Source organism: Adiantum capillus-veneris, chromosome 22 (genome assembly GCF_014529385.1).
Source record: "Adiantum capillus-veneris isolate H3 chromosome 22, ASM1452938v2, whole genome shotgun sequence".
NCBI lineage: Eukaryota > Viridiplantae > Streptophyta > Polypodiopsida > Polypodiales > Pteridaceae > Adiantum > Adiantum capillus-veneris.
Window position 1 is genome coordinate 150,213,983 of NC_140952.1, and position 144,179 is coordinate 150,358,161.

Sequence of the window (144,179 nt, forward strand, 5' to 3'; positions counted from 1 at the left end):
CCTCATGTCGTAATCCCCTAATGAATCTATCAAGCAATTGATTATTATTGAAGCGCTCATTTGGATTACAACGAGAATTCAAATGCTTCAAGCGACTAATAAAGTCTCTCACCGACTCTCCTTCCTCTCGTTGGGCTTTCTGGACCTGAGAGGCTACATCCCAAAGTACTCCCTCTCGTATGTATTCTTTCAAGAACAGTCTCCTAAGAGTAGGGTAAATCGTTTTTTCTTCCACCCTTAAGGTTCTATACCAATCCCCTGCCTTTCCACTTAAGGTTAGGCTTAAAGCATTACTCTTATGCAGGTCATTGTGTTCTCCTAGAGAATCGCATATTTGTTCAAACACTTCGATATGCTTTCTCACATCCCGTCTCCACTAAATTTTTGTGTGAGCTTGGCTATTTGTACTGCCTTACTTCTAGGGTCTCTATCAGGCGTGTTACGCATATTCTAAGCAATAGATCGACCAATAGCTTGAGCAAATGTTGCCAAGTCACCTAAGTGAGGAGGCACCGTGGGTGAAGGTGCTCCAGAGACTACATGTGGAGTAGGTATTGGCATTGGGCTTGGCGCATAGGAAGCCCTTGGGTTCCACGTTGGGTACGATGTTGTGCCATGTGGCGGCCCAAAGTTCATATGTGTGGCCCTAGGCATAGCAGACATCGGATGTGACATGCTAATGCTAGCCGGTATAGTCCCATGGAAATAAGAAATAGGGTGTTGTGGTTCTGGAGCATAGGTTGTTGAAACAATGGGAGGAGTAGGGACTACATGAGAACGATGACCCATAGGTGCATACGATTAGTACACACTTGTAGGTACTGTTGCAGGCATTGAGCTACCATGTAGCGGTGCTTTACTAACAAATGAGGTCCATGGCGTGTTTCTCGGCATGCCCATCATTGGGGTAGGCATGGTAGCCGTAGTGTCATCAAGGGAAAGATGAGCTAGACTTGGAAAGGTGAAGCTATCACTTGTGGGCTCAGATTGCATTGAGACCCCTGGCGAAACAACATATGGAGGATCCATCGGACTTACCGAGGGAGTCTCCATTTGCGATAAGGTCAGTTGTTTAGCCTTTCCTGTATCCAAGAATCTCATGAGACCTATTGAAGGCATGTTGATCCCCTTGTTCTGTCTCTCTAACTCAATGACCCTATGGATGACCTCACAAACTCTTTGTTGTTGATCCTCCACACTAGTAGCACCCATTGTGGATTGTAGGACATCTAACCAACCCACGTGATAGGTGTGACCTGTGTATAGATCGGTCAGAGTTTTTGTTTGTAGTTCGTATTCCCAGTTCTCATTTTTAAGAACACTCCATCTAGGATTGAGGTGCTAGGGGTGTCCTTTGAGCTAGATGCAATGTTGCTTTCTAGGGGTTGGCCCTTAGCGGTTGCTAAGTCAGGAGCACTCGATTGCTCTCCTAGCAAGGATATTGACATAGGGGCTTTCACTTTTAACTCTCTTCGTTGCTCCGCCTTGCGTAAGCTCTTGACTTCCTTTTCCCTAGCCGCAATGATATATCGCTCAACCTCTTGCACTTCGGCAAGGCTTCTACCATCGGGTAATATTACCTCGGAGGGAAATAACGATGAAGAGTCAAGAGGTGCAGTGAATGAAGTATTCACATGTACATTCTCTAAGGGCATAGGGTCTACGTTGGTCACGAATGGAGAATTTACTTCCCCACCGTCCTCATTTACATCATTAGCTCCATGTTCGAAGCGAGTGGCTCTACTAAAGGTTTCCTTCAAGCGGCTAAGCATGCTCGGCCCGGACCGCGGGCCCATGGCATGCATGTCTTGGCTTGAGCTATCGGGATTAGGCATTGGGAACCCTCCATGACGTCGTAGTCAGAGGAAGAGTCACTAGCCGCTATGTTCGGGTCTTGGTTTGTACTACCTTGAGTCCCCGCCGAGGGTCCGGAACCTAAAGTAGGTGGATATTGAGAACTCGCGTAAGTAGAAATTCTCTCTAGTTGCTCCGTCTCTAGCACACGACCAGATCGCAGATGCATGTGCCTTTGGCACCCTACAAGCGTCGGCAAATAACCTCGAAGGTTAACCGCTTACTTTTTTAAGCGTCCGTTTTCGCTCGTGTTTTTTACGTTTTTAATGTTTTTTAATGTTTGATTTTTTTTTTAATTAAAGTGTGATAGCTCAAAACGAGCGTATCACTCAGAGGGTCGCGGTGTGCTTTACAACACAACGTTCGGTCACCTGAAGCTCCATTGGTCCTCAAAAAAGTCAATTTTTAGCTACGTGTGAAGCTAAAATTCGTAATTTTAAAGGGCGATAGATGTTTAAGCCTGAGCGTGAGCTTGGGCTTGGATCTGGGAGATATTTCCGATCCCGGTCCTACTTTTAAAATTTTTATTTTTTATTTTTTAAAAAAATATTTTTAATTTTTTTTTTTCTAAAAAAGGATAAGGTCGCCGCGGCCTACGCGAGAGCACACACACACTCTACCTACCTACTTCCAACTAATACACCTATTGTTACACACTAACACACTCTATTAGCTCTCACAGATCTACTTCCTACTTACTGTAGATTACATTACCAGAACTAACAACCTTAATACTAACACCTTACACAGAGAAAAAACACAGTACCTTTGAAAACTCTATTTAAAAAAAAAATACACAGTAGTAACACAAAATCCTTTTTCTCAACACACACACCCTCCTTCCTTACCTTTCCTACAATTGAAATTGCACTACAAAAGAATCACAGAGTGCCATTCAAGCTTAGTGTATGGCATTCCCGGCAGCAGCAGCGCCAAAAATATGCGCGTATGTCGCACGTGTCAATGCAAGGAACTTGCCGACACCGTGTGCGAGCCACAAATGGCTCCAAGCAACAACAAGCCTAAACTAGTAAGCTCAAAGATGGCGTTGGTGTGTCACTCACCACTCTACGCTTCCTGTCGTGGAGGATTCCTCACCGCGAAGAAGGGGAGACGCCGCTACGCGCGCTCAACCGCCTCGCCGCCGTCGTGCCGCCACAATGCTCGCATCGCACTCTCTCTCTCTCTCTCTCTCTCTCTCTCTCTCTCTCACGCAACACCACCCACACACACAAGGAGATGATAAAGAAGAAGATGGTGTGTCACTCACCACTCTACGCTTCCTGTCGTGGAGGATTCCTCGCCGCGAAGAAGAGGGAGACGCCGCTACGCCGCGCTCAACCGCCTCGCCGCCGTCGTGCCGCCACAATGCTCGATCGCCTCTCACTCTCTCTCTCTCTCTCTCTCTCTCTCTCCTCCATCTCTCTCTCTCTCTCTCTCTCACTCTCTCACACACACACACACACACACACAATGAGATGATAAAGAAGAAGATGGAGATGGAGCAAGAGCACTCTTCAATTGCACAAATGAGAGAGTGTGTGAATTTTAGGTTTAGTTGACTTTTATATGAGCTCACCCCATTCACACTTGGGCGCCCATGCTTAGCCAACTAATCCCTTGAATGTTCTAGTTAGAGTGCGCCTCTCATCGGCGATCACTCTTACCCTTTTCCTATTGGACCGACAAGCCCGTTACCTGACTCTACCAAGTAAATAGTACAACGTCCGTCGTAGGTGATATGGTGTCCGTGAGCCGTGAGGGTTAACACTTAACAAAGAAAAACGTTAAGTATTCATGGACTACTAAGGAGCAAAATGCTTTTGGCAAGATCAAAGATAAGCTTACCTCCCAACCAGTCCTTATCTTCCAGACCTCTCAAATCCATTTGAGGTCCAATGTGATTCTTGTGGTGATTGCCTTGGAGCAGTCTTGCTTCAAGAAGGGCATGCCATAGCATATGAGAGCCGAAGGCTCAACACGGATGAATGGGTCTTAGGCATTTATGAGAAAGAGCTGTTAGCTGTTCTCTATGTGTCCTAGACACATGGAAGCACTATCTATTGGGGACTCCATTTATTTTACGAACAGACCATCAAAGTCTCAAGTACTTCATGACGCAACAAAGCTTTCCGACAAACAAATGAGGTGGGCAAATTCTCTTTCGCAATTTAATTTCCACATTGCTCACATTGTTGGTAAGCAGAATCAAGTGGTTGATGCACTTTCACGAAGACCAAAAGTTAATGCTGTGTCAATAGAAACTCACAATGATCTATCTTCTATGATAGATGAGTATGCTACTGACCCTGACTTTAAAGATATAATGTCAGCCCTTGCTTTGGGGAAGAAAGAGGAACCATTCACCTTGCAGGATGGTTATCTTCTCCATGGCAACATGCTATGTGTTACCCACTCCCTTCGTGAGAAAGTCATGTATGAATCCCATGCTCTCTCTCTATGCGGGGCATTACGATAGAGGGAAGCAACCTGGATTACTCCAGCCATTGCCAATTCCTAATTCACCATGGGAGAGTATATCCATGGATTTTATCTTTGGATTACCCAAGTCTATCTGTGGGAATACGGGAATATGGACAATCGTCGACAGGTTTAGCAAGCAAGCACACTTTGTCCCTGTCAAGAAGACTATTAAGGCACACCAAATGGCAACTCTATTAATATCACATATTTTCAAACACCATGGATTGCCAACATCCATCGTGTCAAATAGAGATCCTAAAATGACCAGTAATTTCTGGAAAGGTCTCTTCAAAAATCTAGGTACAAGATTGAATTTCTCTTCTCCCTATCACCCACAAATGGATGGCCAAAGTGAGATAGCTAATCTTACGATTCTTGATCTACTAAAGACCTATGTTACAGAAGTAGATCAATGCTCACAATGGGAAAAGTACTTACCTCTTGTAGAGTATGCGTATAATATACTATCCATACTTCTACGGGAAAAGCGCCTTTTGAAATTTATAGGGAAGACCTAAAAGTCCTTCCTACTTAAAGTACATGGAAGATCTTCGCTACTGATGAGTATAGCCGTGACCTGCAAGCATCTTTTCAAAAGATTAAAGAGGCTATATCCATCTCCCAACTAAGGCAAAAAGCTGCTACTGACAAGCACAAAAGGCCTTAACGTTCAAAGAAAATGAATGGGGCTTACTTAATTTCCTAAGGCTTGATTGAGGCAAACAACGGGCAAAAATCCTACGGGTCATCAAAAATATTATGCTAAACTAGCAAAAAGATACTATGGCCCTTTTCAAATTTTGAAGGATACTATGGCCCTTTTCAAATTTTGAAGCCAATCAATGAGGTGGCTTATCAACTCAAGTTACCTAGCCATTGGCTCATACAAAATGCTTTTCATGTGAGCTTACTTAAGCCCTACAAAGGAGAGCCTCCAAATGAACCAATTATTGAAGACCCTCCCGAAATCGAAGACCGAGAAGAGGTGCTACAACCCGAAGCTATCCTTCGGCATGAAGACAAGGTACTATGACATGGTAAGATTATCCGACGGTATCTTATTAAGTTCAAAAACTTTCCTTTTGAAGATGCTAGATGGATGCAAGGAATCCAGCTTAAGGATAGTATGAACCTTGTCAACGCTTACAATACTACATTAGTAGTAACAAATGTACATGTTTCTTTTAAATGATCAATGTTTTTGTTTTATAAGACTAATTCTCTCTTTATTGTGCACAAATTTAATTAGTATGCATACTAAGAATCATGTTTGGGATGACGAAGTCTCTCAAACACCATGTAGAATTCACTCTACTTGGGAGGATGAAATGGACTAAAGAGCAGACATGCTTGCGGGCAGCTATGTCTCCCAAGCACCAAAGAGCAGACATGCTTGCAACAGCTATGTCTCCCAAGCACCAAATGGATTAGTTATCCATCTTGGAATGATGTCGTAGGGTAAAAAGGGATCCTCTACCCGCTAAGACAAATTGACTAATGACTATGGCTTTATCTCTTTTACCTCATAGTCGAGGACGACAATGATTTCAAAAGAGAGGTAATGTCATTAAATCTAATATCTAACCAACCCAAATGATTTTCTCATATTAAACTGATCATTTAATGTGGGATAATAAACGGAACAAGGGTAGAATATAGACATGTGCTTACAGATCTATCTCAACACGGGGCCAATGGTAAAGGGGCCCAAATGAGAGATGGTATGTCAAAGAGCAAGGTTAACTAATGGAGCTTAAAAGACCTTAGGGTTAACTTCATTAAAGACCTCCAATGGATAGTGTTAAAAGTCCTTTGACCTTAGGCAAGCTAGGGATGAGCTTGAGGTATGAACCCGACCTAAACTTACCTTTGACCTTAGGCAAGCTAGGGCTGAGCTTGAGGTGGGAACCCGACCTAAACTTTCCTTTGACCTTAGGCAAGCTAGGACTGAGCTTGAGGCGGGAACTCCACCTAAGGTTCTTGTCATGCTTGATGACTAAGGTACTTGAGGTACTTGTCATATTTAATGAGGAAGGTGCTTGAGAAGCTTCCTATGCATGGAGGGTAAGGTGCTTGAGTCAAAAAGAGATCCTACAAACGTAATGATGAAGTTTCTTGAGAAGCTTCCTATGCATGGGGGGTAAGGTGCTTGAGTCAAAAAGAGACCCTACAAACTTATGAGGAAGTTGCTTGAGAAGCTTCCTATGCATGAAAGTCCCAAAGTTAGGGGAATCTTTGACCTAACCTTCCACTCACCGAAAGGGCACCCCTTTTTTAAAAGAGCACATGGGACACATGTCAGACTCTCATTAATCTTAACCACATGGTGTGCTTGAATGCTATTGGTTGGGCTAAAGAGGGGTCCAATAAGCTTCTAGTTCCATCCAACAAATATCTAGATATTTTCAAGCTCTCTCTCTCTCTCTAAGGGATAAGGAGGACTTGTCAAAAGACTACCCATGTACTTGACTACATGATGTATGTGATTCGCTAGGGGGAGAGGGGTCCAATGAGCTTGAAACATGTGGAAAGCAACAACTCACCCCCTAAGCAAGCAAGGGGGGTGCTAGGGGGATATACACCACACACACATACTCATTTTGTGGAACCATTCTCACTTGGAAAAAGTTGAGGAACTCCACCTCCTTCTCTAATCTTGTGAGAAGTGAGAGCCTACACCAACACTCTTGGCTATGGAATGAAAATCCAACCAAGAGCCATGCTTCAATGCTTAAGCTTGCCATCTTCTCCTTCTTCATTACTATGCTATATGTATGCTCGGAAGAAGAGTAATGATAAGTGAGAACTATTTCTTTCTCCTATGGAAATGTTTCTTCTTCCTCTTCCCTATCCTCATTCCCCGCTAGCTCTCTCCACCTTCGAAGGTGTTTGAGGCCTTGGGATTGAGGCTTGGGATAGTTAATGCTTTCTATAACGTTTATGTTATGCTTGTGATACATGAATATTTCCATCTTCATTGCATCACCTAGGTCACAAGGAACACAAAGATTGTATTGTACCAAGTCTCTCTTGATGGAGAAACTATAATACAAATGCCTATTGGAGGGGGACCAGCTCTGTATGAATCCGGTCCTCAACTATTGTCATGTTCTCTAAACTCTCTCTCTTTCAAAAGTATTGTTCATGCCAAGTTAACTAAGTACCATGTTTATGTTGCTACCATCAATTAAGTTCACCCGCTATGCAATCTCTCAAAAGTGCTTCACCTAATTTCCTAATTCCGCTACTTTCAAAGTTCATAGGCCATTTCCATTACACATTACGTCATCATTGATCTGTACACATCTTTGGCAGCACATCGGGTCCACATCATCTGCATCTACACAAAGAGTCGGGCCTTTCTAAACTTAGTTATATACTTCCAAAAAAAACATGATGATAATTTTTCTTAAAATTTTAATTACCATTTAATGATATAAAATTACCAAATGGTCATTCTTCTTGTAAACTATAATTGTTCTTTCTCTCCCTTTCGTTCTGAATTTCCTAGAAATATCAATTTGCACTTCAGTAGGCCCTCCTATGTTTCAAATGTTCTCTTTGCATGAAAGCTGCTTCTCATAGCAATAAATCGCAAACTGTGAGCAAACATGTAAGCTTTCTTTTGCCCCCCCCCCCACAGCAACACACCCCCGCCTCCCGCCACACACAACACACACACACACACACACAACACACACACACACACACACACACACACACACACACACACCACACACACACACACACAGAGAGACAGAGAGAGAGAGAGAGAAGAGAGAGAGAGAGAGAGAGAGAGAGAGAGAGAGAGAGAGAGAGAGAGAGAGAGAGAGAGAGGATTCTGTGTTGTAGACTGAAGGGCATTCTCTTACATACACCCACACATGCAAATGGATCAAAAAATCAAACCAAGCCTTTTTTAAGGAACCTAAATGCTCTGTGGAAACACTTCTTTTGTGCAACTTACTGTGTTTCTAATTCTGAAGGAGATGAGTGTTTACATTACATTAGAAGACTAGGTGTTGCAAAACAATGGGCTAACCACATTCACAGATTATCATTTGCAGACAGATGGGCAATTTGAGATAGCAGTGCACACACGAAGTCAACTGCCCTCTCGCACACATATCATGCTTTGCTCATCACAAAAGACTCCTCGCACTCAGACTTGCCCTAGGAGTTCAAAGACCACAATATATACATGTATGTCTATTTATGTCTTAAGATGGAATTAAAGGTTGCCAATTGAGTTTGCCTCTTCCACATTGATGTTTCTTTCAAGTGACGACCGGGTGATGTCAAAATGGCTTCAACTAGTGTAGGGACACCTCTCTCTGAATATGGGCAGCCACCTCAACACGAGCAACTGCCACTAGAACTGTCTCCCAGGTCAGCTAGAATCAGTGAGCAACACTCCACAGACTCTCTATGGAGATTAATAGGAGCCTAAGGAGACGCAAGGGGAGTTGTTCGTGGGCTACGTGGCATTGGATGAATCCATTCACATAGAAAATGCAAGAGAAATGGGGAGGGAGAGATTGTCCAAGGTGGGGGAGGGGGGGGATGTTCAAGAGAGAACATAGAGAGAGGAGACGAGGAGGGTGCGGTATGAACCCAAAATGATGGCTATACTGCTTATGATAGATAAATACAAGGGAGGCACTAGGGTCCGCTATATGGTGGAAAGGTACATAGTGTACGGTACGGATTCAATATGTTAGGTATGTACATACCTTTGGATTGATAATATTTTTGAGGTACGTATCAGTCGGTGTAATTTTTTAAGAAATGAACATCATAGAAAAATTCTACATTTTCACAAATATACCAGTCATGTATCCATTACATATTGTGTGCAATGACCCTACTTCATAGATTAACAATATAGAGTGAACATTAGCACAAGATAAGACCCTTCAACCATTTCTAGATTTCAATTTTTGTATCGCACAAAAAGGTTTTAGAATCTATATGAACAATAAATAGAGATGAATTACAATGTCATAGATTTGCAAGACTCAATAATTAGAGCATTGAATTTCTAAAAATTGACACTCTCGATAGTAGATAAATCCATGGTACATGCCATACACGATACAAAGTAAGGTGAAATGAAAAAGACTCTATAATCCACCACCAATGGGCTACTGAAAACGACAACATAAACTAGAGTTTGAAAAATCCATGAGTTCTAGGTAATAGACTGTAGATGAAGTGCTACCCACTATCCACTATCTCAAATCTTGTTATTGGATAAAGATGAAGAGTGGGCACTACAATCGAGGGACTTTGCTCCTCTGCAAAGGCTGCATCACTCGCGAGGGGGTCATCCGTTCGCAAACTTTGAGTGTGTTTGAGTGCGTTTGAGTGTGAACGAGACAAACCTCCTCATTCACACACCTCTGTCCAATGCGAATAGATTCCCCTTGCAAATGCTCTCTCGTTGTGCACTCTCTACAAATAAAAGGGAAATGCTATTTGCTGATGCTTGGATCAAGTGACCCATCGTTCCACACACTCAAGCTCTCTGTGCAACTGAAGAAGGACCTCCTCATGCTCATCCTAGAGCTGCTGATCTACCTCCTGTGTGCTTGGATCATCTTTCATCTTCAGATCTGTCGGATCTACCTCTTCATTGAAGACAAAACCATAATACAATCATAAGTATTGCAAATTGAATTTCCAGGTCTCAAGAGACACATGGTGGTGCTAAGCACTAGTTAATCAATCATGTGAGCAACACAAAAGTCAACATTTGATAGTAGTAGACATTTGAAACCGGGGGGATTCATTGTGCTTTTCCTTATGGTACCACGTGAGTGTACAAGAGGGTTTTTGTTGGATTTTGTACAGAAGCATATACAATAGGGGTAGCCCCTCATTATTTCATACTCATACCGTATACATAAGGGGGGGGGGGGGGGGGGGTGTACATAAAACTACCTGGGCCACCTTAAATACAATGGTTGTTTCAATGGAGAGAGAAAGAAGAGAGAGAGAGAGAGAGAGAGAGAGAGAGAGAGAGAGAGAGAGAGAGAGAGAGAGAGAGAGAGAGAGAGAGATTAATTTCCACCTACTTGCTTTATTGGAAAAGGGCTTCACAAACAATGAGTGCTTTGAGTAGCATGTTGTGAGTTAATGAAGTGGTAGTGGGATTGGAAGTTATCATTGAGGAGGTAACTTGCCTCACATCAGCTGTTGCTTTAGGCTTCATTAGTAGGCTTCTGCGCACGCGTGCGCGCGCGTGTGTATCGATGAGTACTTTCATGGCGGGGTCTGTTATTGCCAATCCTGTGCATAATGCTTACACAAAGGCATGTATGGCTTTTTATTCCCCAGTATACTGCACTCTGTCCGTGTAACTTTTACTGAGGGGAGCAATATTTTCCATCCTCCCTGGAAAGCTATAATCCAGGCCTTTTGCATTTTCCAACTTGGATTTTGGCACCTTTGGGTTGATTGAGAAACTGTCGAGGAGCATGCCTGGTCAACAACTCAAGCAGAGGAAATAGCAAATGTCAAAGCTGTTGTCTTGCATGAAGATTTGACGAGAATCAATTCGGAGTATGAAAATGGTGGCAAGAGATGAAAGCCACAATGAGTAAGAAAAGTTTAGCGTTGGTACTAACTAAGTAGAAATAGCAAGAGACGAACTTCAAAAGGTCGTTAGAAGAATACAAGGAGTTTCCACTTGTTTTCTATATAGAAAGTTGGCACTTGGACAGTATTTTCCTAGGTCGTGTGTCCTTTGACTTTTTTCGATACCTGGAGAATTTGTTTTTCCAAATACCATTGTACCAAGCTCCGAAGGTTGCGATCGGTGCATGTGCACCCAAGGCTAGAAACATACAATTTTCCTAACCAGTGAAAATAAGGGCAAACTTGAAATTCTCCCGTTTTTTCGTCAAAATTTAAAGCTTTTGCTAGTAATTACACTAAAACTTATGTAAATTTCCGGGTTTTCTTAAAGCCAAGCTCAAAATATTATTGGGATCTTACAATTTCAGTATGTTAAAATACACTAGACCCCAAATTTTTTCTTACATTGCTATCCGTGTGATTCCCCGCGTGAACAAGGCTAGAAAAATACAATTTTCCTAACCGATGAAAATAAGGGCAAACTTGAAATTATCCCGATCTTTTGGTCAAAATTTGAAACTTTTGCCAGTAATTAGACTAAAACTTATGTAAATATCCTGGTTTTTCTTAAAGTTAAGCTCAAAATCTAATCGAGATTTTACAATTTTCAGTCTGTTAAAATACATTAAACCCCGATTTTTTTTTCCTGACATGAGTTAGGGCAAGTACGGGATAGGGTAGAGAAGAAGAAGAAGAAGAAGAAGAAGAGAATTTGAACGTCGTAGGAAACTATCCCAAGTGACCTCAAAGAACTATCCGACGAGGAGAGTTGAATTCAAGACCTGGAAATTTACATAAGTTTTAGTTTAATTATCAAATTTTGACCAAAAAATGAGCTTCTTCTATTGCTTTTTTAATCTTGTTGCAATGGCGCCGCTCCTGCAAATCTAAGTCCTGCGCGCGCGCGTTGTTGCACCCCTCTTCCTCCCTCGCGAGCCTCAGCTGCCACATCTTCCTCCCTCGCCCTCTCCCTCAGCTACGCGCACACTCTGCTGATCTACCCGGCTCTACCGGCCAAGCGGCTGCAAACAGTTTATATAAGGTTGAGAGAGAGAGAGAGAGAGAGAGAGAGAGAGAGAGAGAGAGAGAGAGATATGAAATGAAATGAAATGTCATGTAGAATGTCTTCTAAAGGCCAAAATGACCCGAGACACCAAATTGATACAATCCTAGTGGATTGACAGATGATGAAATGAAATGTAATGTAATGTGTAGAGAGAGAGGAAGAGAAGAAGAAGAAGAAGAAGACGAGAATTTTTACGTCGTAGGAAACTATCCTAGTGGATTGGGAGATGATGAAATGAATTGTAATGTAATGTAGAGAGAGAGATGAAATGTTATGTTGAATGTCTTCCAAAGGCCAAAATGACCTGTGACACCAAATTGATACAATCCTAGTGGAGTTAATACAATGTTTGGGTTTAAAATAAAATAAAGTAAAATGAAAGCTAAAAGAACATGAGTGTTCGAGGATGTCGGACTTTAGGCTCTATCCGAGGATGTATTGTGCCAGTCTTTGAAGAGCATTGTTAATGGCCGTCTGTGAATAGTTGTATTGAACGACTCTCATGTTGTGCTAGAATAGTCTTGATCCTATGTATCCTATGACGGAGCTCCATCAATGTCATGGTGGTCCTCGTAGACGTAAGTGTCTAGCTCTCCCAAGCCCAATGGCTCTATTAGTCAGTATATCTTTGGTATGGGTGGATTTGGAGAGAGAGAGAGAGAGAGAGAGAAATCTTTAGTACACCCAAGGTCGATTGAGTCAAAAAGTTAAAATCCTAAAAACCAAGAAGGATTCTTCGACTCATGAAAACTTTGAGTCAAACCTAATTGGGTCTCCTCGCTCTAGGCAAAGCCTTTTCCCCCTACGGTCCCTGCGATGGGAAAATCCTTTGCCTCTCCTGCGGTTGGCATTGGCACCCTTTGCATCATCTATTAGGACGTGCATCCTCTGTCTTGTCTTTGTTGCTAGCAATGGTCCAAGGCTTCCCATCTACAACCACCTTGCCCGTTGTGGGCGCTCGTTGTTGGCTATGCATGCCGCCATTGTGCCCACAGCCTGTTTCCATGCTTGATGGCTTGCCTCAATGCTAGATTACGTTAGCATATTGCACTTGCTCTTGACCTGCCATGCCACTCTCATTCCACATAACCAATTGACGTGCCCTTCATTATCACACCATATCTAATTGCCCCTTGCTCCGAATGACAGTGCCACCACTTGCCTACTAGATGTAAGTGGCAAAGATGAGGGATGACTACGCTTTGAAGCATATGTGACGTATTATTGTGCTCAATACCTAGATAGGAGTACTTGCATAAAAAGACTTATTTATAAGAAACGTATCATGGTTTATTCAATAATTGATAGTAGACATAAGATCTATCATTTAAGGTTGATGCAGCAAATGCTCTCAAGTGCAATGTTTCTGTTTATAAAGTTTAATCTTTCAATGGGTTGTTTGGTAATGTGGTTTGATTTGATAAGTGAAGTTTTTCATGGTTGTTTATGAGCATGCCATTATTTGTGTCACAAACTGGTGACGTGGCTACCCTATACACACACACTGCTCTGCGGAATGCTGACGTGGCAGCTGTACAGTCTCTCAGAAATCCCGCTGCAGAATGCGCTGACAGCCAATGTATGGACGTTGTATGGATTTCTGCGCGTTTCATGGAGGCAGCAGCGGCAGATTTTGGACCTGCTTTTTTCTACAGAAATTAGCAAGGGAGAGAGAGAATTTTATTTAATTGCTTTATTTTTTTACCAAGCCTTGTGAGAGGAGATTTAATTGCTTTTTATGGGCAGCTTTTGGGACTCTTGCTTTTGGCATCTCTTGTAACTCTTTATAAGTGTGGCTTGGGCTCCCACTTCTCAGAGCATCTGGACGCAGAGTCAGAGAGTGGGACCCAGCCACTCCGTGTACTTTGTGCAACAGATTAATACAAAAAGAAATACCGAAAGGGGCGCCAGTCTTTGGGGCCAACATCTCTAAGCACGGAACTCCGCCGGGCCAGTGTCGAATCAATTGTGAACTGTGAACTTTTGAAGTGAATTCTTGTGGTGTCGCGGTAGAATCTTGACTTGGAGTGTCCAAGTCTATTACAGTGGTATCAAAGCGCGGCTGATTTCTCTGCTACCGGGACATCAGATCCTTTTTACGCGGCACTTGTGGATTCAGACAGAGATCAGTCGACTCCCTCTGCATATGGAGATGCGGGAAGAGATCATGAAGAAGATTCACGCGAGGAGTACGGCCCGTCCCGGCCTACTCCGGTGGAGCTTGAAGAGATGAAGTGTTGACGATTGATCGTCGATGCAGGAAAGATGATGTTAAATTTTGCGAAGGACCCAAAATTTGCAAAATTTATGACCCAGACCTCCTTCGACGAGGTGTATGCACAGTGGCAGCAAACCATAGAACCACCCCCCAAATCGGTACTCAAGAAATCTCCTACTCCATGGATGTTTACTGAGCAAGAATTAGAAGAGGTGCTTGATGCATGGATTTCTCAGCTTTTTGACGCGCATAACAAAATTGAAAAGCACAACAAAAAGCAGAAGAAAGGAACTGACTTCCCGGGTTATTTGGGTCGTCAATCTACTTTTGCCTCGGCAAGAAAGCACAAGAAGCATGTGCGGTTTGAAGGATTACCTAGTTCTTCTTCTCCTTCTTCTTCTGACAGTTCTTCTAGCTCTTCTGACTCGGGCGAATATGATAGAAAATGCAAAAAGTGAAGCAAAAAGCAACGCTTTGGAAAGGGCAAGAAAAAGGCAAAGAAGTCTAAATCTCGCCCAGTTTTGAACAGTTCTACAAAGGACTCGTCTTCGGATAGAAGTTTGGACTCCGATGACCGTAGATTTTATGCAAGGAAGGAGATTTTTTAGAAAGCCAATCAGTTTGACTTTCTGGAAGATAAAAGCAAGAAAGTTTGAGAGTTCAAAGAAGGTGGACAATCAATTAAATTTGATACGTTTTCTGGTTTTCGAGATGCTTCGAAGGCTTTGGCCTTCATACAACAGTTTGACATAGTTTTCTTTGGAGGGTGTTACTTAAGAGCACTCCAAGATTCGAAGGGCTACCTCTTACTTCAAGGGAAATGCTCAAACTTGGTGGTCCACGCTTCTATTGAACAAGCAAGCGCCATTTAAATGGCTGAAATTTAAAAGGCTTTTTATTTCTTTCCGGTTGACTCGGGAGTACGAACGTGACATATGAACTGCTTGGAACCATCTTCGGATGACAAGAGAGATTCATTGGATGCATATTGTGAGAGATTCTGGAGCTCTTTGCTATCGGCCTCTTCATTTAAGAAGATCTCATTCAAAGAACAGATTGAGCGGTTTACCTTGGGACTTTCTACAGAGATCCGAGATCACTGCTTAGAGCAAAAGTCAGATTCCATTCACAAATTGATGAGTAATGCGAAACGGGGTTTTGCTATTCACTCAGGCAGTTTGATCTAGCCCACAGATGAAATCATGACGTAGAGGAACGAACAAACTTCGAACAATGAAAGTAGAAAGAAGAAGAGCAACCCCAAAAAGAAAGAAAAGGATGCACGACCCAAGCTTACTCTTCGGGAGAGAGCTCTCTACATCAAAGAGGGGAAGTGCTTCGGATGCGGGAAACTGGGCATATCTCCGCGAAGTGCCCTAAAAAGGCACCGAAAGAACATAACAACAAGAACTCTCCACACTTATGTCGATTGCTTTTTAGAGGGCCTGCTAGGCGAGTTACCACCCGCTCGTCCTGAGGATCATACCATTGATCTGATACCTCGAAGCATACCACCGAACCGGCCACCTTAACGTGTGAGCCGAGCCCAGAATAAAGAAATTATGAACCAAGTGAAAGACCTCTTGGAGAAGGGTCTTGTCGAGCCTAGTACTTCACTGTACTGCTCTCCAGTGTTGTTGGTTTTGAAGATTGAAGGAAGACGGATCTTGGAGACTATGCATCGATTATAAAGCTCTCAACAAAATCACCATCAAGAACAGACTTTCGATTCCTAGGATCGATGATATTCTTGATCGACTACAGGGATCCTCGTGTATTAGCAAGATTGACTCGAAGAGCGGATATCATTAGATCCGAATCGCATCGGGAGATGTCTACAAGAAAGCTTTTCGGATGACTTTTGGGTTATTTGAATTTTTTTGGTGATGTCTTTTTGCCTAACCAATGCTCCTGCAACATTTAACCAGATGATGGACAAGATTTTTTGAGAGTACAGACTATTTGTTGGCACTTTCTTTGACGACATCATTGTTTTCTCCAAGGATGAGCCAGAACATAGAGAACATCTGCTACAAGTCTTTCAAGCATTACGAGATCGCAAGTTGGTGATAAGTGCGAAGAAAAGTCAAATTTTCCTACCCAAGATACATTTTTTGGGACACATTGTCTCAGTAGCAGGAGTGTAGATGGACCCGGCCAAGATAGAGACTATCCGTGATTGGCCCGATTTTGAAGAATGTCCATGAAGTTAGAAGCTTCTTGGGCTTGTGTTCATATTACAGGCGGTTCATTAGAAAGTTTAGAGAGGTGGCTTCCCCTTTGCATATCTTGTCACAGAAAGAAGTCCCTTTCTCGAGGGGACCCACAGAGGTGACTGCCTTTCAGACATTGAAAGAGAAATTGACTTCAGGACCAGTTTTGACTTTGTCGGATTTGCAGAAGTTATTCGAAGTATATTGTGATGCTTGTGGTCGTAGTCTGGGTGCGGTCTTAATGCAAGAATGCCATGTCATTGCCTACAAAAGCCGATTGTTTTCAAGGCCGGAATTGACAACACAGATTCATGAGAAAGAGCTTTCGGCGGTTATCCATGCTCTTACTCAGTGGCGACATTACCTACTCAGAGCGGATTTTATTGTCTTTAAAGACCATCAGAGTTTACGCTACTTCTTGTCACTGAAGCAGCTATCAAAAAAGCAGATGCGGTGGGCGAACATCTTGTCACAGTTTTACTTCTTGATTGTCCATGTGCAAGGACAAAAGAATTTGGTGGCGGATGCTTTGTCCCAGAAGCCGTTGGTTCTGGCTATTTCCGCGATACATCATAGGAGCTTCGAGGATATGGTCGATCAGTATGTCACAGAAACAAATTTTGCAGATATTTTCACTCGGCAATGGGGAGATAGTACCGGGATATTCCATTCTGGATGGCTACTTGTTGAGGAAAACCATGTTGTGTGTTACACAGCCATTGAGAAAGGTTATGACTGAATGCCATTGTCCACCTTTTACGGGTCACCGCGGCATTGCTACCACCAGGGTAGTTTTCGTACGACGTACGGAACGTCTCGTTCCGTACTGCGGGTCACGTACTGTCCCGTACGTTTCGTACGTTTTGTACGTTTTTTTTTTTTTGGGCAAAATTCACAATTGTGAATGGATTACATTGAGCAGCCCAACTCTCTCTCTCTCATGCTCTAGCCTCTTCCTATTTAAGCAATGCCTCTCCATCTTGTTCTCCAACACTTCCAAGCTCTCAATGCTCATTGCTCTCAAGCTCTCAATGCTCATTGCTCTCAATGCTCTCACTGCTCAATGCTCCCATGTTCTAGCTCTCAAGTGACAAGCTCTAGAGACTAGAGTCTTGCCTCTCCATCTTCTCTCCATTGGGTCTCTCCCTCTCAAGCTCCCATTGAAGATCTCATAATGTCAAGTTTCTTTAAGTGTAAAGTATAAACCCAAGGGCGTGAGCCTTAGACGTAAGAATTCTTTGTTTTTTAATTTTGAACGTACGTAACGTCATCGTACATCTTAATATTTTTTAGTTCGTTTAGTACCGCACATCATCGTACGTGTACAAAACGTACGGGACCGTACGAGACCACTATGGCTACCACCTTGAGAGGTGTGGAGAGATACTTATTTGGCGGAGACTCAAGAAGGACGTGGACGATTTTGTATGCAGTTGCTTGGTATGCCAGAAGGTCAAGTTTGACAGGCATAAAGTATAGGATTGTTACAGCCTTTACCTATACCCACCCGCCCTCGGGAAAGTATTGCAATGGATCTCATTTTTAATCTCCCGAGAACACAGAGTGGTCACGATGGTATCTGAACTGTTATTAAGAGATTTAGCAAGCAAGCTCATTTCATTCCAGTGAAGAAAACAGTCAAGCCGGATTACTTAGCGAGACTGTATGTGGCCCAAATCTTCAGATTACATAGCATGCCTGAGACGATTGTCTTCGACAGGGACCCCAGATTCACGAGTTTGTTTTGGAAGGCTATTTGGGAGAACATTGGTACGCGGTTGCAGTTCTTGTCATCGTTCCACCCGCAGACTGACCGGCAATCAGACATTGCCAATTCAGTGGTACTAGATTTATTGAAGTCTTACATCTCAGATGAGAAGACTCGATGGGGAAAGTATTTACCTTTGGTTGAATTTGCCTACAATAATACGATACACTCTTCGACGGGGAAGGCGCCATTTGAGATTATTGAAGGTGCTGCGAAGGTTCCACCCTTCCTAAGCACGAAAGATAATATTTTTGAAGCCGATGAGTACACGCGTGACTTGGACACGGCTTTTGCCAAGGTCGAGAGGCTTTGCAAAAATCTCAAGAAAGACAGAGAAAGGCAGCACATCACCATCATCGTGATTTGAAATTGAAGGAGAATGATTGGGTGCTCTTACGTTTTGAGAAGGCACGCCTGAGAAAGAAAAAGGGGAAAAGAGGTTTTTTCCAAAGGTTATTATGCGATACTACGGACCTTTTCAGATTTTTGAAAAGATAAATGATGTCTCCTTTAGACTGAAGCTGTCCGATACTTGGAGGATTCACAATGCTTTTCATGTGAGTCTCTTGAAGTCTTTTAAAGGCGATGTGCCCGAAGATGGGGAGCCTGATGAGCAACCCGAAGTGGAAGAAAACGAGGAGATCCTTGATCTAGAACAGATACTGGCACATAAAGACAGAAAGATTAAGGGTAAAGTGATAAGGCGGTTCTTGGTTAAATTCAAGAACTATCCTGCATTGGATGCGAAGTGGATGGAGGAGGAGGACCTAGCAGATTGGGTGGAATCTGGTGCGCGGGTATGCACAAGAGGGAGTTGCTCCACTCCTTTGTCAACAGATGCCTCGATTTTTTATATTAAAGTCATTGATGTCTCTTTGAGTTTCAGGGATACTGTGGGCTGACAAATTCTGCTATATGACTGTATGAACTGGAATTCCCGATAATATGATATTGATTAGTTCTTGACTTGTTTAAGTGCAGGAACTGATAGACGGAACGACTGCAACATTTTGGTCTGAACGGTCTCATAGACATGGTTGCAATAAGGATTAGTCAATCGGGCATCTCTGAGGTCCCGATTGGATCTAGATGCGATTGCTAAATACGTTGCCGATAAATCATGGTCTGAGATCCGAATGAATTTGTGAATGTGATTTGTCAAGTGATGTCCTGTGATGTGACTGCCGATTGGTACATGTGCTAGATGTGTGTTCCTAGTGCGTCAGTACTAACAATTAGTGTCTGCTCACACAGTTTATGGCCTTTGTCTGTTTTGCAAGCGTAATCGAGGGCGATTACAATACTTTCAAGAGGGGGGTATGTCACAAACTGGTGACGTGGCTGCCCAGTACACACACACACACACACACCCGCCCGTGGCTAAAATGCTCAGGCAGCAGTGATGTCGCAGCAATGTACGGACCCTCCGCAAATTGCGGTGCAAAAAGCGATGGCAAGCAGTGTACGGCTGGGCTGACGTGGCAACTGTTTTATTCTACGCAAATGCTGAATTCTACGCAAAGGCTTTGACCTACTTTATTCTACGCAAATTGCAAGAGAAAGAGAGAGGGCTTTATGTGAATTGCTTTATTTTACTTAATAAGGCTTGAGAGTGGAATTGCTTTATTTTTGAAAGCTTTTGGGGCTGTGCTTTTGGCATCCCTTGTGAACTCTTTATAAGTGTGGCTTGGGCTCTCACTTCTCAGAGCATTTGGACACAGAGTCTGAGAGTGAGACCCAACCACTTCTGTGTACTTTGTGCAACAGATTAATACAAAAAGAAATACCGGAAGGGGCGCCGGTCTTTGGGACCAATATCTCTAGGCACGGAACTCCGCCGGGCCGTGTCGACTCAATTGTGAACTGAACTGTTTTGAAGTGAATTCTTGTCGTGTCGCGTTAGAATCTTGACTTGGGATTGTCCAAGTTTGTTACATATCCAGTCGAATACTTCACCAGACTGCTCTCCGATGTTGTTGGTTTTAACGAAAGATGGATCTTGGAGAATGTGCATTGATTATATAGCTCTCAATAAAATCACCATCAAGAACAGGTTTTCGATTCCAAGGATCGATGATATTCTTGATATACTACAGGGATCCTCATGTTTCAACATGATCGATTTGAAAAGCGAATATAATCAGAGCCGAATCGCGTTAGGAGATGTCTACAAGAGAGCTTTTCGAACGAGCTTCGGTTTATATGAATTTTTGGTGATGCCTTTTGGCCTTACCAATGCTCCAACGACTTTTAACCGAATGATGGATAGGATTTTCAGAGAGTACAGATCTTTTGTTGGCATTTTCTTTGATGACATTATAGTCTTTTCCAAGGATGAGTCAGAACATAGACAACATCTGCTATAGGTCTTTCAAGCATTGCGAGATCACAAGTTGGTGATCAATGCCAAGAAGAGTGAATTTTTCTTAGCAAAGATACACTTTTTGGGACACATCATCTCAGCAGCAGGAGTACAGATGGAACCGGTCACAGATTGAGACTATACGTGATTGGCTCGATTTGAAGAATGTCCATGAAGTTAGAAGCTTCTTGGGCTTATGTTCTTATTACCTGCTGTTCATTAGAAAATTTGCAGAGGTTGCTTTCCCTTTGCATATCTTGACACAAAAAGGAGTCTCTTTCTCGTGGGGACCCACAGAGGTGACTGCCTTTCAGACTTTGAAAGAGAAATTGACTATGGGACCAATTTTGACTTTGCTGGATTTGCAAAAGTCATTCGAAGTATATTGTGATGCTTGTGGTCGTAGTCTGGGTGTGGTCTTAATGCAAGAAGGCCATGTCATTGCCTATGAGAGCCGATTGTTTTCAAGGCCGGAATTGACAACACAGATTTATGAGAAAGAGCTTTTGGCGGTTATCCACGCTCTTACTCAGTAGCGACATTACCTACTCGGAGCGTATTTTACTGTCTTCACAGACCATCAGAGTTTACGCTGCTTCTTGTCACAGAAGCAGCTATCAGAAAAGCAGATGCGGTGGGCTAACATATTGTCACAATTTCACTTTCAGATTGTCCATGTGCAAGGACAGAAGAACTTAGTGGCAGATGCTTTGTCCCTGAAGCCGTTAGTCTTGGCTATTTCCACGATTCATCATAGAAGCTTACAGGACATGGTCGATCAGTAGGCCATAGATCCAGATTTTTTAGATGTATTCAGTCAAATACAGAATGGGGAGGTAGTAGCAAGATATTCCATTCGGGATGGCTACTTGATGAAGAAAACGATGTTGTGCGTCACATAGCCGTTGAGGGAAAAGGTTATGACTGAATGCCTGTCACAAACGGGGGCGCATAACAATATAAAATATACTCGGATAAATAGAATTTATCAAATAATACTGAAGCCAGAGGATATAGAGAGAAATAAATTGAGAGAGTGAGAAGATCGACACAGTACTGGGGACCAGAAGATGGGCTGGTCCCCCTCCTTAAAGAGAATTCTTTATTAGGGAGAATCTTTTTACAAGCATAAGAACCGGAGAAAACCCCTCCGTTCTAAATCTCTGTCCCGATGGTCGTTCCTTCCCGTAAGGGAAATCCGAGAGACGAGCTCTCAATCCTTTTTCCGTCTGTACTCGGAGTCGAGACTCCGCAGACAATTTCCGAATTCCGTTCCCGGAATTCCCAAGCGTAGGCCGAAGCCTTCTCGCTTCTCCTTCGCGATGAAGTACCTACAAACACATACGCAAACACGCGACAATAATTCATATGGCGAATCCACAATAGATACCTGTTGCTCTTGCCGGGAAAAGCGACTTCCGTGCTTCGTAGTCTCGCGATCTCTTGCGTTATCTAGCGGCAGAGTCTTCTCTTGCTGACGTTGGTAACTCCTTTTCAGTGAGGGCATGTGGTGCTTTTATAGCTCCTTGACCACGGCACGAATAGCTGCTCGTGTAGAGATCGCGGCCGTTTTTTTTTTTTTTCAATTTTTTTTTTTCTGTTCTACCCGAAATAGGGAGAGAGAATTCGTTGGCTGGTTTTGTTGTTTTATTATTAAGTGGCTGCCCACTTATTAAGTGGACGGCTGGCATATTTTAAAATTGGTCTGAACCTGCCCAAAAACTCAATAAAACCTTATAAGTTTAAAACAATGCTTTTCACAACACTTTCCAGGGTTCTGGATGCAACTACATGCACAAATGCAATGCAGACATAGATTCCTCGCGGGAAAGCGTCTGCTCTTCCCGGAAAACTCGTTAAAATATTCCGCTTTTTAAGAAAAGCTTCTCAGAACCCATCTTTATTCTTGTGCTTGCGTCTTTACGCGTATTCCTCTTTTCCAGTTCGGATGATCTCTCGACTATGGATATTCCCTTTCTAATGCACCCGTCACCCACCTTGTGACGCATCAGAAATACCCATCACCTAGTCCTTTCCTACCGAACTTACGGTACAATCCCCTTCACGATGCTCTATGTCACCCATCCTATGACGCATCAAAGATGTCCATTCCCAGATGGTCGGATACTTCTTTCCGATGCTCCTTGTCACCCATCCGATGTGACGCATCAGAAGTACCCGTTCCTGGTGGCCTTACATATATTCTCGTTCTCAGTGCTCCCGTCATTACTTTCAATGACGCACTAGGAATACTCTGTACTCGGATGTTTCCAGTGAGAAAAACCCTCTCACTTAAAATTCCAATAATTTATTTAGTATTATTTGTCCTGGTGTTCGAAGCGAGAAAAACCCTCTCACTTATAAATCCAATAATTCATTTAGAATTATTTTTATGTGAGATAAAGCCAATTTAGCAACATCCCTCTCACTTATAAACAGTTGTCCTCAACTGTAGAGGTCCAACTGAACTGCCGGAGAGAAGTCGGAAAAATTCCAAATCTTGCTCAATGGTGAGTTGAGCTGGTCCTTTCTCAGTACAAAACTTAAAAAGTAAATTAAACAAAAATTTCATAATTCAATACTTACCTTACCAGTTCATGTCCATGTCCTTCCTCTAGTACTTCGAGGATATCCTTCACCATTCATCAAACTTACGAGCCATGTAAGAACTCGTCATTCGCGTCTTTCCGAGAATCCGTTAACTCAATTCCAACTTCTCAATCCCAAGAAGAATAATCCTCCTAAAAATCAATTTAGGACTATGTCCTTGCGCATAACCTTGCGCTATTAGTCCTGAGGATATTAAACCTCTTTTGTCCTCCCGCATAGGGCATGTCGAGAGCATTAAGCTCAGGTGAATCTTCCTATGGCGCACAAAGTGTGCCATCTTACCAAAGTAAGTTCTTATTCCGAAGCCTTTGCTTTGGGTAGGCCAATTGTTCTGATCCAAAGTTTCCTTATCTGAGACTTTGTTAACTTGATTCCATCTTCTCAAATTCGATAAGAATAATCTTCCTAGAAAACAATCTAGGTATCTGTCCTTGTGCATAATCCTGCGTTGTTAGTCCAGCGGGTATTAAACCTCTTGTGTCCTCCCACATAGGGAATGCCCAAATCATAGAGCATTAAGCTCGATGTCTTTCTTTCACAATTTGTGATCACCTTAAAGAAGGTTCTTGTTCCGGGCCGTCGCTCAACGTAGGTGGACTGTTCCAATCAGAAGATTCCTTGTGCACGGCGGCACTTCCTTCCAATCTTTTCCTCCTGCGAGTTATTACCACTAGCAGTGTTTTCCGGACGCCCATTAGAGTCTCTTCCTTACAGAATCATAAAAAATGATTCACCTTGCGAGCATCAATGATGCCTTGCAAAATCTCAGGCAGATAGGATTCTAGCCATAGCATTTTCTGAACGTACGTTCAAACCCGGTTCACAATAGAGCGAACCCTCTTTGATTCTTACCATTTTGAAATGGTTGGCAAACTATATTCTTACGAATATAATAGTTCGAATTTATTCCAGCAGCGTGTAAAGGCTACTTGACCTGCTCATGGAGAAACATATACCGCAACCAAAAGTTGCTATTGTAATGGTAAAAGCACATAGCGTACTCAATGATCAACGACCATCAGAAAACCTCCTCTCCGTAGAGAAACTCAAATTCCTTGTACCGAACACATCTCAAATAGAGATTCTCGTGTCGGAATATCCTTGTGCGCAAAAAGGCGCTCAAGAGAGTATAACAAACTCTCATCCAGTTCCTTGGCATAGGTCTGCATCTTCGTGTGTTATCCATGTACTCAAAGGTGTACATAATTCTTAAGCTGTGTTAGAGTTTCGGTGAACCTGGGAAATTTCCTTCCCTTCGTAAGATCCTTAGAGCGAAGACGCTCAACCTGACGATCCCTTGGCTCGATCTTAGAGCAAAAGCCGCTCATCAAATAAACTAGGATTTCAATCCTTGGATTCCTCGAGCATAGGCCGTAGTCGTCACTTTTTCCTTCCCTCGTAAAGAGTGTTCATTCACTTGTGCGAAAAGCACTACCATGTCTTCCCTGACTGGGTAGAGGGTGTGGGCTTAAAGAGTATTCAAGCTTAATGAAAGCTTTTCTCTGCTGAAAAGCTTAGAATGGTTCCTTCATAATTTTCCTACCCACAGTAGCAGGTAATCTATTCGAGAATTACCGGATACCAGATCAATAGTTGACCTTCCGGCTAGTTGAGCAAACCAATTCATCTTAGAAAACAATGTTTCAAATTGATCCTACTCTCATAAACACTAGAGAGTGACTAGTCCTGGTCAGACATAACCATACCTCGTGCAAAAGAGCAAACAAGCACCATGCACTTTATGATTTCCTCAAAGATGTAACTTTGATCAAAGACTTGCCTTCTCACTTAGAGTTTGAGGGTCTTCTATTCAAGAATTCAAGAGTTAGATTGAATTCCTTTACTCCAAACTTTCTGTGTTCAATGGTTCTCGTCCCACTGCAGGGATTGTATTCTATGTACATCAAGGTGTACACTTTCAGCTTTTATTGTTGACTCCACCATCTGCTGCAAAGTATCTTGTAGATTGGTTTACAAAATTCGGGCAAAAGTCCTTCGTTACATTTGTTCATCTTTCCTTCCTCGAAGAGGATCAAGAATGGAGCTACCTTGGCAAGAGTGAACCACTACTTGCTTTGACTCGCTCGTGTTCCTATTCGGCAAACCAATCCCAATCTTCTTGAATGCCTTCCTCAAAGCGTAGAGGAAAAAAAAAATTGTCCGAAAATTCAGCCTTGAATTGAATCCAAGTCTTGTTGTAAGTTCCTTGCAAAGCTTTGGTATACCACCAAGTACTTGCAATCCCCCTTGAGGTGTTTGGTCACATGCCTCACCTTTTACGCTTTTCAGAAATTGCCGCTTGCAAAGGCAACTTCAAACTGTCAAATGAAAGCGTTAGCTTTTGGGACATCTTCCCATCGGTCAAAAGTATCAAACTTGATTGGAGTGTTCTGAGGTCTAAAGACCTTCTTCATATCCTTCCCAGAATGACGGGATTTCTTGGGTATGGTTATGGATTGATGTTCATGGATATTTTCTGGATTCTGAAGGATCTCGAGCATTCCGCTCCTTGGATTCTCTAGGTTCTTGAGCATCATGCTCTTGTTGCCTTCTTAGAGAATCCCAAGTCTTGTGTCGACTTCTTGCAGAGAGAAAAAAATTCCAACTCTGCGAGCTTTTTCCTGTAGGACTTAGGTTTCCGCCTGCTTACTTCTCTCTTGGCTTGTCATGGCTTCTTCCCGTACCTTCCCAGAGTCATCCTCCTTTACAGAGAAAGAGAGGAGACCATACCACTGTCACAAACGGGAGCGCATACCAATATAAAATATACTCGGATAAATAGAATTTATCAAATAATACTGAAGCCAGAGGATATAGAGAGAAATAAATAGAGAGAGAGAGAGAGTCAGAAGATCGACACATTACTATGGACCAGAAGATGGGCTGGTCCCCCCCCTTAAAGAGAATTCTTTATTAGGGAGAATCTTTTTACAAGCACAAGAACCGGAGAAAACCCCTCCGTTCTAAATCTCTGACCCGATGGTCGTTCCTTCCCGTAAGGGAAATCCGAGAGACGAGCTCTTAATCCTTTTTCTGTCTGTACTCGGAGTTGAGACTCCGCAGACAATTTCCGAATTCCGTTCTCGGAATTCCCAAGCGTAGACCGAAGCCTTCCCACTCCTCGTTCACGATGAAGTACCTGCAAACACACACGCAAACACGTGACAACAATTCGTATGGCGAATCCACAATAGATACCTGTCGCTCTTGCCGGGAAAAGCGACTTCCGTGCTTCGTAGTCTCGTGATCTCTTGCGTTATCTAGCGGCAAAGTCTTCTCTTGCTGACGTTGGTAACTCCTTTTTAGTGAGGGCATGTGGTGCTTTTATAGCTGCTTGACCACGGCACGAATAGCTGCTCGCGTAGAGATCGCGGCCGTTTTTTTTTTTTTTTTCTGTTCTACCCGAAATAGGGAGAGAGAATTCGTTGGCTAGTTTTGTTGCTTTATTTTTTTAGTGGCTGCCCACTTATTAAGTGGATGGCCGGCATATTTTAAAATTTGTCTGAACCTGCCCAAAAACTCAATAAAACCTTATAAGTTTAAAACAATGCTTTTTACAACACTTTCCAGGCGTCCCTGGATGCAACTACATGTACAAATGCAATGCAGACATAGCTTCCTCGTGGGAAAGCGTTTGCTCTTCTCGGAAAACTCGTTAAAATATTCCGCTTTTTAAGAAAAGCTTCTCAGAATCCATCTTTATTCTTGTGCTTGCGTCTTTACGCGTATTCCTCTTTTCCACTTCGGATTTCCTCTCGACTATGGATATCCCCTTTCTGATGCACCCGTCACCCACCTTGTGACGCATCAGGAATACCCATCACCTAGTCCTTTCCTACTGAACTTACGGTACAATCCCCTTCACGATGCTCTATGTCACCCATCCTATGATGCATCAGAGATGATCGTTCTCGGATGGTCGGATACTTCTTTCCGATGCTCCCTGTCACCCATCCGATGTGACGGATCAGAAGTACCCGTTCCTGGTGGCCTTACATATATTCTCGTTCTCAGTGCTCCCGTCATTACTTTCAATGACGCACTATGAATACTCTGTACTCGGATGTCTCCAGTGAGAAAAACCCTCTCACTTAAAATTCCAATAATTCATTTAGAATTATTTTTCCTGGTGTTCCAAGCGAGAAAAACCCTCTCACTTATAAATCCAATAATTCATTTAGAATTATTTTTATGTCAGATAAAGCCAATTTAGCAACAATGCCACTGTCCACCATTTACGGGTCACCGCAGCATTGACACTACCTTGAAAGGTGTGGAGCGATACTTCTTTTGGCCGAGCCTTAAGAACGATGCAGACTATTTTGTACGCAGTTGCTTGGTATGCCAAAAGGTCAAGTTTGACAGGCATAAAGCACAAGGATTGTTACATCCTTTACCCATTCCCACCCGCCTCTGGAAAAGTATTGCTATGGATTTCATTTTTGATCTCCCGAAGACACAGAGTGGGCACGATGGTATTTGGACTGTTATTGACAGATTTAGCAAGCAAGCTCATTTCATTCCAGTGAAGAAAACAATCAACAACCCCGATCATTTAGTGAGACTGTTCATTGCCCAGATATTCAAATTACATGGCATGCCTGAGACAATAGTCTCTGACAGAGATCCCCGATTCACGAGTTTGTTTTGAAAGGCTATTTGGGAGAAAATTGGCACACGGTTACAGTTCTCGTCGTTTTTCCACCCATAGACAGATGGGCAATCTGAGATTGCAAATTCAGTCGTACTGGATTTATTGAAGTCTTACATTTCTGATCAGAAGTTTCAATGGGAAAAGTTTTTGCCCTTGGTGGAATTTGCCTACAATAACATGATCCACTCTTCGACGAGGAAGGCACCATTTGAGATTATTGAAGGTGCTACGAAGGTTCCACCCTTCCTAAGCACGAAAGATAAGATTTTTGAAGTTGACCAGTATATGAGGGACTTGGACTCTGCTTTTGGCAAGGTCCGGGAGGCTTTAGCAAAATCTCAAGAAAGACACAAGAAGGCAGTAGATCGACACCGTCGTGTTTTGAAATTAGAGGAAGACGATTTGGTGCTCTTACGATTTGAGGGCCATGTCGAGCTAATTGTGAATTGTGAACTATTTTGAAGTGAATCTCTGCTGTGTCGCGGTAGAATCTTGACTTGGGGTGTCCAAGTTTGTTACATTTGTGCTTGTCATCTTTCACAATTGATACAAAATCTTCCAATCCTTTCTTAATAATACATGCTACCCCTCCTTGTGTCTTTGTTGCTTGAGATTCTTTGACCACATCAATGAATGTACATTGTAATCCTCCATGCTGTCCTGTGTATCATTCTCCCAAGTTTAAGCAAGAAGTACAACATTGGCTTTGCTTGTTAGTTCATCAATGCCAACCCCCGTATTTCATGGGTATCCATTGCAATTCTAGAAGCATATTTTCAATTGTAACTCGGTCGCATAGGTCAAGCATCCCTATTTGCTCAAGGGACTTTCCTCCTCCTTGGGCACATTTTCTTCGTGAGAGATCTCCTTGTTTTTCTTATTCTTTTCCTCATATGCCTTGCGACGCATATTTTGTTGCTTAATAGTGCCATCTTCACATACAAAACATTTTGTCTCCCGTAAATAGATCCAACTATTATCAAGGATAATCTTTTGTTTGGTCTCATCCGGCATGGTGCATACAATTGGCCGTTTTCCCGAGCGAGGAGCTCCTTGCTTACCGACTTTATGTGCTCCATAATCCATAATTCCGGACATGCCAAAGTGGGGTTTGAAGAAAGCTTCGGTAACAATGGTAAGAGAAGGAGGTGTCTCTAACTTCTCTTCTGGAATTCCACGAATAACAATGTTCTTGGAACATCGCTCTCGTTTCTTCAACTCCCCATATCCACATTCTCAACGTCATTCTTTGTTTGAACCATAGCTTGCGTGAGTAAGGAATTAGGAACCACATTGTTACCACATACATCAGCCCAAGACTTGCTTGTGCATACATTTTTCATGTCTCATACATCCCGGCTCATGGTGTCAAATTTCTCCTGTTTCAATACATGACCATGCTTTACTTTGCTCATGCGCTCTTTCAAAGCATTCAAGTCCACAAGAGAGCGTTTACATTCCTTGACTTCCTCTTCAAGTTGCATCAAACGTGTTGTTTGCGTCTCAAGTGTCCTCTTGAGATTCTTATTCTCAACCACAAGTACCCTTAGTGTGCCATTCTCCATTGCAAGTGCCCGTAAGTCTTTGCCTTGTTTGTTTACAGTCTCTTGCAACGATACCAAGTATGCCATGATCATGGTTTCCGATGTTGTTGGTTGGGTGGTTGTGTTGCTATCTCAACACTTACGAGATTTTGGATCATTTTCCACAATGGTTGTGGACCTTGTTGAAGAAGAACCCTTGCAAGTGCCGGAAGACATTGTATGTAAAATAAGAGATGAGAGTCAACTTTCCTGAACCTGTTCACTGTTACAAAAATGCCTTCCATAACTTTGAAAATTTTTGTCTTTATATCAATGCGTAGAGGGTGTCATGCTCTTGGATTGAGGTTATAGATCACCCAAATTCGGATGAAGAAGTTATGATCAAAAGAGTGAATTGCTGTCTACTAGGTCAAAAATTGGCTGCACGAGAGAGAGAGAGAGAGAGAGAGAGAGAGAGAGAGAGAGAGAGAGAGAGAGAGTAGCTTCTAGCATTGCCTGCCCTAGTTTGGATCAAGGAGGGTTTGTTAGATTGTTGTCCTCTTAGGGCATATCAAAGGTGTAAGTTTGAATGGTTTTCACCTAGAATCAAACCGCCTTTTGTAGGTCGGCCAAAATCCCTCGATTGAGGCCATAATTTCTGTTTGTCATAAAGCCTATATATGAGTTCTTTCTGTAAGGTGCAGCGGAAGTGAATGTTGAACTTTGCTCAAGATGAGTGCTCTGAATTGTGCTCAAGGGTTCCTTTTACTTACGGAAGGGAGAGCCTTCCATTCCTTTAGTGAGAGAGTGCAAGTGGTCACAAATAGAGTTGATAAACACTGGGAATGAAGGTGCTGAGACTGAGAGATAGAGAGAGAAGAGAATACGACACCAGAATGTCGTAAAACCCTCCTCCGAAGGCCCCACTCTCTATGATTGCACAAATTTCTACAATGCAATGGACTCACCGACGATGTCGACGCCGATGAGGATGACGACGAGACGGGCTGAAATCTGAAAACGCTAATGGTTGAAATCTGCAAATCTTGTATTTGTTGAATTTAGACTCTATGTCGGTGACGACGGCGACAACGACGACGCGCTGAAAACGCAGATGCTGAAATTTGCATTTTTTTGGCTGAATCTGCAAACTTCGGTCGATCTGACCGTGCGGCGAGGATCTGCTGCGGGAAGGTGAGATCTGCGAGGTTTGGGACTTCTACTGCGGGATTTGACTGCTGCAAACTGAAAACGTTGATGCTTCTGGGGGTTCTGTCGCGAAGGAACTGCAAAACGCTGGGCTGACGGTCTGATTTGAGGTTCTGCTGGAGAAACGCTAGGTATCTGCAAGTTGCAAAACGCTGGCTGGTTTGTAACTGCTGAAAACGCTGGCTGTTCTTGTGGCTGAAAACGCTATGTCTCCTATGTAAGGTGCAGCGGAATGAATGTTGAATTTTGCTCAAGATGAGTGCTCCGAACTGTGCTCAAGGGTTCCTTTTACTTACGGAAGGGAGAGCCTTTCGTTCCTTTAGTGAGACAGTGCAAGGGACACAAACAAAGTGAATGGACACAATGAATGGAAGTGCATGAGACTGAGAGATAGAGAAGAGAATACGACACCAGAGACGTTGTAAAACCCTCCTCCGAAGGTCCCTCTCTCTCTGGCGAGAGTGGTCTACTTATGATTGCACAAATCTCTACAATGCTTGGACTTGCCGACGATGTCGACGACGATGAGGACGACGATGAGACGGGCTGAAATCTGAAAATCTTTATCTGCTGAATTCTGACTCTATGTCGATGACGATGTCGATGACGACAGTACGACGATGACGCGCTGAAAACGCAGATGCTAAAATCTGCGTTTTCCGGGCTGAATCTGTAAACCTTGTGGAATCTGACCGTGCGGTGAGGATCTGCTGCGGGAAGGTGAGATGTGCGAGGTTCGGGGCTTGATTTGCGAGTGCTGAAGGCTGAAAACTGAAAATGCTGGTGGTTCTTGATGTTCCGTCTCGGTGAATTTGCAAAACGCTGGGGCTGATCTGCAAACCAAAAACGCTAGGGCTGATTTGAAGTCTTCTTGCAAAAATGCTAGGGCTTTTGCCGGTTCTATTGTTTCCGGATGTCTTACAAATGCAAAACGCTAGGCTGATTTGTGGTTCTACTATCGCTGGGAATCTGCAAGTGCAAAAACGTTGGCTGATCTGGGTTCTTGATGCAAAACGCTAGCCTCGTTGCTGTGTAGCAAAAATGCTAGGCCTTGCTGGGGTTCCTGCTGAGAAGGTGCCTGTTGAACCGAAGCTCCTGCTGCCTCTTCTGCCAGAAAGTGCTAGCGCTAGGTTTCTTATTTACATCCTTGTCAAAATTCCCCTACCTAGTTCCCAACAAAAGTCACTTAAAAATAATAAGTGAAAAATGTCAAAAATAGGAAAAATAGGTCTATGCACTGTAAAAATGCTCCTGATGGATTCTGATGATCATGCTGTGTGCAACCAGAGGATATGCATCTAATCTAAGTGCCTGGACATGCACGGTCTGCGAACAGACTCACAAAAGTGCCAGATCACTTCCTATTCTAGACTGACTTGATTGAACTGAACCTTGGTCATGCTGTAGCTTGTCCATGGACACATAGGGTTGGATGTATCACGTGACATCCCCTCCTTTTAAAAGTGAGGTATTGGTACCGAACTGTATGGCATCGAGGGAGGTCGCCAACAGAGTCTGGAATCTTGGAAAGGACTCTTCGCCGGCCCACTCTGATGCGTGGGTCATGCGATACTTGAACTTCATAAAGGTCTGCAACGCTTTCTTCTTTGGGCGGCGCCGAAGTGACACAAAGTCATCTGTAGCTCCTTCAATGCTTCAACTTTGTCTATGGACGTAGGTCGATCTTCTTCAAGAATCTCCAAGGCTAAAAATTCTTGAAACCACTTCCAACACAAAAACATGAACAAACCTATCCCATGTAAAGTGACTGGAAAAAATCTCGTCTGTCGAACTGCAACAGACTTGGACACTCCAAGTCAAGAATCAATCGCGATAGCACCAAATAACCACTTCAAAACAATTCACAGATCACAATAGATTTGCACTGGCCCGGCGGAGTTCTGTGCCTAGAGATATTGGCCCCAAAGACTCGCGCCCCTTTCGGTATTTCTTTATGAATTAAATCAATGTCAAAGTACAAAGAGCGGTTAGGTTTCACTCTTAGACTCTGCGTCCCGATGCTCTGCAGAGTGAACCCCTCACCGCGTATTTAAAGATTACAAGGGATGCCCGAAAGCAGAGCCCCAAAAGCTTCCAATTCAAAAGCAAAATTCCCTCTCTCTCTTAAGAGAGCAGAAATAAAGCAAATCATCTCTCTTTCTCTCTCATTTCAAAATTGCGTAGTCAAAAAGCCCCAAAATCTTGCGTCGCTTGCTGGCCCCTTTTTCCACGCCGCAAAATCTGGAAAAAGCTGCCACGTGGCATTTCAGCGCCAAAGTTAGGATTTCCAGCCACATTAGGGTTTCAGCCAGTAATTAGGGTTTTTGTAAATTAGGGTTTGCAGGAATTTTAGGGTTTCTGGTAGAAATTAGGGTTTCTGTTGTCGGTAGCCATCACTTTGTACTCAAAAGAAGTCAAGAACAAATCAGTATCATAATCAGGAATTCCATTTCATAAAGTCATCCAATAGATTATTGTTAGCTCTCAGTATCCCTGAAGCTCAAAGAGACATTAGTGACTTTAGTATCAAAATCAAGACATGTGTTGACAAAGGAGTGGAGTGACTCCCCTCTTGTGCATCCCACTGCACCAGATCTCCGGCCAAGCTGAATTCTGGGTTCCGTTTGGAGTAGACTATGCTAAACCAAAAACATTGAGGTAAAGTTTCACAATCCGAGGAGTATCTGCTAGGTCTTCCTCCTCCATCCACTTCGCATTCAATGCAGGATAGTTCTTGAACTTAACCAAGAACCGCCTTCCGACTTTACCTTTATTCTTCGTATCCTTATGTGCCAAAATCTGTTCAGGAACAAGGATCTCCTCGTTTTCTTCCACCTCGGGTTGCTCATCAGGCTCCCTATCATCAGACACATCACCCTTAACAGGTTTCAAGAGACTCACATGGAATGCATTGTGAATCCTCCAAGTATCTGGCAGTTTCAATCGGAAGGAGACATCATTTATCTTTTCAGTGATCTAAAAAGCTCCGTAGTATCGCATACCAAGCTTTGGAAAAAGCCTCTCCTTTCGCTTTTTCTTTCTTAGGCGTGCCTTCTCAAGACGTAAGCACCCAATCGTCCTCCTTAATTTCAAGTCGCGACCATGGCAATCCGCTGCCTTTTTCTGTCGTTCTTGAGACTTCTGCAAAGTCTCGCGAACTTTGGCAAAAGGTGTATCCAAGTGTCGCGTATATTCATCAGCTTCCAAAAAAAAATCTTATCTTTCGTGCTCAGGAAGGGTTGAAGCTTTGTAGCACTTTCAAAAATCTCAAATGGCGTCTTCCACGTCGAAGAGTGTATCGTGTTATTGTAGGCAAATTCCACCAAAGGTAAGTACTTTTCCCATTGAGTCTTCTAATCCGAGATACAAGACTTATAAATTTAAAACCACTGAATTGGCAATCTCAAATTGCCCGTCAGTTTGCAAGTGGAACGATGACGAGAACTGCAACTGCGTGCCAATGTTCTCCCAAATTGCCTTCCAAAACAAACTCATAAATCTGGGGTCTCTGTCGAAGACAATCGCCTCAGACATGCCATGTTATTGGAAAATAATCGTGATCATTCTGTGTTCTCGGGAGATAAAAAATGAAATCCATTGCAATACTTTCCCAGGGGCGGGTGGGTATGGGTAAAGGTTGTAACAATCCTTGTGCCTTATGCCTGTCAAACTTGACCTTCTGGCATACTAAGCAACTGCGCACAAACTCTTCCACATCCTTTTTGAGTCTCGGCCAAAAGAAGTATCTCTCTACCCCTTTCATGGTGGTAGCAATGCCGTGGTGACCCGTAAAAGGTGGATAGTGGTATTCTGTCATAACCTTTTCCCCTCAACGGTTGTGTAACGCACAACATAGTTTTTCTCATCAAGTAGCCTTCCCGAATGGAGTATCCTGCTGTCTCCCCGTCTCGTGTATGCAAAGTCTGTATCTGTGGCATACTGGTCGACCATATCGTCGAAGGTCCTATGATGTATCGCGGAAATAGCCAGAACCAACGACTTCCGAGACAAAGCATCTGCCACCACATTCTTTTGTCCCTGCATGTGGACAATCTGGAAGTGAAACTGTGACAAGATGTTCGCCCACCGCATCTGCTTTTCCGAAAGCTGCTTCTGTGACAAGAAGTAGCGTAAACTCTCATGGCCTGTAAAGACAGTAAAATCCGCTCCGAGTAGGTAATGCCGCCACTGAGTAAGAGCATGGATAACCGCCAAAAGCTCTTTCTCATAAATCTGTGCTGTCATCTTTGGCCTAGAGAACAATCGGCTCTCGTAAGCAATGACATGGCCATCTTGCATCAAGACAGCACCCAGACTACGACCACAAGCATCACAATATACTTCAAAGGACTTCTGCAAGTCTGGCAAAGTCAAAACTGGTCCTGTAGTCAAATTCTCTTTCAATGTTTGAAAAGCAGTCACCTTTGTGGATCCCCACGAGAAAGGGACTCCTTTTATATCAAGATATGTAGTACGAACACAGTCCCAAGAACCTCATGGACATTCTTCAAATCGGCCCAATCACGGATAGTGTCTATCTTGGCCGGATCCATTTGCACTCCTGCTGCTAAGACAAAGTGTCCCAAAAAAAGTATTATCTCTGAAGCAGATGATCTCTGTGTTCTGCCTCATTCTTGGAGAAAACAATGATATCATCAAAGAAAGTGCCAACAAATAGCCTGTACTCTCGAAAATCCTGTCCATCATCCGGTTAAATGTCGCAAGAGCATTGGTTAAGCCAATAGGCATCACCAAAAACTCAAATAACCCGAAAAGTAGTCCGAAAGGCTGTCTTGTAGACGTCTCCCGACGCGATTCAAATATGATGATATCCACTCTTCAGATCAATCCTGCTACGGCACGAGGATCCCTATAACCTGTCGAGTATCGATCCTAGGAATCGGAAATCTGTTCTTGATGGTGATTTTGTTGAGAGCTCTATAATCGATGCACTTTCTCCAAGATCCGTCTTTCTTCAAATCCAACAACAGTGGAGAGCAATACGGTGAAGTACTAGGCTGGACAAGACACTTTTCCAAGAGGTCCTTCACTTGGTTCATAATCTTTTCATTTTGTACTCGGCTCACATAGAAAGGTGGCCGGTTCGGTGGTGTGCTTCTAGGTATCAGATCAATGGTGTGATCTTCAAGCCCTCTAAAAAGCAATTGGCATGAGTGTGGAGAAAATCCTTGGCGTTCTTTTGTTCAGGTCAAAACATATTCAATCTTTATCCATCGTTCAGTTCTGTCCCAAAAGAATGAGTAAAGAAATTGAAGTTCATCAAGTACAATCTCTGAGCCCTTCATTTGTCAAAGTCGCTTTCTCGGCCCGGTAGTCAACCACGGCGTAGTTCTTGTGGTATCAAGGGATTCCGAGTAGAACGTCACTCGCGTGCCCTAAACACCTCTGTCATTGCAAACGAAGTTTGCCAATGCTTGGTGTAATGGCAACATCCCGTCCGGGTGCCAACCGAACTACCTGCGCCTGTGGCGTCAGTCTGTCGGGCGTAATTACAAATCGAGCCGCCAATTCCAAGTGAAAAGAAGTTGGCCTTGGCTCCTTCAAAAGAGCTTCCTGATCCTTCACATTGTCCCAAAAGCGGCAAAATTTGTACTTTCATTCATTTGATTTGGTTCAGGTCTCACACTGTGGTACCAATTCTGCTTTTCTATTTGCCTTTTTTGCCACTTTTCTCAGCTGCTCTCGAACTCCAGGCCTGTCGTCGTCCTTATCATTCTGTTGTTTCGGTGCCTTTTTAGGGCACCTCGCGGAGATACGTCCATGTTTCCCGCATCCAAAGCACTTCCCCTCTTTTATGAAGCGAGCTCTCTCCTCAGGAGTAAGCTTGGGCCGTGCATCCTTTTTCTGTGGGTTGCTCTTTTTCTTTCTACTTTCATTCCCAGAAGTCTGTTCGGCTTGTTGTGTCATAGCCTCATCTGTGGGGTAGGTCAGACTGCCAGAGTGAATGGCAAAGCCCCACTTCGCATGACTCATCAACTCCTGAATAGAAGCTGACTTCTGTTCCAAGCAGTGATCTCGGATCTGTCGGTAGACCCAAGGTGAACCGCTCAATCTGTTCCCTGAACGAGATCTTCTTGAATGAAGAGGCAGGTAGAAAAGAGTTCCAGAATCTCTCACAGTAAGCATTTATTGTATCTTTCTTGGTCATCCGAAGATGGTTCCAAGCAGCTCGTATATCTCGTTCATACTCTTGTGTCAACCAAGAAGAAATAAAAAGCTTCTTAAATTTCAGCCATTTAAGTGGCGCAGTCTTGTTTAAAGAAGAGTGGACCACCACTTGCGATCATTCCCCTTTAAAAGAAGAGTGGACCACCACGTGCGAGCATTCCCCTTAAAGTAAGAGGCAGCTCTCCGAATCTTGGAGTGCTTTGAGTAGCGTCCTCCCGCAAAAGCGATGTCAAACTGCTGTATAAAAGACAAAGCCTTTGAAGCATCTGAGTATCCTGGAAAAGTATCAAATTTGATGGAGTGTCCACCTTCCTTAAACTCTCAGACTTTCTTGCTTTTATCTTCCAGAAAGTCATACTGGTTGGCTTTATAAAAATTCTTCTTGTTCGCATGAAAGTTTCTGTCATCGGAATCTGAGCGATCTGTAGGCGAGTCCTCAATAGAACTGTTAGCTTCTGGGCGAGATTTAGCCTTCTTTGCCTTTTTCTTGCCCTTTCCGAAGCGTTGTTTCTTGCTTTGCGTTTTGCCTTTTCTGTCTTCTTCGCTAGAATCTGAAGAGCCAGAAGAACTGTCAGAAGAAGAAGAAGAAGAAGAAGAAGAAGAACTGGGTACTCCTTCAAAGTGAACACGCCTCTTCTGTTTCTTTGCTTTATCAAATGTCGACTGACGACCCAAATAACCCGGGAAGTCAGTGCCTTTCTTCTGCTTTTTTCCGTGCTTTTTTGGCTTTCTTTTGTGCGTCAAAAAGCTGAGCAATCCGTGCATCAACCACCTCTTCTAGCTCCTCTCTGAATATTTCTTGTGAGCAGAAGGTTTCTTGAGAGCGGGTTTTGGGGGTGGTGTAGTGGTTTTCTGCCACTGCTCATGCACTTCCTGAAAAGAAGTCTCGCTCATATATTCAAATATTGGGTCCTAAGCAAAATTGAGCATCATCTTTGTTGCATCGCCAATCAATTGATGACGCTCCATCTCTCGTCGCTCCGCCTGAGTAGGCCGAGGCGAGCCATACTCTGCCGGAATCTTCGTTGTGATCTCTGCCCGCATCTCCAGATGCAGAGGGAGTCGATTGATCCTTGCATGAAGCCATAGGTGCTGCGGGAAAAAATTGTGGATCGGATTTTTCGTAGAAGAGAAGTTGACTGTGCTCTGATACCACTGTAACAAACTTGGACACTCCAAGTCAAGAATCAATCGCGACAGCACCAAATAACCACTTCAAAACAATTCACAGATCACAATAGATTTGCATTGGCCCGACGGAGTTCCGTGCCAAGAGATATTGGCCCCAAAGACTAGCGCCTCTTTCGGTATTTCTTTATGAATTAAATCAATGTCAAAGTACAAAGAGCGGTTAGGGTTTCACTCTCAGACTCTGCGTCCAGATGCTTTGGAGAGTGAGCCCCTCACCGCGTATTTAAAGATTACAAGGGATGCCCAAAAGCAGAGCCCCAAAAGCTTCTTGTTCAAAAGCAAAATTCCCTCTCTCTCTCTCTCAAGAGAGCAGAAATAAAGCAAATCATCTCTCTCTCTCTCTCTCTCTCTCTCTCTCTCTCTCTCTCTCTCTCTCTCTCTCTCTCTCATTTCAAATTGCGTAGCCAAAAAGCCCCAAAGTCTTGCGTCACTTGCTGGCCCCTTTTTCCACGCCACAAAATCCGGAAAAAGCTCCCACGTGGCATTTCAGCGCCAAAGTTAGGGTTTCCAGCCACATTAGGGTTTCAGCCAGCAGTTAGGGTTAGGGTTTCAGTCAGCAATTAGGGTTTCTATAAATTAGGGTTTCTGGCAGAAATTAGGGTTTCTGTTGTCGGTAGCCACGCCATCACTTTGTAGCACGAACAAACTTTGCATGCAATGTAGATGAACATAGAGACGGAGTGCCAAACCGTTCACCTGACACACGCAAACAATGAGATCGAAGCTTTCTCTTCTGATCTAAATCAATCAATTGTGGCAATTCACAACGGAAATGCCCATGCTTGGTGCTCATACTTTCTTATGCTCTTTCTACAACCGTGTCGTGCCAAGGAAGAGACATGAAATGTGACTTCCTTGAATGCATACTTTTCAGCTTTTTATGGACGATCCGCATACATTCGTGCTCATTCATGAGGGAAACGTGCTCAACGTACAATATGTCATGCCTATGAAAAGGGATCACATAAGGACGGTGACTAAAATACAGGAAACGATCACAAATGAAACACTCGAACAATGCGTGCTGACGAATCATTCGAACACATAGTACTTCCAGTAAGGGTTCTTTGGACCTAGGCTAGGGAGCCAAGATCGGTTCTTCTTGATTGGTCGAATCTTCCTGTGGGGTTTCTTTGGACCTCGAGTCGAGAGCGAAGATCGGTTCTTCGTGATTGATCGTCTCTGCAATGAGGTTAGTTTCACTATAGAAAGTATCAACTAACACATCATCCTTGTAAACAATCACACATCTTCATGCAAATCATCGTGCTCGTGAGAAATCACATCTTGATAATAATGCAAATTATCATGCTTGTGAGAAATCACATCGTGATCATCATGCAAATCCTGTGTGTCGTGCTTGAGAGAAGAAGAGACTAAGTCTCCTTTTCCCGAATCTCTTCAATCTTCGCGTGCACATTAGAAATGAGAGAGGAAGAATGAACAACGTTCTTGCGATCCAATTCTGTTTTTCTTTCTGCGTACTTGCCTTCAAATTCTTTGGCCTCTAAGCGTAATTGCTCGCGCTCACGCTCCATGGCTGCCATTCTTGCTTCGTGCCACGTTGTCATCATGTCCATCATCGTCTTGCACCAAGCCTCCATAGGATCTGGTGCAATCCTTGCCGTAGATGGGGACGGGGGAGGGTCAGAAAAACCTCCTGGTGGGGAAAATTCTTCTTCGTCTCTCTCATGCTCATCACCTCCAAGCGAAGTATCCATTCCGCTTCGAGTGATGACCATCCACTGAAGTCGAGGGTTCTTGTGGTCTTGGGTTCTTAAGTTCACGAGGAACTTGGGTTCTTGGGGGTCTTGGTTCTTGGGGTTCTTGAGTTCTTGAGCTCTTGAGGTTCTTGCAGGTCTTGCAGGTCTTGAGGTTCTTCTTTCGCTTGCAATCTGTGTTAGAGAAGGATCTTCTCTTCACCCTAGTTCTGCTCTTTTCCGCGGACGCACCCCTTGGCGGCCTTGCGCTCACACCAAGGTTGCTTTTTCCCACCTCACGTCGATTGGCCGGCCGCTAAGTGCACTGTCCGCTCTCAATGAGTGAAAAGAGGCACAAGGGGAGACTGGACAAGCCCTTCTTTCTTGGGTTTCCTGTCACTCTTCAGAAACACGATTAGGAATCGACACGCCCAAGTAAACTTGGGTAACGTGCGACCGCAATAAGCAAAAAAAATTTTGTGGTTCTCGTGGTTCTTTCCTTGAGTGATACAGAACACTGCCAAAGCTCTGATACCAATGTAAGGTGCAGCGGAATGAATGTTGTTCTTTCTCAAGATGAGTGCTCCATAATGTGCTCAAGGTTCCTTTTACTTACGGAAGGGAGGGCCTTCCGTTCCTTTAGTGAGAGAGTGCAATGGACACAAACAAAGTGAATGGACACAGTGAATGGAAGTGCATGAGACTGAGAGATAGAGAAGAGAATACGACACCAGAGACGTAAAACCCTCCTCCGAAGGCCCCACTCTCTATGGCGAGAGTGGTCTACTTATGATTGCACAAATCTCTACAATGCTTGGACTTGCCGACGATGTCGACGACGATGAGGATGATGACGAGACGGGCTGAAATCTGAAAATGCTAAGGGCTGAAATCTGCAAATCTTTATCTGCTGAATTCTGACTCTATTTCGATGACGACGGTACGATGACGATGTGCTGAAAACGCAGATGCTGAAATCTGCGTTTTCCGGGCTGAATCTGTAAACCTTGCGGAATCTGACCGTGCGGCGAGGATCTGCTGTGGGAAGGTGAGATCTGCGAGATTCGGGGCTAGATCTGCGAGTGCTAAAGGCTGAAAACTGAAAACCCCGGTGGTTCTTGATGTTCCGTCGTGGTGAATCTGCAAAACGCCGGGGCTGATCTGCAAACCAAAAATGCTAGGGCTGATTTGAAGTCTTCTTGCAAAAACGCTAGGGCTTTTGCTGGTTCTATTGTAGGCTGATCTGTGGTTCTACTATTGCCGGGAATCTGCAAGTGCAAAATTGCTGGCTGATCTGGGTTCTTGATGCAAAACGCTAGCCTCGCTGCTGTGTAGCAAAAACCGCTAGGCCTTGCTGGGGGTTCCTGCTGAGAAGGTGCCTGTTGAACCGAAGCTCCTGCTGCCTCATCTGCCAGAAAGTGCTAGCGCTAGGTTTCTTATTTACATCCTTGTCAAAACTGCCCTACCTAGTTCCCAACAAAAGTCACTTAAAAATAATAAGTGAAAAATGTCAAAAATAGGGAAAATAGGTCTATGCACTGTAAAAATGCTCCTGATGGAAATCTGATGATCATGCTGTGTGCAACCAGAGGATATGCATCTAATCTAAGTGCCTGGACATGCACGGTCTGCGAATAGACTCACAAAAGTGATCACTTCCTATTCTAGACTGACTTGACTGAACTGAACCTTGGTCATGCTGTAGCTTGTCCACGGACACATAGGGTTGGACGTGTCACGTGACATCCTGCCGGGGGGTCTCTTGTTGAGAAGGTGCATTGTTGGACACAGGTCCCTACTGCCTCTTCTGCTAGAGAATGCTAGCGCTAGCTTTTCTTATATATATTCATAGCCAATTTGCCCTACCTAGTTTCCCAACAAAAGTCACTTAATAATAATAAGTGAAAAGTGGCTAAAATAGGGAAAATAGGTCTGTGTAGTGTAAAAATGCTCTTGATGGGTTCTGACTGTAATCTGATGATCATGCTGTGTGCAACCAGAGGATATGCATCTACTCTAAGTGTCTGGACATGCACGGTCTGCGAACAGACTCATAAAAGTGCCAGAACACTTCCTAAGCTAACTGAACCAAACTGAATCGAACTGAACCCATGTCATGAAGTAGCTTGTCCACGTACACCTAGGGTTAAATGTGCACGTGACACTTTCCTTTTCAATAAAGTGTGTAGATAGTTTTTCCTTGCTTCAAGTTTTGTGTATCGCAGCTTCCATGGTGATTGCATAGTGTGTGTGTAGCTTTCTCAGAAATCTCTCTTCCAATAAAAAGACGGAGCATTTTGAAGCTCCGAAATCTAGAAACAATCAAAGAAAATCCTATAGGCTTCAAGAGAGATGGGTCCCATATCATAAGCATAGTGTCTCTCTCTCTCTCTCTCTCACACACACACACACACACACACACACACAGAGAGAGAGAGAGAGAGAGAGAGAGAGAGAGAGAGAGAGAGAGAGAGAGAGAGAGTTCTTCCTTGTAGTTTCTTGAAATTGTTCTTGTTTGTTTGGTAAATCAATAGGAACACGTCATGAAGCAAGTGTGGAGACTTTGCACACTCGCCCTTTCTGCACTAGCTCTTTGGATTGCCCTCCTTAACCAACAACCCCCTCTATTTCCTCAACAAATAATTCTAACTGTAAGTGTTGTGAGGTCAATGGTTTTTAAAAGAAAAAGCTAACGAATCTGTAACTTTTACATCGTTGTAAACTTTAATGTATGTGCTATGTAGGTATGGACAACTTAACATTTGTGCGCGTCTACTTGTGCGTAAAGTAATTAATTTTATGTTTGTGCAATAATCATGCTGTGAGAAACCTCATGCAAGTCTATGTGCTAGGAAGGGACTGAACAAGTCATCAATATTCTATGTTATACATTCAAACACTTTTTTGAGATGAATATTACACTTTATTTCTTCTGTCTCTGGTGGTATCACTAGCCCATGCACACGATTCTCATAAGGACTTCACAACAATGCATTCTCAGCCCATTTATGTTATTCAACAGAGCATGCATCTCCTCTATTCTAATTGAAACCGGCCTGTAGGGCGGTAGACTTTAGCTTCACCCGATCTTTACACTGTGTAACTTTACTTGAACTTTACGACACAAAGGAACTTCACGTATAAGCTTGTGATTGGAATTCAACACTTCAAAATAAAACACGGCTTGGCAGCTAGAGTGCTTCCAAGCAGATAGCGACACCCTGTTGGCCCCAAAGACAGGCGCCCCTTCGATATTTCTTTATTCTTATTGCACTTGAGAAAAACCTGTAAACTTCTACATGCTGTCCCACTTTTATCGCGCTGAAATTCCCCTACTCTTAACCAATTTTGGCAGCATAACCACAGTAGAAGTCTCCACGGACAAAATCCCAAGTAAACAGTGACTTTCCACGCACTTTAAAGCTCTTTACAAAACCTGGCGAGAAATTACAGCACACTGAAATCTCTGTTTTTGGCCTCCAATTTGCACCAAAACACCTATTTGGTGATTCCCTAGCTTCCCTGAAGCTCTTGGGACGTGTAGGCGTCAAAACTGACCAAAACCCTAAACTTGCAAAAAATTACAGCAAGCTGTAATTCTCTGTTTTGCACTCCGATTCGTGCGCGGATCACTCTTGTGGGTAGCCCTCGAGCTCCCGTACATGTAGGGTTACTTGCCTTTTGAAATTAGACGAGATTCTTCGTGGGAAATCTCTCTAAATTGTCCTGTAGAAGCGCCCAAGGCTTTCCCGAGGCTCCCCTAGCATTACCTTGTAGTTTAGGTGCAAAACCCTAAACCTGCAAAAAACCACAGCAGGTTGTAATTCCCTGTTTCGCATCATTTTGAGTAGAGCAAACACGTCTACGCGTGTCTCAAAAGCTCCCGCACGCAATGGGACAGTTCCCCCTGTAAATCGAACGAATTTTGACGCGAGAAAACTCTCCGTTTTCGCATTTGTTTGCGATGGAACTGTGCGTATCTGAAGGGGATTAGCAATTAGCTAATCCGGCTCCTATACAGAAGGCTCTTGCCTTGGCAAACGCGCATACCGAGAACTGTACATGGTCATCTAAGAAGCCCAACTAGAGGGGCATTACCATATGGGCAAAGGGGGGAGAGAGATGCGCGAGAGCAAATCATCGCGTTGCATGAGACAAGGGAGAAGGCAAGCTTTCCGTTAAAGTTGTGATCACCTGCACTCACTACTTGTTAGATTTACACCACTCTGTTGCTTCATGGGTCTAGGGCATGCATGTACGGCTAGTGTGCCTCCGGGCCGGCCACCCTTTGCATATGCATTTAGACTGCACTATCCGGCCGCCCACCTAGTCCGGGCGCCCTCATTTTTCAGGTTGGGTCGTGGGAGATTTTTCCAGGCTTTGCCCTACCTCCCCTTAGGCACCTATTTATGGGGCCAGGGGTACCCACTTCCACTATTTGGTTATTGTGTATTGGGTCTTTTGCTCATGGTAGTCATGGGGGGCTGATCGCCCGCTCTTCACCATATCTTGCGTATGTGGTCTCTCTCTCTCTCTCTCTCTCTCTCTCTCTCTCTCTCTCTCTCTCTCACGGTTCCGCACACGCGCACTCTTACATGGTATCAGAGCTTTAGGCTCTCCATGGGACTAGCGCTTCTGTAGAGGTTTTCCTCCCAAGGGATCACAATAGCCAGTGTTTCACTATGCAGGCCTAGCGCTAGCATCTCTGTCGACTTTCATCGCCGGAAAGTTTTCTACCTGCCTAGCATTTTTTGCATTACTCAACGTTTTTTGCAGATCAGGCTAGTGTTTTTGGCATCAGGTTGGCGTTTTGCAATTGCAAGCATTGCTCTGCATCTCCCACTACAGGCGCTCACTTCTCTGCACCAAATCGCACCAAAAACACACCAGAATTGCCTAGCGTTTTCTGGACCAGATCTGCGTTTTTGGGACAGCTTACATTTTTACACCTCGCTGTGTTTCTTGGTTTGCTGCTGCGTTTTCAGCAGAGGAGGGGAGTGCGGGGCTTTACTCCACCAGATCTTGCCTACGACACACGGCCTTGCATCCGGTGCGTTGCCGGTCCGATTCTTCTTCAGATCTACAGATTTCAGCCATATAGCCTGCTGTTTTTTCTGTTTTCAGCCCACCTGGGGCTGTGAAATTGATTACCGGCCCTCCCTACACCCTCTACACCGCCCCGGACCATGCTGGGAGCGTACAAGCATGTTGAAAATCGCTGGACAGCAGCGTTTTCATCACCTCGCAGTTGCATTTTTGGGTGGACAGCAGCCACATGGCTTGTATTTTTTACAGAGGATGAAGTTACCTCCTACCAGGTTACCATCCGGTGGTGGTCCATACGGTCTCTTATTGACTGCTGTAGTACACGGTATCTTTGACATTGGCTTGATCATCTACGGGCGTATGATCCTTGGAAGATTCATTCATTCCAGCCATCATTCGGCGGTTGCGCACTATAGAGGGGGTGGTGACTTGTGGTTTGCTATGGACACACCTATGCCCTCATCAGAGGAGCTCACACGAGATATGGCCATGCTCAGGGCATATGTGATTCCGACATTCCCAGAGAAGACACCACCATCTTGTGTGGACAGACACTTACCACTTGACCTCGACACATCATATCACTTGCTTACACAGGAGCATCTACATGGACTTAGGGAGAGGATCTTGGATCTCTTCTTGGACAGGTTCATTGCTTGGATCTACAGACTCGAGTGGGACTTCAATGCTTTGGACTCTCTTGGAGAGTTTACCTGCGAGATGCGGGAGATCAGGCATCCCGCGACTACACCCAAAGTCACTCGGAGCTTGGCTTGGATGGTAGTGCAGTTGTCACAAGACGGGCACCACGTGCCAATAGAAAAGAACAGACTGAACAGACTTTTAGCACTTCATTAACAACTGAACTAAAAAGGGAGAGAGACAACACGCGACACGGAGTGTCGGAATTCCACCCCAGAGAGTATTGGCCCCAAACCTTGGCGCCCTTTTCGGTATTTCTTTATTTTGCATCAACTCAATACAAGCTGGTACTCAAGACTCTGCACCTTCTCCAGGAAGCATGCCAGAGAATGAGCCCCAACCTCATATTTAAAGGCCCTTGGCTTGAAAAGTAGTTACAGTAAAAAGCCTTTAAAATTCAAAAGCTTCTAATCCAAAAGCAAAGCCAAAAAGCTGCCAGCGTAATTTACGGAAATCCATACAGCCTGCCACGTCATCATCCAAGCGCAATTTTCGAAAATCTGCCACGTCATCAGTTTTTGGCGTGTGTCCAGATGCTGCTTTATTTTCTTCCTTTATGTCACTTGGGGCCCCATCAAACGGGGTTCCCATTAGTTGGTAGGACTTCTTCTGTTACTTGTTCTTCTTAGGGTTTAGGCCCCTCGGCCGACATCTGCAAGTTGGCTCCATTCTTTAGGCTTTGACACGTTAACAATTTGTTACATCAGTTTCTCTTCTACACTCGTGATCATTTGGATTGCTACCTTCAGAGTTGCTTAGACTCACCCTCGGTAACCTTACAACAAACTTATCCCCCGACCTGGGCAGTAGGCCACTCCCAGCTCATTCACATTGAGAGCCAGACCAAGATGCGTTTTGGTGGCGTTGTTGGCGCAAATTCTGTTTGGTTGACACCGGAGGATTGGAGGTAGGAGATACAAGCAAGAGGGCGTAGACAGATTGGTATGGCCTTTCCTCTTCTCAGAGGTTCTTCACAGTGCCGACTTCTCAGTCTGGCTTCCCTACTTCATACATGATGATTACGGTGTAGACAGCTTGGTCTGACCACACCTCTTCTCACAACACAGACTATTGAGTCTGGCTTTCCCCTCATCTTGGATTACCCTACCTACTGACAGGACACCATCCGTTGGTCGTCCGTTCGGTCTCTCGGTGCCTGCTGCAGCTTTTGGTAGCTTCTACAGTGCAGACTGCTTAGTGTGGCTTTCCTTGATTCGGAGGACGTTTACGATGCAAATTGCTACATCTGGCCTTCCTGGAGTTTTACGCAGGTTAGCCACCTGGCCACACTCGGTTGCATGTTCATGCATTGACAGGCTTCCGGTCATTCTCATGATGGTTCTTGGGCTTCCCCATTTTCTCTGGATGGTCTGCTGACTACAGACACCACAGATCCTATTGGATAGGACACTTCATGGTCTATTGGCACTTCTGTTACGACAAGGAGTTGTTTTCACACTCAGTTCGGGACCTTCACGCAGTATCTTCATCCTGTATCGACGGAGTACAACAATTAACTACACTGCTCGTGATGTCACTTTACCATGGAGACTTCTTGGCGGTTGGGACACCCCTGACTGCTGCTACACTCACGGAGTATTGTCCTTCAGTGGACATTGCAACAGACATCTTCATCATTTGCCTCACATCTTCGGCTTCACGCGGTTTGTTCAGCATCAGGTGCTTAGAGGGGGTGGTAGATTTACACCACTCTGCAGCTTCACAGGTCTAGGGCATGCATGTACGGCTAGTGTGCCTCCGGGCTGGACACCCTTTGCATATGCATTTAGATTGCACTGTCTGGCCGCCTACTCCTGGGCCGGCTGCCCACGTTGTCGGGGCGCCCTCATATTCATGTATTTCTTGCTGGGTCGTGGGGGATTTTTCCAGGCTTTGCCCTACCTCCCCTTGGACACCTATTTATGGGGCCAAGGGGTACCCACTTCCACTATCTGGGTATTGTGTATTGGGTCTTCTGCTCATGGTAGTCATGGCGCGCTGATCGCCCCTCTTCACCATATCTCGTGTTTGTGGTCTACTGTCTCTCTGTCACGAGGAGGTGTATTTTTTCTGTTGCCTTCTCTAAATATGTACTACACATTTTTATTTATTTTATTTTTACTTGTTTTCTCGGGAACCTTTGAGAAAGTGCAAGTGGACTTTGCATGGCTAATGTGAAACGGCTGTGGCCGAACGGGTTTCTCACATCGGGAGTCTAGGTCCGTCAATCTGGGACTGGTCGGGCCAGTTTTAGCATTGGATTCTGACGAGTATGGAAGCTTGTGTTCGCCAGATGGAATTTGGGCCACTCGGCAAGTCACTTATAACTTTATAAGTTAGTGGGAACTAGAGAATTAACTCAAGAGGGGCAAATTGGACACATGGTGGCTCCAGGTGAATTTGCCAGATACAACATGAAGAGGGGGCGCCCAATTTGAGATTAGAGGCTGAATTTTACTCAATAGTGAGCCACAATGTGTGTGTGAGTAGTGGATGCAGGTTTACAACTTTAATGGAAAGCTTGCCTTCTCCTTTGCTCTATGTAGCGCGACGATTTGCTCTCGCGCATCTCTCTCTCCCCTTTGCACATATCGTAATGCCCCACTAGTTGGGATATTCAGATGATCATGTACAGTTCTGTGAGTTTTATGCGCGTTTGCTAAGGCAAGAGCCTTTTGAACAGGAACCGGATTAGCTAATTGCTAATCCCCCACAGGTACCCACAGCCCCATCGCGAAGAAATGCGAATTTGGAGAGTTTTCTCGCTTGAAAACTCCTCCAAATCACAGGGTAACTGTCCCATTGCGTGCGGGAGGTCTTGGGGAGCGTGTTGATGCAATAGCTCCGTCCGAAACGACCCAAAACAGAGAAATACAGCCTGCTGTGTAAAATTGCAGGTTTAGGGTTTTGCTCCTAGAGTGCACCAGAACTTCACAGAAGCTTTGGGGAAGCTAGAGTGTGGCTATATAGGAGTTTGGGAACTTTTTAGAGTTTGTAACAGTGAAAAACAGCGCTCTGCATTTTCTCGCCAGCCCACAGAAGAGCTTCAGAATTGTATGGGAAGTCACCCTTGACTTGTACTTTTGGTCTATACAGGTTATGCAGCCGTTATGATGTGGAAATTGGGCCTAATTCTGAAATTATAGCCCCTAGACTGATTTGGACAGCTTGTAAAGTTGCTTGGGGTTTTCCCATCTCAATCAAATAAATACTGCAAGGCGCCAGTTTTTGGGGCCAATAGGGTGTCGGTTATCATTGCGCATGGCTTCTAACCGCTGGACGCAAGTGTTGAAACTCTCTCTTTTGCATCAATACTCTGTGTGTAATTAACAGGTTATAGATTTTGTACCGTCCTTTACTGTGCATTGGTTGGTTGTATGGTTCCATCGACGGGATAAGACACTTTTTTCTCAAAGAGTGTGTCGTGGATTGTTGTGCGTGAAAGGATATAGAGTTAAGCACTATGGCAGAAAGGAGAGACGAGTTTTCTGAAAAGGAAGCATCCTCTTACAGTGGGTAGGAGGAGCAAAGGGTTGTTGACAAAGGGATGCGACCCATGGAGCCGGAGGATGAGGATCTTATGTTCAAAGTTAGGTTTTTGAAGATCATGGATATCTTCGAGCAAATGGCTCAGAATCCGAAGTTATAGAAGTACTTACAGGCTCCTAAATGGGATGTCTCTTCCCTACCACCTGAAAAAGAGGGTTCACATGCAGAGGGGTCTCATGACACTCATGGAAAGGCTCCTGTGGAAGAGCAACAACAGGTGGCGAAGACACCCAATTTGTCTACAGATCCAAAAGAACAGGTGGTATCTGGACATGAGGCTGTGAATGGTCAAGATAGTAATGAACAAGACGTTTGGCAGACCATTCCACCCTTTACTTCATATCCTGGTTACTTTGGTGGTGGTTCAGTGTTTCAGGCTATTGTTGGACCATCCACAGGTTTACAAGGGTACATACCAGGGAATGTGTTTGGGGCAATGCAACGAGGTGCGGTTAACCCTATGTACGGGAACATAGGTGTTCAACCAGGTTTTCAGGGTGCCTATGGCAATTTTGGGATGCCTGGAACTCATTTTGGCATGGCTGGTTTCTCATAGCAAAATGCTCGGAATCCGAATAACACTGGCAAAACAGGTTATATGAGTGCTGGAATGCTTAACCGAGAAGTACCACTTTTTAAAGCATCTGTTGATGATAATGTGGTTATTACGAGCCAGCCAAAAGAATACAAGGAAGGCTGGGCAGCCGTGAAGTTTGACACTTTTAATGGCACATATGACAAAATGAAGGCCTTGACCTTCATACAACAGTTTGATGTGGCATATGCAGGTGGAAACTTCACAGGGTCTTCCAAGATAAGCAAGGTTGCCACCTTTTTGAAGGGTAATGCGTTGAGATGGTGGACCACGTTGTTAATTCAGGGCTAAGCACCTACAACATGGGTCCAGTTTAAACAGATATTTGCTCCTACGTGGCTCACAAACACTCCGAGGTGGATGTGATCACGGCATGGTATGATTTGAATGCGTCAAATTGTGCAAATCTGGAAGAGTACAATCAGAAATTTTGGGATGCCTTGTTACCCATAAGCTCTTACAGGTTTGCACAATTGACACAATAGATTGAAGGTACTGTTGTGGATTACCAAAGGAAATCAGGGACTACTGTACAAAGACCAATCTCATCAACATTATGCAGTTGATTGAGAATGCGACAGTGGCCAATAACTTTTTGCAAAGTAAATCCAGTGGATTTAAAGGCAGCAACAAGGAGTCCCAGGGCAAGCAATTTTCAGCCAAGGGCAATTTCAAGAAGAAGCCTTTCGGAGGACAGAGGCAGTTCAAACCTTCTTCTGGGCAAAGCCAAGGGAAGGAAAGGCATTTTTCTAGCAAGACATTTGAGGAGAGGAAAGCTCTAAGAGAGGCCAAGAAATGCTACATTTGTGAAAGGGAGGGACAATTTGCTAATGAATGCCCATAGAGGAAGTCACAGGATAAGGATGACAAGTCAGACCATAAAGGGAAGAAGCCGAAGCCGAGTGTAACACTTGTCCCAGATTTGGTTCGTGACCAGCCAAACATAGATGCCACGGAACTGTGCAGAGCTTGGGGCAAAGTTAGAGACGAGACAATGCTGGTTTTCTTTGATCCAGGAGCCCTTGCAAATTTTATATCACTAGGCATCAAAGTTGGGCATTCGTGCAGAGGAGATGGGTATATGACAGGTGAAGCAGGTTTGGCATGCCCAGGTCATTCAGAGCTTGTTACTCCCATTTTGGGGAAGCTTCGTCTGCACATTCGGAGTTATGTGGATGTGGAAGAATTCCATATTATGCCACTTGAGGGCTGTGACGTGTTATTGGGTATCCCATGGTGTTACAGGTTGCATGCTATGGTGGATATTTACAACAAAAAGATTACCCTTGTACATAGAGGAAAGACTCATGTCATAAAGCTTATAGGCGAGTCTGTTCCGATTGTTTTTGCTTTTGCTATTTCATCTTGAATAAAGAATCATCTTTCTGCGTACTTGATCTTTGCAAAAGAAGTACCTGAAGTTGTATCGAATTTGTCTACCTTAGATAAAGATAGGTCAACTTTTTTGAGTGGTTTTAGTGATTGTTTTTCGGACTCTTCGCCAGGGGAGTTACCTCCTGAGAGACCTGAGGATCATACCATAGATGTTGTGCCAAGTTCTAGTGCACCGAATAGACCACCATACAGGGTTAGTGCAGCCCAACAGAAAGAGATTATGAGTCAGGTCAACGAGCTTTTAGAGAAGGGGCTGATTCAGCCCAGTTCATCCCCTTTTTGTTCGCCTGTGCTCCTAGTGCAGAAGAAGGATGGTTCATGGCGCATGTGCATTGACTATTGGCCTTGGATAAAAATACCATCAAGAACAGGTTCCCCATATTGAGGTATCCTTGATCGGCTTGAGGGAGCGTCATTGTTTACAAGGATAGACGTAAAGAGTGGGTACCACCAGATACGCATTAAGCCAGAAGATGTCCATAAACTGCGTTCATGACAACATTTGGTCTCTATGAGTTTCTTGTCATGCGATTTGGTCTCACAAATGCTCTTGCCACGTTCAATAGGATGATTGGACAGAATATTTAGACCACATAGAAACTATGTGGGTACCTTCTTTGACGACATGATTGTCTACTCAAAGTCTGAAGAGGAGCATAGGGATCATTTGACTGTAGTTTTCAATGAGTTACGTAAGAACATGCTACTCATTAATGCGAAGCAGAGTGAATTCTTTTTGGAATAGATTCACTTCCTAGGGCACATTGTTTCAAAGGATGGGGTATGCGTGGATCCCGCCAAAGTGGAAGCAATTAGGTCATGGCCAGACTTGAAGTCCGTACATGACATTCGAAGCTTTCTAGGCTTATGTTCCTACTACAGGAGGTTCATCCGAAATTTTGCTGAGATTGCTTCTCCACTCCATGCACTACAAGGAAAAGCAATTACTTTCAAGTGGAAAGCCATGGAAATTTTAGCCTTCAAACACTTGAAAGAGAAATTGACTTCAGATCCAGTAATCATTTTGCCAGATCTTTCAAAACCTTTTGTGGTACAGTGTGATGCATGTGGTCATAGCCTTGGTGCAGTTCTAATGCAGAATGGCTGAGTAGTTGCATATGAGAGCAGAATACTTTTGAAGACCGAAAGGAACTTGCAAGTTTATGAAAAAGAATTGTTGGCTGTAATTCACGCTCTCACTAGTTGGAAACACTATCTGCTGGGGGACTGATTTTGTTGTCCAAAGAGCTCATCAAACCTTGCAATATTTTCTCATGCAAACGAAGTTGTCTGAGAAACACATGCGATGGGCAAACATCTTGTTAGTGATGGACAGTCAGAAGAGGCAAATTCTACTATCCTGGATCTGCTCAAATGTTATGTATCAGAGCACAAGGCAACTTGGGAACACCATCTCCCATTGATTGAATATGCTTACAATAACACTGTGCATACGTCAACAGGTAAGGCACCATTTGAGATAGTGGAAGGAGGGAAGAAAGTCACGCCCATTCTGCAGACTAAGGATAATATATTTGAGGTAGACAAGTATGTGCAAGATATGGATGAAACATACAGGAAGATAAAGATTGCTCTTGAGAAGACTCAGGCTAAGCAAAAGAAAGTGGTTGATCGTCACCGTCATGAACTTGTATTTTCACTTGGTGATTGGGTGCTTTTGCGCTTTGAAAAGGAAAGGCACGGAACGTTTGTTTCCTAAGCTCAATATGCGATATTATGGTCCTTTTCAGATTTCAGAAAAGATCAGCGATGTAGCTTACTGGTTGAAGCTACCAGAAGGTTGGAAGATACATAATACTTTCCATGTTAGCATTCTAAGGCCCTTTGTTGGTGATGTGCCAGAGAATATGCCTGATGAGGAACAACCTGAAGTGGAGGAATTGAATGAGATTCTTGTTCCTGGGACCTGATCAAATATTGGCACACTAGGAAAGGAAGGTTAGAGGAAAGGTTGCAAGACGTTACTTGGTGAAGTTCAAGAACTATCCATCATTGGATGCTAAATGGATGGAAGAGTCTGAATTTGCTGATTCACCTCAACTATTGCAACTATATCTTGAAGCCTTTCAAATGGAACCCACAGTGACTTGATGTAGCTCTATGGCGCAATGTGAGAGCATGGTTCATGATGCTCAAAAGAGTAGTTAAGTAATTGTATCTACTCTTTCTATACAGAATTTGGCTAGAGAAGTTTGTGCTTGAGAGTACACTAGAAGACTTCTATGCTTGATATATCTGTGGTAGCCAGGTTGGTGGGATTGTTTAATCGTCCAACGCTACATTTCCGGAAGTATGTATATCTTGGATTCCTATCATAGAATATATGTGTTATTAGCAGATAACAACATGTATTATTGGCATGCAAGCGAGGTCGCTTGCAATATTTCAAGGGTGGGGTGTGTCACCAGGAGGTGTATTTTTCCTGCTGCCTTCTCTAATTATGTACTACATATTTTGATTTATTTCATTTTTACTTGTTTTCCCCGGAACCTTTGAAAAGGTGTAAGTGGACATTGCATGGCCAGCGTGAAACGGCTGCGGTCGAACGGGTTTCTCACATTGGGAGTCTAGGTCGGTCAGTATGGGACTGGTCGGGCCAATTAGCATTGAATTGTGATGAGTATGGAAGCTTGTGTGCACCAGATGGAATTTGGGCCACTCGGGAAGTCACTTATAACTTTATAAGTTAGTGGGGACTAGAGAAATAACTCAAAAGGGGCAAACTGGACACATGGCGGCTCCAGGTGAATTTGCCAGATTCAGCATGAAGAGGGGGCGCTCAATTTGAGACTAGAGGTTGAAGTTTACTCATAGTGAGCCACAATGTGTGTGTGAGTGGTGGGTGCAGGTTTACAACTTTAATTGGAAGCTTGCCTTCTCCTTTGCTCTACATAGCGCGACGATTTGCTCTCGCGCATCTCTCTCTCCCCTTTGCACATATCGTAATACCCCACTAGTTGGGCTATTCAAATGATCATGTACAGTTCTGTGGGTTTTATGCACGTTTACTAAGGCAAGAGCCTTCTGAATAGGAATCGGATTAGCTATTGCTAATCCGGGAATCCCCCACAGGTGCGCACAGCCCCATCGCGAAGGAACGCGAATTTGGAGAGTTTTCTCGCGTGAAAACTCCTCCAAATCACAAGGCAACTGTCCCATTGCGTGTGGGAGGTCTTGGGGAGCGTGTTGATGTGTTAGCTCCGTCCGAAACGACCCAAAACAGAGAAATACAGCCTGCTGTGTAAAATTGCAGGTTTAGGGTTTTTTGCTCCTAAAGTGCACCAGAACTTCACAGAAGCTTCCGGGAAGCTAGAGTGTGGCTATATAGGAGTTTGGGAACTTTTTAGAGGCTGTAACAGTGAAAAACAGCTCTCTGCGTTTTCTCGCCAGCCCACAGAAGAGCTTCAGAATTGCATGGGAAGTCACCCCTGACTTGTACTTTTGGTCTATACAGGTTATGCAGCCGTTATGATGTGGAAATTGGGCCTAATTCTGAAATCACAGCCCTAGACAGATTTGGACAGCTTGTAAAGTTGCTTGGGGTTTTCCCATCGCAATCAAATAAAGAAATACCGCAAGGGGCGCCAGTTTTTGGGGCGAACAGGGTGTCGGTCATCATTGTGCAGGGCATTCTAACCGTTGGACGCAAGTGTTGAGTCTCTCTCTTTTCCATCAGTACTCTGTGTGTAATTTAACAGGTTATAGATTTTGTACGGCCCTTTACTGTGTATTGGCTAGTTATAGTCTCTCTCTCTCTCTCTCTCTCTCTCTCTCTCTCTCTCTCTCTCGTGCACACACGCACTCTCACACTACTCACACACACACACGCATTGTGGAGCACTTCTTTTCATTAATCAGCCCCAACCCCAATTTTGGACGTCCCCTCTTGGGATGAGCTTTCTGGAGAATGAGAGTTGATCTATAAGTCGCTCTCATACTGCCATGTGTCCGGTTTGCTCCTTTTGGATTAATTCCTAGTATTATCCAACTTATAAAGTCTTGTCGAGGGGCCTAAATGACTTTAATTGAGCCTAGCCACTTCTTTACTAGTCAGATTCCAGTGTCGATCAGCCCAACCATCTCGTGGCTCCCTGGCCTTGACTTTTGCGGGTGAAACTCTCAGCCAACGGCCGTTTCACACTCGCCATGCAATGTTCGAGCATTTGTGATTTTAACAAGAGGGTCCCAAAAATTAAATAAAAATCAAGGGAAAGAAACCAACAAATATATGTAGTGCTTGTCATGGTCTCATGACATATTAAAATTGCAAACGTCCTCAATTGCATGCCATATATATATGTTATAGATGAAGTGTGGTAAATACCCTTTTATCATCGCATGTATCTGCAAGAAAGACTGTCAAACATGTGTACAAATGACTTAATGAGACCTTTATACTTTTGTCAAACAATGTACATTGCTATTGCACTGAATCCTTATGTACATATGAAGTGCTAGATCTATCATCATCCCTCTTCTGAGCATGTGTCAAGCTCTTTGACCTTTGCTCCACTGAGGTGATCCGAGTTGGAGAATACGTGGGTTGTAAACCAAAAGCTTCAAGGTAAACCGTAAAACTGCAATACATTTGGTGACTCTCAGTTCACTTTCTTCCATCCACTTTACATCCATAGGTGGATAGTGTAAGGTGGGGCGGAATGAATGTTGTATTTTCTCAAGATTAGTGATCTTTATTGCTCAAGGTTCCTTTTAGTTCTTAGGGAAGGAGAGAGCCTTCCGTCTTATGGAGAGTGCTATGATCACGAACAAAGTGAGTGGATATTGTGCGTGCAAGTGAATGAGATTGAGAGAAGGAGAGAGAAGAGATACGACACCCGAGAGGTTGTAAAACCCTCCTCCGAAGGCCCCACTCTCGTCGGCGAGAGTGGTCTACTTTGATTGCACAAAGGTGTACAATGCGTATGCAATGGACTGATGCAATGGGACTATGCCGATGACGACGACGACTTGATGGCTGAAATCTGAGATCTTCTAATCGCTGAATTTCGGGGCTGTTTCGGTGGCTGAAAATGACTGTTTTGGCTGCATTTTTATGGCTGAAAATGGGGGATCATCTGCAACCAACTTGGGGGAAATCTGTTACTGGGTCATGGCTGAAAACATGCGTTTTCTTCAAGGCTGAATTTGCTAATCAAAACGCTGATGCTGCAGGTCTAGGGCTGGCGTTTTTGTGATGAAAAATGCTCCTGCAGGGGTAGCGTTTTTGCAATGAAAAACGCTGGGCTGAAGGGGTACTGTAGGGCGATCATGCAAGGGGGAGATGCTGTGAATCTGATGCTGCCGGCGGTAACTGCAAAGAGGGAAAACGCCAGAGGTGGGGACTTGCCCGACGGGGATGGGGATCCAAACGCTGGGGGTGCTGGGGGGTACTGTTGAGAAGTTGCCTGTTGAGCGGGAAGCTCCTGTTGCCTCTTCTGCCAGAAAGTGCTAACTTGGGTTTGCTTATATATTAACTTAGCAAAATTGCCCTACCTACTTTTGTTGGAAAGTCACTTAAAAATAATAAGTGAAAATACCAATAAATAGGAAAATAGGCTAAATGCACTGGAAAATTCCCCTAACTGATGCTAATGGATTCTGATGGGAATTCCGATGATCATGCTGTGTGCAACCGGAGGATATGCATCTATGCTAAGTGACTGGCATGCACGGTCTACGAATAGACTCACAAAAGTGCCAGATCATTGCTAATCTAGACTTGACTGAACTGACGGGAACCCTTCTATGGTGTAGCTTGTCCATGGACACATAGGGTTGGATGTGTCACATGACATCCCCTCCTTTTCAAAGTGAGGTACTGGTACCGAACTGTATGGCATCGAGGGAGATCGTCAACAGCATCCGGAATCTTGGAAGGGACTCTTCATCGGCCCACTCTGATGTGTGGGTCGTGCGGTACTTGAACTTCATAAAGGTTTGCAACGCTTGCTTCTTTGGGCCGCGCCGAAAGCGACACAGTCGTTTGAATCTCCTTTCTTGTGTCAACTGCGTCTAGAGATCTGCTTCTTTCGTCTTCAAGAATCTCCATGGCTGAAAACTCCTGAAACCATCTCCAACACAAAACCATGAACATACCTATTCCATGTAAAGTGAAGGAAAAAAATCTTGTCTTCTCTAAAGACTGTGTATGCAATGTCGATGAACATAGAGACGGAGTGACAAACCGTTCATCAAGCAGATGCAAACAATGCGCTGGAATCTTTTCTGTTTGATCGAAATCAATCAATTGTGGCAAATCACAATGGAAATGCCCATGCTTGGTGCTCATACAATCATGTGCTCGTTCGGAAACCGTGTGATGCCAAGGAAGAGACATGGAATGCGATTTCCTTACATACAAACTTTTTAGCTTTTCATGAACAATCCGCATACATTCGTGCTCATCCATGAGAGAAACGTGCTCAACATACAATATGTCATGTCTAGAAAAAGGGATCACATAACGATGCTGACTAAAATACAGGAAACCTTCACGAATGGAACTCTCGAACAATGCGTGCGTATCAATCATGCGAACACACAATACTTCCTATGAGGGTTCCTTGGACCAAGGCTCGAGAGCCAAGATCGCTTCTTCGGGATCTATCGAATCTTCTTGTGGGGGATCTGTGGACCTCGACTCGAAAGCCAAGATCGATTCTTGGTGATTGATCGAATCTACAAGGAGGTTAGCTTCGCTAGAAAAAGCATCAACTAACACATCATCCTTGTGAACAATCACATTTTCTTCATGCAACTCATCATGCTTGTGAGAAATCACATTTGATCATGCAAATCATCATGCTTGTCATTGTCATCCAAATCATTGGCATCCAAATCATCATGCTTATCCTTGTCATTCAAATCATCATGCAAGTCATTGTCAATCAAATCATCATCATGCTTCACACAATCATGCAAATCCTGTGTGTCATGCTTGGGAGAAGAAGAGACTGAGAGAGTCTCCTTTTCCCGATCTTGTTGCATCTGTGCCTGTATTCGAGAAAAGAGTCGCAACATCTCTTGCCTTATTGCTTTGTTCTCGTGATCAAACTTGGCTTGCATTTCTTTGTTCTCGCGATCAAATTCTGCTTCTCTTGCTTTGGCTTCCAAGCGTGCTTGCGCGCTCTCACGCGCTATGGCTGCCATTCCTTCTTTGTATTCACGATCTATGGCTGCCCTTCGTTCTTCGTAAGCCTTTCTTTCTGCTTCTCTTTCTTGGTCTAACTCCTCCATAGGAGTTCGTGCAATCTTTGTCGTAGATGGGAAAGGGTCGGAAAAACCTCCTGGTGAGGAAAATTCTTCTTCGCCTCTCTCATGCTCATCATCTCCAAGTGAAGTATCCATTCCGCTTCGAGTGATGATCATTCTGAAGTCGTGGGTTCTTGTGGGTTCTTGTGGGCTGGGTTCTTAAGTTCACGAGGAACTTGGGTTCTTGAGGTCCTTGATTCGTGAGAATCTTGGGTTCTTGAGGTTCTCGAGTCTTGAGGGTCTTGGGTTCTTGGGGTTCTTGAGGTTTTCTTTCGCTTGCAAATCGCGTTGGAGAAGGATCTTCTCTTCACCCAAGTTCTACTCCTTTCTGCGGGCGCACCCCTTGGCGGCCTTGCGCCCACACCAAGGTTTCTTTTTCCCACCTCACGTCGATTTGCCGGCCGCTAAGTACACGGTCCGCTCTCAATGAGTGAAAAAAGACACAAGGGGAGGCTGGACAAGTCCTTCTTTCTTGGGATTCCTGTCACTCTTCAACAAAATACGATTAGGAATCGCCACGTCCAAGTAAACTTGGGTTCGGGCGATCGCAACAAGCAGAAAAAAATTCTTGTGGTTCTTTCCTTGAGTAATGCAGAACACTTCCAAAGCTCTGATACCAATGTAAGGTGCAGCGGAATGAATGTTGTATTTTCTCAAGATTAGTGATCTTTATTGCTCAAGGTTCCTTTTAGTTCTTAGGGAAGGAGAGAGCCTTCCGTCTTATGGAGAGTGCTATGATCACGAACAAAGTGAGTGGATATGTGCGTGCAAGTGAATGAGACTGAGAGAAGGAGAGAGAAGAGATATGACACCCGAGAGGTTGTCAAACCCACCTCCGAAGGCCCCACTCTCGTCGGCGAGAGTAGTCTACTTCGATTGCACAAAGGTGTACAATGCGTATGCAATGGACTGATGCAATGGGACTATGCCGACGACGACGACGGTGATGACGACGACGACTTGATGGTTGAAATCCGAGATCTTCTAATCGCTGAATTTCGGGGCTGTTTCGGTGGCTGAAAATGACTGTTTTGGCTGCATTTTTATGGCTGAAAATGGGGGATCATCTGCAACCAACTTGGGGGAAATCTGTTACTGTGTGATGGCTGAAAACCTGCGTTTTCTTCAAGGCTGAATTTGCTGATCAAAACGCTGATGCTGCGGGTCTAGGGTTGGCGTTTTTGTGATGAAAAGAGGGAAAACGCCAGAGGTGGGGACTTGCCCGATGGGGATGGGGATCCAAACGCTGGGGGTGCTGGGGGGTACTGTTGAGAAGTTGCCTGTTGAGCGGGAAGCTCCTGTTGCCTCTTCTGCCAGAAAGTGCTAACTTGGGTTTGCTTATATATTAACTTAGCAAAATTGCCCTACCTACTTTTGTTGGAAAGTCACTTAAAAATAATAAGTGAAAATACCAATAAATAGGAAAATAGGCTAAATGCACTGGAAAATTCCCCTAACTAATGCTAATGGATTCTGATGGGAATTCCGATGATCATGCTGTGTGCAATCGGAGGATGTGCATCTATGCTAAGTGAGTGGGCATGCACGGTCTACGAATAGACTCACAAAAGTGCCAGATCACTGCTAATCTAGACTTGACTGAACTGACGGGAACCGTGCTATGGTGTAGCTTGTCCACAGACACATAGGGTTGGATGTGTCACGCGACAGATAGTTTTTGAACTTCACCAAATAACGTCTTGTAACTTTTCCCTTAACTTCTCTTTCTTTTTGCCTTGTCTTTAGAAGACTTGGCTAAGTCTTTAGCCTTCTTTGCATTTTTTGACCCCTAGGAAGCTTCAGGAGTCGCTTTAGCAAAGGACATCTTTGCTGAATTTTTCTCTGACCGACCCCCTTTCACACTGCCCTGAAATCCACTATCTTCTCCCTACAACAAGGCATGACCGGTGTTGGCAACTTCCATAAGCAGAGTAAGGGTTGCCACTTTATTCTTTATGCAGTAATTCCTGAGCCCTTTAGGCATCATACAACAATACTTCAGTGGCACAAACCTGTAGGAAGTTATTGAGAGCAATGCTTTAAGAACTTTTGATTGTACTCATCTAAGCTTTTGCAAGAAGCCGTATTGAGTTGGTGCCAATCTGTCATGACATCGGCTTCAAATTCGTTTAACAGCCACGTAGATGCAAACATTTGCTTGAAGTAAATCCAAGTGCGGGTGCCTTCCTTGCATCAACAATGCTGTCCACCATGAACACGCCTTTCCTTTAAGAAAGTGGCAGCTTTCTTGACCTTGGAGGCCTCCGTAAAATTCTCCCCCCTGTATAAGCTGTATGAAACTATTGGAGGAAAGTAAGAGCCTTCGTCTTGTCCTCAAATCCCTCGAAAGTATCAAACTTCATAGCTGCACCACCTTCTTTGTATGATTTTGGCTTTTCCAATGCTCCCAGATTATCATAGGGAAGTGTTTGCAACATGGGTACAGTGGTGGGGATCTTTTGTGCCCCTTGGCCATTAACATTTTGGTTCCTTGGTGCCATATTTATCTTCTAGTCGGAAAAACCAGTTATACCAAAAGCGGCCTATGGTACCCCCCCTGCCTTGCTGTATGTAAGATGCAATGGAAGTGAAGGTTGATAGTGCTCAGGATGAGTGCTCCGAACTGTGCTCAAGGGTTCCTTTTACTTACGGAAGGGAGAGCCTTCCGTTCTTCTTAGAGAGAGAGTGCAAGTGCAATGATCACCAACAAAGTTAATGCTATTGTGAATGAGAGAGAGAGAGAGAAGATATGACACGAGACGGTTCTCAAACCCTCCTCCAAGGGCTCCCCTCTCTATGGCGAGAGAGGTCTATGCTATAGATTGCACAAATTTGGTACAATGGTCTAGATACTGTGAACTTGATGATGACAATGTTGTCGACGACGATGGAGACTAGGACGATGACGACGATGGTGTCGTCGTCAAGTCTGCGACGATGGCGAGGAAGGTGTCGTCGTGAAGTTAGGGATCTGCGTCGACGATGACAAAGGTGTCGTCATCAAGAGAGGGATTGTGATGACGATGACTGTCGGCGACGACGATGGTGTCAATGACGACAGTGTGAAGGCTGAAAACTGAAAACGCTAGATGCTTTGCTATGGATTTGCTGCTGTGGCGGCAATGCAGGGCTGATCTGCAACTGCCGTGTCGTGCAAGGGCTGAAAAGCAAAAACACTGGCTGATCTGGCTGAAATCTGGAAATGCTAGGCTGATTTGTTGAAATGCTGGGCTGATATGGTACTAGATGGGAAATCTGGCGAGGATCTTCAACCAGGTGGGAGCGGGTTCTCGCGAGGCTAAGGCTGAAAACTGAAAACATTGGTGCTAGTGCCTGAAAACGCTGATCTTCTTCTTCTTCTTAAGAAAACGCTAGGGCTCCTGCTGAGGTGCTGCCTGACTGCTGGGTGCCTGCCTCCTTGTGTCCCTGCTTCTTCTGCTTCTACTGAGTGTCCCATGGGTCTCTTCTATAGATCTTTAGCAAATTGCCTTACGTACTTTTCCAACAAAAGTCACTTGTTAATAAATAATTGAAAAATGTGTACTTTGGCAAAAAGGGTTCAATGCTCTAAAAAATGCTCATGCTTGGGTACTAAATGCCATGCTAATGATCCTGCTATATGCAATCAGAGGGTATGCAACTATTCTAAGTGCCTGGACATGCACGGCCTACGCACAGGCTCACAAGGGTGCTAGAACACGTTCTAGGCTAACCTGAACCCTAGAATTGTGATAGCTTGTCCACATGCACATAGGGTTATGTAAGGTGCAGCGGAATGAATGTTTGAACTTTGCTCAAGATGAGTGCTCCAAATTGTGCTCAAGGTTCCTTTTTTGTTCTTATGGAAGGGAGAGCCTTGCGTTCTTAATGAGAGAGTGCAATGATCACAAACAAGTGAATGGACACTGTGCGAGAAAGTGTATGAGAGTGAGAGATAGAGAGAGGAGAGAATACGACACCAGAGACGTTGTAAAACCCTCCTCCGAAGGTCCCACTCTTGTCGGCAAGAGTGGTCCACTATTGATTGCACAAACTGGTACAAAGTGGATGCATGTGACTGATGCAAATCTAGGCTAGATCGATGAGGACGACGGGGATGGCGAGACCGATCTAAGGGCTGAATTCTGCTGCTTTGGTACTGCTGTCCAAAAACGCTAATGGTTGAAATCTGTCGTTGATTCGCTGCTCTCCCAAAAACGTTGATGGCTGAAATTGTCTGGCACCAAAAACGCTAATATGGGCTGGTCCTTGCGGAGAAGTTGCCTGCTGAGTGGTGCTCCTGCTGCCTCTTCTGCCAAAAAGTGCTAGCGCTAGGTTTTTATTTATACAAACTTAGCAAAATTGCCTAACCTACTTTCCAACAAAAGTCACATAAAAATAAAAAGTGAAAAATGTTAAAAATAAGAAAAATAGGCCTATGCACTGTAAAAATGCTATTGATGGGATCTGACTGGAATCTGATGGTCATGCTGTGTGCAACCAGAGGATATGCATTTAATCTAAGTGTTTGGACATGCACGGTCTGCGAACAGACTAAAAGTGCCAAATCACTTCCTATTCTAGACTGACTGGACTGAACTGTACCCTGGTCATGCTGTAGCTTGTCCACGGACACATAGGGTTGGATGTGTCACGTGACATCCCCTCCTTTTCAAAGTGAGGTACTGGTACCGAACTATATAGCGTTGAAGGAGATCGCCAATAGCATCCGGAATCCTGGAAGGGACTCTTCACTGGCCCACTGTGTGGGTCGCGTAGTACTTGAACTTCATAAAGGTCTGCAATGCTTGCTTCTTTGGGCAGAATGTCCATGGCTGAAAATTCCTGAAACCACTTCCAACACAAAACATGAACATACCTATTCCATGTAAAGGGACTGGAAAATTTTTTGTCTTCATAAAAGACTGTGTATGCAATGTAGATGAACCAATAGACGGAATGCCAAACCGTTTCACCACACACACGCAAACAATGAAATCGAATCTTGTCTTGCTGATCTAAATCAATCAACTGTGGCAATTCACAACGGAAATGCCCAAGCTTGGTGCTCATTCTTTCTTGTGCTCTTTCTACAACTGTGTCGTGCTAAGGAAGAGACATGGAATGTGACTTCCTTGAATGTATACTTTTCAGCTTTTCACAAGAAATCCGTATACATCCGTGCTCATTCATGAGTGAAACGTGTTGGACGTACAATATGTCATGCCTAGGAAAAGGGATCACATAAAGACGCTGACTAAAATACAGGAAACGATCAGGAATGAAACACTCGTACAATGCGGGCTGACTAATCATACGAACACATAGTACTTCCTGTGAGGGTTCTTTGGACCTAGGCTCGAGAGCCAAGATCGGTTCTTTCTGATTGATTGAATCTGCAATGAGGTTAGCTTCACTAGAGAAAGTATCAACTAAACCATCATCGTGGTGAACAATCACATCATCGTCATGTAATTCATCATGCAAATCTTTGTCAGGCAATTTCTCATGCTTATCATCATGCAAATCTTGTGTGTCATGCTTTGGAGAAGAAGAGACCGAGAGAGTCTCCTTTTCGCGAATCTCTTGCATCTGTGTTTGCACTTGAGAAAAGAGTCGCAACAACTCTTGCATGTGTCGCGCTTGCTCATGCTCACGCTCTATGGCTTCCTTTCTTTCTGCTGTTCTTTCTGCGTGTCTGCGATCAAATTCTGCCATTCTTTCTACTCTTCTTGCTTCGCGTTCTAACTTCCTGTCCATAAACATTTGCTCCAACTCCTCCATAGGAGTTAGTGCAATCCTTGGCGTGGATGGGGAAGGGGGAGGGTCGGAAAAACCTCCTGGTGGGGAAAGTTCTTTTTCGCCTCTCTCATGCTCATCACCTCCAAGCAAAGTATCCATTCCGCTTTGAGTGATGACCATCAACTGAAGTCGTGGGTTCTTGTGGTCTTGGGTTCTTAAGTTCATGAGGAACTTGGGTTCTTGGGGTTCTTGAGGGTCTTGAGATTCTGAGTTCTTCTTTCGCTTGCAATCTGTGTTAGAAAAGGATCTTCTCTTCACCCAAGTTCTTCTCTTTTCCTCGGGTGCACCCCTTGGCTGCCTTGTGCTCACACCAAGGTTGCTTTTTCCCCCCACCTCACGTCGATTGGCCGGCCGCTTAGTGCACGGTCCGCTCTCAATGAGTGAAAAGAGGTCACAAGGGAGGCTGGACAAGCCCTTCATTCCTGGAATTCTATGTCACACTACAAAAATACGATTAGTAATCGACACGCCCAAGCAAACTTGGGTTCGTGCGACCGGAACAAGCAAAACAAATCTGTGGATCTTTCCTTGAGTGATATAGAACACTGCCAACGCTTAATGAAACCAATGTAAGTGCAGCGGAAAGAATGTTTGAAGCTTTTGCTCAATGCTTCGGAGAAGAAAGGACTGAGAGAGTCTCCTTCTCATGTTTCTTTTCAAGCGTCGCCTGCACATGAGAAATGAGAGGTAGAGTGAAGACCCTCCTCACCATGAATGATAATGGGAGAGTCACTTTCGGCATTTAGAGTGAGCGTATTGTTTACCAATCAATAAGAGGGTTATGTTCACAAACCATCGAATGCCCAAAATCATATCACATTTTAAGAGAGGAGGCACAACAAATCTTCTACGGAAGGAAGCTTGCTGAACAGTGAATAATACATCAAGGCATTCTCGTGTAATGAGAGAGTCCATACCGGAGCGAAGCCCGACACCTCGAGAGGAGTTGTCTGGCTAACCTCCAAGCGGGCTCTTTCTACAAGAGAGTCACCACCTCACATCATGCATACTGCCAAAATCAAACAAGATCACAATGCGTTGACCATCATGCATACTGCCAAAATCAAACAAGATCACAATGCGTTGACCATTCACATGACCATAACACTTCATGAGAGACTCATCCGCTAGATGATCATTAGAAACTTGGGACACAATAGTGTTCTCATTTATGGCATTAATAGAGGATGTGGGTTATGTGGGTTCTTTAGGATGGTTGGATGCTTTCTTAGGACAATCTCTTTTCATATGACCTTCAGTGTGACATTCAAAACATCTTTTGTCTCGTGCATATTCGGCTTGTCCTTAAAGAGTTAACCAACCTTCTAAAATTCCTTGAGCGGATTTTTCATCAGGCATTAACTTAGGGTTTTCTTGACTTTTAGCTTTTCATTTTCCCTGAGGTTCATTGTGATAATTATGTGCTTGAGAAATAGAGGAAGATTGATTAGGAGAATTACCGTTGTTCTTACCGTTCTTACAGTTTTGCGGGGTTCTGAGAATTGTAAGAGGTACTGTGAGAAGACTTGTTCTCCTTAGGCTTACCTTTGTTGTGCATTTTGCCCAAAAATTCAGCGTATTAGCCCTCTTATTCGTGCAACTATGGCCTCATTTTCTTCGGATGTGAAGAATCTCTTCGAGATTAGGAGGTTCGATGGAACAAGATTCGACCTTTGGAAAGATAGGACCCAGGGAATCCTATTTCTTAAGGATTGTGAAGGGGCACTTGAACAAGTAAAGCCACAGAATATGACGGATGAAGCATGGGTTAGCCTGAACAGGAAGGCTGTTACATACATTAAAATGGCCATGACCGATGAGCCAGTCATTGATGTCAAAGGTCTCACAAGTGCTTTTGATGTGTGGGAGAAGTTAAAGGGAATGTATGAGAATACAACGCCTGTTAACCAAGTGCATTTGATGCTAAAACTTGTTGGCATGCAACTAGATGAGTCCAAGAGCGCTGCAGAGCATTTGTCGTTGTTCGCAGGTACTTTGTCGCAGTTACAGGACTCAGGCTTGCCTCTTTTTGATGATAAGCTGAAAGCTATCTTCTTGCTTATGACCTTACCTGAGTCATGGGAAACATTGGTGGTTTCATTGTCAAATAACCCCAATTTGACCTTTGATGGTGTTAGGGGTTCTATCTTGAATGAGGAAATCAGGAGGAAAGCAAGTGGAGAGGGAGGCAGCTCTGCCAACATGGTTAGAGGCAGGAAGAGAAGAAGAATGTCTATGCACAAAGGAGTAAGAGTAAGAGTAAGGAAAGGGGAAATGCCAGCAAAGGCAAGGGTGATGTGACTTGCTATCAGTGTGGCAGGAAAGGTCACAAGAAACCCGATTGCAGGTACTATAAAGCCGAGTTACAACGGAAAAAGAATGGCGGAGACAAAAAGAAAGAGAAGAAGGAAGTCAAGACAGATGCACAGGATAGCTCAAAGGACAAAGAGAAGGCCAATGTGGCCTCTAGTGTTGTGATTGAGGAGCTGTCAAATGTAGAGGATATCTTGTGTGCCACTTTGCAGATGATGATGCTTATGACCTTGATGCCTCTCTAAATGTTCATTCACAGGACATGCAGATCACCAAGAGTGATCTTATTGATGCTTTGTTGATTGTCAATGATGCATTATCCCAGACTTGGATTGTTGATTCCGGTGCTTCATTTCATGTGACTCCTATCAAGGAATGTTTCTCTACTTTTGATGCAGGCAAGCGTGGCCATGTATACCTTGGAAACAATCATGCATGTTCCATTGAGGGTATTGGCACTGTGCATCTCTCCATAGATGGCACAACTGAGCTTGTCTTGCATGATGTTAGATATGTGCCGGGAATCAAGAAGAGTCTGCTTTCTGTTGGTCAGATGGATATGCATGGTTACAGCATCTTCTTTGAGAGAGGATCATGGATAATGACTAAAGGCTTAAGGCTGATTGTAAAGGGCACAAAGAAAGGGACACTTTACTGCATGCATGGAAAGGCTGTGTTGGGCAAGTTTATTGCATTGGTTGAAATTAACTCTCACATGGCGTTGTGGCACAAGAGGCTTGGCCATATGAGCCAAAAGGGCCTTTCTAAACTTTGTACTTTGAACAAGCTTGATGCTAAGGGCACAAAGCTTGACTTTTGTAATGAATGTCAATATGGCAAGCAAGTAAAGCGTTCTTACTACTCTGGTGTCTCTCGTAAATCTTGTGTGCTTGATCTTGTATATTCTGATGTATGTAGCATGCCTACTAAGTCTATGGGAGGTGCATGCTATTTTGTCTCCTTTGTTGATGATCATTCTAGGAAAATTTGGGTTTATTTGTTTAAATCTAAGGATGAAGCCTTTGCTGCATTTAAGAGATTTCATGCATTTGTGACCACCCAAACAGGTAGAAAGTGTTGGAATTAGGGTTGCAGAGAAACACACACAGCTTGGAGAAGACGAAGGAAGCTCAAGGCACACAATAGAGAGTGTGTTACTTCGTGTGCAATGGAAAGATAGATAGCCCTAGAGTGATGGGCGTATATACAATGCACGGGGGAAAAAACCTCCTAAAGAGGGAAAAAATGCCCCGGCGGTCCTAGTGTGTTCACACACATCACTACCACATGTATATGGTAACAAATCCCTCTGGAGTGATGCGGTGAACGAGAGCTGGCACATGAGTAAAGGGAAGTGCCATGCCCTGAGGACAGGATCAGTCCACAAACGGGAGTAAGCCCAAAGCTTTGCGGAAAGCTTCAAGCTTCTCACGAGACAATGCCTTTGTGAAAAGATCTGCAAGGTTGTCCTGTGTTGGCACATAAGCCAAGCTGATCTCTCCTGCTGAGAGCCTCTCCCTGACATAGTGGTAATGCACCTCAATGTGCTTTGTGCGAGCATGAAAAACTGGGTTCCTCGCAACTGCCAATGCGCTCTGACTGTCAGTGTAGATAGTGTTGGCAGTGTCCTGTCCAACACCCAAGTCAGCCATAAGGCGTCTGAGCCATACACAGTCAACCGTAGCTGTGAAGACTGCCCTGTACTCAGCCTCACAACTCGAAGTAGCCACAGTAGGTTGCTTCTTGCTCAACCATGATATACATGAACTGCCAAGCATGAAACAAAAACCACTTGTGGACACTCGCGTGTCAAAACAACCAGCCCAATCTGAGTCCGAAAAAGCATGTAAGTCTGGCGGCAATGATCCCCCCTTGGGATAAAACAAGCCAAGATGTAAAGTGCCACTAAGGTAGCGGGAAATCCTCTTGACAGCCTGCCAATGCTTAGACCTTGGGCTATGCATAAATCTGCTGACCTGCGAGACTGCAAACTGAATATCTGGCCTCGTGTTGCATACATAAATGAGGCAGCCAACAGCAGTTTGGTAAAGAGTGACATCAGCAGGATCGCCAGCATCATGTAGACTCAATTTCAAACCTGTTTCCATGGGAGTGGCAATAGGTTTGCAATCCTCAAGTCCAAACTTACATAGCAATGTCTCTATGTAACTTTTCTGACACAAGGCAATACCACCATCACACTGCTTAAACTGTATACCCAAGTAATGATGCAACAGCCCCAAATCTTTCATCTTGAAAGTAGCATTCAAATCAGCCTTAAATTCAGCAATATGTCTCTCATTTGGTCCAGTGATCAGCAAATCATCAACATAAAGAACCACAATGAGAAATACATCATCCTCACGCTTTACATACAATGTGCTTTCTGTTGGACTGTTACGAAAGCCTCGTTTAACCAAATGAGTGTCAGCTTTCTCATACCAAGCACGAGGAGATTGCTTCAACCCATACAAAGCCTTCTTACATTTGCACACTTTGTCCTCTTGTCCTTTTATGACAAAACCGCGAGGCTGCGTTACATAAACTTCCTCAAATATGTCACCATTCAAGAAAGCAGTAACAATGTCTGATTGATGTACATCCCAACCAAAATGAGCTGCCAATGCACATAGAAAACGCACAGTAGTCATACGACAAGTGGGAGCAAAAGTCTCTTCATAATCTATGCCTTTTTGTTGTGCATAACCCTTTGCAACAAGTCGAGCCTTATGGCGATCGATCTCACCATCCGGCTTGCGTTTCAACTTGTAAACCCATTTAGTACCAATGGCCTTTTTGCCAGGAGGCAAATCACATAAAGTCCATGTGTCATTCTCTATAAGTGCATCATATTCTGATTTCATGGCAGCAATCCAATTTTCTGAATTTTGTGCTTCATCAAAGGACAGAGGCTCCTCAACATCATGTAAACTAGACACAGCCAAAGCATAACAATCTGATGCATAAGATGCATGGCGAGAGCCTGAACGAGTACGACTAGATAAAGGTGCATCCAATTTAGTGTCACGCAAAGTGTGCACCAGCCATTTTGGCATACCTCTAGCCTGCTCATTTTCAGCCCTTTCCTCATCAAGTACATCATGTACATCTGCATCAGTAATAGGCTGTTCTAAAACATTTTCAGAAACCCCCATAGGCTGTACATTTGCCTCATTGGAACTTACATTCGTATTTCCACCACTGAAAAGAGGCAACAAAGTGTCATAAATGTCCTGTGAGCTTACATTACTGTCTCTAGTACATGATAGCAAGGGCTGAACAGAATCTTCCACAAACACTACATCCCGTGAAACCAGAATACGTTTTGTTTGCGGATGATACAACCTGTAACCTTTGCTTTCAGCACTATAACCAACAAAAATACATTTGACAGCCTTATCATCCAATTTTCTGCGCTGCACTTGTGGCATCAAAGCATATGCCAAACAGCCAAAAACACGCATGTGCTCAATAGAAGGTTTTCTATCATGCCATGCTTCATATGGAGTAATAGACTGCAAAGCTTTCGTAGGATACCTGCTAAGTACATAAGTGGCACACATGATGGCCTCAAGCCAAAAAGAATGCGGCAAAGCTTGACTTTTGACCATACATCGTGCCATTTCCGTTAGTGACCTGTTTTTCCTCTCAGCAACACCATTTTGCTGAGGTGTATAAGGCACTGTACATTGGTGTTTTATCCCACGACTAGCCAGAAATGCATTAAATTCATGAGACATATACTCCGCCCCTCGATCGGAACGGAGGGTGCCCATAGTACATTTTGAGACATTTTCAGCCATAGCCAAAAATTGTTTGAAGCACATAAAAACTTCGGACTTCGCTTTAAGCGGAAATACCCATGCATGCCTGGAGTAATCATCAATGAAAGTCACGAAGTACAGGTAATTGCCCAAGGACGGAGTTTGCATGGACCCACAAACATCACTATGCACAAGCTGCAACCTGCATGTGGCCCTAACTGAACCATCCTTTGGAAACTTAGAACGCTGCATTTTACCCAGAATACAGCCTTCACAAACATGTTTGACAGGTGCTTTAAGAGGCGGCAAAGAAGCAACCATATCAGATTTCTGCAAACGCAGCAAACTGGCAAAATTCAGATGACCAAAACGTGCATGCCAAAGTTTTGCATCTGAAATAGCCCTTGAATCTGCAACAGCATTTGCAAAATTTTGTCCACACTTGTCATACAAAGTGAGCTTATATAGCCCACGGCACAAAAGCCCAGATGCAACAATTTCATCACCAAAACTGAGATCATGAACTGTACATCTGTCATCCACAAATTTGACTACAAGTCCAAGTCTAGCAAGTGCGGATATAGACAAGAGATTCTTCTTGATCCCAGGTACATAAAGTGCATCAACAAGTGTGAAGGAACTGCCATTAGCAGCAGTGAGCACAATCTTTCCAACTCCCTGAACTGGATAAGAGGCGTTGTTGGCACAAGTGACTGAATTCCCATGAGGGACAGACTCGAGAGAGGTAAACAATTCACGATGTGAGGTAATGTGCTTTGTAGCACCACTGTCGAAATACCACACATGTGAATCTGCAGCAACTGACAAGCATGCATCATGGACAGCAGGATTGTAAGTGCACTCTGCGCTAAAAGCCCATTCTGCATCAACATCAGCATCACAATCTCCTTTCACAAAAGACTCAACAATGGCTGCATTTGTAGTGGAACCAGCATTTGCAGTGGAACCATCCTCTTTCTTCTTAGCCTCTTTGGCCTTCAACTTAGGACACGACTTGATCAAGTGATCATTGGCTTTACAATAATGGCAACGCATCTTCTTTTTGCCCTTATCACCAGAATTGCGAGACGAAGTGCTGCCAGCAAAAGCATTAGGAACAGAATTTTTGCCACTCGCAACAGAACCATAAGAAGTGGCTGCATTACTGTTACCACCCTTTCTTTGAGAAGCAATAAAAGCCTGTTCAACTGCATGCTGCCTAGTCCTGTTTTTTCTAGAAAGTGACTCTTGCAACAGCAATGTGCATAATGCATCAAACTTGACAACTTCAGGATTTCCTTGGTCATCAGTCTCCAAGTACTAGCAAAAGTCTGGTAGGAATCTGGTAAGGCATCAAGAACAGTCTGCACAAGGGAACTGTCCGAAATGACTTCACCTGCAGAAATGAGTTGCTCATTGATATCCTTGACACTAGCAAGGAAAGTGTCCATATAATCTTCCTCATGCATAATCTTCGACTCTAGCTCTTTACGCAGCAAAGCAATTTTAGCCTCATTGCGGCTTGCATAAAGACCTGCTAGAATATCCCAAGCCTGTTTTGCAGATTTTGCTGAACGGATGTGAGGAATAATGGTGCGCTTCACAGACAACGCAATCAATGCATGAGCCTGCGCATCCTTAACATCCCAACGAGCTTGTTCTGCCGTAGGCAAAACAACTCTAACAGCTGCAATCCTTGCAGCAAGACCTGCAACATCCTCAATATCGCCTACATCTTCAGAACCAGGACGTACATCAATGCCCTGCACAATGTTCCAGACACCTTTTGACACAAGAACATGTTGCATCATATAAGCCCACATAGGGTAGTTGTCCCCATCCAACATGTCCTCAGCAGCAAACATCTTGAACACATCTGTGTTGTTGTTGTCAGCCATGGTAAATGCTGCACCTGATGTGAAAACTGCCCGAAAATAGGAGAAATGGAGCGGGAACAACTTGTGCTATATAGCACAAACCGTAGAAGACTATAAGGCACCTGTTATGCAGAAAACGGCACTGACAGAAAATCTGCACAAAATGACGAAATAGCCTGTGCAGTACTGCCCGTAGTGGAAACGGAGATCAAAATGAGCCCAAATCAAAATTCTGAGCAGACCGGGCTCTTCGAGCTTTCCCAAAATTTTTGTCGACCTGCGAACGCTCGCCAAAGCTCACTGAAATCGGAGAAAGTGAGCAGGCGTGTGCTGGAGCAGCTGGCGACTAAGCCCGGGAGGACGTGACCTGCTCTGATACCAATTGTTGGAATTAGGGTTGCAGAGAAACACACACAGCTTGGAGAAGACGAAGGAAGCTCAAGACACACAATAGAGAGTGTGTTACTTAGTGTGCAATGGAAAGATAGATAGCCCTAGAGTGATGGGCGTATATACAATGCACGGGGGAAAAAACCTCCTAAAGAGGGAAAAAATGCCCCGGCGGTCCTAGTGTGTTCACACACATCACTACCACATGTATATGGTAACAGAAAGCTATAATGCTTGTGTACGGACAATGGGGGGGAGCTCACAAGTGCTGAATTTAACAAATTTTGTGAAAATTTGGGCATTAAGAGGGAGCTTACTGTGCCATACAACCCCTCTTCTAATGGTGTGGTTGAAAGATTCAATAGGACACTTTGTGAGAGGATGAGATGCATGTTGTCCACAGCTAATCTCTCTCATGGATTTTGGGGAGAAGCTTTGAAAATTGCAATCCATATATGCAATCGATCCCCTCACATGTCTTTGAAAGGTAACATCCCTGAAGAGGTTTGGTCTGGCAAACCTGCTTCATATGATCACTTACGCATTTTTGGTTGCGAAGCTTTTGTGCATGTTAGACCCGAGTTGAGGAGCAAACTAGATGCCAAGTCCATTAAAGGCCTTTTCATGGGATATGGTGAAGAAGGCAAAATGGGTTACAGGATTTGGTTACCTCAGCTCAAAAGGGTTGTACGTACCCGGGATGTTGTTTTTAATGAGGCAAGGCTGCTTCAAAACAATTGTGCCTCAAAGCATGACCATAAAAGGGTCAAATTTCAGCATGACCAGCCACCTGCTAGGCCTATTTTTGACCCTCAGGATGCACCACATATGGCTGAAAATGTAGATGATCTTGTGGTGTTTGAGCCAGATGATGTTGGGCAGCAAATTGAGGCTCCTGAAGGGCATTTGCAGCCACGAAACAATGCTGAAAATGGTGCTCAAAATGATGTACAACAGCCCATTGTTGATGATTTTATCATGCCACCTGATGCAAACCCATTGCCGGATAATGTGGATCTTTGGGTGAGGCGGTCTACTCGTTAAAGACGGCCTGTCAGTAGATATGATCCCTCTTTGCATTACATTATGTTGACAAATGAGGGAGAGCCTCTTACGTATAAAGAGGCAAAGACATGTGAGCATAGCGACAAGTGGGAGCTTGCTATGCAGGAAGAGATTAAAGCTTTGCATGCTAATCATACTTGGGATTTGGTGGAATTGCCCAAAGGAAGGAAGGCTATTCCTAACAAATGGGTGTATAAAATCAAGACAGTTGATGCAAAACCCAAGTATAAGGCAAGGCTAGTTGCAAAGGGATATGTTCAAACCAAGGGCATAGACTTTCAGGAAGCGTTCTCCTGTTGTGAAGATGACCACTTTGCGTGTATTGTTTGCCATAGTGGCTGCTCTTGATTTGGAAATGGACCAAATGGATGTACATACCGCTTTCTTGCATGGTGATGTGGAAGAAGAGCTTTACATGAAGCAACCCGAGGGTTTTGTTATTCCTGGCAAGGAACATTTGGTATGTATGCTCAATAGAAGATTGTATGGACTGAAACAATCATGTAGACAATGGTACAAGAAGTTTGATCGCTTCATGCTTAAACATGGTTACAAAAGAAGCCATGCAGACCATTGTTTGTATACCAAATGTGATGAGGATGGCAGCCCTATCATTCTTGTGCTCTATGTGGATGATATGCTGATAGCTGCGAAGAAAAGAAGCATGTTGATGCTCTTAAAGGGCAGCTGAAATCTGCATTTTCAATGAAAGACCTTGGGGCAGTTGAACATATACTTGGAGTGCGTGTTACAAGGCAAAGAGACTAGCGCCTATTGTATTTATCACAAGAAAAGTACATTGAAAAGGTGCTGGACAGATTTAACATGATTGAAGCAAAGCCTCTTAGTGTGCCATTACAGCCATATGTCAAAATCTCCAAGGATGATTGTCCCAAGTCAAAGGAAGAAGCCAATGATATGCAAAGTATGCCTTACGCTTCAACGTGTGGTTCACTTATATATGCTATGGCTGCTACTAGGCCTGACATAGCCCATGTAGTGGGAGTTGTGAGCTGGTTTATGGCTAATCCAGGCAGGTTGCATTGGGATGCAGTGAAGTCCATTATGAGGTACTTGGAAGGGACTAAAAACAAATGCCTCTGCTATGGTAAAGGACCATTGGAGTTGAAGGGATTTTGTGACTCTGACATGGCTGGTGATGTGGATACACGGAAATCCACAAGTGGCTATGTGTTTACTCTTGCGGGAGGTGCTGTTTCATGGTGTTCTAGATTGCAAAAGATTGTTGCATTGTCTACGACAGAGGCTGAATATATTTCAGCCACTGAGGCTTCCAAAGAAGCCATTTGGTTAGCACGTCTATGCAGCGAGTTTGGTTTGCCTGACAAGGCACCTATGCTTGGTTGTGATAGCGAGAGTGCCATACGCCTGGCAAAGAATGCCATGTTTCATGCACGCACAAAGCATATTGATGTGCGGTATCACTTCATATGAGAAGTGCTTGAGGATGGCCTTATTACATTGTTTAAGGTCCATACATCACAAAATCCAGCAGATGCTCTCACTTAGTGCTTATCCAAAGCACAACATCACCTATGCATAGAGATGGTGGGATTCACGTAGCTTAAAGGCGCCATTTATGCCTTTAAGTGGGAGGTTGTTGGGTTAAAGGTTCAAATGGCCCCCTTTTGTGTATAGTTTAAAGGTTATTAACCTTTGGCAAGTTCACATTGAACTTGGCCACTAACTTTAAAATTGGTCCTATACTTTTAATAAAGGGAATGTGAGTCATTTTACTCACTCAATTCTTCCCCTTCCAAAATCTAGCGCTACCTCACTCTCTCCCTCTTCGTTCTGCTAGCGCCCACCTCTCTGCTTGCACTCGCCCCTCCAAGGTACACACCCTACACTTCTTCGCATGCTCTATCACTTGCACACACCGCTCTGCGCTCATCAGTTATTTGGTTTCTAACATCTTTCTTCGGAGTGCAACTTTGGCAGAGAGGGGTATCCTGAAATGCTTGCCATGAAACCCTAGGCTCTAGCAGATTATAACTTGAAATTTCTCGACATCTCTCAATAGATGTCTCTTCACGAGCTGATGACCTTGGAGGTCTGGTGTGATTGCTATGTCTTGGGACTACCATTGCCGCTAGAGGAACACTGTCTGTCCAAGAGCTGATGGACCATGTTGTGGTCGGCTATGACCTTATGGAAGGAATCTAACCCTAATTTTTGGTGCAGGTTATAGGATAGAAAGTCAATTGACTTTTTGAGCTCGACTAATGTCGAGATTTCTTTTTTAAGTTTGAGTCCTGTTTGAAACTTGTTTGGAATTTGTTTGAAATGGATGCTATCTGTTTTAAACCTGTCTTGGTGCCGATTTGAGTTGTGACTCTGGTTTTAATACTGGTTTCAATGATTGGTGATTTTATTCCTCGGTGGAGTAGTGAGAAATGATGTTTGAGAATGCTTGTTCATACTCATGGCCCGAACCCTTGTGGTTATTTGCGGGGGGAGTATTGAATGTTTGAAAAATGTTGTTTTTACTCATGGCCCGGACTTGGATGGTTATTTACGGGGGGAGTATTAAGAAGTCTGAGTAGTGGTTACTCTCAGTGTCACGAGGACGTGGCAACTGTTAACTATGTCACGAGGACGTGGCAACTGCTAACCTTAGTTGTTGGTTTCTTTCCAATGATTTTTGTTTTACTGTTGAGACCCTCTTTTTGAAGTTGCAAATGGTCGGACATTGTATGGCCAATGTGAACGGTAGCTTCACCCGCAGACGGGAAGTTGGTCGGCACTGGAATTCGTATAGTAAGAGGGTGTCTAGGCTCAGTGCAAGATCATGTAGGTCCCCCTGTTGCACTTAGCAAGTTGGTGGATACTAGGAAGTGAACTCAATAAAGGCATAAAGTCAAGGTGGGATCACCAACCGGAAGTATCCGACAGTTGGGCCACATTGCACTTTTGGATACGGTCCCAATGAGGATAGATGGTCAGATGACTAGTGTGAGCCCAACGGAATCATTTCCTAAAAATTAGGGAACTGCTATTTTGGGCCGTGAAATGTGTTTGCGTCATTACCTTCCATAGGACTAGGGGAACACTTTACAACTCTACCGCGAAGTCAATTGGGCAACCGGTCGGGAGATTTTTAGGCGGCAATCCGGCAAAAGCTTATAATCACGCCAAGTGGCACAATTTCATGCACTTGCCTCTTACAAAAAATTTGTTGCTGAATTTCTAGTTGAGGGAGGCCTCATTTTGCATTTGTCACAGGTTAAGAGCTATGGAGTGCTTTCTTTCCCTCTCATGTACAGTTTGATGCTAGGAGTGATGCTCTGCACACTACACATTGCTCTCTCTCTCTCTCTCTCTCTCTCTCTCTCTCTCTCTCTCTCTCTCCGTCTCTCTCTCTCTCTCTCTCTCTCTCTCTCTCTCTCTCTCTCTCTCTCTCTCTCTCTCTCTCTCTCTCTCTCTCTCTCTCTCTCTCTGAAACCCTAGCCGCCTAAGCCTAAGCTTGCAAGCAAGCCTTCCCCTGGGGCGAGGGGGGGGCCTCTGCATCCCTCAGCTCAGCCCTGTCCCGCCCCCGCCAGCAGTTTCAAGGTCCTCTTGGTCTGTCCCGCCATAGCCAACAGAAGCCAGCAGATTTCTACATCTGTCAATCGCCAGCATCGTCGTCTTCTCGAGCTGCAGATATGAGAAGCTACTGCGTTTCTCCATTGCCAGCAGAACACAAGTTGTAGCCCCATTCTCTCGAGTTACAGGGAGTGTCCTCGTTTCTGTGTTTCTGCACGTTTCGACGAGTTGAAAAAACGCTTTCTCTGCTTGCTTACTCTCCTTTAAGCACTATTAACCAAGCTTAAACTCGGTTCCCATAACCGGGCAACAACAGTCGAGAACAACATTGGTTCCCATAGTCGGAACTGCTCACACAACAGAGTCAAGAAATTCCAAGGATCTAATGGCCTCCTTCAGCACACCAACGACTAGCACAGGCAAGAGTTTCCTTGCGGTGGTAGCTGCGCCTAAGAAGGATCCGGCCACTCATCAAGAAGCAAGGATTACTGCTCTTGAAGCTCAGATTTAGGAACTTATTGAAGAGAATGCGCAACTCAAACAACGCTTGCTTAAGTTAGAGGAGACGAAGATAGAGAGCCAAGATCTAATTGCAAAAGCTCAAGGTGTTGAAGCGTCCCTTACCGAAACCGTCAAAGCAGTGAAAGAAGCTCATGAAGCGACACACGAGAAGATCGACACCAAGATACAAGCAGTTTTACAAGAATGCAAACTACAAGAATCCCTTGGTCTTAAGGTCAAGATTGGAGGACTTCACGCACCTTGGTGCACAAGCGAGGACACTCTCGAAGAGGCAATCGCCAAACTCAATAACATTCTTCAACCTGTCAACATCGAGCTTGAAACCATTTCCTGGATCAATGACACACACAAGCATGTACCACCCGAACATTGTATTCTCACCTTCAAGGACAAAGAAGAACGAAAAAAGCTACTACGCGAATCCCGTCTCCTCAAGGGAACAACGTTTTGGATCACCGAAGAATTAACCACAAACCAACTCAAAACCAAACCAAATGAGCTCAAGAAGGTACATGAAGCCCGCAAACAAGGTAAATGGGCAGTTTATCGAGGTGGTAAAGCCATCATCCAAGAGTTCCGAAACCCTAAATTAGTTCACTCCACAACTGACCCTCCCTAGTTTTTTGTTTTCCCCATTTCCATTTCTTTTTACCCTCCCAATGGACCCTCAGTCCTTAATTGATATGTATCGTCATCATCATCTTTCTGCTTAGTCGGAACCATTTGTAATGCTTGTTTTTGGTCCCATGGGTCATATCTGACCTCAGTGGACGATAATACAATCTATCTCTCTCTCTCTCTCTCTCTCTCTCTCTCTCTCTCTCTCTCTCTCTTCCCTACGTGCAGTTATGTGATGCCCCACATGAGGGCTCTTCATTTGACTGATGTACAATTGTGTGGTTTCATGCTTTTGTGCTGAGGCAAGAGCCTCCTTGAGCAGGAATAGGGGTAGCTAACTGCTACTCCAAAGCAGGCACCGGTGAGGGTCATAACTTCAGCGTACAAGTGCATTTTCAGCGTTGTGTATGCGCTGTAAATTGACTGTTTTTCAGCCATACGGACGCGAGAACCATTGGGAATCGTGTCCCATTGGCAGAGGACAGTTCGGGGACTGTTTGGGGCTGAAAATAGGGCAAAAACCAATAAATACACCGTGCTGAATTTACTGTTATTGGGCAGGAATCAGAGGGTTTATGCCAGTGGAAGTGAGTTCCAGCAGGGGAATTGATTTCGCGCAAGTTTCGGGGTTGTTATGTTGCTAAAATTTTGGCCAAAACAGGTGGTATCTAGCGGGATACAGGTAAAGGATTCCCGGGACTCTTTTTGTAATTTACTCTCTCAAAGTATAAAGAAATACTGAATGGGGCGTCAATTTTGGGGCCTACAGGTTGTCGGGTCTGCCCGAAGCATTCTAGCTTTCGAGCCGTGTGTGTACTTAAGTGTTAATTCTCGTCGCAGGTTTCCTTTACACGTTCTCTGTGTGTGTGTGTCTAAAGTAAGAGATTTCGGGTGAAAAGCCAAAGCCTACCGCCCCACGGGCCAGTTTCAAGGTTCCGTTGTCGGGACATCAATCACTTTTTCCTCAAGAAGTGAGCCAAGATCGATCCTTCGTGATTGATCGAATCTGCAACGAGATTAGCTTCGCTAGAAAAAACATCAACTAACTCATCATTCTTTTGAACAATCACGTCATCTTCATGCAAATCATCATGTTTGTGAGAAATCACATCTTGATCATGCAAATCATTTTGCTTGTCATTGTCATCCAAATCATCATGCTCATGATTGTCATTCAAATCATCATGCGTATCATCATTATCATTCAATTCATCATGCTTCTCACAATCATGCAAATCCTATGTGTCATGCTTGGGAGAAGAAGAGAGTGAGAGAGTCTCCGTCTCCTGAATCTCTTGCATCTGTGCCTGCACTTGAGAAAAGTGTTGCAAGAACTCGTTCATGTGTTGGTCGCTCTTTTCTTTGATGGCTTTGTTCTCGTGATCAAATTCTGCTTGTCTTGCTTTGTTCTTTGCTTGTCTTTGTGCGCGCTCACGATCCAATTTGGCTTGTCATCTTTGGCTTCCAAGCATGGTTGCTCGCGCTCACGCGCTATGGTTGCCATTCTTTCTTAGTGTTTGCGTCCATTTCTGCTTTTCTTTTTGCTCTTCTTTTTGCGCGTCTGCGATCCATTTCTGCCTTTCTTTCTGCATTTCTTGCTTCGCGTTCTAACTTCCTTTCCATAAAGATCTGCTCCAACTCCTCCATAGCAGTTAGTGCAATCCTTGACGTAGATGGGGAAGGAGAAGAGTCGGAAAAACCTCCTGGTGGGGAAAATTCTTCTTCACCTCTCTCATGCTCATCATCTCCAAGCGAAGTATCCATTCCGCTTTGAGTGATGACCATCCACTAAAGTATTGGGTTCTTGTGGGTTCTTGTGGTCTTGGGTTCTTAAGTTCACGAGGAACTTGGGTTCTTGGGGGTCTTGAGGTTTTCTTTCGCTTGCAATCTGTGTTTGAGAAGGATAGTTCTTCTCTTTTCTGCGGGCGCACCCCTTGGCGGCCTTGCGCTCACACCAAGGTTGCTTTTTCCCACCTCACGTCAATTGGCCGTCCGCTAAGTGCACGGTCCGGTCTCAATGAGTGAAAAGAGGCACAAGGGGAGGCTGGACAAGCCCTTCTTTCTTGGAATTCCTTTCACTCTTCAAAAACACGATTAGGAATTGCGCCCAAGTGAACTTTGGTTCGTGCGACCGCAACAAGCAAAAAAAAATTCTTGTGATTCTTGTGGTTCTTTCCTTGAGTGATACAAAACACTGCCAAAGCTCTGATACCAATGTAAGGTGCAGCGGAATGAATGTTTGAACTTTGCTCAAGATGAGTGCTCCGAACTGTGCTCAAGGTTCCTTTTGTTCTTATGGAAGGGAGAGCCTTCCGTTCTTAATGAGAGAGTGCAATGATTACGAACAAAGTGAGTGGACACTGTGCGTGCAAGTGTATGAGACTGAGAGATAGAGAGAGAAGGAGATACGACACCAGAGACGTAAACCCCTCCTCCGCAAGGCCCCACTCTTGTCGGTGAGAGTGGTCTACTTATGATTGCACAAACTGGTATAAACTGAATGCATGTGATTGATGCAAGTCTAGGCTATGTCGGTGTCGACGACGGTGATGGCGAGTGCGACCTAAGGGCTGAAATCTGCAACCTTTTATCTATTGTCCAAAAACTCTATGGGCTGAAATCTGCTGTTGCCGAAAACGCTATGGAAAACGCTGATTTTGCTGGTCCTTATGGCTGAAAATCTGCATCTACTGTGGGGCTGAATGGCTAGGGAAACTTGCTGAAAATGACCGGCTGAAAATCTGCAAGGGCTAAGAATCTGCAAACGCTGGAACTCTCAAAAAACACTAGGGCTGCAGATCTTAAAAAACGCTAGATGCTGGAGTCTGCTGGCGATGACTTCTGGCTGAGGAAACGCTAGCCAAGAGCAATTTGTGGCGATGAAGCTTGAGGAAAAACGCTAGGTGTGGGGATGTCTTTGCTTGGAGAAAAGTCCACCAAAGGGTTCTTGCTTGAGAAGTTGCCTGTTGAGCTTGGGCTCCTGCCTCCTCTTCTGCCAATTAGTGCTAGTCTAGGTTTGCTTATATACAAACTTACTCAATTTGCCCTACCTACTTTCCAACAAAAGTCACTTCAAAATAATAAGTGAAAAATGTCAAAAATAGGTAAAATAGGCTAAATGCACTGGAAAATTCTCCTGAAGGATTCTGATGGGAATGCTTATGATCAGGCTGTGTGCAACTGGAGGATATGCATCTACACTAAGTTTTTGGACATGCACGGTGTGCGAACAGACTCACAAAAGTGCCAGATCACTTCTAAATCTAGACTGACGGGATTGACTGAACCCTTGTCGTGTTGTAGCTTGTCCACGGACACATAGGGTTGGATGTGTCACGTGACAGTCGATCATGATTAAGTGTTACTAGTGTTGCAACCATCCTTATGTACTTTTATAGAAGTCCCACGGGCAGAGTACTTTTAGTTTAGGACCTCTTGGCATGCTAAAAGAAATACCAATTGACTACTATACATATTCCAATTGATCTGTTGACAAGGGAGTGGTGTGGCTCCCATCTATTTAGCAAGCCCTACATCAGACTCAAGTTTCAAGCTTTGAAACTACTCACGGTGAAGATCCAACAACGGGGTAATTTGCCTAGTCCCCCTCCAACTACTAAAGCCAGTTAATTCCTAAACTTGACCAAGTATCGTCGGATCATCTTACTGTTTACCTCCTTTCTCTATGTATCAACACCTTTTCAGGCTGAAGAATCTGTCTCTCTCTCTTTATCCTCTAGTTGCTCCTCAGGAGCCATGTCCTTGTCCTTGAAATTGCCTAAGAAGACTCACATGTAAAGCATTGTGAATCCTCTAGTGATTTGGCAGCTGATCCCGAAAGATATATCATTGTCTTTCAAGTGATCTTGAAAGTGCTAATGATCATAGTATCTCATAGCAAGCTTTGGGTAAGCTTTTCCTTTCCTATCATCTTTTTGAGCCTAGCCTTCTTAATCCTAAGAATCATCCAATCTCTTTCTTTCAGTTGCAATCCCTCGGATTCTTATCTTTTGCCTTCTTGTGCCTATGTTGAGATGTTTGCAAGCCTCTTTCACCTACCTGGAAAATGTTGGCACAAGATGGGCGGAACTTTCTTGCGACCCTGAACAATCTCAAAGAGGTCCATCCTTGTAGATCTATGAATAGTGCTGTTCTAGGAAAACTCAACCAAAGGGCAAGCAATCACTCAATGAGTGATCTTTGACTGACCATCTGTCTGGGCATGTAAGGATGAAGAGAATTTGAGAGTAGTATCCCAATTCTCACATGGAGCTCGCTGCAACAAATTAGTCATCCAAAGATCTCGATTGGACACAATGGAAGTAGGCATCCCATGATATCGGAAAATTTGAGCAATGAACAACTTAGCCATATGATCAGCCTTGATGGTCTTATTTACTGGAACAAAATGAGCTTGCTTGCTAAATCTGTTTATATTAGTCCAAGAACATCATGGCCTAGTAATGCTGTCCCACAGCCTATCTAGCATATGCAAAGATTGAAGCAACCCAATTGCCTTGTCCTTGTCGTACTTAGACCTTGTGACAAACCATGCACGTCCGCACAAATATATCCACATCTGATTTGAGTTGTGGCCAAAAGTAGTATGACTCAATTGCCTTTATTGTTCCTTCTATGCCCTATGGCCTGCAAATGGTGGATTCACTCCATATTACTTTTCGTCTTGTGACACATAGCGTCGCCCGCTCCATTAGAAAACCGTCTTTGAGAGAAAATCCAAAGGAGTCTCTCCATTTTGAAGCCTAGAATTCACGCGAAAAATCTCGTCCGATTCAAAGGGTAAGTAGCCCTACAAATGCGGGAGCTTGAGGGCTTGCTACGGTTGCGACCGGCACGCGAAACGGAGCCTAAAACAGGGAATTACAGTCTGCTGTGTAAATTTTCAGGTTTAGGGGTTTGGCCCTCATCAATCCCTAATACCCTTAGGAGGTGCGGGAAGCGAGGGGATCGCTGTACATGCGATCTGGTGCATTTTCGGGGCAGAAAAAAGAGAATTTAGTGTGCTGCAGATTCTCGCCAGGTTTGGGAAAGTGCCCATATGCGTCGGGAAAGTCATCCAATGCGTGGGGATTTGTCTATAAGGTTTCCTATCACAAGACGAGCACCACGTGCCAATAGAAAAGAACAGTCTGAACAGACTTTTAGCACTTCAATAACAATTGAATTGAAAGCGAGACGACATGCGACACTGAGTGGCAGAATTCCACCCCAAAGAGTATTGGCCCCAAACCGTGGCGCGCCTTTCGGTATTTCTTTATATTTCTTGAACTCATACAATGTCGGTACTCACGCTCTGCACCTCCTCCTAGAAGTGTGCCTGAGAATGAGCCCATGGCCTCATATTTAAAGGCCCTAGGCCCGAAAAGAAGTTTACATGAAAAGCCTTCAAACTCAAAAGCTTCTGGTCCAAAAGCAATGCTCAAAAGCTGCTAGCGTAAAGCATGGAATTCCGTATGCCAACGTAAAGCATGGAATTCCGTATAACTGCCACGTCAGCAATTAGTGCAAAACGCAGAAATCCTAGCTTGCCACGTCAGTATTGTCAGTGTTATTCTCAGAAATCTGCCACGTCATCGGTCCATCTTTATTCTAATCCTTTATGTCACTTAGGGCCCCATCGAACGGGGTCCCTATAAGTTGGTAGGACTTCTTCTTCTGTTACTTGTTCTTCTTAGGGTTTAGGCTCCTCGGCCGGCATCTTCAAGTTGGCTCCATTCTTTAGGACTTTAACACGTCAGCAATTTGTGACATTTCCTAGTACGGTTATGTTGTTGAAATCGGGCCAGAATGGTCTTTTCTAGCTCGGATTATGCAATATAGCTTGTAGGAAATCACAAGTTTTATTCCCTTTTTTATAAGAATAAAGAAATACCGAAAGGAGCTCCAGTCTTTGGGGTCAATAGGTTGTCGGCGTCTACTTGGTAGCGCTCTAGCTCCCAAGCCGTGTGTGTTTGACGTCACTTGACCATTGTGTTTAAAGAGCTACGCAGTCACAGGTTACTTGTCAATCCTAAGAAAAGTGAATTCTTCTTGGAAGAGATTTACTTTCTTGGCCACATAGTGTCAAGGATGGTGTCTGAGTGGATCCCGCAAAGATTGAAGCTATTAAGATATAGCCGGTCTTGAATACTGTGCACGATGTTTGAAGCTTCTTGGGATTGTGCTCGCACTATAGAAGGTTTATCAGGAATTTTGCAGAGATAGCTTCACCTCTTCATGCTTTGCAAGAGAAAGAGGTCACTTTCAGATGAACCCAAAAAGAGATTTCAACTTTTAGTCTCTTGAAGGAAAAGTTGACTTCAGATCTCGTGATTGTTTTACCAAATCTTAGGAAGTCATTTGTGGTCCAGTGTGACGCGTGTGGCAATAGCAGCAGAGCAGTGCTAATGCAAGATGGACGGGTAGTAGCTTATGAAAACAGAATTTTAGAGAAGACTATGCAAATTTACGAGAAAGAGCTTTTGGCCGTGATTCATGCGCTTTCTAGTTGGAAGCACTACCTGTTAGGTGCTGATTTTGTTGTCGAGACAGATCATCAGACTTTGCGATACTTCTTGACACAGTCAAAGCTATCCGAAAATCATATGCGATGGGCAAACATTCTTTCTATGTTCCACTTCCAGATTATGCACGTGGAAGGCAAGAAGAATGTTGTGGCTGATGCGTTAGCCAGACAACCACAAATTTCAGCTGTGTCAATTCCTTATCATCATGAGCTTGATAACATGAAGGAACAATATAGTACCGATGAAGATTTTGCAAGGATCTTTGAACAATTGCAAGATGGGCAACGCCATGAGCACTACCTCCTCAAGGATGGTTTTATGATGATGCATGGTAGACTGTGTCACTAAGCCATTGGCGACATAAGGTTATGGTAGAAAGCCATGTCCCACCGTATGCAAGGCATCGTTGTATAGATGCAACAGTGAAAGCGGTCGAGACATTTTTTTATTGGCCTACTTTGAGGAGAGATGTGGATGCCTTTGTGCGAGCATGTGTGATTTGCCAAAAGGTCAAGTTTGACAGGCAAAAAGGCACCAGGGTTGTTACACTCACTGCCGATTCCAGATAAGCCATGGGAAAGCATTGCTATGGATTTTATCTTTGATCGTCCAAGAACGCCGACAGGGAATGATGATATATGGACCATTATTTGTATGTTTAACAATCAAGCCCATTCTATTCCTATCAAGAAGAAGATAAAATCTGACCAGATGGCACGGTTGTTCATGTACAGTGTGTTTAGGTACCATGGTATGCCACAATCGATTGTCAGTGATCATGATCCTGGCATGACGAGTTTGTTTTGGAGAGGATTATTTGAAAACATGGGCACTAGGCTCAAGTTGTCATCCTCATTTCATCCACAAACTGATGGAAAGTCAGAAGAGGCTAATTCTAGTGTCTTGGATCTACCGAAGTGTTATGTGTCAGATGATAAGGGCAAATGAGAACATTATTTGCCTATGCTTGAGCATGCCTACAACAATACGGTGCATTTGTTCATAGGCAAGGCACCTTCTGAGATTGTTGAAGGTGGCAAAAAGGTTTCTCCCATTTTGCATACGAAGGACAAGATCTTTGAGTCAGATCGATATGTTGAGAACATGGATGAAATATATAAGAAGATTAAGCTTGCCTTTGAGAAGACTCAAGCAAAGCAGAAAAGGGCTGATGATCTTCACCGTCGTGAATTACTATTTTCACCTGGTGATTGGGTACTTTTACGGTTTGAAAAGGCAAGGTTAAAGAAGATGAAGGGCAAGGAAAGGTTGTTTCCGAAACTCAACATGCGTTATTAGGGCCTTGATAAGCTCAACGATACTACTTATAGGCTGAAATTGCCTGACACTTGGAAGATTCATAATGCGTTTCACGTGAGTCTTCTAAGACCCTTTGTGGGTGATGTGCCAGAAGATCTGCCACTGGAGGATCAACCAGAAGTTGATGAACTTGATGAGATCTTGGTACTCGAGCAAATTTTGCCACATAAAGAAAGAAATGTTAAGGGACAGGTTGCAAGACGCTATTTGGTGAAGTTAAAAAACTATCCACCTATGGATGCAAAGTGGATGGAAGAGCATGAAGTGTTAGAGTCACCAAATGTATTGTAGCTTTACCTTGAGGCCTTTGGGTTACAGCCTATGTATGCCCCAACCCAATGTGTGCAAAGGAGGGGTAATGATGGAGCTAGCACATCAAATGTGCATACAGATTGGTTGCAATAGAAGTGTGCATCGCTCTTCAAGTGTTAAAGGTATTATGCTCACTTCTATCATAGATGGAAATGACAAAAGTATGAATGTCTCATTAAGTCATTTGTATCTTTGTGTTATGACCCTTCTTGCGGGTACATGTGATGATAAAAGCGTGGTGACAACACAAGATCATTAATGGCATGTATATAGCATGCAATCGAGGACGTTTGCGATTTCAAGAGGGAGGTATGTCACGAGGACGTGGCAATTGCTAACCTTAGTTGTTGGTTTCTTTCCGCTGATTTTTATTTAATTTTTGGGACCCTCTTTTTGAAGTCACAAATGGCCGAACATTGTGTGGCCAGTGTGAAACAGCCGATGGCCTAGAGTTTCACCCGCAGACGGGAAGGCCTTGTCTCCACGAGTTGGTCGGGGCGACCGGCACTAAAATCCGAGCAGTAGGGTGTCTAAGCTCAACTCAAAGTCATTTAGGGCCCCTTGTTACACTTATAAGTTGGTGGGTACTAGGAATTAACTCAAAAGGGGCTAAGTGGACACATGGCGGTTCCCGAGCAAAAATGCCAAGCCAACATGAAGAGGGCGCGTGCAAATTGAGGGAGGAGGCTGATTTTAGTTCATTAAGTGAACTACAGTGTGTGGGTGAGTAGTGGGTGCAGGTTTCACCGCTTTAATGGAAAGCTTGCCTTCTCCCTTGCTTTAGGTAGCGCGATGATTCCGCTCTCGTGCACACCTCCCACGTGATGCCCCGCTAGAGGGCTTTTCATCTGTATGTACAGTTGTGTGGGTTTATGCGCGATTGCCAAGGCAAGAGCCTCTTGCACAGGTATTGGATTAGCTAGTTGCTAATCCCCCGCAGGTACAAGTGAATTTGGAGAGATTTCACGTAAAAACTTGTCTTCAAAGGGCAAGTTGCCCTACGGGTGTGGGAGCTTGAGGGCTTGCTACGGATGTGAACGGCACGCCAAATAGAGCCCAAAACAGGGAATTACAACCTGCTGTGTAAATTTGGAGGTTTAGAGTTTTGGCCCTAATCGATCCCTAATACCCCCAAGACGTCCGGGGAAGCAAGGGGATCGCTGTACATGCAATTTGGTGCATTTTTGGGGCAGAAAATAGAGAATTCAGCGTGCTCCAGATTCTTGCCAGGTTTGGGAGAGTGCCAGTATGCTCCGGGAAAGTCATCCAATGCATGGGGATTTTGTTTGTGAAGTTTTGGAGTGTTAATTCTAGCAGTAGGTTTTTATTGGCGAAGTTTCTGTGTGTCCTTAAGTCTTAAGTAAAGTTTTGGGTGAAAGCCAAAGTCTACTGCCCTATGGGCCGGTTTGAGTATGTGACAGACTTTAGGGTTCCAGATTAAAGATTTATGGGTATGGCTTTTGAGAAACTGGATCAGCCTTAGAGGCATGCTCGGCAAATTTTAAGTGTATCAACTTCTCATGTCTTTCTTCATTTTGTAACTCAGTGTTAGGAACTGATGACGTTGTATTGCAGCTTCCTTTGTACGCTGTGGTGGTGTTGGGTTGTTATGGTTTGGCCATGGTTGGATATGGCTTGATGGTGTTCCCAACTTGCCCACAAGAGGCAGTTCTCTTGCAAAAGGTAACATAGAGCAATCTCTCACAGCTTACAATTTGTTGTGGTGCTATACTAACATCAGTTTTTCCTTCGTGCAGGATATAGCTGAGGCAAAAGAGTTTTTACAGAGAAACCAAATAGATATTTTTAGAAGCTGAGCAATCTAGTGCAAATTGTAGTCTAGGCTACACAAAGGAGGTGAGCCAACAGTAACTGAAATCAGGCTACTGTCCTTAACTTAGTTCTTAAGATATGCTGCATACCAGTCAAATCCTATAGTTGATGTAAAACAGTTGAAGAGCAAAACAACACATCTTGAAGCACTTCTGATAAAATGCGGCTGTACGTGTACTGTGTACATGAATGGACACCTTTCAAATGTTTGATACACTCAATTCCTCTTTAATCACATTCTTTGTTCATATTGTTTTTCAATTGGGTTGTTAACATTGATAAGTTTATGAACAATCTCATGTTAGGATGTTTCTATTTTCTTTGTGTGGACTTCTTGATCTGCAGCTTTGGGAGGAAAAGGAACAGATTGCCAGTGCAGGATGAGAACTCCATCAACCTGGTCAAGATGCTGGTTGTAGGCTCGACTTTAACCTTGCTAGCCAGGTTCCTCCCTTTATGTGCTGCATGCTTTATATATGCCAAGATATACGCCTTAGTCTTGGTTACATGGTGGACTATCTGTGATGTTTCTTACCATCTTTTGGAGATACTAATGGGAGAGCTGGACTGCCAGGAGATGGATATGTATTGTATGTGGCTGATTGGCCATGGTTTTCCGCTTGGTTTTGGAGACTGATCTCCCACTTTTGTCTTCTTCGCGCTTGATCAGCGGCAACATTACATGGCCTTATGCCTCTACTCAATGAATCCTGCATTCAGCTCATATGCCACCTTATATAAATATCTATAAAGGAATGGTAGCTTGTAAAGCCTTGTATCAATGCTTCTGATACCCCTCAATCGTCTCTACTTGCACAATATATTGTTCTTCATGCATTCGCGTGTATGCATAATAGATGTCCTCGCATTGGGCATGCTAGCAGTTCACAGTGATAGCTAGTGCAGGTGCCGGGTGGATTGGAAGATGTGTTGTTTTCACATATTGGGGGTAGAGCCTTCCTCCACTTCCAAATTATGCATTCATACCTTGTACAATTTATGGGATGACTCCTCGGGCTCATCTACAGTGATAGTGAAACGATGGTTAGCCTTTGTTCCCTCTATGCCCTTCTGGGGCAGACTTACAACTTCACAAGTCCAATGGCTCTCCACTCAGGCTTCCACCCTACCATATTTCTATGTGAGGCTTTTATCATTGACTTTTTGGCAGTTCTACACACACACACACACACACACATTGGTGACTGCTGATGGAGCATTTCCCTTGGAAAATTCCTCTACCTTCCACTTACATTTATTGATATATTTGCACCTTCGCATTAATTTCTTCCTTACAGTAGCTTAATTTATGTCATACAGTGACTGCCGGCAGGATCTATCTCCCTAAAATCCCTAGCCTTGTCACTTGGATTTTTAAATCTATCTACAAAAAATCTACTTACCAGCACTTACACTCTCTGGTATTTCTTTGGATTTTACCCATTATTTCCTCTTGGCCTAAAAATCATGGCGAGTCTGCTGCCTGAGTCCTAAAACTAGGTCTTATCCCCACTTATGGGACCTTTCCCACATTCCCTGGCATGGCATTTAATCGCGCCTTCTTCCATAAGCTGACTTTTGTTGGCTGTGACGTCGCCTGCTACTCCCTTCTGTTCGATGACCAGCTCTGGTCTTCTTAATGCAATACTTCCCCTCTCTCTGCCCCTAGCCCTCATATTCGCGCACACTCATACTGCTTCTCCCCTTCTGTCCCTGTAACTGCTTGGAATCTGGCCTTTTGGCAGCAGCTATACTTAGCATTGAAGGCTTTAGTCCCTGCAGCCTTGGATTGCTTTGGGATTTACCACTGGTCGTGTTGAATGCAGAGAAATCTTCAAGGCATCTGCTGGAGTACTGGCTCAACTTGTGCCTTTATAAACAGGTGAGGGTTTTGTTTATCCCTAACTTCGCCTTGACCTACCATATTAACAGTACGAATTGTGAGAGAGGGTCCCTGCGTTGTTTGCTGTCCTGAATGCTACACTATGGAACTGGTTGAGAAAACTAATGCCTCTGGTTGGTGCTGAACCGTTTGTGATGATTTGTTAATGATTGAAACAAATCACTCAAATTGGGTTTGCTTTGTTGCATGATCTCTCATTTGTGATGATTTACATATTTGTAATTGCAGAATCGCTTGATGATTTTTAGTAGTTTTAACTAATCACTTAAATTAGACTATTGTGGTGGCATGATCTGTCAATCTTTGAAGATTTGCAGTAGCGTTTGCTTAATGAAGTCCCGGTGTTGTAGTGTCATTACTGACTATTGAGCTTGTGTCTTATACTGCACCAATTTTCCGTATATCTGTATTTGTTATCGCAGGGTTGTGCTGCTTTTCATTTTGGCTGCCCTAATAAATTAATGATCGCCTGTATTGGCTGACTTCTTTGGTTATAAGTATGGTTTTAAAAAAAACCAGATAGGTTTAAATAACATGAGGATTCTGTAGAGATGTTGGGATTACCTGTAATAGCTGACTTCTTTGGTTAAAATGATGGGGTTTTGTGTTTTAGAATAAACCCTTAGACAGGTTAAAACTACAAGATTTTGGGTCTGCTGTCATATTGTGGTTTTTGGTTACTTAAAACGTTTGCCCTATGATACCGGTTCTGGTTTTTGCTATAATTGATTATACAGATTCTACCATTATCTCATATGTAAGTTGATAGTGTTAGATCTTTTGCTATGCAAATACTCAGTATGTATAACTTATATTGCCTGTTCTACTGCTATGCAATACCAATACTCAATTTGGCTGATAAAAACCTTGTGGTTTGCCTGTTGCAGATGATATTTTTTGTGGTACACTAAGCTAAAAACTATTGAAAATATCATTGTTAGATGATTGATACTTGGCGACCTGTTTAGGTTGATAGATTTAAATAGAGTATGGTTCAATGATCTCTTTTGGCATGGATAATTGACAGCATTAATTTAATGCATCTAAATCATTTACCTACCCCACATGGCTATACATTATTTAGCCGGTGGTTTCCAATTAATGTTAGAAATCCACTTTACATTTGATTGGATCTATGGTGACTTTGCTTTGAAAGACCAAGCAACTATCTGAGTACTCTTTTGTTTTTTTAAAACTTGATAGTCCAGTCGATTAAAATGGGTTAACTTTGAAACTCATTGATTATCTTTCATTTTCTTAAAGCATTGCTAAAAAACCTTACATAAAAGTTTACTATGTGGCCTTATTATGGGTCAATTAGGAGTGAATGTACAAGAATTTCAATTTGAATATTTGCAATGAATTTTTATCACGACACTTGCATCAAAAGGGGTAATGGCCTTTTGAAGCCCTGATTATTGGTTTGTAATTCAAAAAGTGACATCATGTCTTGAATCCATCAATTTTTTTAATAAAATGTAACATTAAAGGGATTTGACACTTGAATCAAAAGGGGTGGTGGCCTTCTCATCACAATGATAACATGTCAAGTTTTGTAATTCAAAAAGTTACGTCGTATTTGGAATATTTCAATTTTTGTATGAAATATTAAAGGGATCTTTTGACATTTCGATTAGGAGGGTTGGTTGTCTTTTGATCACAATGAAAACATGTGGAAAAACACTTCTTTAGGTCTATCTACTTTTTGAAGGGCTTTTTGTCTCCTAAATCTTTGGTACTATTTAATACTCTAAGAAGGTTAATAGGTTTGAATTAAAAAAGTTTTTAAGGACATGGATAACAATTGATAGGTTTGTTTACACTTGTAATACATATTCAACGCTAACGAATCGGTTGTCTTGTTTATATGGATACATGTGAGAATTTTATCTTTACTTAGGAAATTTTTGGCTTAGTTGCTCTTTGTCATTGAAGAACTTGGGTTCCTTTACTTTAGGACCATTATATCTTGACCATCTCTTGTACAAAAGCTTTAGAATGACACTTCATTCTCATTATTTATTTACAAAAATGAATGTAAGACTTAATCGGTTTTGTGCTAATCTTTGTTCTATGTCTAAAGCCAGTTGTCTTTTGATCTTTCATGCTCTTTCTTGCAAAAGTATTAGTTTAATACAACAACACAATGTCCTAAACATAAGGTTATTTCGGAATGTCGAGAGACCAAGACACTGGCTTTAGAAATCTATTGGTCTATAGTGCTTTGATTGATCCATTGTCTATAATCTCCACTGTTTATAATTCTTGTTTAGGTTGATTGGTGTTAGGTAGTCCGTCGTAGACTATAGATCGGGTTCTTTCTTATGGCTATTATAGTCTTTGGACTTTGTCGGTTTTAGGATTGCATGTTAATCCATGACCACTTACCCTTGTTTTAACTGATTTTTCAGGTACATGTTATAGATAAGCATGCTGTTCATATAAGGGTTATCCATGACTCTCTGAAACATGCAAAGATAATGAAAAATATTTTGCAATAGTTAAAGGACTGCCCTTTGCATAAACCCTGTCCTCCTAGAACTACGTCTTTTATTAATAGAAAAGCAAAAAGTTAAAAGATCACTTATCCCAAATAAGTACAATCTAATCTCTCACTCTTTTGTTACAAGCCTTATCCCTCTCCCAAGGACTTGAGTTAGCTTCAGAACCCCTTTCTATTGCTAGCTCCCTTGTTCTTCGATATATGAGCAATCTGGATGCTTCGCAACTTATATGATTTCACCCTATGGGTTGACAAGAAGTCTTCTATCTTACATGTGTTGTCTTCCAGCGATTGGGTCAAGATTCTTGCCACTCTTAACAAAATCGCGAGGATGGTGTTGCTATGATCTCACAATACATTACTCAACTACATGTATTAGCTCATCAATATAATCAAGATCTTGTCCAATTCTCTTCTTCTGGTGTTGAACTTGTCAATCTTCTCAAAAAATTGTATGGGCTTAATCCTGCTTTTATTAGTACTTCGACTACTCCTATTGTCCCACAAACTGGTGGCCTCTTTTTAAGAGACAGTGTTACTTTGGAAGCTGTTAAAGAATTCCAACACAATTCGTGTACTCTCAATGACTCCAACCTCCTAAACATGGTTCCAAAAGTCTCTAAAGTTTTCCCTTTTCTACCGGTCAGACAAATCGAAGTAGAATGTTTTGGAGTAAACCATCAGCTCTAGATTCTCCCTAGCAAAGCTTTTTCAACACCCATACTCACTGAAATCTGGGTTTACCTTGCTAACCTACCAATATCTAATGTTGAAGACTATCGTCTCAATATTCTTAAAGGTGGCCAGTTTTTGGACAAAGGAGAGCTTATAAAGGCCCCTTTCAACCTCAGTTTTGTTGATAAAGCTAAATGTGCCTCTGATGCTGGTCTCTATATTCGTTAACAAAAGGAATTATAGAGTTTGCTAAGAGCAATCCCGACTTCTACATTTGGAATGTACATCGACCTTACCTAAAATGTGCTTGCAAATTTCTCGACCCAAAGCCATCTTGTGAATCTAGTATTATGTGGTTTGACCATGCTATCTGGTATATTGAACAAGCTAGATTCCTTGTTATTGCCCAGATTTCTTTCAATGCCTTTAGAGGCCCGATGCTCGATATCCTCAAGGAACTTAAATCTGATGAACCTTGCACCTATCTTACCACCTATGCCAACTATAAAGGGGTCAAAATAGCCACAGGTCTACTTAAACCATGTATTGAAGACGATAATTCTCAATCTTTTAAAAGACCAAATTCACTAACTACTCCTACCAACTCTTTTACGTCTTTTCTATCTCCTGGCACTTCTACTAGCTCTAATAGAGGAAAATCTCGTAGTTTTACTAGAGGGAAAGGAAGGAGTGCCCCTATTCGACACCTTCTTGACATGTAGCTCAATTTGGTGTGCATGTTACTTTTGGCCCTTGTGGAAGAAAGACAATTTTCAGTAATACTTCTATTATGGACTAGATTTATGTACATTGTCTCTACTACACTAAACTCCTTGACTGGTTTCTTCCAGGATCTATCTTTTGTGAATGTTTCAATGTATTTTTCAATCATCACAACCTGTTAAAAAATGTCATAATCGGTTGGACTTATCATCAACCCATTAAGAATCTTGTTTACAACATGGACTTTTTACAAGATAGCACTATGTTTTATATTCTTGAATATTTTTGTGCAGGTTGTGAGTTATGATTTTGGCGAATTGGGTAATCATGTGTGGACTTATGATCTTAAGATCATTGATAATTCCTCGGTTCGAAGAATTATTGGTAAGAGTTTGAATCATATTCCTATGTTTCCTAAAAATCCATATCTTGCCTTACAACTTTACTTAGCTGTTTGACTGCAATAATCTCCAACTGGAGATGGCAGTCCTACCAGGCTTAACCAATCTACTTAAAAACCGTTTTTTTACAAAAGATAGCTCTCTTACTACATGAATGGTTGTCTACTTCAAATTCTTGGATTACTCTTGATACTAGCAAGAATTTTTTCAGAGACTTTCACACAAATGGTTCATTGTTGGGCTAGATAAAGCTGTTGATAGTCCTACTTTTATCTGCAAAAATCTTGCTTGGAAAGCTACTCACTTGCATCTTGCCTGTGATGGGTTTACTTTACTCAATGCAGCTCCTAAAGATGCCACTACCTTCATCACCGACCACTTTAGGAATATTGGTTACTCCCTTGATGAAAACAAATCACTTGTGTTATTTCCAACTTATAAATACCACAAACATAAATTTAAATGGACTTTGGATGCCTCTAGTGGTATTTTTACAAACTTTACTAAAGACATTACTATGTGTCTTGATCTCGTGCTACCCGAGTTTGAATTAGTTTGTGCTAAAAAGCAAAAAATGTGCTTAAGACTTTCCTAAAATCCATTACAATCCATACTGGCTCATTAAAAACTTTATCAAAGTCACACTTAACCTCCCAAATTAATTTTCTATCTCTTCTCTGTCGATATCACTCAATGTTATGAAAACATTCCCATCAATGGGGCGTTGGGACTTAAAAAACATTTTAAGAAAAATGATCAGAGTAGCATTTTATAATGCCAACTCAAGAGGAAACACCTACATTTCTCAGTCACGTAAACCAAGATGGATTAAAAAGTCCAATTTAAAACCTCCTACTCACTTTAGTGAACATAACCTATGTTACATCATTGCATGGTGTGCGCGTGCGTGCGCACGCACACACACACACACACACACAGAAGAAGAAGAAGAAGAAGAATAAGAGAATTTTAACGTCATAGGAAACTATCCCAAGAGACCTTAAAGATCTAGTCGACGAGAGAGAGAGAGAGAGAGAGAGAGAGAGAGAGAGAGAGAGAGAGAGAGAGAGAGAGAGAGAGAGAGAGAGAGAGAGAGTCGATGGATACAAATATTGGCACACCACGGATACATGTCTACACACATGGAGACACCCAATTACTAGATACAATACGACTTCACGATCCCACCACAGAGCAGGTCTGTCTATAGAGGTTGGTGGTTATTGGTCGCCCGGATCAGTGTCTTATATGCCATCAATTTGGGCACATGGTGAGAGAATTTCCCTTCCCATCCTCCGCGTCGCAATGAGCCACAACATCTCCCACCTCAAGGCACAATGGGAGGTTGGCAAAAGGTTCCTCATCGCCATACTTTTTTGATGGGCGCCACCTCCAACAACACCACAGCCACCGCCTCAACAGTTTATCTCCCCAATAGTCTCACATGTTTCAACCACTGAGCCGGTTCAGTCGCTACGGTACATACGCTCTACTTTATGGCATCCACCCAAAGCTTCATCACATTTAGCTACGGAGACAAACTTCCCACCTCTACTATCTTCACCAGCCCCTTGTTTCCTTTTGCTTCCACCCACTGACACTACAACACCATCACCCCCTGCAACACATCCCCACCCAACCATGCCCATCGATGACAATCTATCCTCTCCACCTCTTCTGTGAGCCCCACCACCCCCTCAGGTTCCTAGATCCTTCATAGCTTCTACGCCTCCAGCTTGGCAATTTTCTAGAGCTGAGTACAACGGTGATAGCACTGGTATGTTATTAGCTCCTTGTGCATGTGCCCAGATGGCACACTCTCTTCTAGGTAGTAGGTAGAGTCTCATGCTCTCCTTCTCAGTACCTTTTACTAGTAGAGATACATGGACAAAGGTTTCAATCATAGATATTGTTCTTTGTCACACCTTGCGGGCTATCCAGACTTGGGCGGTTGCATTCCATCATGCATTATTACAGACAAATTGGCATAGAGCATAGGATCCACACAGTGGATCCATATAGAGGACTGCTACTGTTTACCATTGGTTCAGTTCGTGGACCATACTACATCGATCCCTCCCACCATGCAAGTATGGCAGAGTTGACAATAGTCTCCACATTGTGATGCTCTTCTGACTACTTTGGTTTGTCGTTTATAGTTGCTCTCTCCTCTGCTCTAGGACAACTCCTCGGACCACTTCCCCACGATGAGGATGCGCTTCCTTTAGCTCTTGTTCCACGGCTTTGACCAGGGATCAAGAGAGCACGGCATTGATCTTGAGTCTTGTCACAACGTTGACACGGTTGATGTATGCTTTTGAGGTTTTAGATTTATCATTGGTTGACATATAAATTTATGTATTGTCACTTGGAATGTCAATGGCTTGCATCATACTAGCATCAGTGGTCCCAAGAAGAATTTGCTTTGCAGAGATTTGTGCTCTCTAGTAGATCAAGATGTGGATATACTTATTGTGTAGGAGCACAAGTTATGAAAAGATAGTTACCGCAAATGTGGCAAGTTGTTACCTAGGGATTCTCATACATTTTGGGAGACTATGATTGGAGATCTGTACTCTAGCAGTGGTGTATGAATTTGTGCGGGGCCACGTTGACACCATTGTGCTGTGACCATGGTGTGATGGTAGAGCGATGTGGGTCACTCTAGAGATTGCTGATACTGTGGTTGGTGTGATGTGCACCTATGCCCCCACTTCAGCCCAAGAGAGAGCCGAGTTCTGGTAGCAGATTGTACATGCATTGTCTCCTGTGGATTCATGGGTTGTTGTTGGTGATATCAACAATGTAGAGACCAGTGAGGAGTGATGCGCCCTTCAGCCCCCATGCTTACCATATGTAGCACTGTGTGTGAGAGATTCCCTTTTACAGTTTTTGGTATAGATGCCCGACATATTTCATCTCTGGCTCGCACTTCATAGTCATTACAATTTTTGTGGGGTTTTAGATGGTAGTTGGGTCTTCTATTAGAGAGAGTAGACATATTCTATGTGGGCACATGGGTAGCATCACATGGTGGGACACTTACGATTTAGCATGGTGCATTGCTCTTTGATCATGCCCCATTTTCTTGCACTTACGTTTTGAATCTTTCTCTATGCCTAGACGAGGATTTCACATACCTGACTTGGTGTAGAGAATGATTTATTGCCTCAGTTGATTCAAGATGTTTGGACATGCACTGCTTTAGCATATTCAACGTCACTTAGTCACATTCAGACTAAGAAATCCGAACTCGCCTATCATGCTTTGGTCTCAACATGGATATTCAAAGCAGATATGATTAAGGATTCCTTTGCCCACTTTTGAGAGCGTCCCAAGGGGACTTCCATTAGAGCCTTACGTGATTTTGCAGATAGATTACATTCGCATCCTGGCAAGGTCCTTGACATAGCTTCAAATTATTTTGAGCATTTGTTTACTACTGATCATATTACAAATGATATTGTGCGTTCTAGAGAAGAGGTTTTGTCTCATGTACAACCAATGGTTACATAGACTATTTGCTATATGTTACTAGCTTCCTTCTCTGTGAAGAAGATCGGCATGACATAGTGGTTGGCCTGGATAGGGCCTCTTGTCTCGAAGAGGATGGGTTGACTAGACAGTTCTTTCTAAGGTTCCGAGATTCTCTTAGTACTATTATACTTTCAGGTTTGCAGCACATACTTGACACAGGAGAGATGCATGCCTCTATCTACTCGGGACTTATTTCTCTTATACCAAAAGGTGTAGACATTAGGGGAAGTTTGAAGTCCCTTTCTTGCCTTTTAACGTTTAGAGAGAGAAGGCTTCTTTTACGGAATTTTCTTTTTGGAATTGCATTTGATTTCTAATGTGAATTTTCTTGGAGCCACAATCTGAGGTAACTCTTAAGTACATGTGCCTTTTAACTCAAAAAGGTCTCTTTCACCAACCCCAAATATTTTTGAATCTTCTCACGGTCTTCTTTTCCCTCCTTTCCCACCTCTCTTCGTCTCACCTCCCCTTTCCTCCTCTTCTATCCTCTTCCCGCTACCCTCTCTTCACCCTCATCTGCTCTACATCCTATTCTCCTTGAGCGATGTCCACTTGATTCAAACACCCTATCACATCCATTGAATCTATCACCACTTATGCCACATTAGATGAGCACAACCAATGGATCCCAATATCTATAACCAAGGATTAATTATAATGCAACAAAGAAGGAGAAGAAAAGACTCATCCAAGAACCCATTCTTGTCATGCTAGAAAGGGAGAGTAAAGACTTCCGACTTGTTGGATCCAAGAAGATAGTGAAAGAGGTTTTGGTGCAACATGTTTACATGCAAAAGGAGCTTCACCTACAATTTGAAAGCTCAAATCTTCCTCTGCATAGAGCTAACTGTAAGTGTTTCACACTTTTCTTCTTGTTTATGGTTGGTTCTATTCTTGTTTGTTGTTACAATAGATTATCCTCTGTATGTGATTGTTATAATTTTGGTTTGTGGTTCTCTACTATGTTTGTGGTTCTCTACTATGCTCATTACAAACTTGTATCCCTTAAGCATAGAGAAATGGAAACCAGTGGAGTGTGTCATAGATATTTTAGATATCTCGCATGGATCCATTGGTGAAGATATTTACAATGGGATAACACATAGTTTTCTGGATGAAAAACGGATATTCTTTTATGTCCCACCAAAATCTATGAAGGATTGGGGCATTGTCACCAAGGTTGCATTGCTTAGTTTCAGAAGTGGAGAGTGGCCATTGCCAAGTGTTGGGGTATAAAGCCCAATGTGGTCGCCCAAGTAAGTGGGCGGGCCGCCAAGTATGTACACATATTCTTTTGTAAAAACCTAATAACAACTCACTATGCTCTACACATTACAGTAGAGCGAGTTCACCATATCGTCGTGCTCTTCTTCTCGCACTCTCTCTCGCGTCGCACTTCCGCTCGTACTCCTTCAACTGGTATCAGAGCTCAGATCGAGGCTCGGGGCAGCATTGCAGGAGTCTAGAGTCACCAGCTCAGATTGGAGTGAAATTCGACAGGCAAAGACACGGCCCCAAATCTCGTGGGTAAGCCTGAAGGGCTTGGTGTTGTCAGAATTTCATTCTAAGGTCATCTCGGCCACCGTTCCGCTTCGACAAAGGTCTACGCAGGCCATTTTTGACTACGTGGTCTCGATGGGTGCAGATTCGACTCTGCAAATTTGGGGTTTTTGGTCTACGACTGCAGGTGCTGAGGATATCGACACTCCCAGAGTGTTGATTTGTGGCTGTCTACACATCGAAGGACGGCTCACAGTTCTTGGAGGCGTGTCACATACGACACGGGTGCATCTACACACAGACTATAGGCGACATCCACTAGTTCATCAGGTAGCTTGTGTTTGCTGCTTGATATTCCAGATTTCATCCTGACATTGCAGGTACTTCCACATGGGATGTATTGTTAGAGATGATGTATGTCTGTTGAGGGTTTGCTGGCTGTGAGTCACGCAGCAAACAACCGCCGCAGCGGTTACAGCATACAGTGGGAAATTTGTGGATGTATGACTTTGTGGGAAGTCTATGTACTGTCAAATTTACTGCAGCCTTTGTTGAGGGTCGAGTGAGGTTTTATTGAGCTGGGGGATTCTCGAATGTTGAGATCCTTTCGGTGATATAGGTCTTGGAGCGATCCCTCGAGCACCCTTAGATAGGCAGCTAGGATGTATTGACTGTGAGTTAGATAGTTGGGATTGCATATTTGCTTTACTGTCGTTGAGGCATTGTCGCAGTCTATGCTTATAGGACAGTGACAGGACAGTCAGAGACAGTACAGGTGCAGGACAGGTTTACCCACAGCTTACAGTGTCAGAGAGACAGTGTTTTTTGAGCTGTTTTTTGGTCTGTTTTTGAGTACACTAGAGCCATTTTACAAAGGAGACTCTGTCGAAATTTATGCAGAATCTGAAGCTTTCTTGATTCATTTGACAGGTTGATATTGGTTCAGAGGTCAGTTTACAGGGGAAACTCTGCCGAATTTTTCCCAGGAAAGTATACCACTGTGAAGCGTAGCTATGGCTGGATCACAGGACACTGCTCTTTACAATATCAAGAAGCTGGATGGAACCAATTTCCCATTGTGGAAGAAGCAGATTTGACACGTGTTGGTACAAAAGAAGCAGATAAAACCTATAAATCTCAAGGGGATAAAACCAGAAGATATGGACGAAGATGAATGGAACGAAATGGATGAATTGGCACTTTCTACCATTATGCTGACTTTGGCAGAAAGCGTTTACTTCAATGTAGCAGACGAGATGTCAGCTTATCAAGCATGGTTAAAGCTGAGTGATCTTTATGAGAAGCAGAGTGCAGCTTCACAGGTATACTGGCTTAAGAAGCTTGTTGACTTGAAGATGAAAGAAGGGACACCTATGTCCAATCATCTGAATGAATTCAACACAATCTATAGTCAGTTGTCAGCTCAAGGTGTCAAGTTTGATGAACCTGTTAGAGCTATGTTCCTGTTGATCACATTGCCGGAAAGTTGGGACACTTTTCACACAGCTTTGAGTAATTCTGCACCTCCAGATGGTTTGAACATAGCAGGTGTAGAAGGAAGTCTGCTTACTGAAGAAACCAATAGAAAGACAATGGACAAAGGCAAAGGAACAGCCTTAGTTGTCAGGAGAAGGACCAAAGAAAATTACAAAGGTGGAAAGAGGAATCAGTCTCGTAGCAAGTCCCGCAGTGCTAAAGGCAATAGTGACATAGAATGCTACCATTGTGGCAAGAAGGGTCAAATGAAAAGAGACTGCAGAGAATGGAAAGCAGAAAAAGGCAAAGAGAAAGCTGAAGACCATGGTGAGAAGAACAAGTCCTCAGTGAAGATTCAAGAAATAAATGTGACAAACACTGTTGCAGAGGATGATAGTCCAGTGTCAGGAGACATCTACTTCTTGAAGAATACAATGGACTCAGCTCTTCTTACAGCATCTGATGGAAATGCACTGAGTGACTGGATAATAGACTCAAGGGCATCACTTCATGTGTCTCCAAACAAGGAGTGGTTTACTTCTTATGTGACCACTAAAGATCATGTTCGGCCAGGCAATGGGCAGACATGTGAGATCTTAGGTGTTGGAGATGTTCAATTGAAGTTTCAGAATGGCTCTTCTTTCACGTTGAAGAATGTGAGACATGTTCCCGCAATTACAAAGAGCTTGATCAGTACAAGTTTACTTGATGATGCTGGCTACGTCACCACTTTTGGACAGAACATGTGGAAGATATCCAAAGGTTTTATGACAGTATGTTAAGGCGGTTACGCCGCTAGCGGAAGCTAAATAGCGAGAACTCAACCAACAACATAATTTGTCAGACGAGGACGGAGCTTGACCCGCAGGCGCATGGAAACAACTAGGTGGGTGTCAAATCACCTACTCGACCTTCTAATGACAATCACTATTAAGGAAATCAAATCTAAGTTCTAAAATACGCAAGTGACTGAAATCCGTACTACGAACGAATGCTATACGAAATAGGATCTAGAATCATTGAATCGATCTCAAACTCAAGGGGAAGCCTATACACTAGGTAAGAACAACACCCTAAAGACTTGAACTGCAAACTCAACCTATAACCACTCCGTGCGGTAAACGCGTATGAAGACGGGCCGAAATATACAGGAGACCGAAACTTGACCCCGATGGTACTAATGTGTAGCTCTACTCGTTGTGGTTCTATAGATATGCTGCACGCTCAATTTCGACACACGAGTTGGAAGAAAACTCACACCGAAGCTCGTAGGAACTTACCATACATAGAAGCCGATAGCGCGCACTCTTGGTATCCGTGCGTAGCTCTCGCCGTTGCTAACACAATGGCGGTGTCGCTTCTCCAATGGCGGCTCCGTAGCTGGCGTAGCAAGTAGATAAGACTCTCTCTCTCTCTCTCTCTCTCTCTCTCTCTCTCTCTCTCTCTCTCTCTCTCTCTCTCTCTCTCTCAGACACAGTCACGGCGCTCAAAAACTCACTTTGATTAATAATCTGCCTCCTTAGGTTACAAAAACTTTGGCTTATATACCTCAGCCTTGTAGGTGAGAACATCTCTAACTAATTAAATCAGCAAGTGAAATTACTTCGGGATTACAAGCTGGAAACTCAATTGAGTCCCGTTACTTAATGAATGGCTCAAATCAAAATTAGTGTCGGAAAGACATTTATTACAATCAATGGTTACAAAATGATGAGTGTGAGCAAAAATGTGGGTGTGATCCTCTGCTGGCTCAACACTCCCCCCTTCCGCGTTCATGTCGTCCCTGACATGACTTTTATGCTTGGTCAATAAAGTCCTGTCGTCTTGAGCATCTGCAAATGTGATTCGTATCGTAGGTTGCCGATGGTCAAGGTTGGGCCAAATATTTTGCTTTTGTGGGTGAAAAAGCCGGTGTAGAAAGCTTCTTCGAATGTTTGCATGTGGAAGCTAGGCAAAAACATAATCCTTTGGTATAGGAGGTGTAACACTTTTGGAGAAGGCTGCAATGAAAGATCGTACATCATATCAGACACCGTGTCGGCCGTCGATAGTAGACTCGAGGTCGTGGCTTTATCTGGCGCGAACACTTCAATGCAAGCTAAGAGAGTCCTGCAGATTTTCTTGAGCATCTGACATGAAAGGTCAGGAGAGCCAGTAAAGAGCTTGATGGTGCCCGTTAGGGTTTTCACCATGTAGGCTTTACCTATTCTCTCTCCTGCCTTTGGTCCTGGCATCCTGGGATAATTAAGCCAATTTGGCTTCTTTTCTGCAATCCTGCCATGCTCTTTCCAGTTTCTGACTCTTGGCACCGGGCAGAAGGTTGCATCCTCCCAGATCTCATTTGGTGCCTCCACCAAGTAGATGAGGTAGGCTGGGTATTTGTTCAGCCAACCTTTCCTCCATCTAGGTTGTGAATCTACTATCTTCTTTGATTGTTCCTCCTTTGTGATGTCGCCTTCGTAAAGAGCGACATACTGCTCCCCTTCTAGTCTCTTTTTCGTCTTTAGCACTTCAAATTTCATCAAAGGGAAAGGCGGGCTGGGTTGCATCCACTGTTCATGGAGCACTTTTGTGTCTAGTCCCTGAAGTCTAATGGAGATTAGGAGTCTCCTCTCCCATTCCATTTCCGCCTTGGCACTCTCCTCTGCTGACTTTTCTATTTGGTCATGGAGCCTTTGTTCTTCTTCTTCAGAGATTCTTGAAGTCGAGGCCACCTCTTGAGCTGGGACTGGATCTTCAATTGTGGTTGCCTCTCCAATTTCTGGTAGCTCTATGGCTGCTCCACCTGATTCTTCTTGTGGTGTCTCTGTCTCTCTTCTTTGTTGCTCTTGTAGATCTTGGAGCTGTTTGCGGAGGGCCTCATTCTCTGTCCGTAGTGTTTGATTTTCTAATGTGAGCCTCTCCTCTGCGGCCAATGATCCCTCCGCAATGTGCAACCTTTGCACTTGCTCTAATCTTAGCTCTCTTTGTAAGCTTCGAACCTGGTCTTCCAAAACTGGTACGATAGCTCCCTCTTGTTCCGTTCCTGCTCTGCTAGCTCTAGGGGTAGACCTGAGTCTAGTGATTGTTCTTTCTTGGAGCTCGACTCTTTCCCTTAGCTCAATGAGCTCATCCTTAGCCACCTCCAACTCATCCTCTATCCGCTCCCTTTCTTCCTGTGCACTTGTTACTTCTCTTGAAGCCTCGGCTAGTTGGAGTATCAAGCCGTCTCTCTCGTTTTCCGCGTCATGGAGTGATGCTTTATGACTTTCAGATTCAGTCATAGCATTCTCTAAATTTTTCTGCAACTCCGCTTCCCTTTGTTTGGCTGTCTCAATCTCTACTTCCTTTGCCTTGGACCTTTCTTTTATCTTGCTGAGCAGTTCATGCACCATGTGCATGTCTTTTTCATCATCATCTGTCAACTCTAAAGCTCTTTCCGCCACCACCTCCACTGGCTTTGGCTCTTCTAGTATTTTCGGTTCGTCCAGTTTCTCTTCACTTTCTTTTTTACTCTTTGTCTTTTTCTCCGTCCCTCTCCGTTCATCTTGTTTTTGTAGGGTGATCCCATAAACTGCCTCAAGGGCCTCTTCTTCGGTGTATCCTATCTCTACCAGATCCTCATAATCATTTCTCTTTTGCTGAACTAGATCTATCTTCTTTTCTATGGTCTCGGCTTCTGGCTTTTCCAAAACATCTATGTCCACCTCTACTATGGTCTCTTCCACAATTTTTTCCGTCTTCTTCGGGCTTGGTACATCAGTCATAGAGGGATGTTTGTCCTCAGCTTCCTTGGCTTTCCCTTTGTCCGCTTGCCCATCTTTCTCTTGAGGCTTAGTAGACCCATCTACTTTCCTTTTCCCCTTGTCGTCTTTTTTCAGCTCAGCTTTTAATTGCTGTACCTCCTCTTCAGTGTATGGCTCGACACGTTGCTGCTCCAAAATAGCCTCTGACTCCTCATAAGCTTTAATATATTGATCGTGTTGATCAATATGTGGCCTGGCCGAGCTAGTTTCGACTTTAGTGGGGTCTGGTACCCACTTTTCTTCAAAGTCACCCTTTAGAGCTCTTTCCGCTCTAAACTGCTCCACTAATCTTTCCATTCTTGCCGCTTTCTGACTTTTGGTTTGCTTGGGAGCAACCTTCTTCTTTACTTTCTTCTTAAGTGGCTCGTCCACATCCTCTTTAGGTTCTGAAACTACTTCTAGTTTCGGGCGTGCTCTTGTGGATGCCCTCTTGGATACTTCGGGCTGTTCTTCCTCCTCGTCGGCTTCTCTAAGCCACTCATTCTAGGAGGGAGCCTTTGGCCACTGATCTCTAGCTCCAATAGCTTTATAAGCTATTCTTGTCAGAATTTCCGCTCCTCCTATGTATTTTGGCTTCTCGTTGTGCATGGAAATTACTTGCTCGTGGATGTGTTGAGCGTAATTCACCTCTTTTGGCATATTGCTCTTTAATGCCCATGTGATGGTGGTCGCAATGGCATGGGGTGGTGTCGTATACTTTTGCGGTCTTTTATTGCAAACATGAAGAAATTGGTTGTACAGTCGGCAAAGGGTTGTGGCTCTTGGGTCCTTCATATCTCCATAGGTCGCATTCTGTTTCTTGAGCCCATAGACCTCTATGGCCTCCCTTCTTTCCCTGACTGAGCTCCCTTTGTTGTGCAGCTTCAATGCGTCTGCAATTAGCTGTGGAGTGATCTGTACTTCTACCTTCTCTCCATCCATGGCTGTCAATGTGGCTTTTCCATCCTTCTGAATGGATGTTGCCAACTCGTACACTCTTCTTGTATCCACACCTGATGGTCTCGAGGTGAAGAAACTGTGCAAGTCTTCCCTTTCCAGGTACCTGCTGATGTCTTCTGACCTGCTATAATCTACCAATTCCTGTGGGATCATCGGTACATCCACCGCTTGCCCTTGAGGATCTCTGAAAGTCCCCTGGTAGATCTTTATTCCCTCTTTCTCCAATACTGCTTCCTGCACCCAAGTTTTGGTTGGCTTGAGGGTTTCTGCTGGAATGTCAATTGGTTCCGCTTCTGCAATAGCATCTTTGATTGTCAGTCTTTTTCTCTTCATTGCCGATGACTTGGTGGAATCCATGGATCATGTAACTCCAATTTCAGAAGTTAGCGTCTTTTTAGTATTGAAAGCCGAAATGAAGCTTTTAACTATCCAAATGACTTGAAAATTGAAACATGAGCTATTCAGGGCCTAAGGATGCAAGGTAGGTGAAAAAATATGCAAAATGGGCTCAAAATCATGCTGGAGACATCATACGCGTATGATGTCTTTTGTGTCAAAATGACTTCATATTGGTTGTGCTTGTAGCTGATAGTGTATACATGATTATCATATGCTTGGATTTGAGTTTGGATCCCATTTGGTCAAGTTTTGGCCAATTTAGTCAAGTTCCGGCTCTTGGCAAAATTTTGAAAGGGAATTGGATTTTATGATCCAAATTGGATAAAACTTGGTGGTTCACTTTCAAATGGCATGTAGATCACTTCTGTTTGGTGGTTGAAGCCCTGAGGTGCCAAAATCACATAGTGAGACGTCATACGCGTATGATATCTTTTAGTGTATTTTTGGACCAAATTTCTCTATAAGCTTGGATTTGGCTTTAGATAGGCTTATTCAGTGGATTTATGAAGTTTGGATAGATTTTGGGCTAAAAATGGCTCTAGAGACATCATACGCGTATGATGTCTTTTTCATCAATTTTGCATGGGATTGGTTCTGTGGACTCCCCATGTACTAGTGAAGGACTGTTCCTACTCAAATCTTGGTTTGGACTTGAGTATGTTGGATTTGGGCCAAAAATAGGCTTTAGGTGAAGGATTTTCCCTCAATTGGGCTAATGGGGTGATCCTCTTGACCAAATGGTTCCAATTTTCATATGTAGCATGTATTAGATATATATAATGGATGTATGATGACAAATGAGCAGTTTTGGCTCTGTAAGTGCAAATAGACATCATACGCATATGATGTCTTTTGTGTCAAAATGGTGCTTTTTGGTTCCAGATAGCTTGTAGATGTGTTTAACAACAATCCTACAAAGTTTCAATGAGTTGGAGTTATTTTGACAAAATTAGGACCAAAAATCAATTTTATGGCCTACTTTGCGTCTTTTTTGGTTTTCCTTGGGTTTTCTAACTCCAATTCTCATGATACTTGGTTCATAGGATGTGATTAACATGTGGAATGAGGCTATGCACTCAAATGTTGAAATGGATGTGAAATTCATGCTGTGAGACATCATACGCGTATGATGTCTTTTCTTGAAATGTTGGTCTTTTTGTGCAAAGAATGCTTTGTGCTAGTGCCATAAGCCCTGCTAACTAGTTTTCAACTTAAAAAGTCATCAGTTTAGCTAAAAAGCCCCCTTATAGGCATTTCAGTCTCCGAAGTCGTCTTTTTGCCTTAGAGTTGAATTTCTTCAACTTTTCTTCTCGAGAGTTGCATTTCCAGCTCATTGGATATGTTGTGAAGCCATCTATTTGGTTGAACTTGACTTTGGCTCCCCGTTCTCCATCTTTCTCCTTTGGTTGCCCGAAAGCGTCTTTTTCACCATCGGTAAGTGAATCAGCTTTCTTTTGGGTTTTGATTGCAAACATAAGTCATCGATAGTTACTTGAAGCTGCTTGTGAAGTTTCATTTCATTCGGTCGTCAATTTCAGCCGTTATGCCAAAATGACGCTTTGTGTGTCCGCAGCCAAATCGGTTGTTCCGACCTACTTTTTGTGATTCAAACTTGGAGATATTCTATGGTTGCATTGTCCTTGATGTGGTTGAACTTCCTGTGAAGTTTCGTGTTGTTTCGATAACTTTTTCCTGTTTGCCTCTTGCAGGCTTTTTTGACCTAGGGTTTTTCCAGTCGTTCTTTCTCGAGCTTTGAGTGTTAGAAACCCATCTTCTATACTAGGGTAACCCACCTATAAGTTCTTGCAAGGTTTGGTTAGGCGGTTGTGCCACTACCTAGCATTCTACCTCATTCCCCGTCTGCTCTTGTTCTTGGTTTTGGTCAGTTTTCGCAACAAAAGTTAATGATAAGCATCAAAAGCTTATGGCAACGAGTCTACCTCTCATGTCTGGTGTCCTCTGAGCTCTCGTGGAAGTCGTAGAAGGTCGTAGAAGATCTGTGCTCCTGTGGCTCTCTGCTCTTCTCCAAGAAGGTAATAGTGTGAATGAGCTTGAAAGTGATGTGAAAAATACTTAACTTCGGACTTCCCGGTTCACTTGCCACCAAATTTGTCATGTGCTCCTATCTCGTTGTGAGATGTACTTTAGGATCTGAAATTTCCCAAATCGGACTCCGTTTGACCTGTTTTCTTAGAATTCCGTCCACTTGCCAAAATTCTGCCGTTTCGGACTTTCCGCAACTTTTTCAAAATTATACCCAATTTTTACCATGGGTTTCCCTTGTCATTAGGACCATCACCGTCTATTCTTTTCTTTTTTCCGATCTCATTTCACCTGATTTTTTTTATTTTTCTTTTACTTTTATTAAGAAAATCATAAAAAATAAAGAAAAATAGCAAATTGAAGCCAAAAAATTCCAAACATACACAATAAATAGCTGGTAACCCTGTGTATATGAATATACACTTATTTGTGATTTTTGGACTTGGATTACCACTTTTTTCCACTTTTTAGCTCCAAAAACACTCTTATTTAATGATATTTACACGTCTAGAGACCCAAATTCATCATTTGATCTCTTCTTGTTGCAAAACAAGGTATATAAGGGCATAAATATTATCAATATCCACAATCAAACATAAAAATTGCAAAATCATGTAAGATACTGCCCTTGTAATATAATTTTTCATTTTTCTTTGTTTTTGTCGCTTGTAGCTGCTTTGTAGCTCCTGTATACCTGTATACCCCCCCCCCCCCCCCCCCCCCCCCCTAGTCTGAGTCCTCCCGGACGACTATGAAGTGTGTGTGGGCGAAGCATTGTAGTTGTTTTGGTCATAAGTTCCCAATGCAATTGTAGAGCGATGATACAACAGTCTTTCCAATAAAGCTGCTCTTTGTTTGATTGAAGGATTGGTGGTCGGGTTTTGGGTTGGTTTTGGCACTTCGGTAGTAGAATCAGTAGATGGATTCTTCTTTACCTTGTTGTTCTTTTTCACAATCCAAATCTGCTTCCGCTTCGCTTGTGCTTGCCACAAACTCTTTGCGACCCAAACCTGCTTTGTTCTTTTTGTTGATTTCCTCGCCTTGAAATACCTAGGAGTTTTCGTGGATTGTACTGAAGGGAGTTCCTGTTTACAAATCCTTGGGATCCAAATTTGCTTGCTATAGCTTTGTGCCGTCATGCACTTCTTTGGAATCTAGATCTGTTTCACTGTCCTGATTGTCTGGAATCACTCTGTTGTCTGGTATTGAAGACTTGTTTTCCACCTTTGTGTTCTCTGGCACAACCTTTTTTGGTCTCCATACCAACTTTGACTCCGTTTTTTCCCAAGGTTGAGCTGTTATATTATTGCTTGTCTTCCTTATCCAATGTTGAGAGTTCCTCCTCGAAGAGCAATCCAGTTGTATAGAAACTTTTGGTTGCCATTGCTTCTTTTTTTTCTCTGGTTGTTGTTTACCTTTGTTCTTGGATTCTTCCTTTGGAGTTGGCTCTGCTCCTTTGGTGAACTTAACTGATTGACTTTCACCTTCGTATTTGATAAGCACTGATTTAGAACTCCAGTCAATCATTGCATTGTATTGCTTCTGCCATGGTTGTCCTAGCAATAATGGATGTTGTGTAGCTTGGTCTTCAACCACGTAAAACATATGAGGATACACATACTGGTTAATCTGTATATGTAAAACTGTGCATCTGACAGTTTTGATTGAATTTTCAGAGTAACTCTTTAACTCTTGCTTGGCAGTTTGTAATTTAGTGTCATTTGTCAATTGTCAATTGTCTATACAAACTGAGTGAAAGTAGGTTAGTTTGAGCTCCTGAATCCAATAGTGCTCTGGCTTTGATTTGGTTGGTTCCTACTTTGCATTCAATGATGGGTTCTTCTTTGTCATTATCCATTTCTGTTATACTGACTGCGTTTATTCGTATTGCTCCTTCATTGCACTGTTTCTGACGTAGTAGTCTTCTTTTCTCCATTCTTTCCTTCGCCTCGGCTTGCGCTTCCTCCACAATCTTTTTCTTTTTCTGGACACGCAGCTTTTCTTGATGTATTTTGAGAAGCATGTCTTGGGTTAGCGGCAAAAGATACTTTTTCACTCTGCATCCACTAATCCAATTGGGCATTTCTTCTCCGTCTAATGTAGCAAGCTTGACGGCTCCACTTGGTGATAGATCTTTAATCACCAGAGGTCCCATCCCTCGCTTTTTAAGCTTCTTAGCATGTTGTTTCAGAGTGTAAACTAAGACATAGTCCCCAACCTTAAACTCTTTAGTCCGCACATGCTTATCAAAAAATTCCTTTTGTCGCCTTTTTTGAGCGTAGATAGAAGCTACTGCTTTTAGGCGAAGCTCGTCTAGCTTTTCCAGGTCATCTATTCTATCAGAAAGCTCATGCCCTGTCCACTCTAGATCCTTAGCCACCCTTAAGGTTGAAATCAAGAATTCTATTGGTAAGATAGCATTTAGCCCAAAAACCATGTTATATGGGGTCGTTCCTATTGATGTTTTATATGCTACCCTATATGCCCATAATGTTGAATGCAACTTCTGGTCCCAGTCAGTTCTCGACTCAGATACAATCTTCGTAAGGACCGTGCATATGGTTTTGTTTGTTGCTTCAGCTTGTCCGTTTGCTTGTGGATGATACGGGGCTGATTTCCTATGGATTACCATGAATTCATCTAGAAGGATCTCTATCACTTCATTTATAAAATGTGTGCCTCGATCACTCACAATTTCTATTGGCAATCCATATCGTACAAAGACGTATTCATATAGAAATTGTGCCGTGGTCCTGGAATCTGCTTTTTGAGTTGCCTTTGCTTCGACCCACTTTGTTAGATAGTCTGTAGCCACAACGATGTATTGTGCATGAGTCTTATATGCAGGAGGTGAAATGGGTCCGACATAATCAATCCCCCATTTTGCAAAAGCTCTTGCCCCCATCATTGGTCTAAGCGGCATATCATCTCTTTTAAGTGGTACTTTGGTCCGCTGACAGTCATCACACCGTTTAACGTATTCCTCAGCGTCCATATTTAATGTTGGCCACCATATTCCTGCGGCTAAGACAAGTTTTGTTGTCTTATCACCTGAGAAATGGCCTCCACCTACTCCTCCATGAGCTTGCTCTAGGATTATCACATACTCAGACTCTGATGCGCAAATCCTAAGCTGGTTGTCTTTACCTCTCTTATAGAGTTGATCTCCTATTAAAGCGTAATCTCTAGCTTCTGTCTCTACAGATTTCTGACGAGCTTTTGATGTTCCTTCTGGGAAAGTTCTATTTGTGAGATATTCAACAATATACTGACTCCATTCCGGAGCGATCATTATCTGATATAATGTTGAATACTCTGCTGGCGGTTTTGATGAACATACAATACATACAGTGACATATTCATGTACGCTTTCTTTCATTCCTGGCCAATAGACTCCCAATTGTAACAAATTCCTATATGTGTTCCTTCTTGAACAATGAAATGCACATTCCTGAACATGTGCTTCGCGCAGATATATATTATATTCCTCAGGATTGATGCATAGTCGTAAAACATGATCATTTCCCAATTGATACAACCTTCCTGCAACCAATTGAAGATTCTTGGATTGCTGAATAGCAATATGTTTCTGGTTGTATTCTCTTCTATCAAACTCTCCTCCATAGGTTAATAGGCTAACGACATTTTGAGACCACTTCGGTATCATTTCTATGTTGAACAAGTACGCGTCTGGCATGTCGTCATCTACTCCTATAGGGTCTTCTCCATTCGTCAATCGTGAAAGATGATCAGCTCTAAGATTTGTTTTTCCTTTCTTTACTACTACCGTGAAGTCGAATTCCAGTAGGATAATGAACCATCTCACTATTCTCCCGGTATTGCATGGTTTATTCACTAGGTAGAGCAAGGCTTGGTGATCCGTAAAAAACACAAACTTGTTGGCTAGAAGATAATGCCGAAATTTCTTCACAACATATATCATTCCTAATCCCTCTCGCTCTGTTGTGGTGTAATTCTTCTTTGCATTGTTGAGCTGTCGACTGGCGTAACAGATAGGAAAATCCATGTTTCCTTCTTCTGGCTGAGCCAGAATGCATCCTATTGCATATGCCGAAGCATCTATATGCACATGGAATATCTTCTCCCAATCTGGTGATTTCAAGACTGGAGCAGTAATGAGTGCCTCTTTCAATTTCTTGAATGATTCCTCACACTCCTCTGTCCATTCAAAGTTCACTATTAGCCTGTAAAGTGGTTGGCCTATTATAGCGTACATGTAAATGAATCGTCTATAATATCCGCAATGTCCCATAAAGCTCTGTACTTGTTTCGCATTGGTTGGTCTAGGCATATCCACTATAACTTTTATCTTCTCTAAATCCGTGGATATTCCGTTTTGTGAGACAATATGTCCCAGAATTCTGCCTTGTCGGACCATAAACACACATTTCTCAGGATTGAGACAAATGCGACATGTCCTACATTTCTCAAATACTTTTCTTAGGTGTTCTAGATGCTCATCTCTCAGAGGAGAATGTACACATAAGTCATCCATGTATATTTCTAGAAACAACCTTAAGTATTCTTTGAAAGCATGCGTCATCAGCCTCTGAAAGGTTGCGGGAGCATTGGTTAGACCAAAAGGCATAACCCGATAAGCATAAATTCCCCACTCCATTGCAAAAGCTGTTTTATGTTGATCTTCCGATGCTATGGCTGGCTGGTTATATCCTGAAAAACCATCAAGAAAGGAGTATGCTGTTTTCCTTGATACACGCTCTAGAACATGATCAATTATCGGCAGGGGATAATTGTCCCTGATTGTTGCAGCATTCACTTTCTTTAAGTTGACACACACTCGGAGTTTTCCGTTCTTCTTGGGTACCACCACAATCGGAGATACCCAATCGGTGTGTTCAATCTCGTATATGAATTCAGCTTCCATTAGCTTATCTATCTCTTCTTTGATTCGCTTAGCAAACGTATCATTATATGTGAATGGTCTCTGTCTGCTAGGCTTTGCGTCTTGTTTTAGTGGGATTGTGTGTTGGCATATTGATGGGTCAACTCCCTTTAAATCCTTATAAGACCATGCAAACACATCCCTGTACTCTCTGAGAACTCGCCTGGAGACAAATCTGTGGCTATGTACACCGGTCTAGGTGTCTCACCTGGAGCTGCTAAATCAACTTTTTTTGCATCCTCCGGTCCGTCATAAGATTCGTTCTCCCTTCTCTCTCGAATAGGTTGGGTTAATACCACCTTCCTATCCTCTATTGTGAATTTCCTGTAGTGAGAGGGAACATCCATGTTTTCCTTGATTTTGGCATTTTCGTCCTCTCCACTCTCAATTTCTGTCGTCCAAACTTCTTTCAGAGTTTTCTTGAGCTCTCTGTACTTGTTTCTACGTTCTAACTTGGACTCCGTGTGTTCTCTGTTGCGCTTGTTCTTTTCTGATTTTTCTGTTTCAGTTTTCGTTTCATTCCTTTGAACTTGATTTCTTGAGCTTCTTTTGTCTTTTCGTAAGCTCTTTTGCTCATTGCCTCTCATTCTTCCAGAAATCTTGTCCTTAACACAATCTTCCGCCTTTACTAGCATTAGGAATTGATTTTTTCCTCTTATTCTAGGCATCGGATCGGTTCTAACCCCCTTTGTTTTTCTCTTTGCTCTATAGCGTTTCTGGCGTTGTTTAGTTTGGTTCGGAAAATCATAAAATCGGACATCCGTTATAGTTTCTTCGTTTCCGCTTGAATTGTCCGTTGACTCGTTGTCTGCTTCATTTCCCCACTCTGGATGATCGGGAATGTCGTGAAACACCTCTTCTTCATCTTCCTTTTCCAGTGTATCGTTCTTTTCAGTTTCTTTTTTGAGTATAGTTCTTAGCATGAAGTACGGAACCACGTCGTACCCATCCTTGTCGCAAAATTTCGTTGTGGGACCATCCGGAATTGCACAAACATCTAGGGTTGCTAGAATGTGTGTCCATTCTAATGGTTCAAGCGTGTCCTTTGGAAAGGGTTCTACTATATAAGTTTCGTCTTCGATAGCCCTTTCTAAAACATATTCTTCTCGCCTCAGACTTCCACATTTCGAGGCTCCACACATCCATAACTCCTTGGGCTTACCTAACCAAGCTGGAAATTCAGATCCCGCCAAAGTAGCTGAATCAAACTCCTCTACCGGTGTTCGGTTCACATCTTTGTAGCTATGGTCTCTCAGGTTCACACGTGTAGTGGTTTCCATATTTCTCAGGTATATGTGATCGTAGCCCCAATCCTGGACCATTTTCAACTGTCTCATGAATGGTCTTCCTAGTATGATATCATAGTTATTCTCCTTGCCAAAATCGACAATAGCAAAAGTATGTTCGTATTCAATGCCGCAAGAAGTTACTACGACTTTCTCTAATAACCCCATAGGTTTCTCCATGTGTCCATCTGCTAATTGGAGTTTCAACCTAGTCTTCCTTATTGCTGGTTTCCCCCATTTTTTCCAGATTTCTTTTGTAGCAATGGCTACCCCAGCTCCGCTGTCTAGTATTGCCATCGTGTTCACTCCTTGGAATTCAACTGGTAAGGTTGTATTCCCCTCTTCACCTTCGCAATACTCTCCGACCTTGTTTAAGGGTACAGGCTTAGCGTTCTTTTGTGGTTTGCTCAGCTCTTGTATACTCTCTTGCAGTCTCGATGTTGGGTCTTTTATCCCAAATTTCTCCAAGCATTTTCCTACAATGGTCCACATATGTGGTCTTAGCCTCAAAAGCTCAGCTAGAGTGATAGTGCATGTCACTGGTGTTGACAAGATCTCTATCAGTCCTTTCGAGTCCATGACTTTTTCTGATGAGATTCTTCGTGAGGGAAGTGCTCTAATCTCGGATTTTGCTTCATACTCTCCTAAGTATGAAGGTAAGGTATTCAGTGAATGAGGTTTGCTCTCCATTGTTCTAACAGAGCCCCCATCTCCCTAGTAAGATTGCAGATCCAAGTCCACTTGAGATCCTGCCTCAAATTCCACTATGGGAGGATTCCTGATGTCCTTTTCCCAATTTGTCTGATTAGCTTGGCAACTTAGCTCGTTTGCAAAGTTTTCCTCTCTCACTTGTTTCCAAAATTCATTGTAATCCTCATCTCTTCCGTAAATCCTCTGTATGACTGGATGAAAACTCTCTATCTCCTGATCGGTTGTGTTCAATACATGCGGTCATCCTTGTGTGTATCTTCAGGCTTTTGTGCACTAGGGAGTCTTTTCAGCTACCCGTGAAATGATAGTCTCTTGCTGAATTGGGTTTTCCGTTCCACAATTCATTGTTTCTCTTGGTGGTTCTAATAAGGCTTGTGCAGTCTCGATCATTCTCTGGCACATTTCAAGTCTCTGCTTTTCCAATTCCGCGTTTGGGTATGTCATCCACCTCTGTTCTTGTGTTTGGTTGTTCTTTAACCTAGCATCGTAAGCTCTCATCAGTGCGTCCAATGGTTCGTGTACTTTGTCGACTAGCACTGATCCCCCTGAGCTTAAGCTCGTTGTTTCTTTGATACTCTTTTGTTTCGTTCTTTCCGGGCTCATCTCTCGTTTCCCGTTTTGACTCTCAAGTTTTTCTAATCTATCTTTAGTTCGCTTTAGTTCCTCAGCTAGAATAGCGTCTTCACGTTCTTTTCTCAACTTCATGCGTGCTTTTCTAGCTTTCCATGTGTTTCTCTGACTCCGCGGTCCTTGACTAACCACTTCAGTCGCTAACTTTCCATTCTCAGGTTCTCTAGTGGTTTTCTTAGCTTGAGCTCTAGTAACAACTTGCGTTGGTATCAGAGTTTCATTTTCGGACCCACTGCTGGTAGGAATAGTTTCTAGCATATTCAATGTCGTCTTTTGCACTTTGTTTGGATTCTTTGAACAATCCTCAATGAAGTGAGTAACCCCACACTCAGTGCAATAAGCGTTAAGTCTAATGATTTTCATATTTGGACAAACATTCATCAGATGGTCACCTCCACACTTGTAACAGGGTCCTAGTGCTGGTCTTGGTCCCACTTGATTCGTCCTTTGTGGATAGGATAGTCTTTGTCCTGTTAACCCTCCATGAGCTATGAACATCAATGTTCTTGCGTCCAAATTGTATCTCTCTTCATCAGAAGCACTTGTAACTGTTGGTGTTCCAACATTCCCAATCATGCCCCATGGTTCTGGTTGTTTGGGTTCTTCTGGTGGGTAATACACAGTTGGAGACATGTGTGCACCAGATTCTTCATAATAGGCTTGAACAGGCACTAAGGCTTGTTCTTCCTGATTCTCTAAGGTTGGTGCATATCTAATGCCCACTGGTCTTGCTCCTGGTAAAGGTGGTTGTTGTCCCAATACCGGTTGCGGTCTTTCTATCCCCATAGGTCCTGGTACATTTCCCGTTGGGTATCGAGGTACTGGATGTACCTGAGGTGGTGCTAATTGAGCAAGAGGTGCATACTGGCGCTCCCTTACATACCCTTTGTTGTAATAGCACTCCTCTGTTGGATGGTTTGTCCATTTTTGTTCAATAGCACACCATTTCAGTGGTTTTGGCAATGGTTTTTGGTATGGTGCCATCCTTTTTAGAGCATCTTCTATCATTTGCTCTACATTTGGCATGGTTGTTGTTTGAACATTCTTTTTAGTGGTAGTCTCGCTCGCTACGGAGGAAGAGCTACTGGATGCAAAATCTGTATCCGCTGACACCTCTCCATAAACCGTACAGTTATCCACTAAGTACAATGCTTCTCTCGTTACTTGCTCGAAACTTGTACAAGCTTTCAAGTGCAAGTCCTTCTTGAGAGTGTCGTTTCTCAATCCTTCAATAAAGAGAACAGATAGTCTGTCATCTTGTGGTCGTTCACGTACTGGACATCTCTCAATGTATTGTTTGAAGCGAAGTGAAGCTTCCTTCACTTTTTCGTGTTCTCTCTGTTTAAAAGCATATATTTGTGAGACCGTATTGTGCTTAATCCCTCGTTTTGAGAATTCCTCAGCAAACTCTCTTAGCAAACGGTCAATGTCATGGAATCCCCTTCTGTTCAGTGGTTGTAGAGTAAGACCAAATCCCTCGTATTGTGTATGGAAATCTGTTATCTGCTCAGCTCTTAAGACTTGCTTAAAGAGTGAAATATGTGCATACGGATCTCCTGAACCACCATACTTCTTTCGCATACACTTGGCTACTTGAGATGGTCTCATACGTCTATGGTCTGCTACCAATCTCATTGCTCCTGTGTCCCGGCTAAAGCTTTCTCTAGCATCATGGACTTCATGGGTTACCCTTGTCGGTTCCCGTGCCCTGAGTCTACTACTAGGAGGTAAATGTGATGGTTCCGCTTCGAACCTTGGACCTGGAGTGGTATATGTGGGGATTTGAACTGCACTACCTCGATTCGTATCCATTGACTCTCTGGAATGTAATGATCCCATTGGTCCGGGCTTCGAGTACTGAGGTTGACTGAAAGAGTCAGCAGCCTGAATTCTTTGTCCTCCTGTTGTCATTGGGTTTTGCACTCCGTTTGTTGGTGCTGGTCTTTGTGAGCTAGAAGTAACATAATACTGATGTAGTGGTCCCCCAAAGTATGTATATCCTTCTAATTCTTTCTTGCCCATTGTTGAGTATTGCCTCCCATACTTGTCGTAAGCAGCAATTTTCACTTCCGATCCCTCTGTGTAGGTAAAGACATAAAGTCTTTTTTCGTCTGTCAACTCTCCAGTGTAGGGTTCTTCACATCTATAATAGAGATCTTGCTCCCCATTATTATATTTGTATAGCCCCACATAGATGTTATCAGTGTTGATCCTTGTAGTTTCATTCTCTCTTCTTAACCTCGCATCAGGGAGGTTCATTATTGGTGCTTTCTCCTCAAGTTCTTCATCTACTTTGGCGTTGGTGCCCATCAATCCCCACTTGTCCACAATGTTAGGGTTTAGGACTACCAAATACATGGTACCCTCGTCATCTAGATATCTATCTCCGCTATAGCTCACAGGCACTAAGTCCTTGAACTCACTAGGTCTATCTTCTATCTTTACACAATAGCGGTCCATTCCATCTTTGTAGATCTTGGCACCTTGCTCATTGTCGTACTGGTATTTTATGAACAATAGCTTCATTGTGGCGGAAGGGTTTGATGGTCCTGCTGTCATATTTTCTCTGTTGTTGAGGTTCAAGTGTTCCAAGAGTTCGGTGAAAATCTCGTAAGATCTCTCCAAAGAAGTATCAGAAACACTTCCTTCAAAGATCGGCTCTAATGGTTGCACCCAACTTTGGTTTACACTTCCCTCGGTTGATATGACACTTGCTTGTTCCCCTTGTTTTGGTTGGTTATTCTGGAGATTCCTGCCCGATCTGAAATTCATCAATTCCCCTAAAGGACTTTAACTTTTCCGTCTCGGCAATTTGTTTTCCCAAGTTTTTGTGGTCAGAATTGATCCAAACTGATTGATACTTGGTCAATTGTTTAATCTTGTCAGTTGGACAACTTCTGTTTCATCAAGTGAGAATTTTGTTGCAGTTACGCTGAAAAAGACATTATACGCGTATGATGTCTTTTTTCACAGATTTGCACTATTTTGGTTATGCTCACTCTCAGTAGCCCCCTTATGCTCTGTCCACTCACAAAATTCAGTTTGAACTCTGTTTGAGCAAGTTATGGCTAATTTAGGCTTTTCTTGGCAATTTTTCGCTTTTGACTTGTTTTGGGTCAATTGTGATCCAAATGGGATAAAACTTGAAATATAACCTCTAGACAGCTATTACAATGGATCTGTGTTGGCAAAGTATCAAAATATGTCCAAAATTAGGTCAAAGACATCATACGCGTATGATGTCTTTTTCATCAATTTGGATCAAGACTTGATATTTTTGCTTTCTACAGTGTTTGTAACAATCTTGTCAGGTCAGATATCAAAAATAAGCAGTGGATGTGCTAAAAGACATTATACGCGTATGATGTCTTTTGTCAGACGGTTTAGTGATCTAACATGCAATCAACCATATCAAGCAAATACTCCAATGATTACTAGCTCTAGATCAGGATCAAATGAAGTCCTACCTAAGCTATTCCTAATCAGGATCAAATGAAGTCCTACCTAAGCTATTCCTAATCATAAAATGGGTTTGGTAATTGTGATTTTAAAGAGATCCACTGCCACTCACGACCTAGCAAATTCTTCTTCTATCAACAACTACTCAACACCAACAAAACAACAAACAAATATAAGCTAAACTAAAAATACTGTCAACATGGAAGACCCAAGAATACCCCATTTCCTAGTATCTCTCGAGATCTTCGGAGTCCACCACTCCTAGATCTTTTCTAACTAAAGTATACAAAGTAGTTTATACGACTCACCTTGTAGGATTAGTCTAAGGTCACCTACTTAGGGCTCTCGTCCCCGGCAGTGGCGCCAAATGTTAAGGCGGTTACGCCGCTAGCGGAAGCTAAATAGCGAGAACTCAACCAACAACAGAATTTGTCAGACGAGGACGAAGCTTGACCCGCAGGCGCATGGAAACAACTAGGTGGGTGTCAAATCACCTACTCGACCTTCTTATGACAATCACTACTAAGGAAATCAAATCTAAGTTCTAAAATACGCAAGTGACTGAAATCCGTACTACGAACGAATGCTATACGAAATAGGATCTAGAATCATTGAATCGATTTCAAACTCAAGGGAAAGTCTATAAACTAGGTAAGAACAACACCCTAAAGACTTGAACTGCAAACTCAACCTATAACCACTCCGTGCGGTAAACGCGTATGAAGAAGGGCCGAAATATACAGGTGACCAAAACTTGACCCCGATGGTACTAATGTGTAGCTCTACTCGTTGTGGTTCTATAGATATGCTGCACGCTCAATTCTGACACACGAGTTGGAAGAAAACTCACACCGAAGCTCGTAGGAACTTACCACACATAGAAGCCGATAGCGCGCACTCTTGGTATCTGTGCGTAGCTCTCGCCGTTGCTAACACAATGGCGGTGTCGCTTCTCCAATGGCGGCTCCGTAGCTCGCGTAGCAAGTAGATAAGACTCTCTCTCTCTCTCGCTCTCTCTCTCTCTCTCTCTCAGACACAGTCACGGCGCTCAAAAACTCACTTTGATTAATAATCTGCCTCCTTAGGTTACAAAAACTTTGGCTTATATACCTCAGCCTTGGAGGTGAGAACATCTCTAACTAATTAAATCAGCAAGTGAAATTACTTTGGGATTACAAGCTGGAAACTCAATTGAGTCCCGTTACTTAATGAATGGCTCAAATCAAAATTAATGTCGGAAAGACATTTATTACAATCAATGGTTACAAAATGATGAGTGTGAGCAAAAATGTGGGTGTGATCCTCTGCTGGCTCAACACAGTAGCACATGGAGTAAAGTCTGGAGGACTTTACATGATTTATGTATCAAATGTCTCTAAAAATGTAATCAATGTAACCGAGCAGCCGAACGTTTCTTTGTGGCATAGCCGGTTAGGACATATGTCCAAGAAGGGAATGGAAATCTTGTCTCATTCTGGTTATTTGCCAGGCTTTTCATTTAATGATTTTGAATTCTGTGAACATTGTCTGTATGGTAAGCAAACACAACAGCCACATAAGCATAGAAGCAGTAGAAGAGATACACAGTTGGCACTTGTTCATAGTGATTTGTGTGGACCTATGCCTAACCTATCTCTAGGGGGAGCTTCTTACTTTATGAAATTTATAGATGATTACTCGAGGAAAGTATGGGTTTACTTTCTCAAGCACAAGGATGAAGCGTTTAGTGTTTTCAAAACGTTTGTGACACTTGTGGAGAATCAGAGTGGCAAGAAGCTTAAATGCTTACGCACTGACAATGGTGGAGAGTATGTTCCAAAGGCCTTTCAGGACTTTTGTGAGTCAAAAGGTATAAAACGTGAACTTACTGCTCCTTACAATCCTCCTCAAAATGGTGTTGCTGAGAGGATGAATAGGACCATACAAGAGAAGGTCAGAAGTATGTTGTCTAATGCACATCTGCCAAATGGATTTTGGGCTGAAGCTGTATCAACAGCTGTTCATCTTGTAAATAGATCTCCTAGCAAGGTTTTGCAGAAGGATTCAGTGCCAGAGATGGTATGGTCAGGCAAAATCCAGAAAGGTTGTCCGCAGCAATGATGTTCACTTTAATGAATCCAAATATCATTCTAAACCAGAGAGGGTTGAGGAGATTAGAAGAGTTGTCTTCCAAGAAGATGGACCTGCACGTGCAAGACAAAATGTCAGGGCTCAAGAGGAGCAAGGACAGGATAGAGTGGAACCACAGGTTGTGGCTGAGCCTGAGCCACCTATTGTGCGTAGATCTGGACGTGTCACGCGACCTCCTGATAGGTTTGTTCCATCTATGAACTATGTCATGTTGACTGATTGCAATGAGCCTTCATGTTACAAGGAAGCAGTGCAAATGAAGGACTCCGGGAATTGGCAATTGGCCATGCAGTCAGAGATGACAGCTCTGCATAAAAACAAGACATGGAAGCTAGTTAAATTACCACAGGGCAAAAAGGCTCTACCTTGTAACTGGGTTTACAGGTATAAGATCACCGCTCATGATAGTCAGCCAAAGTACAAAGCAAGGCTTGTTGCCAAGGGCTTTAAGCAAGAACAAGGCATTGACTTTGATGAAGTCTTCTCTCCGGTGTTCAAGATGACTACATTGAGATGCTTTCTTGTATTGGTTTCCATATTAGATTTGGTGTTGCACCAAATGGATGTCAAGACAGCGTTCTTGCATGGTGATTTAGATGTGGAAATTTACATGCAGCAGCCAGAAGGGTTTGTTGAGAAAGGCAAGGAAGATTGGGTATGCCAGTTGTTAAAGAGTCTTTATGGCTTAAAACAATCACCGAGGGCATGGTACCATAAATTCCACAAGTTTATGCTTTCTCAAGGCTACAAACGTAGTGAGTTCGATCACTGTCTATATACAAAGAAGGCTAAGGATGGTAGTTGGATGATCCTTATTTTGTATGTGGATGACATGTTGATTGCTGGCAAGCACTTGGAAGAAATTTCAGCTTTGAAGTCAAAGATGGAAAAATCGTTTGACATGAAAGACATGGGTGAGGCAATTCATATACTTGGTATGCGCATTGAGAGAGATAGATCAAAGAAGTTGATTTGGTTATCTCAAACAGAGTATATTGACAAGGTTTTGCAACGTTTCAATATGGAGAAGGGAAAGGCACTGAGTGTTCCATTGCCACCATATGTGAAACTTAGCAAACAAGATTGTCCTGTGTCTGAGGAAGAACAGGCTGAAATGGATAAGATTCCATATGCGTCTGCAGTGGGTAGTTTGATGTATGCAATGATTGCTACTCGCCCAGACATTGCATTTGCAGTGGGAGTAGTAAGTCGATACATGTCAAACCCAGGCAAGAAACATTGGGAGGCAGTGAAAGGAATATTGAGATACTTGAAAGCTACAAAGAGTATGCGTATATGCTATGGGAGTCAGGAGCTAAGTGTAAAGGGTTTTACAGACTCATATTATGCAGGTGACTTAGACAACCGAAGGTCTACGTCAGGGTATGTCTTTACATTGGCTGGTGGAGCAGTATCATGGCGTTCTAGATTACAAGATTGTGTTACTCAGTCTACTACAAAGGCTGAATATGTTGCAGCATCAGAGGCATGCAAAGAATCAATTTGGCTTAATCGACTAGTAACAGATTTGGGAATCCAAAGAGAGATGCCTGTGTTATATTGTGATAGTCAAAGTGCTATACAATTGGCTCGCAATCCAGTTTATCACTCAAAGACAAAGCATGTGGATGTGAAGTATCATTTCATCAGGGAAACGCTCGAGGATAAGCAACTTCAGCTTGTCAAAGTTCACACCACAGAAAATCCTGCTGATCTACTTACAAAAGGACTTCCCTCAGAGAGCTTTGCGCATTTTCAGAAGCAGTTAGGTGTAGGGTAGTACATCACTTCTCTACATCTCTTGTATATTAGCTTGTATAGTAGCTTCTCTCACACTTAAAGTACCACATTGGACTTTAAGTGGGAGGTTGTTGGGGTATAAAGCCCAATGTGGTCGCCCAGGTAAGTGGGTGGGCCGCCAGGTATGTACACATATTCTTTTGTAAAAACCTAATAAGAACTCACTATGCTCTACACATTACAGTAGAGCGAGTTCACCATATCGTCGTGCTCTTCTTCTCGCACTCTCTCTCGCGTCGCACTTCCGCTCGTACTCCTTCACCAAGCTCAGTAACAAGTGAAAACTATAGGTGCAAGGCCTTTTGTGAGATCCAAAAATGTATAAAGGCCAACATTGCAAGCAAGCTACATGGTTTGAATGTTTATGCCCATCATTGTCTTTGTGGATTTCTTTCAAAGCTTGACGTGAAAGTCTCTACAACAATGATGTCAATTAAGTGCTTAGACAATGAAGATGTGTTAGAATTTGTGGATGAGGGTTGGAGTCAAAAAACAGTGAATGGGGTCCTTTACAAAGTGAAATCTGGCTCCACTACCTGTAAATACATGATCCATAGCCAAAACTTCATTATTTCAATTTTTTTCAGTCTATGGCATCTTGTAGAGGGGGCGAGGGGACTTGGTTCCTTTGGATCAAAACATGGATGATTTCAATGAGAACCCCATTCAAGACATTTCAATGCGAACCCCATTTAAGACATTTGGAATTGGACCCGATCTCTTTAGATAGCTTATTCCAGTGTTAGAGTTTACACCTATTGGTGATTCATTAGTTCAATCAGTAGAACTGGAGGAAAGGATAGAAACTGAGCTAGAACAGTTACATGAATTGGAATACATCTGTTGAGAAATAGACAACTGAACGACTAGAATTAGTGTTCAGATTCAGTTCAGATTCAGATTCAGTTGGAATGGATACAAAGTATATCTGGCTGAAGTATACTCAACTACTGTATTAAGAATTACGAAGTAAGAGTACAAGTGAGAATAATGTAGCTTGGGAACAACTTCAGGACTACAACCACACAACTAAGAGTAGAAAGTCAAAAGATAAAACAGCCCAAAAGTACAGCCAACCTGATTACAATGTAATGGGTCCTATTTATAGCCTCTTGGAGATACTGTGGTAACCGTCATGGTAATTACTGACTGGTCCGCTGCTCGGCTTTCCAGGAGCTGGTTCCCACCTAGTGAAACTGCCTCCGCTAGTGAGACTGCCTTCGCCATCTACATCCTTCCCTCCTTTCTTGAATTTTGGTAAGACTCCAAAAATTTTGGAAAATGATTCACCGTCTGATCTTTCTGAAACATAGATTTATGCCATATTTCATGCTTTGTTGAGTGCTTGACACCCCCTATAATTGTAATTCCAAGGGTGTCAGCCAAATAGATGCCCACACCTAGCTGAGAAAATCCACCGTCTGATTCTGAGACGGCTAGAAAATTCCTCCATCGAATACAACTACCCAGTATCCTTCCATTGAACCCTCTTCCTTTTTCCCTTACGTCTTGATGGTGTCTCCGAAGTCCCAGTGCCAGCATTGTCCTTCTAAACGAGTTTGTAAATGGCCTCTTGCTCAAGCTGATCCCGCCTCTCTGTGGTCATTTTGACTTCATAAGGCGTGAGGGGATGATAAGTTTTGGTTTTAGGATCATAGAGCGTGCGTCTGCCTTTTGTTAGATGAGTCCTGGCCAATTTGTGACAATGCGAAGCTGTATGGATCCATCCTTCTGGAAGAGTTTGATTTGTTCTGATCCTAGCTTAAAAGAGAATCTCAGTCATTTCTTTGTACTGGGGTCCTAGGCTTGGTTTAGCCGTAATGTCCTTTTCAGGAACTTTAGAGGACTCAATAGTGAGTTGCAGCAGCTGGTTTGTGATCCTAGTGAGGTCTCTAATCTGAATTTTCCATTGTCCCATATAGAGCTTGATCCTTTGTACCTCATCTTTCAATTCTTGGAAATCATTTAGTTGAAGAGCATCATTGAATAGCGTTTGCCAGGTTTTCCACTCCACAGTCGATCGCTCATACCAATCCTGAAGATCATCAGTAATCTTAAAGCATGTGAGCCGATCTACTGGTTTAGTATATCTACTGGTTTATGTTGAGGGTATAGAGCTGGGAAAAAACCTTGGCAGCTCCACTTCTCTTGCTGATAAAGCATACAGGGGAACTGGGGAATCAGGGACAAACTCTAGAAAATTAAGGACAGCCTGGTTCTCTCCTGCATCATCTTCCTAGTAACTTTAACCAACTGAAATAATCTTCGAAGAGCAGTTACATGTTCTCCTACTGTCATTTGAGTTTGAGGTCCTTTGCTTGTGGTAGTCTGGTCTTCAAGAATAGCTCTCACCCTCTAATCCAAAACTCCCCTAACAATCTGCATTTGCACTAAGACCTCTTTTAACTGACTTCTGACATCTTTCATCCATCTATATGTCGGCTTATTCCCCAGCAAGAGTTCTAATTACATAGAAAGGGAATGGCAATCTGCAGTAGAATGCCTATGCCAATGTGGATTAACCACTTTATCATCAGCAGTTAATATCCATTCAAGCACTCTCTCTAGCAGTTGTATTGTACTAGGATGCTCAGGCAATTAGCACACCTCCTGATCATGGAAAGCAGCTGATTTCCAATGTTGAACCATTTTCCTAGCGCCGACATATAGTTGCTGAAATCGCTCCAGATTAGTGATAAGATCATCATCCTCCAGATACATCCTGGTTATAGGAGCCTACTGATGTCGTAATTCTTCTTCAGCGTGATGAGTTGTAATGAATGTTGCTTATCACTTGTTGGAATCTGAGTCACAGCTTTGCCTTTCCCTTTATCATCTGTACCGTGTTGTGATTGGTGTGTTGGTGAATTTCCAGCATTGCTGGTTTGTTGATCTCCCCCTTGTTGTCCCCCTTGCTAGTCACCCAACTGTTGTCCTTCAGGCTGGTCTAATTGGTCTACCTTGGACTCCCTCCTGTAGCCCCCGCTCCACCATTACTAGGTCCTGAAGGTGGAGATGGAGGAGAGTCATCATTACCATGCCCATCATCAACATGCCCTTCTTCGTATTCCTCCCCCTTCTCTTCTTCATCAGCTTCTACCTTATCATCATCTTCCTCAAGGTTATTCTGCTGCTCAATATAATCAAGGATAACTTGATTTGCCAAAGCACTGTTATATTCAAAGAGTTTGTCTTGCAAGTCACTCTACATTGTCTCCATGAGAGTTCTCAAATTGTCTATATTGAAAACAGCATTCCCTTCTGGATTTAATATCTCAGCAAGATTATTATAGATGTATCTTTCTATTAAGGTTGCTTTCAGAGCAGTGTGGGTATTCGGTAAGGAGTTGAAATCAACTTGCTTCATTCTCAGCAGAGTTTCAAATCTGTCCACAGCCCTTTTAGCTTCTATCTTTTGTTCCCTCAAAGTCCGTACCTCATACTCCACCTTGGATAACCTATTTTCTAATTGCTGAATGGTCCTAGCCGACTGAGCTTCGATGATACTGTGGTTCAGGGTCTGGGCGGCCCTCTCCTACTCCACCTTTTCAATCCGCTGCTCAGCTTCCTTCACTTCAGTTTTTGCCTTGGTTAATTCATCATCTGACACTGAAGTATCCAACATTTGTCTTATGGCATTCACAATAGTGTTCCAAGATGTCTGAATATAGAACATCCATCCTGCACTGTGGCTGGGTCACAGGCAGTTGGCTCATAAACCGTCACAGGAGCCATATATGGTAGTGTAGAATAATCAAATTTCTATAGAATTAGATGTCCTGTGAGAGGATGAGTCTGCAGCTGCTGTAACCTGTCTTTCTTTGTTAATCGTAGGGCAGCTTCACTATAAGGAATGGAAACCTTTCCCAATGGACTTGAAGGTGCTGGCCCTTTTCCCTTGTCAGTCTGATCTGCTGGCTGCTCAGCACTGGCCTTATCTGACTGGTCATGTCCCGTACTGGTAGTTGTTGAAATCTACCCTGTTGACTGGGTAACTCCACCAAATGGTCTGATTGAGAGGTTGTTCAGTCTAACTGGCCGGAGTCTTTTCAGTGGACACTGTTTGAATCTGTCTTTCTAACTTCTTAAGAAGAGCAGTGCTTCTAGTCAATGTCGTCCTTGGTCTTTTAGAACTGCCAGCCTCCTCTTGTGTGGCCTTTCTCTTTTGTCCAATGATAACTAACTGGTTTTCTGGGGACTCTTCATCTGAAGATACTTCAACATTGCTAGGCGCTGGAAATGGCTTCTGGCTCCAAGACAATCTTACCTGGGCATGGGGGTCTGGAGCAGATGCCCAGTAAAGAAACTGCCAAACATACCAAGCTTTGAAGACATTCTAGGACTTCAACTTGGCAGTCTGCTGAAGCACATTGTGTGATAATATCTGACAGAGATTAATAGAAACTGTAGAGTCCAATCTTTTTGCTAAGAGCATAGCAAAGAGCTTCTCTGACACATAAGTAGGATTATTTTTAAGACTCACAGCTTCAGCCACAAAGCGGTAGGCAGCAGGAATGTCCAGACCTGCTACTGGCACTCCTTGCGCACTGGCTTTTCATTTCTTTTTGGCAGCATCATCTTCTTTCAAGGCTGTACTGATTTGCTGTGCAGTTGCCACAGATGGCTTTGGCCCATTTGGCATTTGGAATGCAAAAGCAATGTTCTCTGGAGTGACTGCTACTTTTCTACCATAGACCATAGCACTTCCATCTTCAACATTGAAGGAATCCAAAACTTGCCTTTTAATGGTTGTGTCGAACTCTATCCTTGTTGCTTACACAACCACATGTAAATCCCGCAGTCTCAGTAAGGCCTCTGCTTGCTCAGTAAACACATATATCTATATTTTGCTGTGAGGAATAAGCGGAAGAGTCACTTTTGCAACAGCAATAAGGGGTTGGGTTTCGTCTATAGTTTCTGCATCTTCTCCGACATTTTCTTCCTACCCATACACCGTGAATTCAATGAATCAGTATACAAAGAAGAAGATGACTTACTTGATTTGTCAAACCCGTATCTGGTGTGGTTGGCAAGGATAAAGTGCAATCTACAGTCTCCTCGGATGAAGAGGTTTACGGCTGTAGCAAAGAAACTTCAGAGCTCGGCGATGGCGAATGAACAACAGTCTGTAGGCGTCGTGCAGGAGACTTGCGAGGAAAAACGCCTACTCGCCTTACTGTTATACGCGTTCATGCCATAAAAGCTCCACCACTTACCGTTCCTAGAGTTCTGTGCACCACAAGTGACGTGGCAAACATGCATTGGACAATACTTTCTCTTGTCTTTGAAATGATTACCACTGATAGTCCTTCCGACCGTTGTTTCCCTAAGAACTGATATTGGTTCCCATACTTTTCTGGTTCTGGTTTGGACAGGGTTTGGTTGCACTGGTACTGTTTTGGCTTTTTGACTGGCTCTGGAACTGGTTGTACATCGAAAAGAACTAAAATAGTTGATTCTGGATTTTCCTGGTCTTCAATTCCTAGACCATCAATACCCATTTTCCTGGCTTCTGAATAATAGAGCTTGATTTTAGCTCCATTATATACCCCTAGCAACAATAATCCAGACAGATCTTTCAGCCTTACTGTGCCATTTGAGAACACCCAATCAACTTCAAATGGTCCTTCCTAGACTATCTTTAAGTTTGGTTTCTTAGGGCCTAATGTTGACTGATATAAGAGAACCAGATCGCCTTTCTGAAACTCCCTGACCTTAATTTGTATGTCATGCCAGTGTTTACTTCATTGCTGAACAATTTCTTGTTCCAGCATAGCCCTCTGTCTCAGCTCTTCCAGTCTCTTTTTTAGATTGTGATTAAAATCCAGGCCATGCTTGACGGCCATTCTGTGGTTATGACAAATTTCATTGGTACAACAGCTTCAGTGCCATACACCATTCTAAATGGTGTTAACCCGGTAGTGACCTTATAAGCTGTTCTATATGCCCATAGAGTAGTTTGAAGTTTCAAGTCCCACTGTTCTGGCTTTTTCTGCACGATCTTGGTAAGGATAGTCTTGACAGTCTTGTTACTGCTTTCCGCTTGCCCATTGCATCTAGGATAATAAGGTGTTGATTTTCGATGCTTGATTGAAAGCATTTCCATGAGAATATCCATAGTGTCATTTATAAAGTGTCTACCTTGGTCTGACACAATCTGCACAGGACATCCGTATCGGCAGACAATATTCTCAAATAAGAACCTAGCCGTGGATTTTGTTGTGTTGTCGGGAAGAGCCTTAGCCTCAACCCACTTAGTCACATACAGGTAGCCATTAATATATATCTACTCTTTCTGGGAGTAATCTTTTTGAATGGCCCCATAAAATCCAAACCCCATTTCATGAAAACACCCAGTGGCTGGACTGGTGTTAAAGGAGTCATGTCTGTTGCTGTGGGTTTGCCCATTCTTTGGCATATATCACAGGTTTTGCAAAAGCTTCTGACATTAGATATTAAAGTCTGCCACCATAACCCAGCCTGCAGCATCTTCTTGAAAGTAATATCAGTAGAAAAATGTCACCAGATTCTCCATTATGTGCCTCTGCAATAACTTACCTTCTACCCTCCATAGGCACACATCGGCGAAGAATCCCATCGACACCCAATCTGTAGAGTGAGCCGTCAATGATAGTGAACTTAAGGCTTTTAATAACCAAAGCCTTCTTCTGATTCTGAGTCCAATCATCTGGGAACCCTCCCTTAGACAGGAACTGATATACTTCATACAATTCTAGATCGATTGACTTTGCCGCTTCTAGCTGAAAAAGTTCTGCATCTACTGGCTCGTCTCTTAAAGACCTTAGAGTAGCCTTTTGTACTCTTGGATAAGAAATCAACACCACAATGGTTTTTGCCGGGTTTATGGAAAATACAAAATTCAAATTCCATGAGGAACATCATCCACCGTATCAGCCTACCTTGAATAATGACTTTATTAATAAAAAATAATAAGGCTTGATGATCCACATAGAAATGAAACAACTTGCCAAGCAAATAATGTCTGAATTTGGTGGCACTAAAAACCATCCCTAAGTCTTCTCTTTCAGTAGTTGTATCTCCTTGTTCAACTTCACTGAACCTGACTGGTAATGTATACTGGATAGTCAGTTCTTCCTTCTGGCTGAGCTAGAATTGCTCCCATTGCCAGTCCTGAAGCATCCACATGTACATGGAAAATGACATCCCAATCTGGTTGTCAAAGAACTGGTTTACTAACAATGGCCTTCTTTAATTTTTGAAAACTTTCTTCACATTTAGCAGTCCAATTGAACTTGGTGGTTTTCTTTGTAAGCTCATACAATGGTAATGCTTGAGAAGAAAACTTGTGCACAAACCTTCTGTAAAATTAATATATCCCAGAAAGAACTTAATTCTGATGCATTCCTCGGCGCCTTAGCCTGTTGAATGCACTGGATCTTGTCATTGGCCATTTCTATTTAATACTTGGACACCACATGTCCTAGTAGCTATCCTTTCCAGACTAAGAAAACATATTTGAATGGATTCAGACGAATCCGCTTTTCCTGACAGCGCTTAAAAACCATCTCCAAAAATAGTAAATGCTTTTCCTCTGTGGAATATACAGTGAAGTCATCCATGAATATGGCAAGGAATTGATGAAGAAATTCACTGAATATTTCCATCATACATCTTTGAAAAGTGGCCGGTGCATTGCAAAGTCCAAATGGCATTACCAGATACATAAATGCTCCCCACTCTGTAATAAAAGTACTCTTTCCCCAATCCTCAGGAGCAATTTGTAACTGGTTATAACCACTATACCCATCCATAAAGCTATACATCTCATATCCTGCAATTTCATCAAGTAACATATATGTGAAGGGTAATGGAAATGGGTCCTTGATGGTTTGAGCATTCAGTTTCCTATAATCTACACATACTCTCAGCTTCCCATTCTTCTTAGGCACAACCACAATAGGAAACAACCAATCACTACTAGCTGCTTCAGTAATGAACTCATCTTTTAGAGGGTTGTCAATCTCTTCCTTGACCTTCTTAGCATAATTCGGATTCATTTGATAGCGCTACAGTTGTATTGGCCTGGCATCAGGTTTCAGTGGTATTCGATGTTGACAGACCTCTGGATCCACTCCTTTGAGGTAAGTATGTTCCCATGTGAACGCATCTTTATAGTGTTGGAACATATGACGTGCCTTCTCTTTCATCGTAGGATTCATATGTTTATTAACCTTGATCATTATAGGGTTTTCTTCAGACCCTAAATTCCATTCCTCTATCTCCTGATCATCTGGAAGCAACCAGTTAGGCCCTCCACCCTTTCTCTTGGTTGACTCCTCAGCATAATCCCAGGACGATCCTCTGAGCTCTGAATTACCATTCTGATTTCCAGTCGCTCCTCCAAAGTATACCGGTTCTACTGGTTCAACTAGTTCTTCTGACCTTCCAATTAACCGAACTGGACGTTCTCCTGAATTCAGTTCAGTAAACTGGTCTGGAAATTGTTTCTTTTGTTTTTCAGCTTCATCTTTGTTTATTAAAACTGCATTGAGATCTATCTCTGTTAATGAAAAAGTATTCATAGCTGCTAACATTCTCTCAATTTTCTTCACCTTGTACTTCTGGCAAAGCTCTTCGGGTCTCAGTTCTTTTCTCCAACTTCTAGTGTTATTCGTCTGAATCTGGATTGTGTTACCGGCCCCTTGTATTGTCAAAGTCTGATTAGCATAGTCATGAACATCCTCTGCCGTTCGCAGCCATGGGTGTCCCAGTAGCATCCCATACGCTCCTTGCACATCCAGTACTAGGAAACTGGCTTTGAACTTTTCTTTGCTCACTCATATCTGCATACTCTCTACCATTCTAGTTGCCTGCACCACTCGATGATCCGTCATTCAGACTTTGAAAGGTGCTGGTTTCAAGTTAGTAATTCCCATCCTTTGCTGAAGATGTACTCCCAAAATGTTTACCCCTGCTCCTCCATCTAGTATGACGCTTGAGAGTGGTTCCCACTATTTCCAAACTTTGTAGTCCACCTGAATCACCATCACTTCATCATCTCTGACAACTGTCAAGTAGACTGATCTGGCCTCCGCCTCAACCTTCATTCATTGCCTGATGAATTTCGTTGCTTCAAGTAAAGTTATTCTAATGTCCTCTAACTCCACAATGAGTTTCTGAATTCTGTCACAAATTTTGACATGAATTTCCTCTTTCTCATGATCAGAGTTGTCATCAAAACTTGAAGAACTGGTAGTATCTTCACAATACCATTCCTTTAGTTCAGTGCTTTCAGCTCCTTCAACAGTTCCCAACTCTTCCATCAACCCTTGTACTACAGCCAGCATGATATGAGGCATCCCAAGCTTCAACTAATTTGGTTGTGCTATCTCAGACAACTGGGTAGGTATCTTATGAATGACCTGGGCATCATAACTCTCTGGCTGCTCTGGCAGCTTCTTGGCTAAATCCTCAGTGATTTTCGCCGCTAGTTCTCTTTGCTCCTACCATTCATCAACCACCTTTTCTTTACCCTTGTCTTTCCATACCTCTCTCTGCTAAGCCCATTTGCTACTTTTAGTTGGACTTTCTGGAATTTCCTCAATCACCACCCCTTTACTTCATGTAACTGCTCGTACAGGAATCGGTTATGGAACCTTCGCCTCGGTATCCGTAGCCCTAGGTGTTTCTGGACACTGAGCCGCGAAATGCCCATACTTAGCACATGTATAGCAATTCAGGCTTCGATTCTAAAATTACCACGACCTCGGACCTGACTGGTACCCGTTTGGTATCTACCGTGCCATGCACCAGTACCACTTACACCTGGTTTCTCTTCTTGAGAAGCACTAGTAGTTTCCACTCTTACTGGTTCAGCATTGGTGAATGCCACCACTGACAAATCTTTTCCCTTCTTAAAATGATGAATTCAAATACCACAGTTGTTCCATAGATGACCATAGGCTTTGCAATAAGTGCATTGTGGGCATTTGTTTAAAACATGGTCTTTAGATTTACACTTTGAACACCAGGTTTCCATTCTTCATACCGGTTGTTTGGTCTGGCTAATTTCAGCAATTTTCCGGGCCATCTCTTCAATCTTCTTAGACCAAGATCCTTTCTTAATCTTGTCTTTGGTTCTTTCATCTGAGCTACTTTCAGAAATACTGTAGGCTCTACTGGACTCAGAATCTTCAGTAGAAGTACTGCTATTACTGGGCCTCCTCTTCTTATGACTCTTTTCCTTCTTAGCTTGTTGTTCTAGCTTCAGGGCTCGCTGCACCAAATCATTGAATTTCTTGGTTGGTGCAGGCACCTCCTATTCCCTAAGATTCTTACTGCAAAAACCATTCAAAAACCATGCTCACAGCCGCTTTCCGGATGGTGGTTCCTGAAGTTGTCTAGTTAGTTCCTTGATTTTCTCAACATAGCTTCTCACCGACAATTTTCTATGCCTTATCTTATCCAACTCATAGAGTATATCCTCATCTCCTGTGTTGTCTAAATATTCAAGTCGGAAAGCTTTAAGCAGTTTATTATGTTAACTGACCTTATATATCTCCATGTTGAAAGAAAAGCTTTGTATTGACATTTCATGTTTCCCAGACGGGATAACCTCTTAATGCACACAAGTTCAAACCATGCTAAGTATAGATTACACCATAATGGTGAACATGACTATCTCATTGGGACACCTATGATTTGTTTAAATATAGAAATTTTGAGGTTGGTGAATCATTTATGAAGATAAAACTCATAATGGTGAACATGACTATCTCATTGGGACACCTATGATTTGTTTAAATATAGAAATTTTGAGGTTGGTGAATCATTTATCAAGGATAAACTCATAATGGTGAACATGACTATCTCATTGGGACACCAATGATTTGTTTAAATATAGAAATTTTGAGGTTGGTGAATCATTTATCAAGGATAAACTCATGAATATTGCAATATAAATACATGTACATACTACTTCTTTGTAAGTGTAGCTTTTCTTCTTGATTTCTTTAACCCTTTGTATCCCAACAAGCATTTTGTTTCAACTAAATGTTTATGTATAATAGGTCGTTTTCCTCTTTTTGGAGGATGGTTTCATGACATATTTTAATGTCATGTGTTTGTACTTCCAACTATTTTTGAGGGCATGTTAACTAAGAAGTCATATTGAGTACTATGCGCTTTGCCGCACGTGTTGCAGGTTGGGAACTTGCCAAAACACCATGTGCAAGCCATGAATGGTTAAAAGCACACAACTAGACAAAGCTCAAAGGGACACTGGTGTGTCACTCACCGCTCAATGCTTCCGTCGTAAAGGATCCTATGCCGCAAAGAAGAAGGAGACATCGCTACCGCCGCGCTCAACGGCCTCGCCGCCGATGCCACCGCAATGCTCTCTCTCTCTCTCTCTCTCTCTCTCTCTCTCTCACACACACACACACACACACACACACACACACACACACACACACACACACACACACACACACACACACACATACACACACACCCGTGAGAAAACAAAGGAGAAGGAGATAGAGGTAGAGCAAGAGCACTTCTTAGCATGCACCTCGAAGAATGAGGATTTTAGGTCAAAATAGACCTTTTATAAGAATCCGACCCATTCATACATGGACGTCGATATTGGCCGATTGTTGCAAAAATACTGTAAAAATAAGATAAGTGGTGCACCTCTCATCGGAGATCACCTACACACCTATAGGATCGACAAGCCCGGTCCATGACTCAAATAAGTAATAAGACGTCCGTCAAAGGTGATAGGGTGTCCGTAAGGGTTAACATGCTCCCCTTCCAAATGTAGATTCCGTCCTCGAAAGCTATTGAGATGAAGCCCGTTCGTCGAGGTGGAAGAGCATCTAAGATTGAATGTTCTTAACCTTCTTCAAACACTACAAAATCAATCGAAATTGGCCCAGTAATTGCATTCTCATATACAATTAAAAGGCATATGCTGTGAGTAAGCACACAAATTGATTGGTAACAAAATATTAAACAATTTGTCAGCACTAAACATTAAAATGTAATATAATCAAACGCATAAGCAATTGTAAAGGTCAAAAAATAAACAAGTTTCGGGTTGCTAATTTAGCGATCGAGAGGCACAAGAGATCAACTATTAATACCATAGGTAAGCTTCTCAATTCTCACTAGTCAATTAAGCTGTTTAATCGCGAGAGCAAAGTATTTCATGTCCGAGGGCTGACTAGAGGCTATACCTAGAAGACATTCTAGTTAAGCTACGATAAAAGGATTGCTTATGAATTCATCGCTTGAATTATTCCCTTTTCTTTAACCCCCCAAAGTTTTTTCACATTGATTCAATTTTTGATGTGTGCGCTTATTTTGTATACCTTGGGCTTTTTACTTTTCAAGGAAAAGCGCCCACACTGGGAACCTCTAGGACCCTAGTACCATAGGCAATACATGTGAGTGAAGAACCAAATTAAGATTTTACATTATTGGCACTTTTGTTTTGTTGTTTTGTTTTTCATTATCTTTCAATTTTGTAACTTTGGGGGGTCATATTGACACTATCACCCTTCCTCGGCTCATCACAACAGTAAACTCCCTTTATAATACTTAAATTAAAGGCTAATAGGTATTAAGCCCTATAGAAAGCACTAGTACATTGCACACAATGTTTCTTAAATTGGATTAAGAACCTAAAGTAACCATTGACAATTAGAAAGGTATTTTCTATGGTATTAAGGGAAGTCGACTACAACACATGATGCTTTGAAGGTATTCACCCCAGTTATCTACCAACTTCCGATGAGCATCATATGTCCCCACATAATTAAGCCATTCTGCGGTAGATTTCTTTTCATTTATTCTAGCAAGCACATTTGCTTGATATCGTCGCCTCTTATATCTCTTACTCTTCTTGTCTAATTTTTTATTATGGCCGATCTCCAGTGAAGAGTCACTAGATGAATCGTTACCTGTGTCTTCTCTCCTCCTCGGATAGATTGTCATCTAGGGTACCACTGGGCCCTAAATGGTTTGTCCCCACATTTGAACCAAGATTTAACTCAGATTCTTTGTCCTCAGAGTCAATTTCAATTGATGACTTTGACTCCAAATCGTGTGGGCTATAGTAGTTTGAGAGACTATTGGTTCCAATGTCAGTCAAGCCTTCATCTTGTAGGTCATCAGAAGCTATATGCATTGCTCTTATCATATTTAAAGGTACGAATGGTGGCATTTCATCCCCCTCAGGTGTTACCCAGGTCGTTTCTCTATTCCCCAAGTGTCTATGGTTGCTGCTAGATGGACCCAATCCACATTGTCAGACTTAGTCATCCTAGGTAGAACATCCATATAAGGGGAATCTTCCCCAACATCAATGTCCTTTTTACACGTATAAAAATACTACAATGGGGCCGAATTGTGGTGTCCGATCTATGATCAATTATAAATCTGTTTCCTAGAGGGTGTGCTCGACCAGTTAGAAGATCAACTTGAATGACAGAGTCTTGGAACTACAAGTAGACATGGTTTTTATACCCATCATGCACTATTTTTGCTTCCCTCATGAAAGGATGTCCTAAGATCATCTCAGATGACATAGTGTGCTTGAAAAATCCATAACAATTAAGGTATGCCTTATTTTATGTCCAAGACCTTGATCTTGAGATCCTCCAGCATTCCAGTAGGTTTAAGAATACTCCCATTGGCCATCTTACCACTATGTTTGTAGTCCCAAGGTAAGGTCTTCCCATAGTTTCCCATCAATTTTTAGTTACAATTGCTAACCCCAGCGCCACCATCAAGGATTCCCTTCACAGTTAATCCCTTGGTAGTGATTGGTATGGTCACATTGGATTCATTGCCTTCAAAGTATTGTGCCAACTTGTTAACAGATATTTCAACAACAGAGTTCTCATCTAAGTTGGGTTGTGGATTTAAGTGTTCCTCCTATATTGACACCTCCCTAGCTCCATCCATCTGTGAAAATTATGGTAGTTCGACTTTCAGTTCTCCATTAAGGAAAGCTCTAAGAACTAAGAATATCTCAGGGTGTCCATATAGTTTAGACATGATGGTGGTTCTAACTTCTGAAGCCATGAAATCCATCAATATGGCAATATTCATATCCAAAAAACCCAGCGAGTGGAAGACTTTATTAGTCGCTTGAAGCATTTGAATTCTCGTTGGAATCCAAATGAGTGCTTCGCTCGATAGATTCATTAGGGGATACAACATGAAGATATCTACAATGGCCTAGTCATTAGAGGAATCACCACTTGGAAAGCAGTCACCACCAATACGATGCAATTGGAGGACAACTTAATGATTCAAGGAGAAAGAGTAACCTAAATCTACTAGCTCGCAAGCATCGAGACATGAGACAATGACCATAAAGCCTATTGCTAAAGAGCCAAAGATATCCTCACCAAGGCCATTCAAGAAAGTCTTAGAGAAAATTGTGCTCCACAAAACAATCATATGTATCCAAGAACGGAGCAACAATGGTGCTCATTTTGCTACGGTCCACATAGTACCAGTGAATGCCCTACGTTTAGAGTAAAATTTAATGGGAATTGTAATGCATGTGGGAGATATGGTCATCAAGCTAAGGATTGCATAGTATTTGAACGTGCAATGGCCAATAGACCAACCTTAGCATGGATGACACACCTCGAGTGTCTACATTGATGACGGATCCACCTCTTGAACAACCATCACAACACATGGTCCCTAGGGCCCAAAATGTTGTCCAAACAACACCCTTACCACCTCCAGTGCTAGGACCGCAGCCCCCACATCCAAGAATCACTTTTGTGAATCAAGTGGGTTGTGAGTCATCTTTTACTTGTTTGGAAGGCTGTGAGGAAGATAAAGACCCTAATATTGCATGTGGGATTGATGCACTTGAAGAAAGTCCACAATACTACATGGAGGACTATTGGGGACAAGTCAAACCTATCTATCAAGTAGCTACTCTTGTTCCAGGAGGTCAAAATATAAATTTCACTGCCAAGAGACCACATCTTCAATGCTACAAGTGTGGAGGTCCACATCCTGTAGCAGAGTGTCCCATTAGACTACAAAAGAATGCCACACTAATGCAAACCAATCAAGCGAGCACATCTACAATGCCGATACTCATGTGTAATCGATGTGGCATAGATTATTTGATTGGCCAATGTCCTAATAATCCAAATGCATCAAAGATAATTCCATTGACTTTAATTGAGGTTACTAAGGAACCAACACAAAGTACACCTGTGATACCAGTAAATGTACTCACACGATCGATGCTCCAAAACCAAAATTATATTCTTGAAGAAAGAGACATAACATCAATTGGCCAATCTCAAAAGAAGAAGAAAACACGAAGGAAGAGATCGCAAAAAGCAGCGAAGTCAGACCCCAGTTCAAAGACCAACATAGGGACTGGTGATGACCCCGTATATATGAACGACGTTGAAGATGATTCTGATTCAGGTGAAACCATGGAGACTAAAATGACCATTAGAAAAGAAACAAACAAGGAAGATTGTCATGAGTTACAATGGCCAGGACCCAAGAAGAAGATGGGAACTTACCCAAACCCTACAGAGGAGATCGAGCGAGTCAAGCAATTAATGAATTTGGTAGAAGAGATCAAAAGGGATCTAGAGCCAGCACCTAGGCAGATCTAGATTACCCACACAGTGTTCTCTACGCAAAAGCAACCTCACAAAGACCATAGACCACTAGCCATACCTCGTGTCATCCAAGAAGAAAGTGACTTTAAGTCATCGGGTAGTGGGCGTACTCCCTCTTGTTGGAGAGAATGTTTACAGAGGGATTACCTGACCCTTCGAAGAAATGGAGATCTCATCTTCCCCACTCAAGGGACTGAAGCCCAAAAAGTGCCATTAAATATTGCCAAATTGATGGATTTCATGGCTTCAGAAGTTAGAACCACCATCATGTCTAAACTATATGGAGAGCCCAAGATAGTCTCAGCTCCTCGTGCTTTCCTCAATGGAGATCTGATAGTCGGGCTACCACAATTTTCACAGATGGATGGAGCTAGGGAGGTGCCAATATAGGAGGAACACTTAGATCCACAACCCAACTTAGATGAGAACTCTGTTGTTGAAATAGATCCACAACCCAACTTAGATGAGAACTCTGTTGTTAAATATCTATTAACAAGTTGGGACAATATGAAGGCAATGAATCCAATGTGACCATACCAATCACTACCAAGGGATTAATTGTGAAGGGAATCCTTGATGGTGGCTTTGGGGTTAGCATTGTAACTAAAAAATGATTTGAAACTATGGGAAGACCTCACCTTGGACTACAAACATAGTGGTAAAGATGGCCAATGGGACTATTCTTAAACCTACTGGAATGCTGGAGGATCTCAAGATCAAGGTCTTTGGACACAAATTAAGGCATACCTTAATTGTTATGGATTTTTCCAAGCACACTTTGTCATCTGAGATGATCTTAGGACATCCTTTCATGAGGGAAGCAAAAATGGTGCATGATTGGTCTAAAAACCATGTCTACTTGTAGTTCCAAGACTCTGTCATTCGAGTTGATCTTGTAATTGGTCGAGCACACCCTCTAGGAAACAGATTTATAATTGATCATAGATCCGACACCACAATTCACTCAGCCCCATTGTAGTATTGTTATACGTGTAAAAAGGACATTGATGTTGGGGAAGATTCCCCTTATATGGATGTTCTACCTAGGATGACTAAGTTTGACAATGTGGATTGGGTCCACTTAGTAGCAACCATAGACACTTGGGGGAAAAGGGGAATGACCTAGGTAACACCTGAGGGGGATGAAATGCCACCACTCGTACCTTTAAATATGATAAGTGCAATGCATATAGCTTCTAATGACCTACAAGATGAAGGCTTGACTGACATTGGAACCAATAGCCTCTCAAACTACTATAGCCCACACGATTGGGAGTCAAAGTCATCAATTGAAATTGACTTTGAGGAAGAATCTGAGTTAAATCTTGGTGCAAATGTGGGGAAAAACCATTCAGGGCCCAGTGGTACCCTAGATGACAATCTATCGAGGAGGGGAGAAGACATGAGTAGCGATTCAACTAGTGACTCTTCACTGGAGATCGGCCATAATAAAAAATTAGACAAGAAGAGTAAGAGATATAAGAGGCCACGATATCGAGCAAATGTGCATGCTAGAATAAACGAAAAGAAATCTACCACAGAATGGCTTAATTATGTGGGGGCATATGATGCTCATCAGAAGTTGGTAGATAACTGGTGAATACCTTCAAAGCATCATGTGGTGTAGTCCACAACCCATTGACATCGCACAGCTAGAAGCTATAGAGAAACCAAAGTTCAGCCGTACTGTAAGGAGAGGACAAAATCAAGAGCTAGCTCAACAACAAAAGGAAGCCAAGACACAAGTACGATTGAAAATGATACAAGCTCAAGCTGAGGTTAAGGAGCAACAACAACGTATAAGATGCCAATGAGAGGCCAACGTTGGAGTTACACATGCATTTCACGCTGAAACAGAGGATGATTGGTTAAACTGTGGCACACATGTACAATACCCTATTGAGCTAAATAACGCCTATGGGAAAGTGCTATATAACTCCTTGTTGGACGAGTGCTAAATATAATATGCTATCATATGGAGTGTGGTGTTAGTTAAGAAAGCCATCTCTAGCTGAGAGTATTATCCAAGCCAAGGGTATCAACAACAAAAAAACAACGGTTTTTGGAACCTGGCACACTTCTGTCACTTATGACAACGGGGTCGTAGCTCAAGAATTATTGGTCATGCCTGTTGGGACTATGAAAGGCAATATAAACGTAGGATTCACATGATGATAGCGACCAAATCCACTATTGATTGGGGGAATGGAAGTGTCACAACACAGAAACCAACTCTTAGCCCCACCACTTAAGTGATAGTCCCTTAGATATCACCTCCTGAGAAAATAAAACCCAAAACATTGCATGTCCAAGAGGTTGAACCATTTGTACCTATGGCCCAACCCTCTGGAACTTCGACTTCTATTGCTGAAAGAAAACATGAGACACACAAGACTCAGTGTAGTATAACAAAGAAAACATACAAATGGGTCCCTAAAGCTTCTTTAGCGACAACGACTATTGGAAGCCCAAGGCTACTATGAAGCGAATGATCAAATCTTGGTGGCTAAACGTAGATTGTGTTCTTACCTGTCACCAAGAGACCCACCCATGTGAGTCAAATCATGTAACGATAAAGCCGATTGAAGATCGTGGGAAGGGAAAGATCACAGAACACTATACACCTGATCGGTGGCTAGTTTGGGTACCCAAGCGAGAAAGGCTTGTTTCGCTCAGCTCAATCATAGAAAAACAAATGGATCTTCTTGCTCTTCATGTAGTTCTTCAACATAAATACAAGCTTCGACACAACCTCTACCTACCATTGTAATTATCTATACAAACAAGAAAGAATTTGTACCCACCGTTGTAAGTTCACCACCTACAACAACGTTGCAAGTAAAATTATGGGAGAGTACCTTACCACCCTTGCAACTAGATGAAACGTCTAGGGAAATCAAAAACTATTGGTCAAAGTCTTCACCCATAACAACTTGGAACAAATGGTTTCAAAGGGTGACAACATCGTTCCAAAAGGTATGATCTACCCAAGGAAGGGGGGAGTGTTTGTTGACATCCATCATTTACTTGCTTCCCTCTTAACCTCCCTCCCTGACCTCTCAATCCCCCAATCTTAGGGAATGTATATATATAGCCCAATACTCAAGAAAACAAAAATAAAAAAGTAAAAGAGCAAGAGCCACCAAACAAAAACTTGAAAACCTAAAAATTTTAGTACATGAACCAAAATCATAAAAACACATTATGCACAAGGACACAACCTTTTGACATGACCCTTATAATGTTTGCATACTAACCATCATCTATCTGTATGTACAGATATGGCTAGTATGCTAGAGTCATCCACTCCTACCTTGGGTGAGAGGTACCCTCTTTACTTTTCACAAGTGTTTCACATAGTCTACCCGGTGCTTGCCTGTGAATGGGATTTAGCAAATACGCTGGAGTGTGAGAAGAATTCTGAGAAATTAGAATGGTTGATATGTCTCTTGACCACGACTGATCCCTACTTAGTAGATAACATCTCTCCGATTGCACACGCCTACCCCTTTGACCAAGATGACTATAGACGTTTAGTGATATTCTTAGTGAATATTTGTGCCTCTAATGATGAGGAAGATTTACATGATTACACGGATGGCATGTATGGTCTCACAAATGATGAATTTTTTTTTTCTCTATCATGACGAGGATAGGGGTTTAGACCTAGGGCTACCCGCCCATCTATTCAATATCCTGTTCCCTTGACTCTCTAGGGGGGTGCAAATAATTAGGTTAGGGTTCCTTAGGTTGTTTTGATTGTGTTCAATAAAGGTTGGTGCCTCTTCCCACTGACGTGCCTTCTAGAGGTATTCCTTGTGTTTTCTAGTGTGTGCGATAATGCATTGTATTTGTTGGGATTTTGAGATTCATATAGTCCTTGTCTAGTTCACTCTTCGAATCGAGCGCGATCATCAACACAAACAGGTGTTTCTTGTCCATTATCATTGCCTCTTGTTTCTTTTTAGCATCCATGTTGGTATGCTTTAATTGTGATTGGTAGCATAATATTCGGCACATTTGCTTAGTATAAGATATTAGATTCAATAAAATTTTCTGGCATAATCCTTTGTCTAGGTTTAAGAGTCAAGCAGTCTAACTTAGCTAGTTTGACCAAGATAGGTGTTAGAGATCTTCCCTTAATACCATAGAAAATGCCTTTCTAATTGTCAATGGTTACTTTAGGTTCTTAATCCAATTTAAGCAACATTGTCTGCTATGTATTAGTGCTTTCTAGAGGACTTAATCTCTATTAACCTTTAGTTTAACTATTATAAAGGGAGTTTACTATTGTGATGAGCCGAGAAAGGGTGACAGTGTCAATATGACCCCCCAAAGTTACAAAATTAAAAGGTAATGAAAAACAAAACAACAAACAAAAATGCCAATAATGTAAAATCTTAATTTGGTTCTGTACTCACATGTATTGCCTATGGTACTAAAGCTCTAGAGGTTCCCAGTGTGGGTGCTTTTCCTTGAAAAGCAAAAAGCCCGAGGTATAAAAATAAGCGCACACATTAAAAATTGAATCAATGTGAAAAAACTTTGGGGGGTCAAAGAAAAGGGAATAATTCAGGCGATGGTTTCATAAGCAATTCCTTTTATCATAGCTTAACTAGAATGTCTTCTAGGTATAGCCTCTAGTCAGCCCTCGGACATGAAATACTTTGCTCTCGCGATTAAACATCTTATTTGACCAGAGAGAATTAAAAAGCTTGCCTATGGTATTAATAGTTGACCTCTTGTGCCTCTCGAGCATTAAATTAGCAACTCTAAACTTGTTTATTTTTTTACCTTTACAATTGCTTATGCGTTTGATTATATTACATTTTAATGTACTTACAATTGATATTTGACCAAAAATGAATCAATTTGTGTGCTTACAATCACACATATGCTTTTTAATTGTATATGAGAATGCAATTAATTTGCCAATTTTGATTGATTTTGCAGTGTTTGAAGAAGGTTAAGAACATTCAATCGCAGATGCTCTTCCACCTCGACAAACGGGCTTCATCTCAATAGCTTTCGAGGACGGAATCTACATCTGGAAGGGGGCATGTTAACCCTTACGGACACCCTATCACCTTCGACAAACGTGTTATTACTTATTTAAGTCATGCACCGGGCTTGTCGGTCCTATATGTGTGTAGGTGATCTACGATGAGAGGCGCACCACTTATCTTATTTTTACAGTATTTTTCCAACGATCGGCCACTATCGACGTCCATGTGTGAATGGGTCAGATTCTTATAAAAGGTCTATTTTGACCTAAAATCTCCATTCTTCGATGTGCATGCTAAGAAGTGCTCTTACTCTACCTCTATCCGCTTCTCCTTTGTGGGCTCACGTGTGTGTGTGTGTGTGTGTGTGTGTGTGTGTGTGTGTGTGTGTGAGAGAGAGAGAGAGAGAGAGAGAGAGAGAGAGAGAGAGAGAGAGAGAGAGAGAGAGTGATTGAGCATTGCGGTTGCATCAACGGCGAGGCCATTGAGTGTGGCGGCAGCGATGGCTCCTTTTTCTTTATGGCACAAGATCCTTCACAACGGAAGCATTGAGCGGTGAGTGACACACCATTGCCCCTTTGAGCTT

The 144,179-nt window shown here is 43.0% G+C and overlaps 1 protein-coding gene across 1 annotated transcript; it reads left to right on the plus strand.

Moving 5' to 3' along the window:
* Nucleotides 1-11,885: 11,885 nt before the first annotated feature.
* Nucleotides 11,886-88,355, plus strand: LOC147430426 (dolichol-phosphate mannose synthase subunit 3-like). Its single transcript, XM_086495734.1, has 4 exons — nucleotides 11,886-12,019; nucleotides 42,215-42,331; nucleotides 87,850-87,957; nucleotides 88,032-88,355. Exons 2-4 carry the CDS (start codon nucleotides 42,224-42,226, stop codon nucleotides 88,089-88,091), a joined length of 276 nt encoding a protein of 91 aa, XP_086351860.1. The 5' UTR covers nucleotides 11,886-12,019; nucleotides 42,215-42,223; the 3' UTR covers nucleotides 88,092-88,355.
* Nucleotides 88,356-144,179: the final 55,824 nt, after the last annotated feature.

Bases quoted from the DNA above. Each gene is read 5' to 3' on its own strand.
- LOC147430426 (XM_086495734.1), top strand. From the start codon at position 42,224: ATGAAGCAAGTGTGGAGACTTTGCACACTCGCCCTTTCTGCACTAGCT. The intron at 42,332-87,849 runs GTAAGTGTTGTG...GTTGTATTGCAG, and splicing joins CTCAACAAATAATTCTAACT to CTTCCTTTGTACGCTGTGGT. The intron at 87,958-88,031 runs GTAACATAGAGC...TCCTTCGTGCAG, and splicing joins AGGCAGTTCTCTTGCAAAAG to GATATAGCTGAGGCAAAAGA.